This window comes from Heptranchias perlo, chromosome 21 (assembly GCF_035084215.1).
Source record: "Heptranchias perlo isolate sHepPer1 chromosome 21, sHepPer1.hap1, whole genome shotgun sequence".
In the NCBI taxonomy this organism is placed as follows: Eukaryota; Metazoa; Chordata; class Chondrichthyes; order Hexanchiformes; family Hexanchidae; genus Heptranchias; species Heptranchias perlo.
The window spans coordinates 15,174,232-15,286,156 of record NC_090345.1 but is presented as its reverse complement, the minus strand read 5'-3'; the positions used below and the strand labels follow the sequence as shown (position 1 = coordinate 15,286,156).

The 111,925-nt window shown below is 40.8% G+C and overlaps 1 protein-coding gene across 6 annotated transcripts; it reads right to left on the bottom strand.

Annotated features, from left to right (window-relative positions):
• Positions 1-39,965: 39,965 nt before the first annotated feature.
• Positions 39,966-110,669, bottom strand: fam204a (family with sequence similarity 204 member A). 6 transcript variants are annotated; one of them, XM_068002135.1, is made up of 9 exons: positions 110,543-110,649; positions 90,531-90,590; positions 89,482-89,608; positions 86,161-86,251; positions 85,237-85,339; positions 83,883-83,985; positions 72,843-72,932; positions 46,826-46,932; positions 39,966-41,054 (listed from the first exon to the last, which is right to left on the bottom strand). In XM_068002135.1, exons 2-9 carry the CDS (start codon positions 90,560-90,562, stop codon positions 41,003-41,005), a joined length of 705 nt encoding a protein of 234 aa, XP_067858236.1. In that variant the 5' UTR covers positions 90,563-90,590; positions 110,543-110,649; the 3' UTR covers positions 39,966-41,002. The 6 variants fall into 6 exon arrangements, with proteins under 6 accessions (XP_067858236.1, XP_067858237.1, XP_067858232.1 ...); XM_068002136.1 differs by having other exon boundaries at positions 85,237-85,324; XM_068002131.1 differs by lacking the exons at positions 39,966-41,054; positions 46,826-46,932 and adding an exon at positions 49,526-50,021 and having other exon boundaries at positions 83,883-83,982; positions 110,543-110,669.
• Positions 110,670-111,925: the final 1,256 nt, after the last annotated feature.

Here is a 111,925-nt window from a genome sequence, read left to right as displayed (position 1 = left end):
TGTTTTTTTGAGAGGTTTTAAACAAAGGTTTTGCCATTCTGCTTACTTTACATTTATGCACAGTGCTTATCAAGCTACTTTTGCTGAATTAGGTTTCTGCGTGGAATCACAGACTGTAATGTAAACTTACCAGATACCTGGGAACAATGAGTCAATGTTTTGCCTTCCTGAATAATCTGTTCCTTTGACTAAATTAGACATTTTTCAATAGCATGTCTTTTTTCTTTTTGAGTTTTGTACTTAAAGTCACTGCAGGTTGTACTTTTCTGACAATCGTACGCAGTTCAATGAAGCTCAGACACTTTTTGCATATACCCTTACTTTGGGCATTTGTAGCAATCTAGCTATTTACTGGAAAGCATTCTATACGTGGGAAGATTTTTGCCAGGAATAAAAAGCACAGCTTGAGATAATCATGGATGCTAATGTTGCCTCTTTCTGGACTCCATTTTTTTGACATTACAGCTAGTAACATATATCACATTTGTTTGTATCATTAGCATATATTATAATATATAAAGGAGCTCAATGGAATGGCTATATTTGAATCTTGGCAACTGGCTTCTGATTGGATGTCTTGCTGCCAGTGGTAATTTAGTACTTTAATTTACAGAAATTGCGGATGTTCTGCTCAAGTGGTAACTATATAACCTGTCACTGCCACAATCATTTCTAAACAGCTTTGGTGTTTGCAACTTGGATTATCAACTTCTAGAGTCTCTTTGTGCCTGGCAGTCTGAACATTGCCTTCCGTATTCTATTCACTAACTACAAATAAACTCTCCCACACATTCTCGCATACACAACGTTAGTGGCCTTAGTCCTGTCAAATTTATCAAGCATTTTCATTGTAATTTTTGGTTGCTAACAACAGTTTTAAAGTTCAGAAAGCTACCTTGCAGCAACCCAGCGCTAACTAGCGCTTGAGGGAGTCGATATCAATAATCTTTCACAGTGTATTGGTGTTGAATGATTTACACTATTGTACTGAACATTTATCCCATGCTGGTAATTATGGACCTGTGATTACTAGTTTTTGCCTTACCTGCTACTTCAACATATACTAATTAACATTCTTTAATGTTTCAGTGTATCTATGTACCTACATTATTTTAGTTGTCAGTTATTTCAGGATATAAGTCATATGTAAGTTCCAATGTGTGAATGTTTTGTAGTCATTTGGCAGAATCTGCCAAATATTAATCTATTCTCATACATTACAAGGTTTAGTAAGAAATGTTGCATTACACACCTGCAAGTGCCTTTGACACACTTTGAAAATGTTTTCCTCCTCCTCTCCGGTCACAGGATTCAGCCTATGTATTGTCTGATGAGCCTAGCGCTTAATAATTTGCCTGATGGTTTCTTTAATCTTGCTGTTTCTTGCTCCTTGAGAATGGGAAGACTGACCTCTTGTGAAAATGATGAAGACCAAAATCTCAACCTACATATGCGTTCCACAATTTTCATTGCAATAACGCATCCCTGCAGGGACATTTTGTCTTGTCTTGTAATTATTTTCCATTTCCAGTTTATTCTTGGTAAAATAGATGATTGCTGTTCATGGCTGGAGCCACATCAAAAACATGACAAGTGCCTGTTCAAATTTATTTTATCCCTGGTGGTCTCTGGAAGTAATTTTTAAACACTAATCTAGGTAGGGTGGAAGAAGGTTTCAATTACTGCCAGCCTAGGAAATATGTACCAATTTCCCTTATGATCTAATGGGGGAGTGATGTGCCAATTTTTCCTGGCAATGTTGATAAGCTCATTGTTCCAAAGAACATGTAAGTATGTCATTTCCTTGATGGCATTGTGTGTCCTATGTCTGATCTCTGTGAGTTTGCTATGTTTCCTAGTGATATATGGTAGATTTTCCGATCCCATGATCCCAGTCCTAATGCAGTACGAGTGCAGTGAGCAATACATCGAGTTACATCAAAACTACAGCACAGAAACAGGCAATTCAGCCCAACTGACCTATGCCGGCGTTTATGCTCCACACGAGCCTCCTCCCTCCCTACTTCATCTAATCCTTTCAAGATACCCTTCTATTCCTTTCTCCCTCATGTGCTTATCTAGTTTCCCCTTAAATGCATCTATGTTATTTGCCTCAACTACTCCTTATGGTAGCGCATTCCACATTCTTACCATTCTTTGGGTAAAGAAATTTCTCCTGAATTCCCTGTTGGATTTATTAGTGACTGTTTTATATTTATGACCTCTAGTTTTGGACTCCTGCATAAGTGGAAACATTTTCTCTACGTCTGCCCTATCAAACCCTATCATTATCTCTATCAGGTCACCCCTCAACCTTCTCTTTTCTAGAGAAAAGATACCCTGCCTGTTTAGCCTTTCCTGATAAGGATATCCTCTCTGTTCTAGTATCATCTTTGTGATTCCTTTTTACACCCTCTCCAATGCCTCTATATCCTTTCTAAAATATGAAGACCAGAACTGCACAATATCCCAAGTGTGGTCTAACCAAGATTCTATGCAAGTTTAACATAGCTTCTTTGCTTTTCAATTCTATTCCTCTAGAAATGAACCCTACTGCTTGATTTGCCTTTTTTTTATGGCCTTACTAACGTGCATTGCTACTTTTAGTGATTTGTGTATCTGTACCCCTAGCTCCCTTTCCACCTCTATCCCATTTAGACTCTTATTATCCAAGCAGTAAGTGGCCTCATTATTCTTCCTACCAAAATGCACCACCTCACACTTTTCTATATTGAAATTCATTTGCCAATTACATGCCCAAGTTTATTAATGCCCTCTCGCCCTCATTGGTTTGCACACAACCTTCTGAGGTCAGCCTAATTAAATATTCATAGCGAGATCCCAGCCTTGATTGGGGCTGGCACTGGGAATGGTTAATTCATGATGAGATATCCTGCGTGGCAGTAGTTCGTAAAGGGCTGCTGCTGTTATTTAAAGGGAATGTGATTTTCTGCTGGGCAGCCACAAAATCCATTACAGAAATTCATGGTATTTCATTCAGTAGCACAGAGGCAAAGTTGAGGAGGCCTGCTCCATTCTTGGTTGCAGCACTGGAGGTACTGCTAGTGCAAGTCCAAGAAGGGAAGGCCATCCTAGTTGGGGCAGATAGCCACATGCAGGTGTCTGAACAGATCTATGCAATATCCAATGCCCATATGAACTGAGTTGAGATTATAAAAAATAGTTTCACAGCCTCAGGAAAATTACAAAGGTAAGACTACCCAGTATTTGCCTAGACAAGGTAAATGGGCAAAGTATACATGCCACAAACAGTTTCCTCTCAACCTGTTACAACTTGACTGAGGTTACATACAAAACACCCAAACAATCTTACAGCTCTTTCACAGATTCACATGCTGCAAGGAAAACTTTGCAAATCGATTTAGACTATCTCAGTATCACTTCCAGTAACCTGGAGTTCACAAAACTGGTAGAAATTGCTGAATATATTCCCAAAGACAATAGGTAAAAGATGTTATTTCGAGGTTTGCGATGAGCTAAATAGTTGCCTAAACTTGGAGCTCATTAATGTCAGAGATATCAGTGTTGGGAAATGGAAAATGTGCCTATTTGGGATAGTGCCTATTGGGCTAGTGTCAATGTCAAGCATTCTTAGGTCAGATATGGTACAAGTTACAGTGTTTTTACGCTGTAAGTATTGCATCAGTGTGAAGCAGTTTCAGACTGTAAATCCAGTGTCAAGGCTCGAACTGACTCTGAAAGGAAGCTAAGTGAGGCCAGCTCCAACAGGAGGATGCCTTGTTGCAGCGTCAAGTTGATCCTTGACTGCAGATTCAAGTTACATTCATGCCACAACAGCAGCGTCAGCACGAATCTAAACTCCTTTGCTCCAATGCTACAGTTATAGTATAAATGCACCCTTAAATACAAGGCTCTCTGCATTACCCTGACAATGCACTTTAAACCTAACCTCAGAAGAATAACCCTATGCTGTAGTGTGACACCTTCATTTCCTAAACTGGCCATCCTTGTGATTGTTTCTAATCAAAACCACTAATTGAGATCAAATTATGGTTCGTGCTGCTCAGTAGGCAGTCTTGTGAACAACACTGTTCTGTGAACAGTTTTGCACACCAGGAATTTGAAACCTTTAACTTTTAACATCTAACGGCTAACTTTCCAAATTTGCACTCCCAACCTGCCCCACCAGAAACTCATTTTGAAAATGCAAGTAAGCCCCAGCCATAATATTCCAATCATTTAAATGAATAGTTGCAAACTTGTGTGTGCTCCCCTGAGTTTCCAAAATGTGCTCCCGGTGGATGAGGCTTCTTGCCAGGAGCACAAAATGGGAAAATTATCCCTTTTCATTAAGCAAAAAAGGGACACTCATTCTATCGGGAGGGACTGGATTCAAGCCCAGGTACCGGAAATGGAAGCACTCTACTCAAAGTCAAAAATCTCTGATAATGCTATTTAAAATGTATCAATCTTCTTTAATAGCATCGGCCTTTAATTAAAGATGCATTCTTGTATATTTTTCTTTTCTGTGTCTGTTTAAAATCTACATGAATCAACCCTTGAAGAACCAGGAAAATACGGTACCTTGTCTAACAATCTGCCTTAGAAAAACGATATCCCTACTGATTCACACACTTTCTAAAATTGCCTTTGCTTTATGCATAACGCAAACTACTGTGCTGTCCATCACTTATTGGTCTTAAGAAGGAAAAAACATAAATTTTTGTTTATTCTTTAATCATTTCTCACTATGAGAATTTGGAAGCTGGGCTTTATAAATAGAGGCATAGAGTACAAAAGCAAGGAAGATATGTTGAATCTTTATAAGACACTGGTTCGGCCACAACTGGAGTATTGTGTCCAATTCTGGGCAACGCACTTTAGGAAGGATGTCAAAGCCTTAGAGAGGTTCCAGGGATGAGGGACTCCAGCAACATGGGTAGACTGGAGAGCTAGGATTAGAATCATAGAATTATAGAAAGGTTACAGCATGGAAGGAGGCCATTCGGCCCATCGAGTCTGTGCCAGCTCTATGCAAGAGCAATCCAGCTAGTTCCACTCCGCCACCCTATCCAGTAGCCCTACAATTTTTTTCCTTTCAAGTATTTATCCAGTTCCCTTTTGAAAGCCATGATTGAATCTGCCTCAACCACACCCTCTAGCAGTGTATTCCAGATCATAACCACATGCTGTGTAAAAAGTTTTTCCTCATGTCACCTTTGGTTCTTTTGCCAATCACCTTAAATCTATGTTCTCTGGTTCTTGACCCTTCCACCAATGGGAACAGTTTCTCTCTATCTACTCTGTTTAGACCCTTCATGATTTTAAATACCTCTATCAAATCTCCTCTCAACCTTCTCTGTTCCAAGGAGATCAACCCCAGCTTCTCCAGTCTATCCAAATAACTAAAGTCCCTCATCCCTGGAATCATTCTAGTAAATCTCTTCTGCACCCTTTCTAAGGCCTTCACATCCTTCCTAAAGTGCAGTGCCCAGAACTGGACACAATACTCCAGTTGTGGCCGAACCATTGTTTTATAAATACGACTTCCTTGCTTTTGTACTCTATGCCTCTATTTATAAAGCCCAGGATCCTGTATGCTTTTTTAACCGCTTTCTCAACCTGCCCTGCCACCTTCAATGATTTGTGTACATATACCCCCAGGTCTTTGTTCCTGTATCCCTGTTAGAATTGTACCCTTTAGTTTATATTGCCTCTCCTCATTCTTCCTACTGAAATGTATCACCTCGCATTTTTCTGCATTAAATTTCATCTGCCACGCCTCTGCCCATGCCACCAGCCTGTCTATATCCTCTTGAAGTCTATCACTATCCTCCTCACTGTTCACTACACTTCAAAGCTTTGTGTCATCAGCAAATTTGAAAATTGTGCCTTGTACACCCAAGTCGAAGTCATTAATATATATCAAGAAAAGCAGTGGTCCTAGTAATAACCCCTGGGGAACACAAATGTACACCTCCCTCCAGTCCGAAAAACAACCGTTCATCATTACTCTCTGTTTCATGTTACCTAGCCAATTCTGTATCCATGCTGTTACTGCCCCTTTTATTCCATGGGCTTCAATCTTGACGACAAGCCTATTATGCAGCACTTTATCAAATGCTTTTTGAATGTCCATATACACCACATCAACCGCATTGCCCTCATCTACCCTCTCTGTTATCTCATCAAAAAACTATCAAGTTGGTTAAACACAATTTGCCTTCAACAAACCTGTGCTGGCTTTCCCTAATCAGTCCACACTTGTCCAAGTGACTGCAAATTCTGTCCCGGATTATCGTTTCTAAAAGTTTCCACACCACCAAGGTGCTGGGTTTATCCTTACACCCTTTTTTTGAACAAGGGTGTAACATTTGAAATTCTCCAGTCCTCTGGCTTCACCCCCGTATCTAAGGATGTTTGGAAGATTTGGCCAGTACCTCCGCAATTTCTACCCTTACTTCCCTCAGCAACCTAGTGTCTTATCTACTTTAAGGACAGCTAGCCTTTCTAGAACCTCCTCTTTTCAATTTTTAGCCCGCCAAGTATCTCATTTACATCTTCCTTTACTGAGACTCTGGCAGCGTCTTCTTCCTTGGTAGAGACAGATGCAAAGTACTCGTTTAGTACCTCGGCCATGCCCTCTGCCTGCATGAGTGGATCTCCTTTTTGGTCCCTAATCAGCCCCACCCCTCCTCTTACTACCCGTTTACTGTTTACATGCCTATAGAAGACTTTTGGATTCTTTTTTATGTTGGCCGCCAGTCTATTCTCATACTCTCTCTATGCCCCTCTTATTTCCTTTTTCACTTCCCCTCTAAACTTTCTATATTCAGCATGGTTCTCACTTGTGTTATCAACCTGACATCTGTCACACGCCCCTTTTCTCTGCTTCATCTTACTCTCTATCTCTTCTGTCATCCACGGAGCTCTGGCTTTAGTTGCCCTACTTTTCTCCCTCGTGGGAATGTACCTAAACTGTACCCAAACTATCTCCTCCTTAAAGGCCACCCATTGTTCTATTACAGTTTTGCCTGCCAACCTTTGATTCCAATTTACCTGGGCCAGATCTGTTTTCATCCCACTGAAATTGGCCCTCCTCTAATTGACTATTTTTACTTTAGAATGGTCCTTGTCCTTTTCCATAGCTATTCTAAACCTTATGATACTATGATCGCTGATCCCTAAATCTTCCCCCACTGACACTTGTTCCACTTGACCCGCCTCATTCCCCAGAACCAGAGGGACTCCAGTTACATGGATAGACTGGAGAAGCTGGGGTTGTTCTCCTTAGAGCAGAGAAGATTAAGAGAAGATTAAGAGAAGATTAAGAGAAGATGTAATAGAAGTGTTCAAAATCAAGAAGGGTTTAGATAAAGTAAATAAAGAGAAACTGTTCCCATTGGCAGAAGAGTTGAGAACCAGAGGACACAGATTTAAGGTGATTGGGAAAAGAACCAAAGGCGACATGAGGATATACTTTTTTATGCAGCGAGTAATAATGGTCTGGAATACGTTGCCTGAAATGGTGGTGGAAGCAGATTCAATTGTGGCTTTCAAAAAGTAGTTGGATAAATACATGAAGAGAAAAAATTTGCAGGGCTACGGGGAAATAGCAGGGGAATGGGTCTAACTGGATTGCTCTTACAAAGAGTCGGCACAGGCTCAATGGGCCGAATGGCCTCCTTCTGTGTTGTAACAATTCTTTGATTCTATGCTTACAATCACTGTGAGTCTGACTGTTGCCCACTTAACCTATAGTTTTAGCTAATAATGTGTCTGTTCATAGATAGTGCTGACAGAAAACCTGTGAGATATACTGCATGTGATATTGCATATTCTAATAATTCTAACTGACCAAGTGAATTTGTACATAAAAGGAGAATTCACAAGCAGAAGAATTGTGAAACACTTGATTATTAATGTTCTGTGCAGAATTTTTAAGATTGATAAAAGCTGTTGGAGGGAAGGAGAGTGTTAGGCTGATCATTGGGTACATCAAGAATGCAGCATGAATATAAATCAGGTTATCCATTCCTGGTCATTAGCCTGACCGACATGTATTGCATCAACTCTTCAGATCAGAAGATTGACCAACAGTAGTTGGGTTGAACAGGATCATCAGAGGAAGTCAGCTGCAGAGGCTTTTTGAAAATCCACATTGTTTCCTCCTCCAAGGGCTGTTCGCGATCATGGGATCACATTCTGCTGGAACCTGTGGTAATTCTGCTCCATAGTCCCCGACATAAAATGTGCTTGAACTATTGTGAATTTTTTCAACTTTTATCCCTAACCCCACCCCTCCCCATTGTTGACAGGTCCTCCATCCAGCACCTGGCCACTGACAGACAAAACGTATCAAAGATCTGGCTGGCTGATTTGAGTGACTGACGTCTCTGTGAAATAAACTAGTGACTATCGATCTGGACACAAGTGCACAATTTAATACATTGGGGCAGAAATCGCTCCCGAAATAACGGTGAGCTCAACAGCGCTTACGTTGTTAGTGGCAAAATGGAGGAGTAAGTTCCAGCGTTTGCACACCTGCAGTGAAACACGGAAATCCGAAACTTGCTCCCACACATTTGCTGGCGATATGGCAGCTTCGAATTAAAGGGACATCGCACAGAGAAATCATTGAAAAAGTGCAAATTTTATCTGCCCAGCTGGAAAGTAACTAATTACACCACCAGACAGGTATGCTTAAAAATACAAGTCTAAACTAAATTTTAACAGCAAAGTAAATCTTAATGACTGCCAAACAATTAAAAACTTACTTTTAAAAATGTCAAGTCTCATTACTCCTTATTTTAATAGTTTGTCATTAAAATTTTTTTTTTTTTAAATTAAGAAATTAAAACTTTTTTTTAACTTTTTCCCTCTGTCTCTTTTATTTAATTCAATTATTTCTTACCTTCTCTTTTTTTCGCTGTCTATAACTGTTTTTACATTGATTTAAAATGTACCTTTCACTTCCTGGTTTAACGCTCCAAGCCTGCAGGGACAGTGAACGCAGCTGTCAAAAAATGCTGCGATCTAATTGGTCAAGGGAAGAGATCAATCCTCTCGCTTCTCCTAGGCTCCCTACGTCTGAACTGATGCTGGGCTCTTCTTCGCTTCCTATTAGAGGAAGTGGCCGATGAAAAGACCACGGTAAGTTAGTGGGTTAGTATAAATCTATGGAGCGGCAAGCAGTATTGGTTCGCTGCTCTTAAAGTTTTCTACCCCAATACTTCCTTATTTAGTTGTGATTTTATTTCATTCTCATGTACATATGTTGTATAAATACTTTTCATGAGAAAAAAATACTTTGAATAGTCAGATAAGTTCTTTTTAAAAATGGAAAAATCTGGTGTAGGCTGTGGCCTACCGTAGATTTTTTTATGCTCTACTTATGTTGATGCCTATGGGTGTGCTACAAATTGTAATAACTTTGAAGAACAATAATTAAAGGTTTTGCTTTAGCCTGTTTGAACCGGTTCTTTGATATGCCCTAAAACATGAATATAAATTGATTGACACTTCTGTATAGTAACAAGTTAGAAAATGCAGAATGTGCAACTTTGCAGAACAGTTTAAACAGAGGTGAAAGTATATTGTTGATTAGCCCAATCTTCAAAACGGAGACATCTGGAGACCTGATTTTGAATGCACCTGAGGGAAAGCAGTTTGAGAGTTCATGCTATTACTGGTCACAATTCATATATGTTTTTGAGGTTTTAGTAAAAATAATTTTCATCAATTTATGGCACAAAAATGACAGTGCACCGATAGCTTGTATCCTTAGCATCCTGGATCTGTGCTTGTGCATACTGGGGAAGCCTTTAAGTTGCTTCTGTGGTTGGAGATTAAGTTACACATAGGGGACAGTGTTGGGTGGGAAAGAAGATTTGCCACTTCTGTGAATTTACAGACTATCTCATGTAGAAATGCTAAGCAAGTACTGGGTACTAATTTCAGAAAGGTTGATTCAAACTATTAATCAACAGTTCAGAAAACATTGAAATAACTACTAAGTCTACACAGTGTACAGACATTTATAATTAATTCTTAATAAGCAAAAGACATAGATGCAGCTGAATGTTTTTGCATTGAAATATAAAGCTAATCAAGCACTTTGCTTAATTGCTGCTCATTGTTCCTTTTGCTGTAATACAGTATATGAAAAGGTATAATACTATTTTGCAATATACAGCCACTAATAAATGTGCTGTATCTAGTTGAGCATGATATCCTTTATAGGATTGCTTCAACCCTCTGGCAATAGTTGCTTCAGCACGCAAAGGTTATAATACTTTGTGAGAGGTAATTAGTTTAATGACATGACATTTAACACTCTATTTCAACCTTTTTGGGGTATTGTCTTTTGTTACAAATGTCACTCCATTTAAAGTAATAATAATAACAAAAAGATTGCTATGCAAAACATTAGCTGACATTCTAATGGAAATATGCTTGTTTACATTTATGACTATTGAGTAATAGATAAAATATAATAAAATCATTACAGAAGTTCAAAGGGGAACCACGTTGATTTGATATAATGAAAGAAAAAAGTAGCCCTCGATTTATGTAGGCTGCTATCTTTTGTCCTAATGTTTCCAAGTGTTTCACATGGGGAATTATTTTTGGAGTGCAATGATTATTGTTATGTAGACAATGGAGGCAGCCATTCTGCACTAGCAGCGTTCCACAGACAGCAATGAGATGAATGACTAGTTAATCTGTTTTTTGACGGTATTGGTTGAGAGGAATGTTGTCCAGGGAAGCAGAAGAATCCTTGCACTTCTTCGAGCTATATAAAAAGTCTGGGAAAAATGGACTTTAAAACAGGCTAAGAAAAATGGATGGATGTTATTGTTTGCTATTTATATTCACTTTGAATATAAGAAATAATTAAGAAAGGTTTACTATCAAAGCTCTGTAACTATTATTCTCTGTAAATGATCTTTTCTGCACACCATGAGATGGTTCTCCCATGAGAAGTAACTTGGGTCAACACATACAAAGCTGAATTAGCTACTATATGAACCCTACTGGAGTTAGGTGTGACATCCATTTCTGACAAGGACCCCAGGTAACCCAGGATTACGAATTGTAGTGGAATGGAATCTACCTTATGGCATTAGTACAGGCAGCATATTTTTAACCTCCTGTTACAAACAGCATATATCTTATCATCTCAGGAAGTTTGACCCTTCAGCTTCACAAATTCAAGCTAGATTATCTGCTTCAAGCCAAATGGAACTGCCTTTCTATCTTCTTGAGGAGATACACAACTGATTAGGAATAATAACTTTCTCTAACAGCAGCAACAGATCTCACTTAGTTATTTTTTAACCTATTGAAAATGAATACAATGAAAAATTGAGGGCATATCCTTTGGATTGATGGAATATTGAGCTCTATTGACCTCAGATCCAGATCTTAAACTATATTTAGCTTTGTATTTTCTGGGGGTGTAAAAAGATATCTCTGTAGTAGTCCTCACTCTATAGAAAATCAAAGCCCCAACTCCATGAAGGGGCTCATTTACCTGATTGTGTCATGTTTCTACTGAGGGAAGCCAACTGAGAAGGCAGAACAGGAAAGGTGCTCCTCACTCAATGGCACTCTTAAATAGGCAACTGAGGCATGTGAGAGGGTAACTCAAAGTGATTCATCCCATCTCTCTGCTGAAAAGCACATAGCCTTCATTTCCCATCTTAACATAGCATGGCTGAGATAGTAAGCAACCTACATATATGACACTGTGCTCAGGACTGAGTAATTTATGTGCTACACTATCTCATTTGCTAACCATGAGCCCTGTCATGACAGAATGAAAGAACATGACATAGGAACATTAGAAACAGGAGTAGGCCATTCAGTCCCTCGGCTCTGCTCCACCATTCAATTAGACCATGGCTGATCTTCACCTCAACTCCATATTCCTGCCTTTGCTCCATATCCTTTGATACACTTTCTCCACATCTTGATTGGCTTCCATTTAACATTTTGTCAGACGTGGAGAACTCAATACTACAGAAAGCCTAGAGGAGTTTAAAAAGTGCAGGGGTGAAATTAAAAAGGAAATTAGAAAAGTAAAGAGAGGGCATGAAAAAATATTGGCAAGTAAAATCAAGGAAAACCTAAAGATGTTTTATAAATACATTAAGAGCAAAAGGATAACTACAGAAAGAGTAGGGCCTATTAGAAACCAAAAAGGTAACCCGTGTGTGGAGGTGGAAGATGTGGGTATGGTTCTTAATGAATACTTTGTGTCTGTCTTCACGAAAGAGAGGGACGATGCAGACATTGTAGTTAAGAAGGAGGAATGTGAAATATTGGATGGGATAAACTTAGTGAGAGAGGAAGTATTAAGGGGATTAGCATCTTTGAAAGTAGATAAATCACAAGGGCCAGATGAAATGTATCCCAGGCTGTTAAAAGAAGCAAGGGAGGAAATAGCAGAGGCTCTGACCATCATTTTCCAATCCTCACTGGATACAGGCATAGTGCCGGAGGATTGAAGGACTGCTAACATTGTACCATTGTTTAAAATGGGAGTGAGGGATAGACCGAGTAATTACAGGCCAATCAGTCTAACCTCAGTGGTGGGCAAATTATTGGAATCAATTCTGAGAGACAGGATAAACCATCACTTAGAAAGGCACGGATTAATCAAGGATAGTCAGCATGGATTTGTTAAGGGAAGGTTGTGTCTGACTAACTTGATTGACTTTTTTGAGGAGGTAACAAGGAGGGTCGATGAGGGTAGTGCATTTGATGTACTCTACATGGATTTTAGCAAGGCTTTTGACAAGGTCACACATGGCAGACTGGTCAAAAAAGTACAAGCCCATGGGATCCAAGGGAGAGTGGCAAGTTGGATCCAAAATTGGCTTAGTGGCAGGAAGCAAAGGGTAATAATGTTTTTGTGACTGGAATGCTGTTTTCAGTGGGGTTCCGCAGGGCTCAGTACTGGTTCCTTGCTTTTTGTGATATATATTAATGATTTGGATTAAATGTAGGGGGTATAATTAAGAAGTTTGCAGATGGTACAAAAATTGGCCATGTGGTTGATAGTGAGGAGGAAAGCTGTAGACTGCAGGAAGATATCAATGGACTGGTCAGTTGGGCAGAAAAGTGGCAAATGGAATTCAATCCAGAGAAGTGTGAGGTAATGCATTTGGGGAGGGCAAACAAGGCAAGGGAATATACAATAAATGGGAGGATACTGAAAGGTGTAGAGGAAGTGAGGGACCTTGGAGTGCATGTCCACAGATCCCTGAAGGTAGCAGGACAGGTAGATAAGGTGGTTAAGAAGGCTTATGGAATACTTTCCTTTATTAGCCGAGACATAGAATATAAGAGCAGGGAGGTTATGCTGGAACTGTATAAAACACTGGTTAGGCCACAGCTTGAGTACTGTGTACAGTTTTGGTCACCACATTACAGGAAGAATGTAATTGCACTAGAGAGGGTACAGAGGAGATTTACGAGGATGTTGCCAGGACTGGAGAATTTTAGCTGTGAGGAAAGATTGGATAGGCTGGGGTTGTTTTCTTTGGAACAGAGGAGGCTGAGGGGTGATTTAATTGAGGTGTAGAAATTATGAGGGGCCTAGATAGAGTAGATAGGAAGGACCTATTTCCCTTAGCAGAGAGGTCAATAACCAGGGGGCATAGATTTAAAGTGATTGGTAGAAGGATTAGACGGGAGCTGAGGAAAAATGTTTTCACCCAAGGGGGTGGTAGGAGTCTAGAACTCACTGCCTGAAAGGGTGGTAGAGGCAGAAACCCTTATCACATTTAAAAAGTACCTGGATGTGCACCTGAAGTGTCGTGACCTACAAGGCTATGGACCAAGTGCTGGAAAGTGGGATTAGGCTGGGTGGCTCATTTTCAGCCTGTGCGGACACGATGGGCCGAATTACCTCCTTCTGTGCCGTACATTTTCTATGATTCTATGATTCTTTCTATGATTTTTTTTCTTATTGAAGAATTTACCAAAAGGAAAAATGAACTGTTGATGCAAAGAAAGAATCTGCATGATATAGATACTTTAATGCCTTCAAGAGGTTCCACAGAGCTGCACAAACAATGAATTACTTCTGAAATGTAGTCATTGTTATTATGCCAAAGTCCCACAAACAACAAATGAGATGCATGACCAGTTAATCTGTGTTTGAGGGAATCAGTTGCGGAAGGAATGCTGACCAAGGCTTCGCAAGAGTTCCCTGGTCTTCTGCGTATAGTGCCATGGGATCTATTATGTGCGCCTGAACATGGCCTTGGTTTATCACCTCATCTGAAAGACAGCACCTCCGAAAATGCAGCACTCCCTCAGTACTGCACTGAAGTGTCAGCCTAGATGATGTGCTCAGGTCTGAGAGTGGGGCTTGAACCCATTCAGAAATAAGCTGATAAAATACAACAATAACAATGCCTATCATAGAGGGATATGAAAGGACCAGATTATTCAAGCTTAAATGATTACAAATTTATATTTGCTTATATGCTTAATGACGTCACAAAACAAGACAGAGCAGCAAGAATACGTTAAAGATAACTATTTCGTTTTTTGATTAAGTGTGCTGGTGGTTAGTGTTAAGTTAGTGTAAGTATTTAGTTTGTTGGTTAAGTGTTGCTGACCAGTGTAAGTGGCTGCAGGGGAGTGGTTTAAACTAGGAACCTATAACTTGCTAATACTTATTAAATTAATAACTTAAACTAGATAAATTAATTAGTTTAAAAAAATTAAAGTAAACCGAGTGAAGTAATTACATAAAAACTTTAATTAAGCAAATAAATAAAACAAGGTTAGATAGGGATGGCAGTGCAGGTGGTGTGCCGTAACTGCAGCATGCGGGAGTTTGTGGAGAGCAGCGTGATCCCAGGTAACCACATTTGCAGTGAGCGTCTGCAACTCGAGGAACTTCGGCTCAGAGTTGTTGAGCTGGAGTCCGAGGTGCAGACATTGTGATGCATCAGGGAGGGGGAGAGTTATCTGGACACTTTGATCCAGGAGGCAGTCACACCCCTTAGGTTTCGATTTAGTTAGCGGTCAGGGACAGGAGGATGTGACTGCGAGTCAGGCAGGTAAGGGGACCCAAGGTGCAGTGGTGGAGGAGCCTCAACTTTTGCCCTTGTCCAACAGGTACGAGGTATCTGCTACATGTGCAGATGAGAATAAATACTGCAGGAAGGATGGGCAAATTGACCGTGGCACCATGGTACAGGAGGCCATTGTGTACAGGAGGCCATTCAAGTGAGGGGAGCGAAAAGGAATGTGGCAATGTTTGGGGATAGTACTCTGCAGCTGTGACCAGGAGTCCCGAAGGCTATGTTGCTTGCTAGGTGCCAGGGTTAAGAACATCTCCTCGTGGCTAGAGAAAAACTTGAAGCAGGAGGGGGAGGATCCAGTTGTTGTGGTCCACGTAGGAACCAACGACATAGGTAGAACTAGGAAATAGGTTCTGCTGAGGGAGTTTGAGGAGCTCGGATCCAAATTAAAAAGCAGAACCTCAAAAGGTAATAATCCTGGATTACTGCCTGAGCCATGTGCAAATTGGCAAAGCGACAAACAGATTAGATAAATGTGTGGCTGAAAGAGTGGTGTGGGAAGCAAGGGTTTCAATTCATGGGGCATTGGCACCAGTACTGGGGAAAGAGGGAGCTGTTCTGGTGGGGCGGGCTCCACTTAAACTGGGCTGGGACTAGTGTAATAATTAGGATGGTAGGTAGGGCTTTAAACTAATAAGAGAGGGGAGGGTTCAAGTAAGGGTAAATTTATAAGTCTAAAGAGAAAGGTCAAGGCTGTAGAGCAGAGTAGTGATTTGGGTAAAAACAAGCAGAGTGTGTCAGGAAGGGACAGAGTTTAACAAAGGTAATAGGGCATTAGTGACTAAGGTCACATCAGGGAAAAACAGTAAAAAGTTAAAATTAAAGGCGTTATATCTGAATGCACGAAGCATTCGTAACAAGATAGATGAACTAATGGCACAAAGAGAGATAAATGCGTTTGATCTAATAGCCATTCTGAAACGTGATTGTAGGGTGACCAAGATTGGAAACTAAATATTCCAGGGTATTTGACTTTTAGAAAAGATAGGCAAAATGGAAAAGGGGAGGGGGTAGCCATTACAATAAAGGATGAGATAAAGACAGTAGTGAGAACGGATCTTAGCTCAGAAAATCAGGAAGTAGAATCAGTCTGGGAGGAGCTAAGAAATAAGAAGGGGCAGAGGACATTGGTGGGAGTAGTTATAGGCCTCCTAACAGTAGTTATAGTGTTGGACAGAGTTTAAATCAGCAAATTAGAGAAGCATGTAACAAGGGTACTGCAATAAGCGTGGGGGACTTTAATCTTCATATAGACCGGGCAAACCAAATTGGTTAAAGTAATTTGGAGGACAAGTTCATGAAATGCATTTGAGACGGTTTCCTAGAATAATATTTTGAGGAACCAACTAGGGAATAGGCTATTTTAGATTTAGTATTGTGTAATGAAATAGGAATAATTAGTAATCTTATAGTTAAGGATCCTTTGGAGGAGAGTGATCATAATATGATAGAATTTCATATAGGGCTTGAGAGTGATGTAGTTAAGTCCGAAACTTGGGTCTTAAAATTAAACAAAGCCAATAACATAGGTATGAGGGGTGAGTTGGCTACAGTAAATTGGGAAATTAGATTAAAAGATATGACAGAAGATAAGCGATGGTGAACATTCAAATAAATAATTCATAATTCTCAATGAATATACATTCCCTTGAGGAATAAAAACTCCACGGGAAAAGTAATCCAACCATGGCTAACTAGAGAAGTTAAGGATAGTATTAGATTAAAAGAAGAGGCTTACAATGTTGCCAAAAAGAGTAGTAAGCCTGAGGATTGGGAGGTTTTAGAAATCAGCAAAGCATGACCAAGAAATTGATAGACGGAGAAAATTGAATATGAGAGTAAACTAGCAAGAAATATGAAAACAGATTGTAAGAGCTTCTATAAGTATGTAAAAAGGAAGAGATTAGCGAAAGTAAACGTGGGTTCCTTAAAGGCAGAGACAGGAGAAATTATAATGGGGAATAAGGAAATGGCAGAGACGTTAAACAAATACTTTGGGCTCGATTTTCCGATGTCCCAGCGGGTGCGTTCGTGGCGGAGGGGCTCCGAAAATTGGGGATTCCCGGGGCGGGTGCGGAGCCCGGCTCCAACCTGCCCACTTCTGGGTTCCCCAGTGATGCGCTTAGATGCGCGCGCAGCCCCTGCATGCGGGACTCCCGCCGGCTTTATCCCACTTAAATCAATTAATTGGATACTTCAGGTCATTAGGAGACCTGATTTGTAGGATATTTTAGGAAGGGTGGGATTTTCATCTAAACTGAGAGTGTTTCCCGTACTGGGGGAAACACTCCCAGTTGAAATGGACGTGTTGCAACCACCATCCTGTGGCAGCTGCGAAGGTCCATTTGACAGGTGGGGGGGGGGAGACCCTCACTCATTGCAGGAGGCCACTCTGTCAATTTGGACAAAGTTTGGCCTCCACCACCCTCCTCCTAACAATAAAATTCACCAACTTGCAACCTCAACCCCGGTGTCCAGACACATGTACCTACCTTGAGGACCCCCTCAAATGTACATCTTCCGGATGGGGGCCGCCATAGCTGCAGTCATGACCTCCTCGGAGGCCGAACAGCATCACCAGCATCACCAGCCTCACCGTCTACCTCTGACACGTGGAGCTCCACAACACAGTGCTGTGACACATCCACCTGCACAGCAGGAGGGAGGGCAACCGCAGGAAGAGATGCATCGCAGAGGGCACTACCCTCGCCACAGGGTCCACAGACCGAGGCTCAGCTTCCTGGACCTCTCTGAGCAGCAGTGCACACGGAGGCTCAGAGTCACTCGACATGTAGTCGTGGACATCTGCAGCCTCCTTCATGCCGAGCTGCTCCCGGCTGGCCCGAGCACTATCTTCTTACCTGTCGCTGTCAAAGTCACCACTGCCCTCAACAACTTTTCCATCGCATCCTTTCAGGGTGCCACCGGGGACATCGCCAGCATCTCTCAGTTGTCTGCACAAAAGAGCCCTGGAAATACACCTACACCCACTCTGCAGTGACACAATGGGTGGCATCAGTTGTGGGTCTTCATGGTGATCCTCAGGAAAGGGCATTATTGCACAAACCAGACAAGATTTGCAAAAGACGTGGCAGTAGTGGTGATAACAATTTTTTATGATTTTTGGCAAAACAAACAAAAGTAAATCAAAAACATGACATTTTGTCTTACACCCTTGTGCATCCCCTTTGTGCTCACAAAACCTTCGCTTTATGTTTACGGGAACCCCTACGTGGTGCTACCCCTGTGTCTTCAGCAGAGGTAGTGGCAGGTTGCTCTTGTCCATGCCCTGACCGATGAGATGCTTTGCGCAGACGCCCTCTGGGTTTCGGTGCCCGTGAGGGCCCTTCCAAAGACTGCTCCGCCTGCACATGTGCTGGGGCAGACTCGGCCACCTGGAGAGGAGGCAGCATTGCGGGTACTGGTTGAGAGGGGGGCAACGGGTGAGACGTGGGAGCGCTTTGAGTGGCGTCCCCACTTCCATGTCCCCTTCCACCATCATCCCTCTCCTGGCCCAGGCCCACATCACTCCTTCCACCCTGCTGGACGACAGTTTGGAGGACTTGTGTGAAGCCTTGGAAGGCCAGTTGTAAGGTATCTGTCAGTCTGTTTAAGGCGGCAGAATGTTGCTCACCCTGAATCCGAACAACCGTTGTCAGGGCCTGAATGGACTCATTGTTGAGCCGTGCTTGAAGCTCGATGGAGGCTAGCCTTTCCTCCATTGAAGACATTCCCGCATCTACCCCTGACACTATCTCAGAGATGCCTTCACGTCCCTGTGACAGTATTCCACTCATGCAGGAGTTGGACTCCTCCATCCTCTGCGTGATTGTGGAGAGTGCGCGTGGCAACTGTCCCAGTACCTCGGCAATGTGCTGCTGTCCCTCGATGACTCTCCTTTTCATGGCTGGCCCCCAGGGTTCAGCATCTGGGGCCAGCTGAGCAGAGCCTGGAGAAGAGTGCTCCCACCGACGCGGACTCTCCGTGGCTGCCCCTGTCACCAGGGTCTGCTCGTGCTCACCTGTGCGTGGTGACTCACCATGTGCAAGCCCAACTAAGTGAGGACGGGGACCCACCAAGGTGTACGTATCTGCGCTGGTGGATGGCTGGCTCAGATGTGACAATGGCCCCTCAGAGACCGGCAGGTCCTCTAAAGAATCGCCCTCCATGGTCACGTGCTCGCAGATGGCCCTGCAAGAGAACAGAAAGCTATATTAAGCATGTGGACAGAGGTGCTGCAGATGCCAAGTGATGCTAAGATCATTCACTATCATGAGTGCTGAGTGTTAGATTTTTGTGCACTCCCAGTCTCAGCGTCCGCAACGGACAGGCACTCCAGTGTCCGGCTTATTTCGAGTGCCTGCTGCTCCACATCTGTTAAGACCGTCTGGTTTGGCGGGCCCCCTCCGGTCCTTGGCCTCTCCCGGGCATTCTGGCATCTCTTCTCCTATCAAGGCAAAACACAGAGGCGTGATTGAGTGATGGTTGCATGGTGACCCGCTGCATGCATTGGTGTGGGTGGGGGAGAGCGTGAGTGAGATGCATGGGAGGGTGCGTGTGGGACATAGCCATGAGATTGGGTTGCGTGGTAGTGTTCGAATGGGACCTGGGGCGGTGAGTAAGTGCAGGCAAATAGAGGACGATGGTTGAGTGGATGTGAGGAGTGACACAAAAGCGCAGTGCAGAAGGAGTTGTGTGGTGGTGGAGGTGATGTGGAAGACAGAGTGTGGGAGAATGCGTAAGTATACTCACTTTGGCTGATCTGGTTATGTCATTAAATCTCTTCCTGCACTGGACCCAGGTTCTGCACACGTTGCCGCTGCTGCTGACCTCCTCGGCCACCTCCAGCCAGGCCTTCTTGATGGTGGAGGGTGGACACCTCCTCCCATCCGATGGAAAAAAAATTTCCCTCCTCCTCCTCACCCCATCGAGCAGCACTTGGAGTGAGGAGTCAGAGAACCTTGGAGCAGCCTTGCCTCTGGCCTGCTCCATGATCCAAAATTGGTTCTTTGCTGCAGGAGGAGCATTGGAGGACTGCCCCTTTAAATAGGGCTCCTCCTGCTGACAGCTTGTGATGCGGGTGCGCGGTGCGCAGTGCGCCCGCTGCGCAGGTCTGGAATGGGAAACCCGGAAACCATGGCAAGTGCCTTCAATTAGGCTGCGAACGCGTGCGGAGCACCCCGAATTCACTGGGCGCGTTACCCACGCGCCCAGTCGACCCCCCGCTGCCAACCCTCCTCCCTCCTAATATCGGGCCCTTTGTATCTGTCTTCACAGTAGAAGACACAAAAAAAATACCAGCAGTAGTGGGGAACCAAGGGTCTAATGAGAATGAGGAACTTAAAGTAATTAAGATTAGTAAAGAAAAAGTACCAGAGAAATTAATGGGACTAAAAGCCAACAAATCCCTCGGACCTGATGGGCTACATCCTAGGGTTTTAAAAGAGGTGGCTGCAGAGATAGTGGATGCATTGGTTTTGATCTTCCAGAATTCCCTAGATTCTAGAATGGTCCCCATGGATTGGAAGGTAGCAAATGTAACCCCACTATTCAAGAAAGGAGGGAGAGAGAAAACGGAACTATAGGCCAGTTAGCCTGACATCAGGAGGGAAAATGCTAGAATCTATTATTAAGGATGTTGTAACAGGGCACTTAGAAAATCATAATATGATTAGGCAGAGACAACATGGTTTTACGAAAGAGAAATTGTGTTTGACAAATCTATTAAGAGTTTTTTTGAGGATGTAACTAGCAGGGTAGATAAGGGGGAACCAGTGGATGTAGTATATTTGGATTTTCAAAAGGCATTTGATAAGGTGCCACACAAGAGGTAGTTACACATGATTAGGGCTCCTAGGATTGGTTAACGGGCAGAAAACAGAGAGTAGGAATAAACGGGTCATTTTCAGGTTGGCAGCTTGTAACTAGTAGAATGCCGCAAGGATCAGTGCTTGGGCCTCAGCTGTTTACAATACAAATCAATGACTTAAATGAGGGGACCAAGTATAATGTATCCAAGTTTGCTGATGATACAAAGCTAGGTGGGAAAGTAAGCTGTGAGGAGGGCACAAAGAGTCTGCAAACGGATATAGGCAGCTTAAGTAAGTGGGCGAGAAGGTGGTAGATGGAGTAGAATGTGGGGAAATGTTAAATTAACCACTTTGGCAGGAAGAATAGAAAAGCAGAATATTTTTTAAAAGGTGAGAGACTAAGAAATGTTGGTATTCAGAGGGATTTGGGTGTCCTTGTACACGAATCACGGAAAGTTAACATGCAGGTACAGCAAGCAATTTGGAAGGCAAATGGTATGTTAGACTTTATTGCAAGGGGGTTGATGTATAAGAGTAAGGAGGTCTTGCTGCAATTACATAGAGCTCTGGTGAGACCACATCTGGAGTACTGTGAACAGTTTTGGTCTCTTTACCTAAGGAAGGATATACTTGCCTTAGAGGGGGTGCAATGAAGGTTCACTAGATTGATTCCTGGGATGACAGTGTTGTCCTATGAGGAGAGATTGAATAGAATGGGCCTATACTGTCTGGAGTTTAGAAGAATGAGAGGTGATCTCATTGAAACGTATAAAATTCTTAGAGGGCTTGACAGATGATGAGAGGCTGTTTCCCCTGGCTGGAGAGTCTAGAACTGGGGTCATAGTCTCAAGATAAGAGGTCAGCCATTTAGGACCGAGATGACAAAAAAAAATTCACTCAGAGAGTTGTGAATCTTTGGAATTCTTTACCCCAGAGGGCTGTGGATGCTTAGTCGTTGAGTATATTCAAGATTGAGATCAATAGATTTTTGGACACTAAGGGAATCAAGGGATATGGGGATTGGGTGGGAAAGTGGAGTTGAGGTAGAAAATCAACCATGGTCATATTGAATGGTGGAGCAGGCTTGAGGGGCCGTATGGCCTACTCATGCTCCTATTAAAAAAGAAATATTGTTTGCAATCCAGAGAAATGCAAAACGTTGTGTAGCAATTTCAAAAATGTTGCTCAAATTAAAATTCTCCATAAATAAAAAAAATGGAAATTGATGGAGTGCATTGTCCAATCCCACTAAAATACATAACAATCTAAAAGGAAGTGTCTTTTTTCATTGTTTTTTGGCACTTCCTCCAATACCTCATATTCTAATTAAATACTTACACTGTTTTTAAAACACTGCTAACAAATAATGATGCCAAGAATCCAATGGCATATAGCTCGATATGCATTGCCAAAAGATTAGACTGCTTTTAATATCAAATATTTACTCATTGCTCACACTGCTCCTATTAATCTCCTCTAGAGTCAAAAATTTGCTTAAAAAGGAACAAAAATATTAATTAAACGAAGACATTAATTAAACTAAAAGGCATAATCATCCCAGCACAGAAATACTTGAATAAAGTTAAACTTGTAGAAATAAATAAGAAGCTCAGAAATAACGACTAATTTCATTTTTCTTCATTTAAAACATTTTTGTTGAAATGTTAAGAACTAATATTAGTTCACCACTGTAAGAATACAATAACATCAGTCATATGATATGGCACTTCAACCACACGCAGACCTCACCATACACATCACATGCATGACATGATTACATATGTATTATCTGTTTGCGACCACTCATTGTTTAAATTTGTTATCACTCTGGAAACTGTAGGACTAGTTGTGGGGCGGCCCCTCACCAGCAACGCATGCGGCCCACGGAATCAGGTCACCGATTCCGCAGGAGCAAAGGTTTTGAAGATTTGGAGGCAGCACTTTGTGTGTGCACTGGCCTCATTACACACTACAAATAATGCAAATGAATGTAAATTGTCATCACTCTGGATTCATTGTGCAGCTTTGCAGTGTAGCTGTTGATTCACTGGGCAAACTTGACCCTCTCCCTCAGTCCACAGAATTTGGCATCATTCACGATTAGCTCAATTCTGCCTTCCTTGCTGAACACTGGTTCTATTTGGAGGATTTCCCTTTATCCCTACTCATTTGTAACAATCCCAAATACACTCAATCAATCAATTATCTGGGGTTTGCTTCATAATCAATTAATGCAGATCAAAAATTCTATAGATTAATACAATCTCGTTCATATAACAAAGCATGGTTCATTTAAAAAAAGACCTTAGAATCTGCAGTGCACTTCATAGGTGTGTGCAGCTGGATAACATTTCATAAATGGTAATGTGTTGGCACAAGTGTAATTCGGTATAATTTTAAGCGAGACTTCATGCCACAAGAAATTATATAGGCTAATGAATAGGGACCATAGCTCAGTGATCTTTGCTGCTAGAACAAGTCCTGATGGGTTTTTGTGTAGAAAACTCTGTTGAGACTATGATGTTCTCCACTGCCATTGATAGTAAACTCTATGTTTGTAACCCTTCCCTCTTAATAGCCAGCTGGCAAAGGAAAGATATCACATCTGGTTGTTGATTTGGAACTTCTCCCAGCATGTCTCCAGATTGAGCCAAACGCCAATTTCCAGATTTTTCTATGGAACCACTCCCATTCATGCCCATGACCTACATCACTGGAGTGGTTACTTGGTGCAAGGACAGACCAGAAATGGTGGAAATCAGTGATGAGATTTACATCTATCACAAAGTAAGAGATTGTTAGTTATTATAGCCAATATACCCCTCCTTCAAGCGGCTCACCACCACCTTCTCAACGGCAATTAGGGATGGGCAATAAATGGGCAATAAATGCTGGCCTTGCCAGTGATGACTACATCCCATGAATGAATAAAAAAAACCATGGAGGAATGTTTGCACAAAATACTTCTCTTTATGGTTTTAATACCTGTGCGTTTTTCCCCATCTGTCCAAACATGTTACATAATAATTATTCTAGTTTTAATTGGTAAGGGAAATTTCCACCATTTCAAGTCTGTCCTTGCACCAAGTAACCACTCCAGTGATGTAGGTCATGGGCATGAATGGGAGTGGTTCCATAGAAAAATCTGGAAATTGGCATTTGGATCAATCTGGAGACATGCTGGGGAAAATTCCAAATCAACAACCAGATATGAATCTCATCACAGAATCTTATGTTAAGATGACGCCACTTGTTAATTACAATGGAAGTTGGAACCGCAAAAGGATGATCATACAGAAATCGGAAATGAAATTTACAAAATTCTTTTGCCTGAAAATTCTTAAAAGCACAGGATTCCCCCTGATTTTCCTAGTTTAAACCTTATTATATTCATGTGTGAAATCTGCCCTTCATTTGAAGAACAGTGATTTCTAAACCTTAACTGTGAGCAGCTCATCTTTTATTTGGAATGTGATGCAGCGAATTGCTTCTATAATGATTAAATGTGACATTTCAGACCAATTTAGGAGACATCTAGTGCAGAGAATGCTCTTTTTAAAAAATTCATTCATGGGATGTGGGCGTCGCTGGCAAGGCCAGCATTTATTGCCCATCCCTAATTGCCCATGAGAAGGTGGTGGTGAGCCACCTTCTTGAACCGCTGCAGTCTGTGTGGTGAAGGTTCTCCCACAGTGCTGTTAGGTAGGGAGTTCCAGGATTTTGACCCAGCGATGATGAACGGGGATATATTTCCAAGTCGGGATAGTGTGCGACTTGGAGGGGAACGTGCAGGTGGTATTGTTCCCATGTGCCTGCTGCCCTTGTTCTTCTAGGTGGTAGAGGTCGTGGGTTTGGGAGGTGCAGTCGAAGAAGCCTTGGCGAGTTGCTGCAGTGCATCCTGTAGATGGTACGCACTGCAGCCAAGGTATGCCGGTGGCGAAGGGAGTGAATGTTTAGGGTGGTGCTTCGAGCTTTTTACCATTTAGAAAGTACTCTGATCTATCCTTTTTAGGTCCATAGTGGATGACCTCATACTTGCCCATGTTGAAATCCATTTGCCACAGTTTTGCCCATTCACTTAATCTATTAATATCTCTCTAATTTTATGCTTCCATCTACACTGCTTACAAAACTGTTTATCTTGTCATCGGTAAACCTGGATATGTGGCTCTCTAGCCTGTCATCTAAGTCGTTAACAAAAACAGTGGATAGTTAAGGTCTCAACACAGATCCCTCTGGGACACCACTAGTCACATCCTGCCAATTTGAGTAACTGCCCATTATCCCTACTCTCTGTCTCCTGCCACTCAGCCAATTTCCTAAACAGGTCAATAATTTGTCCCTTTCCTTTTTTGTCGGCCATGGCTATTCGCGACATTTTTGACATGAGCTTCAACTTTAGCTAACAGTCAGTTATGAGGGACTTTATCGAATGCCTTCTGGAAGTCCATATAAATGTCCATAGACATTCCCCTACCACTACTTTAGTCACCTCTTCAAAAAAATTCAATTAGGTTCATCAGGCATGACCTACCCTTTACAAATCCAGGCTGGCTCTCTCTGATTAGCTGAAAATTTTCAAGGTGTTCAGTCACTCTATCCTTAATTATAGACTCTAGTAATTTCCCAACAACAGGTGGTAGGTTAACTGGTCTATAATTCCATGGTTTCCTTCTCTCACCTTTTAAAGAGCGCAGTGACATGTGCAATTTTCCAATCTAAAGGAATGGTTCCTGAATCAAGAGAACTTTGGAAGATTATAGTTGTTAGGGCATCTGCAATGTTCTCACCTACTTCCTTTAAAACCCTGGGATGGAAACCATCTGGTCCTGGGGATTTGTCACTCTTTAGTGCCATTATTTTCTTCATTACTGTTAATTTGCTTACGTTAATTATGGTGAGTCCCCGTTCCTGATTCACAGTTAGTTTCGTTGGGGTGTCCAGCATGCTATCCTCTTCCTCTACTGTAAATACTGATGCAAAGTAATTATTTAACATGTCCACCATTTCCTTATTTTCATTCACAATATCACCAGTATCGGTTTTTAAGGGGCCCACGTTGCTCTTGAGCACCCTCTTTTTATTAATATAATTGTAATTTTTTTTGTGTTGATTTTGATATCCCTTGCAAGTTTGTAGCTCTTACTATCTGTTTTGTCACCATTTGCTATTCTTTGTATCTCTCCAAGTCACCAGGATCTGTGCTAATTTTTGCCTTTTTGTATGCTTTTTCTTTTTGTTTTATGTTATCCCTTACCTTTTTTGTCGCCCATGGCTATTCGCTACATTTTTGACATGAGCTCGTCTGCCTATCCCAATCTATGTGAAAGTTAAAATCCCCTATTAAAATTACTCTGCCTTTGCTATATGCTTGTCTAATCTCTGCATTTATACAATCTGCCACTTCACAGCTGCTACCAGGGGGCCCATACACAACTCCCACTACAGTCTTAAATCCTTTTCCATTTCTTAATTCTCTACTGTCTGCTTACCTCTCGTATCATTGAAATTATTTCATCCATTAACACTAAGGCTACTCCTCCCCCTATCAGTTTCCCTATCCTTCCTGTAAATCTTATAACCTGGTATATTCAGTTCCCAGTCCTGACCATCTTGCAGCCATGTCTCAGTAATGGCTACCATGTCATACCCTTTAAGTTGAATTTGTGATTGTTTGTTCCTCATACTCTGTGCGTTTGTATAAAGAATACTTATTTGGGCCACAGGCCCTAACTTGTCCTTCTGATGTAATGTTGTTTTTCTCACCCATTTCTTATTTCTCTCTCCTGATTTAATTACTTTACATCTTTTAGTTTTCCCTTTACCTGTAGCGCCTAAAGCATAATTTCTGACTATTATTCTACTCTCTTCCTTTTTGTTTGTTTTAGAATTATTATTTATACTAACTTTTCCACCTGAGCCCTTCCCCCCATTTACTAGTTGAAAGTCCTTGTGAACGCCCTATTTATCCTTTCCACTAGGACCCTGGTCCCAGCCTGGTTCAGGTGGAGCCCGTTCCAACGGTACAGTTCCTTCCTGTCCTAGTACTGGTGCCAGTGTCCCATGAAATGGAACCCCTCTTTCCCACACCACTCCTTCAAACACGTGTTCACCTCCCTAATCGTCTTATCCCTACACCAATTTGTACATGGCTCGGGTAATAATCCAGAGATTATAACCCTTGAGGTCCTGTTTTTTAATTTAACTCCTAGCTCCTGATACTCTTTGAACAGGACCTCTTGCCTACTCTTTCCTATGTCGTTGATCCCAACATGGACCACAACGACTGGATCCTCCCCCTCCCTCTCCAATATCCTTTCAAGCCAGTTCAAGATGTCCCTCACCCTGGCACCAGGTAGGCAACATACTATGTGGGACTCTCGATCCTGCTTACAAAGGATGCTATCTGTCCCTCTAATTATTGAATCCCCGACAATTACCACATCACACTTCTCCTCCTCCTCCTCCCCCCTTTGGACAGCCTCCTGCTCCAGGTTGCCGTGGTCAGCATTCTGGCTGTCCTTCCAACAGTCTTTATCCTTATCCTCACAGGTAGCAAGTGGGGAAACAATTGATGTCCAAGAAAATGCTTCTTTTAACTTAACATTTCTATTAAGAAAAATGTGTGTTAATAAGTTTCAGTTTGTTTTGGTATGATTTAATTTTAGATAGAGCAAATTTAAAGTCTGTTAGTTATGATTTGATAAGGCTATGGTAATGTGGCACAATACTCGTTTCACATTTAGGTAACAGTACACCTGTCATCAGAATGCTGACGCACATTGGCGAAAATCCTGTGTTATGACTGGTTGATGATTACACATGGTCAAAACACTAACCCTGGTAGACGTAACTTCTGTCATTTGCAATATGCCAGCAATTTATTGTTACATGTGGGCACACCCCAATCAATGCACAACAGAGATTGCACTGTATGTTACAGGAATGACTAATGGTGTATTATTACAACTAAAGTGCAAGATTGAGGATGTTATTGCAAAAAAAGCAACAAGGAAAAATATTTTAGCAATGCTTCTGAATTTGTGATCATCATTTATTTCTGCAAGCTCCTTTTTCAGTTACTGAATATTAATGATGGCATTTGTCAGCCAGAACAGTAATTTTCTCAGTTGATAGCTAGTTCTAATTTTGTGGTATTGTAGCTGCAGGCCATACCAGCAAGTACATTTACATCAATGATTTCACTAATATTCAACACCGTTTGGAAAAACAACGATGCAATGTCTGGTCAACTAACTTGCTAATGCCCTAACAGGCAGTAGGTAATCTGACAGAATTTACAAACACAATCAACAAATTGTACAGTGCTGTGTCTGGAGACCTCCTACCCTAATTCCCGGATTGGGGTGTACCCACATGTAACAATAAATTGTTGGCATATTGTGTTGAGCTCAAAACAGAACGGCAACCACTGAAAGGAGGGAGAGGAATAAATAAGTTGGAGTAAAGAAAGTATAGCAAAAATATAGAAATATTAACCACTGAAGCGCCAATGAGTTATAAATTATAACCAAAAAGCTTCGCGGACAATAATTTTCAAGCTATATAAAGTAGAATCCCCATGTGGAGAGAACTGCATAAGAAAGCATATAAACACGTGCATTATCTAATGTCCTTGAACATGTAAAAATGATTTAATACACACATGAGATTATAATCAGGCCATGCCTGGACTACACATTGTAAATTTGGCATTTCTGATTAAACAGGTGAAAACAAAGAAATTGGAGGCAATCCAGGAAAGGGCGGTCACAATAACGGTGAAATCAAATCCCTCGATAGCGTTAGCAAAGCATAGCCTGCACAGTCTGACAACAAGGCATGAAGGTCTGTGCAAATTTTTTTTTAAGGAAATAGTAAATCTTGACCATAGGCTACACCACTTATTAGTGAAATGAACAAACCATGGTTATAATCGGAGGAAATCTAGGAAATGGAAAACCCCTTTAGCAACTACTTAAAGGCTCAAAAGCGGCTTAATTCCACGGTGTCTGAGACCATTTCAAACATGCTGATTCGTTATTAACCCATTCCCTTACTAATGAAAATAAACCCATTAAAGTGAACATAATTTTGGTGAAAGTGAAGGTTTGATGCATGATTTTCTCATTAACTGTTCTGCACTTGCTTGCCTCTTTGGGTGTCCTGTCCAGTGGGCTACACAATATTAATGCACAATGGTTGCATGAACATCAGAAATTATTAGAGATAATATAGATTTATCAGTTTTGTATTGCAAATTTATATATTTTAATTAATATCATTTGAATCATGCATAGCATGTTGGTTTACAGTGTGGTAGGACATTCACAGTGAGTGCCAAAGCTGACTTGGGCTGTCAGGGAGAGGCAAGATAGTTCTACAGAGGTAGAGCAATCAACCCAAGTCCTTCCAGCACAACTCCCATGTGTCAGCATAGAGTAACACAATCAGAGGCCTAAAAACAGGCCTTTTGCTCACTCTCGAGGCAAAGGTTTATAGTTTATCGTGAGGGAAGAAATTAAAGGGGCAAAACATAACTTCAAAAATTGGCCATTAAAAATATGGTATTATGCATTACACAGAACTTTGATATGTGATGAAATGCAGGCATTTGTTGCAGATTGTGTTTCTACAGTGTCTACTTTCTACAGTGTTTTGCTACTTGTGTGAAGCTATAATGTAAGGATTTTCAGTTGGTAGAGCAATTTACATTTGTACTTGTCTCAACAATACCAAATCAAAATGGCAAAGCATATGAAAACCAAACATTTGAATGATGTGGACAGGAATATTACTTCCTTTGTTGTGTTGGCTTGATTGATGAGTCTTAAGTATTTATTTTGTGGCAGCATCTGGTTAACCTATTCTTCTATAGGTTGAACCCAGTCAAATCTCTACTAAGCTACTGTCAACTCAGCTCACAATTCTACCTTCCTCTTTCAATATTCTTTGTAAGAAATCTTTTGGGAAACATTCAAATGATCATAGGCTCCTTTACTGCCACTGTCAGTGACATGCCACTGCTGCAAAATCCTTTCACACACCTGTCTCAGATATCTGCTGATCTATGATTTTAACCCTTTGATTACAGAGTTTCCCTGCTATGTGACAAACAGCAGCTTCCAATTTCTAATAATCTAGATATTTCAAACATACTATATAGACTTTCCCTTATATCTTCCTGTGTTTTCAATGACAATATATTTATATACTTGCTTCAATCTGTTTATACTTGTTCCAATCTGTTATGGTTGCAATACAAAATAAACGGAATTATTTAATAACATTGGCTTAAGAGATTCAGTACTCCTACTGCTAAACAATCCAATATTTGCCTTGTTGAAAGTTATAGATCACTGTCTCTGAATTCTAACCAGAGAGTAACATTGGTTATGCTTAGAACATGAAATGACTCCATAATTTAAGATTAGCCACACCAAACATATTCCCTAGTATCTTGTGAGCTGCAATTGCACTGCCAACACTATGCCAACTTGGAAATTTATTTTCAATGTGCTCGGTTCTGAAAATGTAGTCTAGCGCCGTGAAACACCTGCATAACATATCGTAGAATCATGCAGCACAGTAGGCCATTCAGCCCCACAGAAAGCTGTAATACACAATTAATTGCTCATTTGTCATAGTAGCACAGGAATGTTACTAAATATTTTTTAGAATTGTTACCTGAACATTGATTGTCAGCATCTTTGGTCAGATCTGTGCGGTAAATTATTCATATAAGAAAAATGTTTTGTAAGTCAAATGCTTTCAATTTTAAGCAGCTTCTTATTCGGGTGTTGGCCATTAACAAACTGAATTTAAAGAAAAAGAAAACAATGTTTTGCTGGTTTTCCAACTCTAATAATGTGTACAGATCTGATACAGAAACAAAGAAATGTTTGATACCTGACAAACAGCACAGGCTGCACCAATGCAGTTCTTACCATCTGTGCAATTCAGAACTGGGCCATCAGCCTCTCCACAAAAGCTTATAATCCGTTCATTAAACGGTATTTTCAGAGTGATTTATAAAAATACATATCTTAGCAAAAGGCGTCTAAATATAATTGTATTCATTCCTTCTTCTACAGATGAAAATGGATACATTTATGGACTAAGTAGACTAGGGCACAGTACTGATCTTGTGTCAAATTCTTCTGTTTTGTACCTTCCTATTGCTAATCAAGTGTCACATTTCACTTCAAAATACTTAGCACTCACACATAATTTGTCGTATGATGAAAGCATGCAGAATTACATTGCCATGGAAACTGAATTCAAAACATTCATATACATCTCACTGCAAATGTTTCACCTAATTTCTTTATACTTTTCTTAGATTATGAAGACGTCCATACAACTAACATAGAATCGTAGGCACGCAGTGACAAAATGGAACACGTTGCCACAGTTATAAGGGGAAAGGGCACCAATAATAGGGCTCAAGTAAAGAAATTATAAGAGAATTATGGCCTAGAAATCACACTCTGTGATACCTACTATGTTATTATTGCACAAATGCTCTGTGTATTTGGATCAAATTCTTCTATTTGCTATTCCATTACGAAGTGACTAGGAACTCTGGTTGATTTCCCCTCCTTAGCCTAGGGATGCTAAGACTAATTGCCATGCTCTGCTGCCATCTCTGCCCATATGGCTCAGCTACACAACTGAGGGACACTTACTTTATATTTTTTTATTGTCAAGGGCGTGTGAGACTAGGTCTACTGAACAGAAGCATTGCACACTGGCACAATTAAAGTAATTGCCAATATAGTGTCTATTTTGATTAACCCACATTATAAATACAACCCAGCAAAAAATTATTTAAGTACATTATATTATGTAATTGCAACTGCTATTTACCTAATAACCTGCTCACTTTTCTCAAAATATTACAGTGAAAGTAATTTTAAGCATAAGGCTGCACAAACAATATATTAAAACTCATTAACTATTTCTAAAAGGTGATTCTGTCACCAGAACCCCTCTATTACTAGTATAAAAGATTCCCATGTTATTTTTCTACCATATTATCCTCAGTTGTTCTTGGTTAAAAATATGCCTGTGTTAGTCTTAGATCTCCACCCCCACATCAGTGCTGTTGAGTGTTTGTCTGTGTACCAGGGTTTCAATTGTACTGGTGAATCTCCTGTGGCATTACTCACAGAAAATTAGGCCAAAGTAAATTTCCCTCAAAGTTCATTAATGATGTTGTAGGTATAGGTATGGGGATCTGCTGCTTCTGAAGCTTAAGAAACTCCATCCAGTGACAGAAGTGCGTAGCTGCATGCATGACTGTGTGACAAGTAGCTTTGTAGTGGGAAAATCCAATCGAGATGCCTGGAGTCATGGCAGAATGGTGATGCCTTAATAAGGAGTGCACGACATACAAAGCAAATTTAATACATTATAGATGAGCTTGATTATAAATAGACTCGTCATCTTTAAAAAATCTGTTTCTTGTGAGAATCACTGTGTGCACTTCAGAAAAGAAGGTAAATTAAATCATCTTCAAAAGTGCAAGTGAGGTAATCAGAAAGGCATCCACCAGAAGTACTTCTGTCTGTAAGACCATGCATCTTCAAGCATACACTTTAGTAGTAGCAGAGCCAGATCAGGCACAATGGGCTGAATGCAAACTTCTATTGTTCTATAGTTATTTGCACTAAAGACATCTTAGCACAAGGTCCAATGAAGAAATCATTAAGGTCACTTCTTGGTGACTAATGGAATGGAAGGAAACCCTTCCTGTATTGCTGGAATGAACTCTTCATCATGGTTAACAATAAAATTGCTTTCCTATGAATAAAGTGTTGACTCTTAAAGGAAATATCACCAAAATGTCAACCTTGAATTGATATTCCAGTCCTGTTGATTTAATAATAAAGCCCCATTTGTATCAGGTTGGCTCAGTTGGTAAGACTCTCAAGTGCCACTGCAGGACTTGAGCACCCAATACAGGTGATCACTGCAGTGCAGTACTGAGTGAGTGCTGCGTTGTCAGAGGTCCTGTTCTTTTGGATGAGATTTTAAATGGTCGATTCAGGTGGTTGTTAAAGATCCCATGGCACTATTTGAAGTAATCTAGGGAGTTCGTTATGTGACCAAGAGAAATGCAGTAATTCAGGAAAGTAGCCTAAAGTCTATGGTGATGATAGGCTCAGAATGAAAGACATATCAGTTTAGTACATCTACAATGAGGTTAGCTCCTCAACCTTTAGTTTGGAAATTACTTTCAAACTGTACTTTGCTAGTGTTTCTTCTATTGTTAAATCAACATACATTGTAGGTGGCTGAACTAGCTGAAAAAAATTCATTTGATTGGTTGTAATATCAACAAATAGTCCTAAAATTGATTAACAGAAAGCTTGAATTGTCATTTGGCTAAATAAACTGATTGTCATGTTTTATTATTTCATGTATTTCTGCTCCTGCTCTTAGAATGTAGCTGAGAGACAGAACCAGAACATACAATAAGGTGAGCTTGTCATCGCTGGTCACCATCCTGTCCAAGCAGGGGGGATTGTTTGAAGAAAATGTCAGAAAGATCCCTAAGAATGGAGACACATCATCGCCAGAAATGAGATTCTCTGCACTTTTAACAACCTCAATTGAATTGTTAATCATTTCTTCAGGTCCTGAAGGAAATACAAATATAGTGACCTTTTTTTTCATTTAGCACAGTTAAATGTTTTATGCTAGAAGTGTTTTAACGGTTTATCCCATATGTTAATTACTAACAAAATTACTTTTCCTGCAGACTTTTATAAAATTGCAGTGTGACTGGATGACTAATGTATTACATGCAGTACTTATTATAAAGTGTTTGAACCTAGGATTGTAATTATTAAACAATAAAAAAAATCCTAATTCATTATGTTTAGAAGTGAGACATGTCATCACTGACAAGGTTAAAAATATTCCCACCGTAAGAAACCATTCTCACAGGTTATATAGAAGAAAATGCAAAGAGTGATTTGCAATTTACAAATTGGTTAATTTCTTTGGCTTTTGAGCTCTCTGCTTGGGCAAGAGAACCAGCACTATACTGATAACCATAGGTGTGGAGCCTGATAGGGTGAGGAGTTATGCAGCTGAAATCTTCTGTGGCAATACAAGCATGTCCTGATGGTTCAACCTGGTGCACATTAGGTAAACATTAAAAAAAAATCCTCACTTTAGAAGTGTCAATAAGAAAACAGACATTGTCTAACAGATTTCATACCTGGTTCGGAAGGGCCTTTAAGATTCCATTTGAAATCATTGTATGAACATGTCTGTTTTTTCCAGAATTGTATATCAGATTTATTGCAGTTTCCACTTGTGAACATAAATTACTGCCTATTTTCTATTGCAATTCAGCAAGCTGTCAGCACTGTAAAAGAAATACAGTGTTGTGCTGAGAAACCAGAAATGGCCCGAGGTGTATATAATATGTAATTCTACCATGTAATTCACCACAGACTATATTCTAAACTGCAGTTGTCAAAACTGTTGTGTAACATCCTAATATTAAATTCGTTAGCAAGTTGCCTTACCCTGGAGTACTTGAAGCAGTAAATCAGTGGAGCAACCTTTGCTCTAAAGTTCATCAATCAACACACATGACATTCAAGATAATGTCACTAGCATCTCATCTAGTCAAGGAACTGTGCAATTTTACCAGTAATACCAATACTTTAATTTTTCTACACACTTCAGTGTGAATCACACATTCAAAAAATTAACATGCATATTACCAACTAGAACATGTGTTCTATATAAAAAGCAGTCAAAGTTCTCTTTAAATGAAATGTGTAGTATTTAAGCTGCAATTTTCACACAGTTAAAGGGACAATGATTTTGATTTTTATTGTCTGTCATGGGGTCTGTACCACTGAACCTTTAAAGTTATCTTTTATGTGGCTTGAAAATCTCATATAAAACCATTTTTTTGAGAATTCTTTCAAGAACGTAATTTAAAAGGTAAAACAACTTAATCAACTAGAGCAAAAGCAAATTACTGCGGATGCTGGAAATCTGAAACAAAAACAGAAAATGCTGGTAAAGCTCAGCAAGTGAGGCAGCATCAGTGGAGAAAGAAACAGAGTTAACGGGCTCGAATTTAGCAGGCCTGCGGGTTCCCAGCGGGTGGTCCTTCGGGAGCGTCGAAAACGCGGACGGCGAAATTAGTGGGTTGCCCACGCGATCGTAGCAGGCAACACCCTAATAGGAATCAATTACCTGCTCCTCCGGGGTCCACGGCGCTGGCCTGCGCATCGGTCGGGCTGCGCATGCGCAGTACGATCTGTCAGCTGGAGGCTCTCTAGTTAAAGGGGCAGTCCTCCACTGACAGATGCTGCAACCAATGGGACAAATTGCAGCATGGAGCAGCCCAGGGGGAAGGCTGCTCCCAGTTTAATGATGCCTCACCCCAGGTATCATCAGATGGGGTGAGGAGGAGGGGGAGGACAGAGATCTAGCGGCCTGCCTCTGCCACCAAGAAGGCCTGGCTCGAGGTGGCAGAGGGGGTCACCTGCGCCACCAACATATGGCCCACCTGCATACAGTGCAGGAGGCGCTGCAATGACCGCAGTAGGTCCGCCACAGTGAGAACACGAAGTCTTTCCCCTACACTCCGTCTGCCACAACACTGCCCCCACCCCACATCTCCTTCGGCACCGCCAACACTATTCTGTCACATCACCCTTCATACCCACTCACACCCCATCCTCATCTTACCTCCACCTACTCACCTCGCCAGTACTCATCCTGCCACTAACACGCAACCCAATCCTCATACAATCTCATGGCTCCATCCCATACTCACCCTCTCGTGCATCTCCCTCACGGCCAGCCTCACTCAACCTGCCACCACCTGTGCTGCAGCCACAGGGCATGCATCACATATGTGCAGTAGGCAGCGTAAGGCAAACGTCTCGTCAGCATGAAGGGGGTGCACAAGGGTGTCTGAGGGTTTGTCATGGGTGTTACCCATATTGAATTTCAGAGCAACAAACAGCACACATTATATTGACACCACCACTGCCATGTCTCCGCGAATCCTGTCCGTTGTGTCCAATAATGCCCGCTCCTGGGTATCACTATGAGGACCCACCACTGATGCCACCCATCGTGTTACTGCAGAGTAGGTGCAGGTGCATTTGCAGGGCTCGTCCGCGCAGACGACTGAGAGACATCGGCGGTGTAGCCGGCTGCACCCTGGAAGGATGCGGAGGAGAAGGTGTGGAGGGCAGTGGTGACTTTGCCAGCGACAGGTAAGCAGTTGGTGCTGGGGCCAGCCAGGAGCAGCTCGGCATGAAAGAGGCTGCAGATCTCCACGACTACATGTCGAGCGAATCTGCGCCTCCCTGTGCACTGCTGCTCGGAGAGGTCCGGGGAGCTGCGCCTCGGTCTGTGGACCCTGTGGCGAGGGTAGTGCCCTCTGCGACGCGTCTCTCTCTGCGGTAGCCCTCCCTCCTGCTGTGCAGGTGGGCGTGCAACACCGTGTTGGGGGGATCCACGTCTCTGCGGCGGACGGCGTGGACTGCGAGGCTGCTGGTGCTGGTCATGCTCTTCGTCCTCCGAGGGTGTCCACACACCACCCAACTGGCAGGTGTTGGTCTGAGGGGTTGTGCAGGGTAGGTGTGTGGTTCCTCGGACTGGGGCTGCGGTCTAGTGTCGGTCTGTCCTCTGGCTTGGCGGGGGGTGGTGGAGGGCAGGGGTTGCCCTATGTGACGCGGTGGCCTCCTGCGTGGGTGAGGGCTCTCCCCCTTGGAGCGCACCTTGGCACCTGCCACAGGCTGCTGGCTGCAACACGCCTGGTTGGATGGAGACTGTTACCCCCAGTGTGGGAAACTCACTGCCTTGAACCGAAAATCCCACACTTCCTCTTTTGACAGCTGCTTCAGCTCATTAACTGACCACAACGAGCAAGGTAAGTACACTCAAGTGGAACCCCGCTGGCTTTAATTGCCTGCGGGATTCCCACCAGCGGGGCTTGCGTGCGCAGCCCCGCACGTCAGCGCGGTACCCGGAAGTGGCCGGGATTTCGTCGCGATCCGGTCACGTGACCGGAGATCGGGATTTTCGGGGCCCCCCCCCGCTGGAAACCCGCAGGTAACCCGACCCTAAAATCGAGCCCAACGTTTCAGGTCGAAGACCTTTCATCAGAACTGGAAAAAGTTAAAGAGTTAACAGTTTTTAAGCAAGTACAGAGCCTGGGAAAGAGGGTGGGGGTTGGGGGGGGGGGGGTGTGGAGGAAAGAACAAAAGGGAAGGTCTGTGATAGGGTAGAGGGCACGAGTGATTAAAAGACAAAAGGGATGATGGTGCAAGGCACGGAGGGTGGTAATGGGACAAGTTAAGAAACAAAAATTTGGTCTAGAGGAGCTGTAAATGGCAACAGCAGAACCATAATCAGCAGCTGCAGTCCAACAACAACAAAAAATGGGAGTAGTGGCTATGATCTGGTTATTGAAATCTGGTTGTTGAGTCTCGAAGGTTGTAAAGTGCCTAAGCAAAAGATGAGGTGCTGTTCCTTGAGCATCCATTGAGCTTCATTGGAGCAGAGTAAGAGGCCGAGGACAGAGAGGTCAAAGTGGGAGTGGGGGATCACTCTGACCTCTCCGCTCCCTCCCTTTCCCTGGCTCTGTACTTGCTTAAAAACTTTAATTCTTTAACATCTTCCAGCTCTGACAAAAGGTCTTCGACCTGAAACGTTAACTCTGTTTCTTTCTCCACAGATGCTGCCTCATATGCATTAACCAACTAGAGACTTATTTTGCACTTTATCTCTGTTTATTTTGAGAGTTCAGACAGTCATAGTAGTTCAGGACAATTAGGTTCTGAGCACATAAATATTAGCCTGGCGTCTTTAACAGGTGAAGTCTACTTTGGCCTTGACTCTGATAATTATGAAGGTGCATTGCAACAGTTTATTCACTAACTTCTTTACTATTTATATGATCATTAACAAAGGAAACAGCAACAGAATTCCAAAGAACCACTGTGGTTTTACATGGTTGTCCCTAGGATAGAACACACTGCCTGTAGAAGACAGGAGTGACAAGACTTCCTAACATTAAGATTATCAGCTCATTTGTTATCTGAAAAAAATGGTATGAGTAATCCTTTCAAGCAGATCCCTTCGGCAAAGAGCAATAATCGAAAACTTTTTCATCCCATTTTCTCCCATTCTAAACTGCCCTGCAGGTGGCTCACAAGCATCATCCTCCAGGAGGCCACAGACCACATTCACGGCTGCCACCGATGCTATTTGTTAACCAACAAAAAAAGGCTGCATCATCTAGAAAATGCCTGACAACTGCAATTCTTCCCTCTCCCAGATGGAATATTTCACTTCATCATGCACAGCATCTGACAGCCTGGTCAAGAAATGAGAACAATTCTCTCCTTCCCTCCACTCCCAATGGGTTGGTAAACATCCAAATTTAAAATTGAGAATCAAGAGCACTGATTATGGAAATTTCACAAACTTTAGCAATTAAAAAAAAATACTAGTGTTAACTGACTAGATTGGCATTCATTGTGATCACAGGTCATTAAAGGTGTTATCTTAGCAGATAAGATGATTGAAAAATTAGAGATAGTAACAATGGCAGGGCATTAAGGCACACTTGGCAATGGCGTACTATATCACCATTCCTTTAACCCGCATAAGCTAGTATATCGGTTTGGGGTATAATTCATATTTCAATGTGTACCCAGTATAGTCTTAAGTGGTAACCAGAACATTCTATACTTCTCTAAGCTGAGTTGCAGTCCTGCACCATATCATATCACCACTTCGAGCCAGAAAAGGATGTTCGCGGGAGTGAGGATGTGTTGCACCAGGCAGACAAACTCAACGAGTCTGGGGAGATAGCGCCTCTGCTGTTTCACATAGCCTGTGTGGGACTGGAGACTAAGAGTTCCTAAAATGAAATTAAATTATATTTTCAGAGGAAGTCTATGTGTGGTAGGTTGAACGTAGAGGTATGAAAGGGCTCTTAGTTGTGCATTGCAGCTTTTTTAATAAAAAAAAGTGGGACTAACATTAGTTCAACAAAAACATTCAATGCAAATATTTTGCATCTGGTCATCAGGGCCCCAGCGTCTTTTAATTCACCACATCCAGACCTTCCCACCGTAACAATCTTACAGTGCACAGAATGTGCTCAAGAGAGGGTGAGAACATCACAGGGGTACGGTCAACTCTTAGCAGCTTTTAGAAACAGGCAGAGTAACTGGTTGGCTCTGCTGAGTAGCACATTCTTCTTTCACCTCCAAAAGCTGGATTCAAACCCAGCTTTTGACTGATAGAGAGGAAAGACTTCCATCTAAAAGGAATCCTAAGTGAAAAGAATTTGGGGGAAATCCTAACTCTCTTGCTGCTGTTTAAAGTTTACAGCACCAAACTACCCACAAATTGGCATTAAATTAGCAATGTCAATTAGAAAGATTATAAAGAAAAGAAATTGTATTTATATAGCACCTTTCACATCCCCAGGATGTCCCAAAGCACTTAACAGCCAAGAATTATTTTGCAGTGTATGAAAATGTGGCAGCCAATTTGCACACAAGGTCCCATAAACAGCAATGAGATAAATGACTAGTTAGTCTGTTTTTGTGCTGTTAGCTGAGGAATAAATGTTGGCCAGAACCCTGGGAGGACTTCCTGTTCTTCTTAAATAGTACCATGGTATCTTTTATTTCCACCTGAACACCTTGACCTTGGTTGAATGTCTCATCTGACAGACGGCACCTCTGACAATGCAGCCCTCCCTCATTACGTGCTCAAGTCCTGGAGTGGGGCTACAAGGATAGCTGTTGTGGGAAATGAGAAAATCCACAGTGTGGATATGCTTGCTGTGCTCTTCTAAGGTTGGGTCTAGGGTAAGGTTATGACATGGTAGAAGGAACTTTATTTGTGGTCAACAATGAACATCAAAAATAGGAAAATATTCCTTTTCATCTTACATCGACATCCCTCACCTTAATAAATAAACATTTCTAAAAACAATTCTTCTCACAAATGCAATTGTGACAGAAAACATCTGTATGTTGGGCAATTAATAAACTTATATGATTGGAAATCAATTTTATTTCATCAGATATTAAACCCTTAACTGCTGCAGCATTAACAAATGTTATAAGACATGTAAGATTATCCTTAATATTAATAGTTTTTACCAATTATATTTGCATAGTGACATTATACACATCCTCTTTCATTTATTATATTGTTGGCAGTTTGGTAAAGTACTTACATGATATAGTACCACATACACAAACTATTGCTTCCAATTTACAAGCAGAAAGGTAGTAGATTACCAAAAATGATACTGGACTAACAAAATATGTTAGTTACAAAAGACTATGAGTTTTGATCAATCTTTATCCTGCTGAAATAGTGTACACAATCTACACAAACATATCATGACCAGCAGTCGAGCAGTTAATTAATAAGTAAAACGTTCTCCGTTCTTTGTCCTTCAGTCAGTTGGCAGAACATTCTACTCCACAGCCTCTGCGCGGCTTGAATCCTAGTGACTGGTGGCTACAGATGAGACTCAAGGGGGACAAAGTTAGATGAGAGTGGTTTCCCCTTTCTTCTTTGAGTTAGAATGTCCATGACATGGCAGTGCAGGTTCCAGATGGGAGCAGATAAAACTCACCTCACATAGGCAAGATATTTTGACTGACAGGAAGTCTCAGGACTTGAATTTACAGCCTTCCAGTTGTAAGTAGAGTGCCCACAGCATTTGAGTTTGTGGGATGACAGAAGAAATTATTACTTTGTCGTCCATATTACTAAATTGCTCCACCAGTAGGTACGACAGTGCTCGTTAAAAGTTATTTATTGAATGGCAAAATCTTCTTTCAATTTCCTTGATTGTGTTCAAATTTTAGACACTGAAGGCTAAATCATTCACAACCAGTTAATGTGCAGTTATGAAAGCAGCAGGGCACAGCCATTGTTACGTTCTTGTAAAGTGCTTCCAGATGACTCCCTTGAGATTGGATTGAGAGTGCAAGTACAGGTCAAGTGTTTCAGCAGAGAATCCTACTTCAATACATCTAAATGCCCTCTTCACTTTCATACCGTATCATGACATCACATATAGCCCATGTTGCTTTTTGTCTCCCATCTTCTCTTAGCTTCAAATCTGGATTGTATAAAAAAATGGTAAAGTGTTAATTTTTATTTCAATTGTGTCTATATGCATTAGAGTGGTTTGCTGATTCTGGTTCATAATGGTCTATTTGACAGAAGTATTTTTTTTAAATAAGGTCTTTCCAAACTTCACACCGTCCACAACTGAAGAAACAGCCAACCTGCCCCAGGACTCTGCCAACATCACTCTGAAACCAGCAGACAAAAAAGTGCGTAAGAATAGCCTAGGAACTCTTCCATTCCCTCCTTCTCGCCTTGTACAAGTTTCTGATCTCTGCTCACCAAAGCAATGCCAGCTGAGATTTGGAAGGCAATAGATGGGAATCACGGGTGGAAAACATCATCTCCCACCCATGATAGCATGTGTTGGGTACTCCAATGTGCTGCACCAGCACACCACCTATGAGTGACGTTTTTGTACAATTGAAAAATTATGAGCAGGACAAACATTTTATCAAGTTGTGGCATTCTATGATTTTTGAACACGATTTTCTGAAAAAGGTCTGTAGTCTGTGAAAATTATGGTTTCTGCTTGCTGTTCCCACCGAGACTGGTCCAGTCATCGATCTCTGTGCACTGTTCCCATTGAATCCGCACCCATGATGTGCACACCTGGCCAATGAACTGTTAGCATGCCAAATTTCAATGTTCCTGCCTAGCACTGAAGCACTATCATTTCTGGCTTGGCATGTGCATCATGGGAAAAACTTAAGTGGGAACAGAATGCTTCCATCATGAATCATGGGCCAGGTGGTGTGCAGAGGTCGATGACAGGAATGGCTTCAGCAGGAACAGGAACCAGAAAGTGAATGATATACAGAGTTGGCACTGAATCAACGTGGGTATTTTCCAGAACACTCATTCCCATAGATGAGGAATTTACACCATTTCTCAATTTCCCTTTGCAACTGCCTCATGATTCTCAGCATTTTTTGAAGTGACAAATCATTTCTCCTAGTTATGAGCGCACCTTCAATGGTGTTAATATGGTGGGATGGCGCTTTATTGTTGTAAACATGCCATATTGATTTTCACATGGTGATATGTTTTCATTTTTGTTTCAAGTTCACATGCAGTAAGTAGCTCATCAAGTTATGAAATTAACCACTTTTTTCAGCTGTCTACTTCACTTTGAAGCGTGAAGAATAATGACACCTCCCAGTGTTTCTCACCCCGAAGCTGCTCCATGATGGAGCTGCCACTACATATTAACTGCAGAGATGAGGTATAAGCACCGGGGCCATCTTCAACAGACAACTTGGTCTGTGCACACATTAAGTCTCGATTTAAGTTTGGCCAGGAACTCCACCATCCCCTCATCTTTCTGCTGCCTACAGGATGTGCAGGCAATATTTCCACATGTTGGGTTGCTCTGGCTAACCGCCTGGCTGACAACTAACAAAGCTCATAACATGCTATTAAGCAAATGCTTACACCAACCTCCACTGTGATTTGAACCTGTGACAAGAGAGATGTGAAGCAAACACCAAACGAACTATAAATCTTAACACTTTCTAACATAACATGGAAAATCTGAAATAACTTTTATTCATCTAGTTCTGAAACAAGTCGTAACATATTCTGCACATTATCAGATTTATGATAATATCTTCTTCTTGGGTAATGCCCTACACATTTTTTCCATACTACAGTAGCACTGTTTGAATCGAGTATAAACTTAAATATCCCTAGGCTACAAGGCTGCACATGCTGATATCTTTCTAAATGTGGTAGGAAGGAGAACAAAAGTTGCAGCATACTGCAGATGTAATTTGGTCAAAAACATGCTCCTGCATAGTGTATATTATGGGAAAAAGAGAAAAACAAAAGATAGAAGAACAACTGGCATTTATATAGCGTCTATAAAGTAGGAAAACATCCCAAGGCGCTTCACAGAGCATAATCAGACAAAAATTGTCACCAAGCCAAAGAAAGAGATATTAGGAGGGGTGACTAAATGGTTGGTCAAAGAGGTAGGTTTTAAGGATCGACTTAAAGGAGGTGGAGAGGTTTAGGGAAGGAGTTCTAGAGCTTAGGGCCTAGATGGCTGAAGGCACAGTTGCCAAAGGTGGGGCGAAGAAAGTGGGGGGAGTGTAAGAGGCTAGAGTTGGAGGAATACAGAGTTCTCGGAGGGTTGTAGGGCTGGAAGATGTTACAGAGATAGGGAGGGGCACGGCTACGTTGGGATAGAAACACAAAGATGAGAATTTTAAATTTGAGGCAATGGTGGATCGGGAGTCAATTTAGCTCAGTGAAGGTAGGAGTGATGGGTGAGTGGGGTAGGATACGGGCAGCAGAGTTTTGGGTGAGCTTAAATTTATGGAGGGTGGAAGATGGGAGGCCAGGCAGGAGAACATTGGAATAGTCAAGCCTGGAGGTGACAAAAAGCACGGATAAGGATTTTAGCAGCAGATGGGCTGAGGCATGGGTGGAGACGGGTGTTACAGAGGTGGAAGTAGGCAGTCTTTGCGATGGAGAGGACGTGGGTTCGGAAGCTCTGCTCAAGGTCATACAGGACGCTGAGATCGTGAACAATCTGGTTCAGCCTGAGACAGTGGCCGGGGAGGGGGATGGAATTGGTGGTGTGGGAACGGAGTTTGTGGAAGTGGGGGGGGGGATGCAGGGCAATGGCTTCGGTCTTCCCAACATTTAATTGGAGGATATTGCGACTCATCAGACAAGTAGCCTGACCACACAGAGGCAGTGGAGGAGTTGAGAGAAGTGGCAGTGAGGTGGAGCTGGGTGTCTTCAATGTCATGTCTCTGGATGATGTCGCTAAGGGCCAACATGTAAATGATAGATGCTTGGGGAGTCTAGAGGTGTGGGGGCAGGAAGAGAAGCCACTGCAGGAGATCCTCTGGTTATGACTCGATAGGTAAGAGTGAAACCAGGCGAGAGCAGTCCCAATCAGCTAGACAATGGAGGAGAGGTGTTGGAGGAGGATAGCGAGGTCGACCTTGTCAAAAGCTACAGAGAGGTCGAGAAGGACAAGGAGGGAAAGTCAAAGAGGATGTCATTTGTGACTTTGATTAGGGCCATTTCAGTGCTGTGTCAGGGGCAAAAATCTGATTGGGGAGGTTCAAACGTGTTGCTGTGGGAATGATGGGCACAGATGGGCAAGAAAACATGTTCAAGGAGAAGAAAGAGAGGTTGGAGATGGGAGAGCAGTTTACAAGGAAAGAGGGGTCATGGGTGATTTGTTTTAAAAAGAAGGGGGTGATTTCGGTAGTTTGGAAAGAGAGGGGGATAGTACTTGCGGAGAGGGAACTGTTTACAATATCAGCTAGCATGGTGGCCAGGACAGGAAGTTGGGTGATCAACAGTTTAGTGGGAAAAGGGTTGAGAGAGCAGGAGTTGGGTCTCATGGACAAGATGAACTCATGAGAGCAAATAGGAGAGAAACTAGAGAAAGATGTGGGTTCAAGGCTAGGGAAGGGGTGAACCTTGGCTTGATGGGCAAGTGGAAGGGGAGATGTGGCAGAGACAGCTGAATGGATGGTCTCAATTTTGGTGACAAAGAAGTTCATGTGCCCCTCGCACTTGTCATTGGAGGGGAGAGTGGAGGGGGGCAGGGGAGAGGGGTTTAAGGAGATGGCTTGTATTGGAGAAAAAAAGCTGGATGTGATGGCAAGATCAAGCGGGTGGCCATGAATATAGGTAGGAGAGTTTATATGGAGTATAGCACTGTATACAGATGGAATGATGTGATCCTAAATCATTTGTGGTACATCACTGCAATGTGAGTCATGTGATACAACTACATTCAAAGTGTTAGTCACATGGTACATCTCTGTGGAATCGTTCATAAGGTACAATCCCAGTATCAGTCACATTGTACAACAGCACCAGTGTCAGTCACATCATATATCACCACAATGTTAGACATGTGGTTATAACATCACTGCAGTGTTAATCCCTGTATGCTCATAAGTACATTTCATCCATCGATTTTTCTCACATTCAAGAATTTATCATTCAACTTCATTAGGTCTCATTTTATTTTTTTTAAACAGTAAACATTTATATTGATATTCTTCAAGGTCTTGTACTTGAGGTTTATGTCATCATGTGTATCTGTTACAGCCTGTAACACATACCTAACTTTCTATTACCGAACATATCTGTGGCAATAGTAACTGTTAGACATTAACCCTTACAGCACTCGAGCAGCCGGATTAACATTTCGCTTCACACACCATCAAGCCCAAGCATTATCTAACATTAGAAAATATGTTTAGAGAAGCTTTCTTTCAATTTTTTCTCACTCATTGTCTCAGTTATTTCGACCTCCTGAGCACTGACATGCTGTTGAGGTACAGTTCAACGGCACTATCTCATCCAAGTGCCCATTATTCATACATAAGCCTGGGCAGCAAGTGCCCAGTAGGCTATTGGATTGCAGGGTGAATCACAGCCAAGCTTGACCATGAGCTCACCCAATGTCCACACACGTGCACTTCCAGCAGGTGTCTTTGAACAGTGATCCAGATCAGGAACCATGGTCAATCTACCCCCTCCCTAAGCCAGGAATGTTGAGGCTAACAGTAGTGCCCATATATTTGGCTCAGCTAAGATCAGCTAACTCAGCTGAGACCAGGATTGAACCTAGGACTATCTTTGTCTCTATGGCTCAGATTCTCACTGGCTAAATGTACGCAGCAGTCATCGTACATATCAGATCATTACTTCTAATTTTTCCTCCTCCTTTCCAGTTCTATCTTCCTTTCCTATTATCTATGTTACCTTGTATTACATCTTCCCTACAAACTTATTTTATAGTATTCTATTTTTACTAAATTTACCCAGTTTCCTGAATAGCCACAATCCCTGTTCAAAGCCGGGAACATTTCACCTGTTTCAAAGTCCGATTTTTCAGCCAGTCAGGAAAGAGACTATTAGAGTTTTATCTCATTGCCTCATCAGATTGACAGGTCAAACTACTGACATAATCTTTGGCCGACAACAACTTTAACAAACGGAAAGTGCACAGACAGACAATACAATCAGTGATCCAGATAGAAGGTATGTCAAAATCAGTTACAGATTTTATAAGTGCTGCTCCAAACTTTAACTGTGCTTAAAACTGTTAATTGTACAGGGCACTTCATGGCTGAAAATCACTCAAAATAAGTTTGTATTCCTGTATCTTGTATTTAAATGGAGATTGAAAATGTCAACTAAAATAGTCATCTTATTACATAACCAGTCCTGTGAAAAATTATATTTCAGCGAATTCTACAAATCTAATTGATCCTCACAAAAACATCAGGTAGATTTCCATTGAGAGACAGAAAAAAATGAATTATTTCATTCTCAGTTCTCATTAACTGTCCGAAGACAGTACTTGCAGAAGTGTGGCAAATACTGTCCACATCTGCAGTCTCCTGCTCTCCCCTATATCCTAAGATGTGTCACTCAATTTGTCTACCTCGAAAGGATGAAAGTCTACATGAACCTTGCTGGGATTTGAACCCAGGTCCTTCTTGCCTCCAGTCTGGTGTCCATTCAAAAAAGTGCATCCTTTTGTATACAATGAAAGTAGTGTATTTGATCTTGCGAAAGGATTATTGACTGATGCAGCTCCCATTTTTTTTTTAAAGGTGTGCTGTGGCCCATTAATCCACACCTTGTCAGCTGAACCCAAATGCCATCTGAAAATCATACTTAAGAACAATGAACGACACAAGAAACATTCCTGTTGTGTTGATTATTATTCAAATTCAACAGGAAGTGTTTGAAGTTAATTGGTAAAGAATGACTCACCCCCAAGCAAGTTGCTTCTTCTTTCGGGCCTGCTGAGAAGCTTCAGCCTCTCGTTTGGCTTTTGCAAAATCACGGCAATCGACAGCTTTGGCAATTTTCACACCCAGCTATTGAAAGAGCAAAGAGCACGAGGAAAGTTAAACACAAAAAAAGGATGCAAAAATAAAACTAATTCCAATATCTCACATCTGCTTTCTCTTTTCCTATCATAAAAGACAAAAGGCTCCTCTGATGCTAAAACAATTCTAACAAACATTTATCCTCCTTGTTCATATCTATTCATAGTAAATCTTAAACTCATTCATGGAGTTTTCTCATGTAAACTTTCTTTAAAGACTAAAACAACAGAATATGCTTAATCGAAAAGTAAAATAAATTTATGCCAAAGTGCAAATTGTACACAAAGGTTCAACAGAATTACATTGCAGCCAATGGCACAGTACACCAAACCAACTGACTGAAGATTCTGCAATCCTCCTTTCCAACAAATATTTTGCTTTTGTGGTTGGGGGGGGGGGGGTGGGGGGGGAAGAAAACCCCAACAACTTGAAAGCTATGAATGCAATTGTGAAACAATTTTTTTAAAACCACAATGCAGAACGAGATCGGTCACAGGCTGTTCATATGAATGGATTCAATGAATCATTTCAGCGGATTATGTACCAGCCCTTGCTGATGCTGTTCTACCCCATAAATATTTCAAACTGTTCACTCTTCCTGACCACAGTGCAGTAATTTCCATATTTTTATGTTGATATTAATCAATTTAGCTTTCATTTTGTTTTCTTCCTTCTGATTTGCCACAAGTTGTATTTCTGTTTTTTAAAATTTGCTCTTGGAACGTGAGCGTTCTGGCACGGTCGCATTTATTATCCCTAGTTGTCCTCAAAAAATGATCGTGAGCCTTCTCCTTGAACTGCTGCAGTCCTTGTGGTGATGGTGCTCCCACGATGATGTCAGATAGGGAGTTTAAAATACAGCGGTATCATGAAGTCAATGTTCCCTGCTTTTGATGTACTCAATAAACCACCAGGAGTAAACTCAGTATTTTTCTTCTCCCCCCCCTCCCAAAGGCTCTGACTCATACTACAATATGATTACATGGGCACCGGGTACCTTACAGTAGCACATCTAAAGGGCCATTCTTTATGTGAGTTTGGGCAATATCAACTGGCTACTTGAACACAGGGGACATCACAGCAGAGAAACTGTTCACAACCTACATGTGCACACCTGCACTCTTCTGGGAGGAGTCACTCAGGAGCAAGAACCCTTGCTGAGCTTTCCCTTCCTCGTGCCAGTGGGATTGAAGCCAATTGCAGTGCCCCACATACTGCTCACCTAAGTCAGCACAAATCAGGGTTTTAACCTGGGTGGTTTAACAACTGAGCCTTCGGGGAGTTACCATCTTGGCTTTTAGCAAATAGTTAAGTTCCAGCTCCTCAGATTGTGTGCAGACTTTATCAACAAGTAACTTTTATATTTTCATCCTTTTCCTCTCTTCTAGGTCTTCCCAGGTCATGCATCATACTCTGAAGAGAGTAGGCATGTGACATGATCCTTGGTTTCTATCAATAACACTCTTCAGCTGGCTGCTAGGTGCGTGAGATTAGCCTCGGGTAACTCTCTATATAATTTATCCTCTGTAGGGGAGCATCTGGCATCTTTGCTTGGCATCTGATTCTGAAAACTTAGTCAGAACTAATTGCAGGCACAAACCTGTTTACACAACCTACAGTAATAATGACTCAGTCATGGAATTGCCTCTCCCTATCTCTGTAACCTCCTCCAGCCTTATAACCCCTCCAGAATTCTCCATTCCTCTGACTATGGCCTCTTGTGCAACCACCCTCCCTTCTCCTCTCCATTGGTCGCTGTGTCTTCAGCTGTCTAGGCTCTGGAATTCCCTCCCTCAACCTCTCTACCTCCTTCTCTTCTTAAGGCCCTCCTTAAAACACACCTCTTTGACCAAGCTTTTGGTTACTCCTTTCTTTTGCTCGGCATCCATTTTTGGCTCATTAGGCCTCTGTGAAGTGTCTTGGGATGTTTCTCTTTGTTAAAGGTGTTATATAGGTGCAAACTGTTAATAATTTCCACATAATTGCATGCTTGTGACTGCAACATGTGGTCACATTTTTACACTCTCACCAATAGGAATTGATCTCAAAGTCACCAGTTATAATTTATGAATGACAGCATGCAGGTACACGAATGGGTAGCATCAGCATGTTATTAACTGAAATAAATGCTGGATTTCAATTTCAGGCCCTTGCCTCTGGAATTCCCTCCCTAAACCTCTCCGCCTCTCTACTTCTCTCTCCTCCTTTAAGACGCTCCTTAAAACTACCTCTTTGATCAAGCTTTTGGTCACCTGTCCTAATATCTCCTTATGTGGCTTGGTGTCAAATTTTGTTGGAAAATCACTTCTGTGGAGCGGATGGGGGCGTTTCACTACATTAAAGGCGCTATATAAATGCAAGCAGTTGTTGTTGTTGTTGAATAATTTTTGAAGATGAAGATACTTTCTATAGAAAAGACTGCACAATGGTGCAATAATTTGATACTCCACTGCAAATCTGTGATTTCCCCTGGATAATTTTCTCTTTTTCTTTCCTTTCTCTCCCTGGTGTGGAGATGCCGGTGATGGACTGGGGTTGACAATTGTAAACAATTTTACAACACCAAGTTATAGTCCAGCAATTTTATTTTAAATTCACAAGCTTTCGGAGATTTTCTCCTTCCTCAGGCAAATGTTTCAAGAGCTCCTTGAAGCCTACGCATTTATACATATAGAACAATACATGGTGTTTACAGACTGCCCCTGCAACTGCCCGTTGCCAAGGCAATCACCGTGTTCAGACAGAGAGGTGTCACCTGCAGAACCCCCGAATACACATTCAACAAAAAAACAAACAGGGAAAAAAAAGAGAAAAAAAACACAGAGAGAGGCAGAAACATCCGGAAGGCAGAGAGAGCCAGCAAATGACCTATTATATTAAAAACAGATAACATTTGTTCGCTGGTGGGGTAACGTGTAGCGTGACATGAACCCAAGATCCCGGTTGAGGCCGTCCTCATGGGTGCGGAACTTGGCTATCAATTTCTGCTCGACGATTTTGCGTTCTCCCTGGGGAAGTATTTTGCCTCCTCCTTCCCAATGGCACAGGTCAGAATGAGAACTCACCAAAATGGGAAGCTGCAGGGATATTCAAACGTCAATCGTGATTATAAAAATGATCATCTAGGCTCATTCATGAACAGCGGTCATATAGACAAGGTGTTGGAGGGCGACTGCCATACCATAACCCAGAAAAGATTGGACACATTCAGGAAAGGGGATAGGAGAAAACTGGTAATGGGGGGGGGGGGGGGGGCGGGGGGAAGAAGGGGAACCATTTCACATCTTTAGGGCATGAAGGTATATTTTCCAAAATTGAAAAACACAATAAATTAAGTGCCCTGAATGCTTATGTCATTTCCATATAAAATATAATTTGTTTAATCAGCTATAAAAAGCAGTTACAATACATCTAACATTAATTAAGTTGAAGAAGTAAACTACCAGAATTTGCTTCTAATTAGGCAATCAGCAATTCAGTACTTTTTTCCCTATTGACTCTTAATTCTGATACTGTGGAATTTTCAAGATATATACAATTGTTCATGACAAAATAAACTGAATTAGTTAGTAACTGTAATTAAAGTCTATAAATTGAGAATAATGCTCTGAATCAAGACTTAACATGACTCACTTCCTTAAGCTATCCCACTAACAATTTGTGATTAGCGAGGAAAATATAGCATAAAGTGAGTCTAACTCTGCTAACCAAGGATCCTCTGCCTACACATGTTGAGCTGGATAACTGAAACAATTGCACATGATATAGGAGGGTTTGCCAGGAACGATTAGATAATATGCAAAGTTTCACTATGCTTATAACAATGTTAGCTCATCACCTGACACCAATTCAGGATGAGGGACTTCAGTTATGTGGAGAGACTGGAGAAGTTGAATATTTCACATCGGTATTTACGGTTGAGAAAGGCATGGATGTTAGGGAACTTGGGGAAATAAATAGTGATGTCTTGAGGAGTGTACATATTACAGAGAGGGAGGTGCTGGAAGTCTTAACGCGCATCAAGGTAGATAAATCTCCGGGACCTGATGAAATGTATCCCAGGACGTTATGGGAGGTTAGGGAGGAAATTGCGGGTCCCCTAGCAGAGATATTTGAATCATCGACAGCTACAGGTGAGGTGCCTGAAGATTAGAGGGTAGCAAATGTTGTGCCTTTGTTTAAGAAGGGCGGCAGGGAAAAGCCTGGGAACTACAGACCGGTGAGCCTGACATCTGTAGTGGGTAAGTTGTTGGAGGGTATTCTGAGGGACAGGATCTACAGGCATTTGGAGAGGCAGGGACTGATTAGGAACAGTCAGCATGGTTTTGTGAGAGGAAAATCATGTCTCACGAATTTGACTGAATTTTTTGAAGGGGTAACCAAGAAGATAGATGAGGGCTGTGCAGTAGACGTGGCCTACATGGACTTTAACAAAGCCTTTGACAAGGTACCGCATGGTAGGTTGTTACATAAAGGTTAAATCTCACGGTATCCAAGGTGAGGTAGCCAATTGGATACAAAATTGGATTGACGACAGAAGACAGAGGGTGGTTGTAGAGGGTTGTTTTTCAAACTGGAGGCCTGTGACCAGCGGTGTGCCTCAGGGATCGGTGCTGGGTCCGCTGTTATTTGTTATTTATATTAATGATTTGGATGAGAATTTAGGAGGCATGGTTAGTAAGTTTGCAGATGACACCAATATTGGTGGCATTGTGGACAGTGAAGAAGGTTATCTAGGATTGCAACGGGATCTTGATAAATTGGGCCAGTGGGCCGATGAATGGCAGATGGAGTTTAATTTAGATAAATGTGAGGTGATGCATTTTGGTAGATCGAATCGGGCCAGGACCTACTCCGTTAATGGTAGGGCGTTGGGGAGAGTTATAGAACAAAGAAATCTAGGAGTACAGGTTCATAGCTCCTTGAAAGTGGAGTCACAGGTGGATAGGGTGGTGAAGAAGGCATTCAGCATGCTTGGTTTCATTGGTCAGAACAATGAATACAGGAGTTGGGGTGTCTTGTTGAAGTTGTACAAGACATTAGTAAGGCCACACTTGGAATACTGTGTACAGTTCTGGTCACCCTATTATAGAAAGGATATTATTAAACTAGAAAGAATGCAGAAAAGATTTACTAGGATGCTACCGGGACTTGATGGTTTGACTTACAGGGAGAGGTTGGATAGACTGAGACTTTTTTCCCTGGAGAGTAGGAGGTTAAGGGGTGATCTTATAGAAGTCTATAAAATAATGAGGGGCATAGATAAGGTAGATAGTCAAAATCTTTTCCCAAAGGTAGGGGAGTCTATAACGAGGGGGCATAGATTTAAGGTGAGAGGGGAGAGATACAAAAGGGTCCAGAGGGGCAATTTTTTCACTCAAAGGTTGGTGAGTGTCTGGAACGAGCTGCCAGAGGCAGTAGTAGAGGCGGGTACAATTTTGTCTTTTAAAAAGCATTTGGACAGTTACATGGGTAAGATGGGTATAGAGGGATATGGACCAAGTGCAGGCAATTGGGACTAGCTTAGTGGTATAAACTGGGCGACATGGACATGTGGGGCCGAAGGGCCTGTTTCCATGTTGTAAACTTCTATGATTCTATGATTCTAAGTTGGGATTGTTCTCCTTAGAGCAGAGAAGGCTAAGGGGAGATTTAATAGAGGTGTTCAAAATTATGAGGGATATTGATAGCGTCAAGAGAGAGAAACTGTTTCCACTGGCAAGGGTCGGTAACCGGAGGACACAGATTTAAGAGCCAGAGGTGAGATGAGGAGAAATTTTTTTTACGCAGCAAGTTGTTATGATCTGCAATGCACTACCTGAAAGGGTGGTGGAGGCAGATTTAATAGTAATTTTCAAAAAGGAATTAGATAAATACTTGAAGGGGAACAAAATTGAAGTGCTATGGGACTAATTGGATAGCCCTTTCAAAGAGCCGGCACAGGCAGAATGGGACGAATGGCTCCTTCCATGCTATATCATTCTATGAATTCCACTTTCAAACCAAATTCATCAAGGGGATACCATCATTTTTAGAAATACAGAAGTGAGTGCACACCATACTCACCCATTACTTACCATGTATATATGGCAACATTATCAGACCCCTTGTAATTTCAAACAGTTACATATTTACTCATTGTAATCAAAAGTGGGTTGAAATCATGCTGCCCAATAATAGTAACAAGTGCATTAAGTTCTCTGGTCCATTGTTTTTAACAGAGGCATTAACTGATCTTTGCACTAAATCCCCTGTAAAACAGGCTAAGAAGTGCTTGCTACAAATATCACATAGCATGATTTCAATCCACTAAATATTTATCTACTTGAAGATAATTAAATGATATCCATGTAAGGTCACATTGTCGGCTTGGGCTTTTAAGCCATTTGTAGATTTGCATGGATAATGATAAATCAACAAACATTTTAAAGAACAGAAAAATAAGTATATTTTATATACAATTCTTGCATCTGCACTCATTTCTTGTCAACATCTTTCCTTATAAATTTCATTGTCCACGTTGATAATGGAAAGAGTGAGGAGGACACTGGATATAGTGGCCAGAAAATTCCTCAGATCTGCTACTGCTTTGCCAGTGTTACTTAGCCGGAAGTGCAGTGGAAACCCCGTTTACGCATGTAAAAGAGGATTCCACCGCACTTCCGGCAAAGCAACAGCAGATCTGAGGAATTTCCCAGCCACTGAGCTCTATTGATATCCTTGCATTTCATGTTGAAACTCAAAAGTGTAACAGCGCAGAATTAAAATAGCTGAAGTGACGAATGTGATGAAGCTGCTGAAGTATTCTGGGTTACCAGGTTTATCTATATTAACATGCAAAAATATTGTTTCTTAGAAATAGGGGGCACACATGGATGTGAATCTCCGAAGTGGGGCACGGCAAAAAAATTATGGGAACTTCTGGTTTAAAATGTTATCTGAAGCTTTCAACCACTAACTCATTCCTAGGTGTCCACTACTTTTCATGTGATTAGTGGAAATTTACATGGACAAAAAAACTGGTTAGGGGATGAAGTACAAACATTTGTAGGACTTAAGTATTTTTTTTATGTGAGCAAATGCACATCAACACCAAGGGCAAAAAAAACACAGCACAGCAATTTCAAAGAAAGCATAGAAGTTACAACAATCTATTTTCTAAAAATTGGTGTTCTTTAAATTCTGTACATGAATTTAGGGAATGTCAGCGAGGGTAATTTTCTGAATCACACCTGAGAACAATAAGAATTCAAAAAGAATGCCCAGGGATAAGAACAACATGTCTCCCCTCAAAATCCTAATATCACCGCAATTCAGAACCACATGTCTGCAATTCTCCACTGACTGTCATTCAATAGGTTTAACATTTTTGTTAAAATTAAGTCTATTTTTGTAGTTGCCTCGTATAATGCGTTGCAATCTTTCTGTGCACTTTATAACATTTCTCAAATCAGATATATAATCAAAGAATATCATTCAAGTGCTCAAGTACTGTACCGAGGAACTGAGGATAAGTTGGCTGTTTGAAGGAAGAAGACATATGGTGGCTCCTTCGGGTCGACTAAGCTAGCCAATTTCCCGGACTGGTATGTGTCTTAAGTATTACTGTGCCTTGAATATACCGTTAGAGAATTATCCCTTTGAAACTGGACAGTTTTGTGTATAAAGACAGCAGTGGCTTCACCTCATGCTGCTAACAGTGCAGTAATAAGAAGCACCATCTGATCTGCGAGGATATCCTTAATTGTACTGAAGTAGTTTCATTCAGTCATTCAGAACACAAGGCTGTGCAGATATAATCAAACTAATAATTAAACAAAATTACTGTTCTGTTGTCCACTGAGATTTTTAAAAGATCATAAAATACTCAGCTGTTTAATTCTCCTTCCGATTTTAACACAAAACTAAAATATTAGAACTCTTCAATTCCTGTTTTCTTTGAAATATTCAGCATGCATTAGGATTTTAATACCTTATGATGCAACTTAAGCTACATTCATTTATCAGCACTCATTATAACATGCAATTTTATTTCATAACCTATTACATTTGCTATATAAACATTGTAGAGATTTTGTTAAACAGTAAATGTTGCTATGCAGCCTGAGTGAAACTGATGGTCAAGGTAATATTGTGTCACATCATTGTGCAGATCTAAAAGCTGGCATAGCATAGATGGGAACGGAGGGAGGGGAGGACAGAGTCTGAGCATGCAGTAAAAGAACTGAACTCCAAAGGCTTTTTATCACTGTATTTCAGGAACCAAGGGTGTAAAATGTTCTAATTTGGGTTATATTAAAAGCCATAAAAGGTCTTTCAAAAAGATTAATGGTACTTTCTTGGATTGAAGATAAGGGTTTTAGCTGGCTGGAAATACATGGCTTCTGCTGGGCCCTTGAGGCATTCATCTATACAGCCACTTGGAAGATTTGTAAAAGCGTCTGCATAACCTGCAGCTAATGAACAGTAAAGATTTTTTCCAACATTGCTCACAATTTAATATGCACAAACATAAAATTTACTATTAAATCCATCAGGGGGAAAAATAATACAAAAAATGCTATTAATAACTCTGGTCGGACCGGTGGCTGTTTTAAAACAAACATTTTTGAAGTAGAAACTCTATTGTGATTTGTGCGTTAAATTATGTTATCAGTTCAGTCTGCGGTTTCCTTGATTGTCTTTACTGGAGCTCTGCATTAATGTCTATGCAAGTTACCTAGGAGACCAAACAGATCAAAGAGACAAAACTCCAATGTCTGATTAATCAGCCTACAAACGGCTTATTTTTTTTTGCCTTCATGCAAGTATGAAAATTAGATTCTGGGAACCGTACATTGTGCAGATTTGTTCATTCTTATCAGAACAAAGCATGCAGCAGCTTATTTCATGGATCACTGGCACAGTCGTCAATGCAACACTGAGCAGGTGACAGCTCTTCATTTCGTAGGTTGAACAAAATTAGTGAAATTCAGTGTAAATTAGCCTTTCATCTTGCAGGTAATATGGCAGTTTTTCAATTTCCAGTGCCTACATGGTAAAAAGTCTAAAATATTCTTTTTTCCTCCTCCCGCCAACAAACACATAGCTAGTCCCCATGTTTTCACATGTTCTTTATCTCAGCTCTTCCAAGTGAGAAAAAGCTTATTAGGTCGCTTTGAACTTCAATCGCATTTACAACAACAGTTTTATAAGCTAATTAGAAAAGCAGATTAATTAATGACTAACTAGTAATAAAATGGCAATCAGGAAGAAAGAAACAGAGGATGCTAAGCTTCAACTACCACCAATTAATACCTAATTACAAACAAATTATATATGTATTTTGCTGTGGGCTTCAATTTACTGAAAAAAATGGCTGCAATTAAAAAGAGAAAACATGTTGCTTAATTAAACTGCAAAAAAATCAATAGTACAAAAAAAGGCTTTGCTTACCTCGGCAATTAGAAGAATACAATAAAACTAATTCTGTTGCTTGACTTTCTTAGCCCATTAATTGAAGCTCAATAACTTGCTCCAGTAATTTAAGACCAAAAACACAAGTGGTACTGTTTCTCATGCTCAAAATGTGTTCCAAAAAAAATTATCCATTACACTTTTTTGTCTGATAAACCGAGAGCTCATTAAGTTGAAATAACCGTTCAGTGTTAAAACTCAGCACTATGTGATAAATCCATTACCTAGTGGTCACCTTCATGAACTTGACTGAACTGATCGAGTATAATGCACAGCTGCTTAATCCAGGTACCAAGCACAAAATTTCCATGTCCTAAATCGAACCTTAATGGCATGTTTAAAGTGGCACTGCAATGTGGTAAATGCAGGGAGTACATGACACATTGCATCATCGGTTGTGTAAAAGTTTGAGTCAGTAAACGACTATTATAGCGAATCTTTTCACTGCATCATATAATAATCACACCGAGAGCATATACTCATAGTATGCAATACATTAGTGCAGCATTAGTTACTTGCCTGTGTGCAAAAGCAACAAAAAAAGTGACTATTAACCATCATATTGTTCAAAACTCGTAAGCTGATCTCTCCAAGTCAAAGCTCTTGCTTGATCAGAAAAAAAAAACGAATTAATCATTTGATTGTTGAACTTAGCTAACAGGAGTACAAATATCATTACAATTCTGTAAAAGCAAAAATGATCGATTGCCCTATATTATACTTGAAGACAATGGATATTTTGCATTAATTTTCAATAGTAAATTGAGACTACCTTTGTACTGTGCCTTTAAAACAGAATTCAGATTGTCATGTTCCAAATATCTGAAATGGTGTATTTACACTACAAGCAATAGCTTCCAATTGATCCGTGTAGACTGTGAAACGCAGAGTGCAGAGTGGAGCCAGCCCTAACTCACACCTCCATTCCACACTTTTCCCAGCAACAACAGAGCTCTATGCATGCATACAAACACAGTGCCAGCTAGTTACATTTTCAATGTTATGAGAATTATGAGATCGCCCTTAACATTTCAAAAGATTCAACGTTTGAGATTAAAAGCTTCCCAGGTGAAGCCCTTAGAAATACATTAAATTTGGCTTCAAATTTAAGGAGTCATACAACATTAGGTTATAGTCCAACAGCTTTATTTGAAATCACAAGCTTTCGGAGCTTTGCTCCTTCGTCAGGTGAGTCACCTGGCTTCAAATTTGGCTGGAGTCACACTAAACTCAGTGCAAAGCGCAACGAGCACAAGACTACTAGAGGCTGCCTTATAGTTTGCTCAGGAATCACATTGGAAACTTGTCTCCTCAGTTACATAATTTCATTTGCACACATTCAAAACTGGTTGCAGGCAACACCTCGATTTTAAAATGTTCATCGTTTTCAAATCCCTCCATGGCCTCACCCGTCCCTATCTCTGTAACCTCCTCCAGCCCCACAACCCTCCAAGATCTCTGCGCTTCTCCAATTCTGGACTCTTGCGCATCCCTGATTTTCAGCGCTCCACCATTGGTGGCCGTGCCTTCAGCTGCCTAGGCCCTAAGCTCTGGAATTCCCTCCCTAAACCACTCCGCCTCTCTCTCCTCCTCAAAACCTACCTCTTTGACCAAGCTTTTGGTCACCTGCACTAATATCTCCTTATGTGGCTCAGTGTCATATTTTATATGATAATGCTCCTGTGAAGCGCCTTGTGACATTTTATTACGTTAATAGTGCTATATAAGTGCAAGTTGTTGTTTGTAACAGTGCAAAAGAAGTAGTTTAGCAATACAGTAACATAACTGCTGAATCTCAGACAAGTACAAGGAATAACCATTCAAAAAATAATTACATTTGGATATTTCCTATTGAATTTTTCTTTCCATTCTCTGCTTACAAAATCTTTGTCTCTATCACCATGAACGCACAGTGCAACACATGAATAGGACTTAATGCTAAAGGGATCAAGGGATATGGAGAAAAAGCAGGAACAGGGTACTGAGTTAGACGATCAGCCATGATCATTTTGAATGGCGGAGCAGGCCCGAAGGGCCGAATGGCCTACTCTTGCTCCTATTTTCTATGATTCTATGAACTGTGGACTCCAAAACAGTTCTGAAGAACATGTCGTTGTAGGGCAGGAATGTCCATAATTTTCTCCTCACAAGTCATATAAGTGTGTACTACTGAGTTTTGAGGCCCACATATATAAAGTTTAAATTCATATTTACATGCATCATAACTTGATGAAACTACCAGATTTTGATGTTCTGATTTAGGTTTTACACACCGTTAACAGACCTTTCCAAACCTCTGGACCTACAATATTCGAATAGGGCGGGCCAGCTAATAAGTGCAATTAGGTCTGTGTTGCTTGGGCTTTGCAGGCCAGATTGCCAGAGTCCCACGGGCTGTACTTTGGACATGGTAGTACGATAAAAGCATATCTTCCCAAAGATGGGTAGAGTTAACCAGACAGGTATTGATTTTTTTTTGTTAGGCAGGGACATCAACATTAATAGTAACTATACATTTAACATATATATTTTGATCAGTTTGTGCTGTCCAATGAGATTGAACACCAAAAGCTAGAAATGACTACAGCCCGTGGGCCATGTATGTCCCCTGAGTCATGGCAATCTGACCCATGCAGCCCAAGCAACGCAGACCTAACTGCACTTTTTAGTTGGCCTGTCCTATAATACCGTAGATATTTGCAAACACATAATTCATTTGTATGCATTTCCTTTGTCAGATATCTTAGTGGAGATGTTAACCCATTTAAAATAAATGGGATAAAGCATCCATTCAAATAGCGGGCAGAGCAATATTGATCGAACATGTCAAATACTTCTCCTCTAATATTGACAACGGTATCATCCAAGCTCAACCATAGAAGTTAGCAAGTTCTCACCTTGCCATTCTGTAAAGTGTCAGCCTGTCATTGCTGTTGATTTTTTTAAATTGGAGATAGTAATGAGAGATTTGGTTATTTTATGGCTTTTGTCACTAGCACAAAGGAAAATATTTTTGTGAAGGAAACAGAAAATACAGTCACTTTTTCTACAATGACTGTCTTTGGGCCAGAGGACATCAAGCGGTCTTCATAGATATACATCAGTGCTAGTATAGTAGATAAAAGCAGTTGCACTACTATATACTAATGCCGATTATCTATGTGCGCGAAGACGTGGTAACTTTGCTTCCTGGTTTGTGCACAACTATGCTGTGTAATAATAAATAGAGAACATAATTATAGCCCCATCAGCCATAGAAATGCTTCATTTTCCGAGAGGGGTATTATTAGACAATAATCTGGGACATCTGTGTTCTCAGCAACCATCAAAGTCAATTTTATGAGACATCCTCATTACAGTTTTTCCAGCTGCACCATGTCACCATACCATCTCGGTTAAAAAACAACAAAACTAACAACATTCAAAAGATTCTTCTAACGAATGTGCATAATGGTGGTTTGAGAAATCATTTGAGGAAATGCTTAAAAAAGTGAGGAGAACAAACCAAATGAAGAACACAGAATGTTCAAAGAACACAGGAAATGTTGTGGAGTATATAATACTTTCAGGATCAAATACTAAAACTTGTAAAAATAGAAATTCAAATATAACAAAGATATGTTTTAGTTTCAAGTAAAACATTTACCATATATGCAGAAATATTATCACAATAAAACAGTGCATAATGATGAACTACCCACCCCCCAGCAAATTTTCTTACATAATTTTCTAAAGGTGCTGGCCCACAATGGTTCCACAGGCAGCCCTCTGATAATTCATCCAAGTGACCATTCTTTATGTGACCCTCTTGACAGCATGCATCAGCAAGTGTTGATTGTGGGACTTCACAGCATGATCCTCTCCTAACCCAATGAATACTCGCACATACTTTTCAGCATGGATCAAAAGAAAAAACCTGCAGATCTGTCATAGAACCATAGCAGGTTACAGCAGAGGAAGCGGCCTATTGGCGCATTGTGGTTGTACAGGCTTTTTGCTACAGATTCATCCCACCGCCCTTCTCTCTCCCTATAGCCCTGCATCTTCATTTACTTTAAATATTTATTGAGCTAGGCTGACACTACAGTGCAGTACTGAGTTAGTGCTGACGGAGGAGCCGTCTTTCGGATGAAACGTTAAACCGAATCCCGTCTGCCCTCTCAGGTACACCTAAAGCATCCAATGCACTATTTGAAGAACAGGGGAGTTCTCTTGGTGTCCTGGCCAATATTTATCCCTCAACCAACACCTAAAAACAAATTATGTGGTCATTATACTTTGCTATTTTTGGCATCTTGCTGTGCGCAAATTGGCTGCTGCATTTCCTATGTTACAACAGTGACTACACGTCAGAAGTACTTCATTGGCTGTAAAATGCTTTGGGATATCCTGAGGTCGTGAAAGGCGCTATATAAATGCAAGTCTTTCTATTCTTTAAAGGTATCTTTACTTCTTCAACAGGTTCCCACTGTTTAAAATCCTTGGATTGGGTGGAGCAGTAAATTTTGGGGGCAAAACATCTTCTGTGAACTGATTCAGCAGGACATTAATTCCTCTACATCCATATTGAGCTTAGACCTTCGAAAATGACCATCAGTGGCAAATATAACTGGCCTTCAATCACACCTAGGACTTAAACCTCATTGTGGGAAGCATCACAATATATAGAGGAACTGGGGAGTGGGAGGAAGAAATCAATCTCAAGGTATGCTATAAAAAAGCAAACTTTGCACAGAGAAAACAACCAAATATTTGAATTGATTTGAATAACTGCCAGTTTTAAAACTTCCATCAAGTAAATCCCCATCATTTGACATTAAATGTTCTCTTCAGATTTTTATTACACCATGTAAGAGTTTTCAAGCTGGGAGTCTGAAAAGATGACAAGGACTTCTCAAAGTGACGCTGTATTGGGGCTAACCTTGTAAAGGTCTAAGCTGGCAGAGAGGTGAATGTTCCTTTTAATTTAAAACATTGAATAATTTCTTGGTGCTATTTAACTGCTTATGCAAATCTAAACTACTCACTAGTTTTCGCAAAACTACTGGCAAAACTAATGTCAGTATGGAATATATGAATTTAAGAATGGATTAAGTATGAGGATCATTAAATCAGTTTTTACTTTTAATTTTTAAAAAAATTAAAATTGACAGTAAAATTAAAGAATCTATGTTTATTGTGGCTCCAGCGACTAACCTGTCATTATAATGGCAAGATAATAAAAATTGTTGGATATTATGCACAAGGGAACAGTTGTAACCTTGCTTTTAGTAAACGATGTCTTGGTGTGTGATTTGATTGATGACATTGGCGGTCAGGGACTATCAGTATAGTAACCATGTTAGTGCACTCACTGCTGTCATTGCTCCATGGCTAACTAGAAACGAAAGGCCAACGTTTGCCGCAGTGTGAGGAATACTGTCCTGCACATCAGCATCTAAACATGAGCCAGGACCCTTAAAAATAATCCAAATCGCACAGCCTTTGTTCTTTTGCTGCTGAAACTCCACTCCAGAGATGCGCACGCATCACATCTGTGACATCAGAATGGCACACACAGCACACAACGTGCATGCTGATGTTACCGATGTGATGTGCGCAGACCTGATTTTTGTTAAGAAAATAATGGGAATTTTTTCCCCTCAAGTTCAGGAATTTATTGGCAGAAATCAGTGAAAACTGATGAAGTACACTCCTGTTGTATGTTTATATCCTAAAGGGGTCTAAAGATGAAATAAAGGTTAATTTAGGATAAATGACCTGTACGGGAATTCAAAACTAGTTAATCAGAAGATTTCTATTCAATTTCAAACTGCTACTTTCTTAAAGAATGAATTATCAGTGGGTCAATAATAGGCATGTCTATAGTGCTGAGTTGGTTTGCCCACAAGCATTGGAGCTACAACTGCACAAATCTGAAATCAATGAATATGTTTAAAATGATCAAGGTACATCTCTCCCTCTTTCTCCTACTTACATGCAATAAGCCCTGTCAAGTTAACTGTTTTAAGAGCAAGTAACATTAAACATGCCACGTGCCAATACAGAACAAACATATGGCATCAAGGTCCAACATCTCAATGCTTGCCTGATATATATGAGGTAGAGTAATTAAAAGGAAAATATGCATGTTCTGATGGAAGAATGTGCAGTATACAACAATGATAAATTTCAGAAAATACAAGTGAATTAAATCAATTTCATAATAGGATCATACTTGTGGATGAGTTTTGAAATCAGGTATCATAACCGCCAGCATATCTTCCGAGGCATTGCTCACAATGGATAATCTATAATGTAACAGCTAGAATGCAACAGTACATGTGACACTTACAGGAAGTGCATGCTATTTGGAAAAAAATTAATATATAATTTACATCTATTCATTATGAATGGGCAAAAAAATCTAGCCCATAATACATACATCTCTGATCTTAATGAATGATGAAATTTATTTTTATAATGATAAGCAACTTAAAAGAAACCCAGTATTTTAGTCTTGGCTCTAATTGTGCAATGGTTGGCATAGAATAAAAGAAACTTACAGTAAACAGCCATTTTGCCAAGACCCTTTTTTTTGTTACTGGAATTTGTATCTTTCTCCAAGTATTTACGGTAAGTTTTCCTACCACTGTGGGGGCCACTGTGCTTGAATATGTTCAACTAACATGTAAAAATGTTCCTCTATTTGCCAACATGCCCCTTGATTATCCACAGCTTTTGATCCTCTATGTAGCTTGACGCTAAAAGTTTCTAACAGCTTGTAAAAGTTCTTTAGTGAAAATATCAACTCTACAGGTTATAAACACAATGCTAAGGATGAACTTTCACTTGCAAGATCCAGTTCTATTCCGCCTCTTTCGAAAGAGTTAAATTTCACACAACTAATTTATTCTTGGCTATAGGAAGGAGAGATGCAGTTTGTATCCAAAGATAGCATTATTATTTTATATGAAAAAAGTTCACCATTAACTAATAATTTAATACCTCCAAATTACACAAAATCTGTAAATTTACTTTGATGGGTTCTTAAATAAGGTCAATATGTTTTACTGTAATCAAATTGTTGCCGTGGGCTAAAGCACTCACAGACAGTATGGCACCTTTGCAGAAACAGGAGTTATCTCAAACTACAAATCAAATGTGAAGTTTGAGTTTTAGCCAAACAAGAAATTTCAGATGAAGAGATTGCTTCAGGCCAATAGCAAACACTTTCTGGTCTTAAAACATAGTCATGCAGGTAAGCTGCAGATTTCTCCTACAGCTTAGCAAAAGCCAATCACTTCCCAGCAGCAACCTTAGAATAACATGGTATAGTTATTTATCTTTTCTATCAGATATGAACTTTATTACTGTTCAATTAAAACAATCATATTAACAATCGCTTACCAACATTGTTTACACTGTGCAGTACCATATTCAATTTACTTGCTATTAATCAATGCATGTTCCCCACTCAACCATTTAATAACACTTGTGGACAAAGCATCAGGCATTGGTAGGAAAATGTTCAGTTAGGTGAATAGGGCAAGTATAATGGCTGCTACACCCTAACTTCAACATGATGAATGTTCTCTGAATTACGTGAAGCAGAGGGACTCTTCAATGACCATTTCTCGTTGTAGGAAACACTCTGATCAGTAAGAAATCTATACTTAATTACTGTTAATGGCAGCCTCTTTAGCCACTTGGCTGCTTGACTTATTCAAATGCTACATTTGTAATCTAAAGCTTTAGTTAATTGCCAAGCCATCTTGAACCATGAGATCTCTACCTTAAATAGCACTAAGCACAACGGTACCATAAACAGCATACTGAAAACATACTTTTTTTTTAGTTCCAATTGTTCCTGGGTTACATCACATTAATATAGGTTACATTCAAAGCATAGTGTATAAAATATAGCATATTGCGCACTGCATAGTGATAGTAAAACAAGTTTTAGATGACTTACGTTGTAAACAACACTGGAAACTCATTCCAGGAGCAGTAGCGGTGTTAGTGTGCAACACTGTGTTTGGCTTTTGTGTCAGTACCTCGTGGGTTTTGGTTGCGTTAGAGATTTGACAGTTACCGTTTGGTTGGGGTTCAGCATGTTGTAAATGCTGCTGCACAACCTACATGGCAGTGTTCTTTCTGAATGTGCTGGCTAGCCACTGGCAGTAGGCCAGATTTCAAAGAATTTTGTCTAGTTCAGGCTCAGCTAAACATGGTTTTCTCAGAATAGACTATCTTTCAAAGTTTGGGAGGCTAATGGTTTATAAAAAGGCCTATACATTTGTCATCCTGGTGTGAGCCTCTAATACTTAACTGAAGTGCTTTTTTTGCTTACTCTGGTGTTTCTACGAAGTGCTCCGGCAGTGGCTGGGACCAGGTAGACTGCTGTGGCTCATTCAAGGGCTCATGGGATGATTTTGATTGGCAACTTCTAGATGCTCAGGCCCGAGGGAACCCAGCTGCAGACTGCAAAAATTCAGCATCTTCCGGGAAAGTCTGGCCAGGCTTGCTTTCTGGTACAGGCTAGGCATGATTTGTGGGTTGTATGGGTACAGTAGTGTCGTATTTGTAAGAAATGGCATCATTTTCCATTTCCACTGTATGAATAACCATGCTGCTAGACTGCAGCTTAGATTCCTACTGATCTGTAGGAGAGCAGACTGTAGGAGATCTCTGATCTGTGTGAAGACTTTATCCATTTGACTCCTCCAGCTTGTCCAAGATGGAGGGGATGGTTGAGCCCAGTGCCTGCACGGCTCTAGTATGAGCATCCCTGAGAGATGCTATTTCTGGTGTCACAGACTGCTATAATACAGGCATGAGAAATCAGCTGCAACAGCCATCGAGGTGACCAAATCCTCCATGCTTGACGCCATACATGAGAACTGCACACAAGTGGGTAGGGGATTCGACCATACTATCTGAAATGTTTTGGAAGCTCCCTGGTAGCAAGTCCAGTGCCTTCAGCAATTGCAGGTGCACAGACAGCCTCCATGTTTATTTTAAATGCTGAGCCACTAAAGTCTACATCTCTTTTAGAGCCAGGATGTGAGTTGGCCGTCCTTGTCATCTCCACCTGTGTTTGCTCACTGGTGCTTGGTGAATCTCCCAGTTTCCTCAAGCTCACTAGCTGTTGCTTGGCATGGGGAGAGTGAATGATGGTGCATCATCATCAAGGCCTTCATTGGCAGTCTGTCTGGCACTGGCGTCTTCATCTTCTGATGGACCTAGAAAGAGTGGAGAGGGTTAAGGGTTAGGATGTAGTTTCAATGGCAAGCAATTGCTAGATCATTGGCAGCACTATATCAAAGCAGGTGTTTTGTTCATTAAGTTAGTGATTGCGTGACTGAAAGAGTTATCCAGAAAGAGAAGACGTGGGGAAGATTCCACAAACCTTTTTGTGACAGACCTCTAACTTTGCCATCTCTGATGCTGACTGCTGTGTGTCTTTCTATTATGTCAATGGCGGCCCCTTCCATTCGGGTGAATGTTTGTAGCATGCTGGTTGTTTCCCTCCTGTTGTGTGCAAATTTATCCTGCAAGAAAAGTGGAAGCAGGAAAATATGTGCCTTTGGCTTTCAAATCTCAGCATGTATGAGCCAACTTAATCAGAGTGTGCATGATGACAGCAAGGCTGGCCAATAGGGAGGAGTAGTTGTGGACACAGTAGCAGTCTATGAGGGCGTTGAGTGAAAGCAGAAAGCAGGTACAGTAAGTCTTCCCTGCTGATTCATGGATAATCATGAGAAGCAGGGAAGGAAAGGATTGATTATGCAGCAGCAAAGATGGTGTCCTGCTGGGCTGTGCAAAAAGAATGAGAGATGTGAAAGGGAGTCTTACCTTGACACTGCTGGCGAGATCATTACATTTCTTTCTACACAGTAGCCAGGTCCTGGAGAAAATCCTCCTTGCATTCACAGGTTGTGCACCTCTTGCTATGCCCATTCATCAACTTGCCTCTGCACTTTCCAACCATCTAAAGGGAAGAAGACTTCTCTCCTCTCACGAAAGAGGGATCTCCTTCAGCAGCATTTCCATGGCTGTATCTGAAAACCTTGGGCAACTACTGGAACTCTGCTTCCTGCAGCTCCACAGAGTTGCTTCCCTGCTTTGGCCACAACAAAAAAAATCTCCCCTTTAAACTGCTTCAGGCCCTTAATGACCGGCAGCAGTACCTAATTTCCTGCCTCCTAATCAGCAAGATGTCTATGGGGGGCGTGGGGTGGTGCATTTCACACTGACAGCTTGCCTACTGTGTGATAAAGTGCTGCATAATAGGCTTGTCATCAAGATTGAAGCCCATGGAATAAAGGGGGCAGTAGCAGCATGGGTACAAAATTGGCTAAGTAACAGGAAGCAGAGAGTAGAAGTGAACGGTTGTTTATCGGACTGGAGGGAGGTGTACAGTGGTGTTCCCCAGGGGTTGGTACTAGGACCACTGCTTTTCTTGATATATATTAATGACTTGGACTTGGGTGTACAGGGCAAAGTTTCCAAATTTGCAGATGACACAAAACTTGGAAGTGTAGTGAACAGTGAGGAGGATAGTGATAGACTTCAAGAGGATACAGACAGGCTGATGAAATGGGCGGACACGAAGCAGATAAAATTTAATGCAGAAAAATACGAAGTGATACATTTCGGTATGAAAAACGAGGAGAGGCAATATAAACTAGAGGGCAGAATTCTAAAAGGAGTACAGGAACAGAGAGATCTGGGGGCATATGTACACAAATTGTAGAATGTGGCAGGGCAGGTTAAGAAAGAGGTTAAAAAAGCATATGGGATTCTGGGATTTAGAAATAGAGGTATAGAGTACAAAAGCAAGGAAGTCATGATGAACCTTTATAAAACACTGGTTCGGCCACAACTGGAGTATTGTGTCCAGTTCTGGGCACCGCACATTAGGAACGATGTGAAGGCCTTAGAGAGGGTGCAGAAGAGATTTACCAGAATGATTCCAGGGATGAGGGACTTTAGTTACGTGGATAGACTGGAGAAGCTGGGGTTGTTCTCCTTGGAACAGAGAAGGTTGAGAGAATATTTGATAGAGGTATTTAAAATCATGAAAGGTCTAGACAGAGTAGATAGAGAGCAACTGTTCCCATTGGCGGAAGGGTCAAGAACCAGAGGACATAGATTTAAGGTGATTGGCAAAAGAACCAAAGTTGACATGAGGAAAAACATTTTTACACAGCGAGTGATTAGGATCTGGAATGCACTGCCGGAGGGGGTGGTGGAGGCAGATTCAATCGTGGCTTTCAAAAGGGAACCGGATAAGTACTTGAAAGAAAAAAAATTGCAGGGCTACAGGGTTAGGGCGGGGGAGTGGGACTAGCTGGATTGCATAGAGCCAGCATGGACTCGATGGGCCGAATGGCCTCCTTCCGCGCTATAACCTTTCCATGATTCTTCTATGAAGTCAGGGGCAACCCAGAAACTGAGCAAGAGCACTGCCAACTCCTGAGCGGCTGTTACGCTCGCCCTCTCACATCCCATTAATTTCACACCCAGAGACCAAAATTGACCTCATGATGTGGGCTTTTACCTGCTCCTGGCTAAAGGAAGCTGTTCTGTGACAAGTAAATCCTAAAAGATCTTGGTATATTAAAAATACAGAATAAGGCGTTGTCGCTGTACTGAGGAGTTTTTTTTAAGGCGTGAATAGCTTTCTCTGGATCTCTGCCTTGTTGGTGCCAGAATTGAGTTCTAGCTATAGCAGGAAATTCTGCTTTACATATTTTTCTTTCTAGGTCAACATTTGAAAAACGTGTTAATGCACGTGCAATCCATGTTATAAGGCCATCACATTAATTGACTGTGTAACTGTTCACACTACTCTGTTTACAATCCTGGGCATAAGGAACACCCCCTCATCTGCTGAATCCAACAATTTATTTCCCAGCTCTCCAATTGCAGAAAATTTTGGAAGGTTCTGAGAGCCTATCCTTGCTAAAATGGAAAGGGAATATTAGGAATAGAAAAATGTAACAGTTAATAAATAATAGGAAAAAGTCTTGGCAGGAATTACACAATCCAGCAGTCAGATATAGTGGGCAATAGTAGAAAAAGTGGCAACCATTTTAGGGACAAACCTTCAGGGAACAGAGAGTGCTTCAATGTCATGCTAGGCAAGGAATGCATACAAAATAAACTGGCAGGGAAGAGTTACACGGTACTTTTACGTTGACATTTGATCTGGATCTGGGTCTCAGGAGAGCAACCTACGTGGGCCACTCTTTTCTGTTTATGCAGTAAAGTGGAATCAGCCCACATGGAGACCAGCTCCTGAAATGGAAACCTACTGATTTGCTCACATGCAGGTACTCTCAGCAGCCACTGTGAGCCTCTGAGTACAGAAAGTGGACAAATGTTGCAAACTCAACTGATTGAAAGAAACTGATTGAACCTGTTCCCCAGGGGTCAGTATTAGGACCACTGTTCTTTTTGTTATATATTAATGACCTGGACTTGGGTATCGAGGGTATAATTTCAAAGTGTGCAGATGACACTAAACTCGGAAATATAGTAAACAATGTGGAAGATGGTAACAGACTTCAGGAGGACATAGGCAGACTGGTGAAATGGGCAGACACATGGCAGATGAAATTTAATGCAGAGAAGTGTGAAGTGTTGCATTTTGGTAGGAAGAATGAGGAGAGGTAATATAAACTAAATGGTACAATTTTAAAGCAGGTGCAGGAACAGAGAGACCTGGAGATGGACATACACAAATCTTTGAAGGTTGCAGGACAAGTTGACAAGGCTGCTAAAAAAGCATATGGGATCCTGGGCTTTATTAATAGAAGCATAGAGTACAAAGGCAAGGATGTTATGCTCAACCTTTATAAAACACTGGTTAGGCCTCAGCTAGAGTATTGTGTTCAATTCTGGGCACCACCCTTTAGGAAGGATGTCAAGGCCTTAGAACGGTGCCAGGGATGAGGGACTGCAGTTTTGTGGAGAGACTGGAGAAGCTGGGGTTGTTCTCCTTAAGGGGAGAAGGTTAAGGGGAGATTTGATAGAGGTGTACAAAATCATGAACAGTTTTGACAGAGTAAATAAGGAGAAACTGTTTCCAGTAGTAACCAGAGGACACAGATTTAAGGTGATCGGCAAAAGAGCCAGAGGCGACATGAGGAAACATTTTTTTACGCAGCGAGTTGTAATGATCTGGAATGCACTGCCTGAAAGGGTGGTGGAAGCAGATTCAATAGTAATTTTCAAAAGGGAATTGGATAAATACTTGAAGGGAAAAAATCTACAGGGTTATGGGGAAAGAGCAGGGGAATGGGACTAATTGGATAGCTCTGTCAAAGAACTGATGGGCTGAATGGCCTCCTGCTGTGCTGTACCTACAATGATACCATGATACCATGATAATATATAGGTAGGCTTGAGGCCACTGCAAAGTCTTCCTTAGCCCCAAAACCTATTGGACTAGAAATGACAGTTGACGATATTCCTCTGCCCACTGGTTTTAGTGCAGGCATTAACCAGTTTATTTTAAATGGGTTAATGCCTCTGCTAAAATAATATCGTACAGATGCATCAAGTGCTCGTCTGCTAATATCAGCAATAGTAATTTCCAGGCTATTAGCTAATAATTAGTAAATTTGGCATATTGCACCAATTATAATGTATTATAATTGGTGTAATATTTCACAAGTGTTCACAAGGGAAAGAAGTGCCGCCAACTTTTAAAAATGCTTTTCTATTTTCATTAAGAACTCAAATCTTATATTTATGAAACTTGGGGAGTAGAACCACTGCTATTAGGGTTAATAATTACAACTTGTCTGTGTAAACAACTTAGATTATTTCTAAACTTGATTGCAGAATATAAATTGTTACCATCAGGGATAAAATTGCCATATATTATGCTAATTAGACCCAATCTACATATGAACTCACAAAATAAACTTTTCTATACAACTCAAACCTCAACTCCTATCTACATTAACACGAGTGGTGCACCAGAGAAGAGGTTAGAACAAAAAAATTACCTCATTCCCTCCATTATTCCCAGTTAGACTAAAATTTAAATTCTGGTGAGCAGCCAGCAGAAGGCCAATGGAGAATGACATTTTGATTGACAGCATGTACTCCTGCTGACATACTGCAAGCAAAGCATGTCCACGTTAGCATTCAAAATAAGCAGAACTGAATTTCTCCAGCATGATTGAAGTAATTTATTTCCCCTTTAAAGCACGGATGGTAAATTTTTGTCAGTGTTCCAGGAAAAACCTAATGTCCACACTTTGTAAAGAAAGCAAAAACGGCTCAATTGTGCTGGAACAATTCAAGACTGCTTATTGCAAATACTGCCAAAAGAATGTACACCACCTGCAATATATGTCATCAGAGCACATTCCATTCATCAAAATATCACTCTTGGCTGTCCTTTGATTCAGGAGAATGTGCTATGAAATAGTTCTTTTGGGCACTTTGAAAATAACAACACGAGTAAAGCTTATCATGTGATGCAACCTGCAACTTTGAGCACTGTGGTGCAAACACTTGCTTTAATCAGCCAAAGTAATTATGAAGTTACACTTGCGAATATCAGTATCACTTTGCATGTGACATTTTACAGTGAGAATGGCAGCATAGTGCCACAGCTACATCACTTCCAAGGTGCCATTTTTGGCAGCACAGGGCCGAGGGTGATATGCCTCTGTAAAAGCAATGCATTAACAGGTGGCTGCTCCTCCAGCATTTCATCAATACCACCATCCACTCCTATACAATGTATCACAAAAATCCTGTATTGGAGCTGGGGAAGGAAAATCCAGTCAATGGCTGAAAAAGTCATTTGTGTTGTGAACCATGATGCTGCTGCAACATGAAGTTTAATCTTACATCTGTGTAGCAGTCCATTAAATATACCTGAAACTAACACAATACTAATTTTTTAATATAGTTACACAGCAGCTACAATTTGGTACTTTAATAAGAGTTTGTCAATACCCACAACATAGAAGCACAGAAGGAGGTCATCCTGAGCAATTCAAAACAAATACCACTGCTGTAATCTCTCTGCATAGCCCTTTATATTCCACTGCTTCATATGCCACTAAGAAGTTAAAATTTCCCTCAACTCTTGGATTACTGAAAATATTTTTCAGCTTTCAAAATAGCACCCATGTTCAGCATTTCCAATACACATTGCTATAAAATTTAAAGAGACTTTGCAAAGCCAAAGGAATTCTTCAAATACACAAAAAAGTTACCATTTTATTTAATATTTCAATTGGAGCCAAACTATTATTACAGTCCTTCGTGCAATCTCACCTACTAAAAGGATGAGTACACTCCACATGTAAAATGCCCTCCACATTCATAATGAGAGAAAATTCCATTCACCACCCAAGGCGACAATGTTAGTATGATTTAACTTCTTCTAAACAAAAAACTGCAGAATCATAAAAATAATAACAGACATTTTTATGTGGATATACTTGCAACAAAAATATTTTCATCTTTTGTGCTTCCACTATATAATCAATGTGAGATGAAATCTTCCTTGCCAGGACCACGATGTGAGGACCTGAAATTGTAAGTCAGGTGGAGGCTCTCACGTGCTTAGCTGACGCAGAGGGGCAGATTTGGACTTTTGGGCAGTCGACCAGCACAACATTCCAGCAGAACTATCTGGCGGCGAAGACACCACCACAGTTTTGAAGCTCGAGCCTCATTTGAACCGACTGCAAGCAGCGGATGCCAAATGTGCGTCCCGCCAGTTTTGGGCCACAGGAATGTCGGCCGGCTGGGACTCTGGTGGCAGCTGCAGGTAAGTCCTGGGGCAGGTGGGTTTCCATGAGGATTTTCTTTAGGTATTTTATATCATTTATGCATAAAAGTACTTTGCATTTATAGTACCTCAATAAGGTACTATAAATGCCCAAGGGCGTAGCAAATTTATGCAGTGATTAGCTGAGCCACACAAGCCAGGGAGATCTCCAGTCTGTGTTGAATTTGCTGATCTCAAGCCAGAGCAGCAGTAGGAGAGCTGCAATTGACATTATTATCCGTAAATCAGAGAGGGAAATACTGTCCAGTGATTCCTTCTGGAAATGCATGTGTGTGGGTGTCAGGTGAGGACAGGATCAGGATGCATCTCCCTATGTTCAAGTGGTCTACCAAGACTCACTGTCTGGGTCACGTGAAGAATGGGTACTTGGGCAAAATACCAGAAGGGCATCTAGCACCTGTGGCACCAAAGCTCAGCAAGGATTCAATGCCTCTAGAAGGGGAAAATTGATGAGAAAAAAAGTATAAAAAAAAGGAAAATTCACCCGCAAGGAGATGTAAAAGAAACAGACTCTTAGTCTCCAAAAATAACCTAAACAATTCCAATATTTGTTTCTTTTGTAGAAAGGTTAAATAAATATTAATGTAATTTATCAAGATAAAATCTCCCAGCTTGTTGTTTAGCAGCTTACCTCACGAATAGCTAGGCTGTCACTCATCTGCTCTGCTTCATCTATAGCCCCTGTGGCAATGGCCTTGTCAAGGTTTTTTTCTAGATTTGTCTGAAAGAACAGTTTAATAAGTGAATTGCAAATAACAGCATGTAAAACTTCAGTCACCTGGGGCTACACTTGATAATGGAAAAAAAATTTCATATGCACAAGAAAAAATTCAGAACAATCAGTGACTAGTAAATAAACCAGTATCAGTTACTGTCAACTGGTCTTGCACCTGTAGCTAAATATTTATGATTTGTTTGGTACTGAAGTCCGAAGAAATTCCTTACAATATTGTTGCACACTTTGCGACTTCTACAGTGACTTCTTCAGCCCTGAATTTCCATTTTCAAGTGCAAGGTCCCCCACTCCATCTCGCAATAGAATGCGTTTCAATAAATATAACAGCAAAAATAAGTTGAAAAGTTCATTTTTGCAAATAAAATATATTGGACGAATATAAGAATAAATCTGCAATGTTCTCACGGCGTTCTCATGTCTGGTTATTTCTTACCAATCAAACAACAATAGACCTGTATTACTGTGTAACATCTACAAAGATGTAACAAGCAATGTTTAACTGTACCAAGTCAAGTCGTTATTAATGTTCCCGTACTTCAGTTTCAAGAGTATTAAACTGGATTGAACTACAGTTTATCATTTAGTATCCAGCATCTGAACACTAAGAGCTGGTAATTTGATGTACAGTGTTCAAGCAATCTTATGATTTAGTCATTCTGCTACTGGCATAATTTTTCTTCACGGACAAAATTCTTACCTCAAGACATTAAAAAGAGATTTAAATCATCGCATGATAGCTGACATGAAATAAAGTTTAAATGATAGTGTGATGGATGACTACTGAACTAGTTTTAACCTGTTATGCATCAATTATATCTTTAGCGCTAGTCTATCAATTCAGTCCCTGCAGCAGATCTAGCTTTTTTCCTCTTTTTTTTTAACAATGCCATTAAGGTGACATGAAGCACACTGATTAACACTGTCAATCTGCATTCAGGTCTTAAAGTGTCTAAATATTTAACTTTGGTATGCAGCTGTGTGCTGTTAAACTATTCTGCACAGAAAAGACTGCAAGTGGCTACAAGACAAAGCCGAGCGACTGTAAAAAGAGAATGAGCAGAAATGTGCTAACGTGAAGAGAAAACTCATTACTCCCTTTAGCCAGGGTTTTCCTAGCCCACATTAGAGGAGCCTGTTAAGCTTTCTCTCTCTCTCTCTCTCTCTCTCTCTCTCTCTCTCTTATATATATATATATGTGCTTGTAAGTGTGCAGGCCCCAGCATATGAATGGCCTGAAATACAGGGCTTAAGACAAATGATTTTTCATAAATCTTACTGTAACATATGATGTACTGTGCAACAATCTTTATGGTGGCAGTACTGCAAAAAAATGAATCTGTCCCCTCCCCCCAATTCATTACACACAAATATTTGGAAAATAATAGCCTGCAAATCAGATTATGTTTACTAGCCCTTCAACTCATCCTGTACTGTACAACTGAACAGTGATTTTTATTTTACTATTGAGGTTCAGATTAAAATCGTGTGGACAATATTTAAAAAGGTACAAATCGTGTCTTTAGGTGAAAAGTGGCAGTCACGCAGCTGGATTCTAAAAATAAAGCCGAGAAAATTTGTCAAACAATCAATGAGATTTAAAGTTGCAACAGTCCATAAAAGTCAAATTTAAATGGTTACTCTGCAGAAATCTGTTGCAATTACAGGTAATTTACCTGCCGGGAAATGCAACACATTTAACATTCACTAGTCTGCTAAATAATCTGGAACTTCACTAGCACAAAGATCTGTGTTTTAAAGTCTAAGGAATAAACAGTTATACATTATCAATCATTAATACTGAAACTGAAATTTATTGGTCTTTTTCAAATGGTTTCCTCTCTTGCTCACTTCCACCCTCATCTCATCCCAACCTCCATCCTCATCTCATCCCAATCAACACTGAAGCTCTCATCCACACCTTGGTTACCCCAATGCTGAATTTCACCTATGCTCTCTTCACTGGTCTCCTAGGCTCCAACCTACACAAACTCACAAACTCCAATTTATTTAGAAATCTGCCACTTGCATCCTATCCTGTACTAAAGGCCCACTTACCTATCATTCCTGTCTTCATCAGCCCCCATGGGCTTGCCATCCCCCATACACTGATTTCAAAATCCTTGTCATCCACAGATACCTTTATGGTCTCGCACCACACTACCTCTACAACCTCCACCACCCCTACGTGCCAGTTTGCACCCTCTGCTCTTCTAAGTTTGGATTACGATGAGTCCCTACCTCTTGCTGCTCTACCAATGGCAGAGCCGTTACCTATCATATATACCTACTCCATATATTGCTTTGTCTCTTGCCACTCTCAAAAGCCTGCTCAAAATTCACCTATCGAACCTTGCCTTCGATCACCTCTCATAGCTCTTCACCCAGGTTTTGTTTGCTGTTTGAAATGTTATATCCCTTTTGCTAATTAGAGGCACTAGACAAGTGTAACCTATTATTGCTACTGTTTTTATATAGAATACTTCAAATAAATTCTCTTATATAGACAATCATGCTAATGGAAAAACAGTTTAACATTTAAAGCACAAGATAGGCTCAAGGCAAGTGAAGACTTAAAGTTTAGTTCAAATAGCACACATTTATTTCATCTACTGCTGGATTTCCTCCCTTTTAATTGTTTATCAATATATTTCCCTGGGCCACTGTCAGAATTTTGATATCTAGCGAGGAGAAAAGTATTTAAGTAATGAGTTACCTCAAAGACCTACAGCAGTTAAAAGACTGATCATATTACGTTGTTATGGCTCTTGATGCTAGAGAGGCTATTGCTGAGCTGAGATTGCCCACTACAAGCTGTCTGACTATAGTCTGGGACAGTGAGGTAGTGAAAAAGGACAAATCAAAATCATTCTTGGGGGGGGGGGGGGGGGGGGTGCAGAAATAGCTGCAAGACACAATATGCATCATCCTGTTCTGCAACACCAGCAATTAGCCGCTCCCACATTGTGGAGCTTTTCACAGAGTTTTAAAGTGAGTTGATTTATACCAGATTTATTTCACATTAGGTCTGAGAAAACAGTCTGAATGAGTGTTGCATTCCAACCTGCCAACTGGTGTATGATAAGTTCTCTCCCCAAGGAAAAACTGACACAGTATTATTACTGGGTACACATCTTCTCAGCAATCCATAAACCTGCACTGGCATCAGAAGACCTGGGGCTAGTTGCTTTTTTAAGAGACAGATGACATGGAAGTGAAGGGCTATAAAATGGGGAGGAGAGGTAAAACAAAAAGAAACAGATTGATTGGAACACATCTGCTCCCAATGTGTTCCTCTAGTGATTAAATTAACATCGCGAACAAAGTGGATGGTGAACTGAGTAGGAACTTGAGAAATTGGTGAGAGTGGGAATTAGGTGTAGAGGGGGAAGGAGATGATTATTTATAGATTTTTTAAAAATTAACATAGACTAAGATATGGCAGAGCAGGTTGTTTGTCTGGACCACTGTATGTGGGAGATCGTAGACAGCAAGACTGTCCCGAGCGAACGCATCTGCAGTAGATGTCTCTGTCTCGAATCTCTCCAGCTCAGAGTCATTGAGCTGAGTGCGAGTTGGAGACACTCTGACACATAAGGAGCGGGAGGAGAATCTGAACAGTTTGCTCCAGACCTCGGTCACACCTCGTAGAGGGGTATAGGATCAGAATGGGGTTGGTGTGACCGATAATGTACAGAGTATGTGGCATCCAGGTGAGATAGAGACCGAGGATCCGCTGAAACTGATCCTATCTAACAGGTACAATGTACTTGCTACCTGTGAGGATAAGTATAAAGACTGTTGGAAGGACAGTCAGAATGCTGACCATGGCATCTTAGAGCAGGAGGCTATCCAAAGGGAGGAGGAGGAGGAGAAGCGTGATGTGGTAATTGTCCGGGATTCAATAATTAGGGGGGCAGATAGCATCCTTTGTGAGCAGGATCAAGAGTCCCATATGGTAAGTTGCCTACTTGGTGCCAGGGTGAGGGACATCGCTTTGGATATTGTTGGGGGAGATGGCTCATCAGGGGAATGCAACAAGAGCCAAGACCGTGGCACCATGAGTGACTCAGCTGCACAGGAGGGGAGGAAAAAGAATGAGAGAGCAATAGTGATAAGGGATTCCATCGTAAGGGGAACAGATAGGCGTTTCTGCGGCTGCGGACGTGACTCCAGGACGGTATGTTGCCTCCCTGGTGCTAGGGTCAAGGATGTTACGGACATTCTGCAGGACATTCTGAAGGTGGGGGGGGCTGAACAGCCAGAAGTCGTAATAATCTCAGGAATACTCCCAGTCCCACGTGCTAGCGAGAGCAGAAATAGGAGAATAGACCAGATGAATGTGTGGATTGAGAGATGGTGTAGGAGGGAGGGGTTTAAATTCCTGAGGCATTGGGACCGATTCTGGGAAAGGCGGGACCTGTACAAGCTGGACGGGTTGCACCCAAGCAGAACCGGGACCAATATCCTCGCGGGGGCATTTGCTAGTTCTGTTGGGGAGGGTTTAAACTAGTATGACAGGGGGATGGGAACCAAAGGGCAGGTACAGACCAGCAAACAGGAAGTAGAAAAGCAGTTAGTGACGTAGTTAGCGACTCAGAAAGACAAAAGATGCAAAGGTTAAATAGTGTTCAGCACAGGAATTTGATGGGGTTAAAGGGTATATACTCCAATGCAAGGAGTATTACAAACAAAGCAGATGAGCTAAGGGCACAGATAGACACATGGCAGCATGATATCCTTGCTATAACAGAAACCTGGCTTAAAGAGGGGGATAACTGACAGCTCAATATCCCTGGATATAGAGTTTTCATGCAGGATAGAGTGGGTGATAAAAAAGGAGGGGGGGGGGTAGCATTATTGGTTAAAGAATCAATTACAGTTGTGAGAAGGGATGATATGCGAAATGGATCATCAATTGAGGCCATATGGGTTGAGCTAAGAAATAAAAAAGGGACAGTCACATTACTAGGAGTGTACTATAGACCCCCGAATAGCGAAAGGGAGATAGAAGAACAAATATGTAGGCAAATTTCTGAGTGCAAAAATAAGGACATCAACTACCCTAACATCAACTGGGATTCAAACAGTGTGAGGGGCACAGAGGGCGCAAAATTCTTGATCGGTGTCCAGGAGAACTTTTTTAGCCAGTACATGACAAGCCCAACAAGAGGGGATGCAAGTCTAGATTTTGTCCTGGGAAATGAAGATGGACAAGTGGGTGAAGTGACAGTGGGTGACCATATTGGCGATAGTGACCACAATTCAGTTAGTCTTAGCATTATTATGGAAAAGGACAGAGTTAAATCTGGAGTAATCATTCTAAATTGGGGGAAGGCAAATTTTACAGAACTAAGAGGTGATTGGCAGAAGTGGACTGGACACAACTACTTGAGGAGAAATCAGTGGCAAGCCAGTGGGAGGCACTAAAAAGTGAAATTCTACAGGTGCAATGCAGACACGTCCCCTCAAAGAAAAAGGGTGGCACTGCCAAATTTAGAGCCCCCTGGTTGTCTAGAAGTATGCGGGGCAAGATAAAGCAGAAAAAGAAAGTTTATGGCTGTCACAGAAAACTAAATACGGCAGAAAGCCAAGAGGAGTATAGAAAGTACAGGGATGACGTAAAAAAGGAAATCAGGAAAGCAAAGAGAGGGCATGAAAAAATATTAGCTAGTAAGATTAAAGAAAACCCAAAGATGTTTTATCAGTACATTAAGAACAAAAGGATAGCTAAGGAAAAGTTGGGACCTATCAGGGATGATAAGGGTAACTTGTGTGTAGAAGCAGAGGATGTGGGTAGGGTTTTAAATGAATATTTTGTCTCCGTATTCACAAAGGAAAGGGATGATCTGGACATAGTAGTTAAAGAGGAGAGGTATGAAATATTGGATAAGGTAAACATAACGAGAGAGGAAGTACCAGAGGGACTGGAATCCTTGAAAGTTGATAAGTCACCAGGGCTGATGGATTGTTTCCTAGGCTATTGAAGGGAGCCAGGGAGGAAGTAGCAGATGCTCTGATTTTCCAATCTTCACTAGATACAGGGGAGGTACCAGGGGACTGGAAGACTGCAAACGTAGTACCATTGTTTAAAAAGGGTACGAGGGAAAGGCCGAACAATTATAGGCCGGTCAGTCTTACCTCGTGGTGGGCAAACTATTAGAATCAATACTGAGAGATAGGATAAACTGTCACTTGGAAAGGCATGGTTTAATCAGGGATAGTCAGCATGGATTTGTTCAGGGAAGGTCATGCCTTACAAATCTGATTGAATTCTTTGAGGCAGTGACAAGGAGGATTGATGAGGGTAGTGCAGTGGATGTTGTCTACATGGATTTTAGTAAGGCATTTGACATGGTCCCACATGGCAGACTGGTCAGAAAGATAAAAGCCCATGGAATACAGGGAAATGTGGCGAATTGGATCCAAAATTGGCTCAGTAACAGGAAACAAAGGGTAAAAGTCGATGGATGCCTTTGCAAATGGAAATCTGTTTCCAGTGGTGTGCCACAGGGCTCAGTGTTGGGTCCCTTGCTGTTTGTGGTATATATTAATGATTTGGGCTTGAATGTAGGGAGCATGATTGGCAAATTTGCAGATGACACAAAAATTGGCTGAGTAGTTAATAGTGAAGAGGATAGCTGTAGACTCCAAGAAGCTATCAATGGGTTGGTGGAGTGGGCGGAAAAGTGGCAAATGGAGTTCAACCTGGAGAAGTGTGAGGTAATGCACTTAGGGAGGGCAAACAGTAAAAGGAAATACGCAGTAAACGGGAATATATTGAGAGGGGTAGAGGAAGTGAGTGACCTTGGAGTGCATGTGCACAGGTCCCTGAAAGTGGCAGTACAGGTAGATAAAGTTGTGAAGAAGGCATACGGAATACTCTCCGTTATTAGCCAAGGTATAGAATAAAAAAGCAGGGATGTAATGATGGAACTGTATAAAACGCTGGTAAGGCCACAGCTGGAGTATTGTGCGCAGTTCTGGTCACTATATTACAGGAAGGACGTAATTGCTCTGGAGAGAGTGCAGAGAAGATTTACAAGAATGTTGCCAGGGCTTGAAAATTGCACTACGAGGATAGATTGGATAGGCTGGGTTTGTTTTCCTTGGAGCAGAGGAGGCTGAGGGGAGACTTGATTGAGGTGTACAAAATTATGAGGGGCCTAGATAGAGTAGACAGGAAGCACCTGTTTCCCCTAGCGGAGAGTTCAAGAACTAGAGGACATAGATTTAAGCTGATTGGCGGAACGATTAGAGGGGACATAAGGAAAAACTTTTTTACCCAGAGGGTGGTGGGTGTATGGAATTCGCTGCCCAAATTGGTGGTAGAGGCAAGGACCTTCAACTCTTTTAAAAAGTACCTGGACCCGCACCTAAAGTGCTGTAAGCTGCAGGGCTACGGACCGGGTGCTGGAAGGTGGGATTAGAATGGGCACCTGGTTGCTCTTCGAGACGGCGCGGACACGTTGGCCAAATCGTCCCCTCTGTGCTGTATCTTTTCTATGGTTCTACGGTTCTATCGCGAACCGGCTTGAAAGGATATTGGAGAGGGAGGGGGAGGATCCGGTCGCAGTGGTCCATGTTGGAACCAACAACATAGGAAAGAGTAGGCAAGAGGTCCTGTTCAGAGAGTACCAGGAGCTAGGAATTAAATGAAAAAACAGGACCTCAAGGGTTATAATCTCTGATTTAGTACCCGAGCCATGTACAAATTGGTGTAGGGATAAGATTAGGGAGGTGAACATGTGTTTGAAGGAGTGGTGTCGGAAAGAGGGGTTCCATTTCATAGGACACTGGCACCAGTACTGGGACAGGAAGGAACTGTACCGTTAGAATGGGCTCCATCTGAACTGGGTTGGGACCAGGGTCCTAGTGGAAAGGATAAATAGGGCGTTCGCAAGGACTTTAAACTAATAAATGAGGGGGACAGCTCAGATGGAAAAGTTAGTATAAATAATAATTCTAAAACAAACAAAAAGGAAGAGAGTAGAATAATAGTCAGAAATTATGCTTTAGGCGCTACAGGTAAAGGGAAAACTAAAACATGTAAAGTAATTAAATCAGGAGAGAGAAATAAGAAATGTGTGAGAAAAACAACATTAGACCAAAAGGGCAGGTTAGGATATGTGGCTCAAATAAACATTCTTTATACAAACGCATGGAATATAAGGAACAAATTAAATGAAATGCAGGCGCAAATTCAAGTTAGAGGGTACAACATGGTAGCCATTACTGAGACATGGCTGCAAAATGTCAGGACCAGGAACTGAATATAAGGTCTACAGGAAGGATAGGGAAATTGGTAGAGGAGTAGCCTTAGTGATCAAGGATGAAATTACTTCAATGATAAGAGAGGATATAACGAGAAGTAAGCAGGCAGTGTAGACTTTATGGGTAGAATTAAGAAATAGAAAAGGAATTAAGACTGTATTGGGAGTTGTGTATAGGCCCACTGTTAGCAGCTGTGAAGTGGTAGAATGTATAAATGCAGAGATTAGACATGCATGTAGCAAAGGCACAGTGGTTTTAATGGGGGATTTTAACTTTCATATAGACTGGGATAGGCAGACGTGCTCATTTCAGAAAGGTAACGAATTTCTTGAGTGTGTTCAGGACAGCTTTCTGCAACAATATGTCCTAGAACCAACAAGGCAGCAGGCCATATTAGATTTAATAATTAGTAATGAGCCAGATTTAATTAACAGCCTAACGGTGCGTGTACGTTTATTTAATAGTGATCATAATATGATCGAGTTCAATGTAACAGCTACTAAGATTCTAAATTTAGGTAAGGCCAACTTCAACGGGATGAGACAGAGACTGTCCACAGTAAACTGAACAAATCCGTTAATGGGTAAAGCGACAGAAGATCAGGGGGAGGTGTTGAAAAAAGAATTCAACGTGATACAGAACCAGTTTATACACCTAAGGGGCAAGTGCTCTACAAAAAAAACAGCCATGGATGACAAAAGAGGTAAGGGACAACATAAAACTAAAAATGCAAAAATACAAAAAATAGCATAGATCCTGGCGACTTGGAGAGATACAAAGAATAGCAAAGGGTGACAAAACAGAAAGTAACAGCTATAAAAAGGGAATATGAAAAGAAACTTGCAAAGGATATCAAAATCAACACAAAAATTTTTTACAATTATATTAGGAAAAGGAGGGTGGTCAAGAGCAATGTGGGCCCCTGATAATGGTGATATTGTAAATGAAAATAAGGAAATGGTGGACATGTTAAATAATTATTTTGTGTCAGTATTCGCGTAGAAGAAGAGGATAGCATGCCGGACACCCCAAGGAAACTAATTTTGAATAGGGACGGGGACTCACCATAATTAATATAAGCAAATTAATAGTAATGAAGAAAATAATGGCACTAAAGAGTGACAAATCCCCAGGACCAGATGGTTTCCATCCCAGGGTTTTAAAGGAAGTAGGTGAGAACATTGCAGATGCCCTAACTATAATCTTCCAAAGTTCTCTTGATTCAGGAACCGTTCCTTTAGATTGGAAAATTGCACATGTCACTCTGCTATTTAAGAAAGGTGAGAGAGGGAAACCAGGGAATTATAGACCAGTTAACCTAGTATTTGTTGTCGGAAAATTCTGGGTACCGCACCTTAGGAACGATATATTGGTCTTGGAGGGAGCGCTGCATAGATTTTCTAGAATGATACTTGGATTCCAAGGGTTAAATTATGAGGCGAGATTACACAAACTAGGGTTGTATTCCCTGGAATTTCAAAGATTTTGGGGTGATTTGATTGAAGTTTTCAAGATATTAAGGGGAACCGATAGGGTAGATAAAGAGAAACTATTTCCGCTGGTTGGGGAGTCTAGGACGTAGCCTAAAAATTAGAGCCAGGGCTTTCAGGAGTGAAGTTAGGAAACACTTCTACACGCAAAGGGTGGTAAAAGTTTGGAATTCTCTTCCGCAAACGGCGGTTGATGCTAGCTCAATTGTTAATTTTAAATCTAAGATTGATAGATTTTTGTAATAATTTTTATTATTAAGGGATATGGGCTAAGGCGGCTATATGGAGTTAGGTCGCTGATCAGCCATGAATGGCAGAACAGGCTCCAGGGGCTAAATGACCTACTCCTGTTACTATGTTCCTACATATAATGATGAAATGTTTTGCACACATGAAACTGACAACTGAGGAAACAGTCACTTTCTCAGGCTGAACAAGACTTTGTAATCTTGGTGTTCTGTTCAACACTTTAAGAGGATATATACAGGCTGGGCTTTAATTAAGACACCCTATTCCTCATCAAGACAGCTTACTTCCACTTCTGCAACATTGCTTGCCTCTACCCTTCACCTCACCAGTTGCTGAAACCCTTATACATGCCTTTTCCACCTCCATACTCAACTACTCTAATGCTCCCCTTGCTGGCTTCCATCCTCCACCTTCCATAAATTCCATCTTGCCCAACACTCTGCTGTGCATATTATGTCCTGCACTAAACCTTACTTGCCCATCACCCTTGTCCTGGCTCCCCATCCTTCAATGCATTAATTTCAAAAACCTCGTCTTTGTCCATAAATATCGTCAAGACCTTGCTTCACCCCATCTCTGCAATCTCCTCCAGCCCCATATCGTCTCCTAAGTGCTCTGCTCCTCTGACTCCAGCCTTCTGCACATCCCCCCTTCCTTTGCCTCATCATTGGGCCATTCAGTTCTACTTATTGGTACTTCCTTCCTAAACCTTTACACCTCCAAAAACCTCAAGACCCATCTCTTTGCCCAAGCATTCAGTCGCCCCTCCTAATTCTCCCTATTGGTGCAGCATCCATATTCCTTATGCCTATTTCTGAAGCATTTTGGATTTTTTTTTCATATAAGGCATTATATAAATATAATCTGTTTTTGACCCAAGCTCAAGTTAATTTATGCAGAGTAAAATTAGAAAAGTAAACATTACCTTTGAAGGAGGTATGTTGCAAGCAGGAAACTCAAATCTATCATTTGCTCCAAAGTATTGCTTTAATTCACTCCAGTGGGCCTCCCGCATAGTCAGCTCACTGCTAGAAGCAAACACAACCTCCACATTAATCAGGGTAATACTTATTACAATTTAAGGAATGGGTTACTTATTTTCCACTCAAGTTTAACTTTCAACTCAAAGAAAACCGAATCTCAAAATTATTTGTATAAACTAACTAAAAACAATCTTCACAACTGAACTGAAGGTTTCATACACCAGAATCACAGAAAGGTTAAAGCATGGAAAGAGGCCATTTGGCCATTGAGTCCATGCAAGAGCAATCCAGCTAGTTCCACCCCCCACCCTATCCCCATAGTCCTGCAAATTTTTTCCTTTCAAGTATTTATCCAGTTCCCTTTTGAAGGCCATGATTGAATCTGCCTCAACCACAGTGCATTCCAGATCCTAACTACTTGCTGTGTAAAAAAAGTTTTTCCTTACGCCACCTTTGGTTCTTTTGCCAATCACCTTAAATCTATGTCCTCTGGTTCTTGACCCTTCCGCCAATGGGAACAGTTTCTCTCTATCTACTCTGTCTAGACACTTCATGATTTTGAATACCTCTATCAAATCTCCTCTCAATCTTCTCTGCTCCAAGGAGAACAACCCAGCTTCTCCAGTCTATCCACGTAACTAAAGTCCCTCATCCCTGGAATCATTCTAGTAAATCTCTTCTGCACCCTTTCTAAGGCCTTCACATCCTTCTTAAACTGCGGTGCCCAGAACTGGACACAATACTCCAGTTGCGGTCAAACCAGTGCTTTATAAAGGTTCATCATGACTTCCTTGCTTTTGTACTCTATACCTCTATTTATAAAGTCCAGGATCCCGTATGCTTTCTTAACCGCTCTCTCAACATGCCCTGCCATCTTCAATGATTTGTGTACATATACCTCCAGGTATCTCTGTTCATGTACTCCTTTTAGAATTGTGCCATTTAGTTTATATTGCCTCTCCTCATTCTTCCTACTGAAATGTATCACCTCACATTTTTCTGCTTTAAATTTCATCTGCCACGTGTCCGCCCATGCCCAGCCTGTATATATCCTCTTGAAGTCTATCACTATCCTCCTCACTGTTCACTACACTTCTAAGTTTTGTGTCATCTGCAAATTTGGAAGTGTGGATTGTCTAAATTGTCTTCAGGAAAAATAAATCGCCCAAGTTATATTTTTTGAATAGGATCTTTTGATTTATTCCGTTAAAATTGAATTTGCAAGTTGACAAAATTAAAAATGTAACACTATGTTAGATTATCACACAACTGCCTACATTAATTCCACTTAAGTACCTTTTATTCTCAGTTTTCTGTTCTTGTTCAGATTTCTGTATTTTGATGGAAGATTCCTCGCCATTCGTTCCTACATTTGTAGAGCCTTCTGTATAAGAATAATCTAAATTATACACAAATCCATGACTACTGTGATCCAAAAAAGTTTTGTAATACTGACATTAAAGTTCGCATTAGGCTACATAAAATCTTTGAGTAAACTTGCAAATGATGCCTAGATAGATTGAAAGGGACTACTGTCTATTTTGAAATGTTCCCTTGGGCAATCCCATACTTATTACCATCTTCATAGAATACAAGGTGTACTAAGGTAAAGGAAAGAGAGGCTTATTGTTCCACGTAACCTTAATTTACATATCTATTTTTAATTATTTTAATTTATTAAAGCATGTTCACCATCTGAAGAACCTTCTGTAATTGTGGACACATATGTGTTTAAAACTACTGTAATACATTAATGTGTGATTGGGAGCTAATATTATCAATATACCACTAATGAGTTGTCAATGAAAAATGCATAATTAAAAATGAATCATTTCTTTGATTAGCGGTGCTGTTTCCCTGCCGCAGCACCACTGTGGATGGGCTATGCAGACTAAAGTTCTGCAGTCTCACCCAAATGCACCATGGCCCTATTTCCCAAGCAGTCTAAAGGACAGTGACAATGCATACACTTACTCCAACTGATCTAGAGAAAGATGTGGGACTGGTCAGATTAGAGATGTACAATAGCTACTTCACCCAAGAATGTTACTTAAATTTTTTTTAGATACATTACAATCTCATTTTTAAAAAAAATCAATAGCATCTCAGTCCAAATGAACTTTTTCAGAAAGTGTAGGTCAAATTATATACAATAATACACAATCTGCTGGCAGTTGTCTTCACTGAAGTAAAGTGAATAATTTCCCTAACATACCGTACCTGCATCAACAGCTTTTCGTTTTTGTCTAACCCTCTTTTTAAATGAGGTTTTAGTTATGGAATTCCTTCTCTCTTTCAATTCCTGAAATTTCTAAGAAAAGAAGATTAACATCGGGGTCAAAACAAATAGCAATAACTTGTTCACTATATTGTTATTAGGATAACTCAGTGTAAGTTGGAAGTTGGAGTTCATTTCACAAATGTGAATGAGTGGCAGATATTACACAAGTTTTAAAAAAAATGACTCATTCATACTTGTAGTAGATGGACAATACATGCAAGTAATTCTGATGTCAATAAGATGAAATAAACAGATCTCTAACGTTTAGACAGAGAAGTGTGGTTAAGGTCGTGTGTAACTGAACCATACAGACCAGAAAGGTCCCAGGTTTGATCTCTACCTTTTGTTGGAGTAGCTCATCTCTGACAGGGTGCTACTGGGTTAGGAGGAGAAAACTCTAATCCCTTTCCTGTGCCCCTTGCTGGAAACTACAGGTGTGGGACTCCGGATGAGGACAGGATCAAGCTTGGCTGCTATGCCACTATTCTCTCCCTCCCCAGTTGAATAGTATACCAACACTCACTGTCTAGACTCACACATGAAGAATGTCCATTTGAGCAAGCTTTTGTATACCCTGTGCAACCATGCCCCAGCAAAAAGAGCCTTTGGGACAGCAAGAGAAGAAGGGAGAACATTTTATTTAAAAAAACATATTAAAAAATTGCATAGGTAAAGCTGTAGCTCAGCAGTCCAGACACAAAGCAGTGTGCTATGTAATGGTAGGACATATATTCATGCGTTTAATTAAATCAAGTGTAAGTATGAGGCTGTTGTGCTGAAGCGGTATAGCACTTTTCTCAGACTGCACCTTGAATACTACATTCAGTTCTAGTCTGAGGCACAGGGAGCCATCTAAGCATTGGAAACACTACGGAAAACAGCCATGAGGCTGATAACCTAGGGCTCGATTTTCAAATCGAAGTCTGGGTGCGTTGGGGGTGGGGGGGCAGTGAAAATCAGGAAAATGCCAAGCGGTTAAGGAACCCGGCTCCAACCCGCCGACTTCCACGTCTCACACAGACACATCTGTATGCGCACGGGGTTCTGGAATCCGGATGTCCCGCCGGCAATTAAAGCTGGCAGGATGATATTTAAAGAAGCAAATGTACCTCATTGAGGTACGTAAGATACTTTATTTGTTATATAGTAGGTAGTTACAACGATTTTCAACTTACCTGGGCAGCTTTCCCATGGCTTCCGATTCACGCCTGGTGAAATCAGGCGTGATGGGCCAGATCAGGCAAAAATAAACTAATTAAATAAAATAACATTTCACAGTTAAAAAAATAAATAAACCTACCTTTCAAATTATCTCAACTGCACTCCCCTGCTCTGATGTCTCTTCTCCGATGTCTCACCCCGCCCCGACGACGTCCGATGTCTCCGCGCCCCCCACCCCCATCTTTCTTCCCCCCCCCCCCCATGATCTCTGTTCCAGTGACGGATGACGTCTCTCTCTCTACCTGCTTCTCTCCCCCCCCCCCCCCCACCCCTGACCGTTGCAGCTCCAGTCGGCAGCCAGCCTGTCAATTAGGCGCGAAACCCAGAAACAAGATTAATGAGCATCAATTACCTCGCAATCGCATAGGGAACAGTAAAATTTTATTATCCAGGTTTGCCGCCCCCCCACTGCCGTCCCGCCGCCACTTGAAAATCGAGCCCCTAGTGTCAGAGGATTGAGCTATGCGGAAAGGTTAGAAAACTCAGACTCTTCATCCCCGAAAGGAAGCAGCTTAGAAGTTATCTTTTATTATAAATTGGATAGTCAGGTGGTGAAGGATAGAATACTAGAGCCTAGTCTTCAGTTGCTTCCAAGCCTTTATTCATAGAGCTCTATATTACACTCACACCACACCCTAGATTAGCTCTCTTATAAATGGTTACGAGAGTTCTAAGTTGATACGCACCACCTGAATACAATTAACACTAATTGATATAAATCACATGGATACACTTAACATCTTTTAGAGACATGCAAGATACTATGTGGAATAGAAAAGGTGAGAGTAGCTGCCCTTGACATCAAGGCAGCATTCGACCAAGGAGCCAAACTGAGGTCAATGGGGGGGGTGAGAGGTCAATGGGGGGGTGGGGGGTCAAAGGGAACATTATCCAGTGGTTGGAATCATATCTGACACAAAGGAAGATGGCCGTGGCTATCAAAAGGCCAATTATCGCAATCCCTGGACATTGCTGCATGAGTTCCTCAGGAAAGTATCCTTGGCCCAACCATCTTCAATTGCTTCATCAATGACTTTTCCTCTATCATAAGGTCAAACGCGGTGCTGTTCACTGATCATTTCACAGTGTTCTGAGGCAGTTACAACTCCTCCAATAATGCAGAAACTTATGCCAGCCCACAGTTGGACTTCGATAACATCTAGGTTTGGGTTCATGAGCAGCAGGTAACATATGCGCCATGTATTCTGGGCAGTAACCATCTCAAAGAAGAAAGTCTACCCCTCCTCCTGATCTTCAATGGTACTGCCATAGTCGAGTCAACCACCTCCTGCATCCTGGGGATCACCATGGACCAGATGCTTAACTGGACCAGTCATATCAAAACTATGGCTACAAGAGCCAGGCAGAAGCTGGGTATTCTGTGACGAGTGGGTCGGTTTCAGACTCCTCAAGGTCTCTCCACCATCTACAAGGCTAAAGTCAGGAGTGTAATGGAAAATTCATTACACTCTTTAGACCACTTCCTTAGATGGGCGCAGCCGCAACAACACTCAAGAAGCTCATCATCCAGGTCAGAGCAGTTCCCTTAATCAGCACCCCAGTCAATTCACTCGATATCCACTCCTTCCATCACTGGCACACTGTGGCTGCAGTATGTACTATCTGTCTACAGGATGCACTACAGCAACTCACCAAGCTTTCTTCAATAGAACCTCCCTCCCCCATGACGTCTACCACCCAGATGGACAAGAACAGCAACGCTGTGGGGGCACCATCACCGCTAAGTCACATTATCCTGGCATAGAAATATGTTGCTGTTCCTTCATCATTGCTGGCGATATTCTGGAACTCCCTATCAGTCATTTGCAGTATTTCCTATGCAATCAACAGTCATTTAGTGCTTTCATATGCCCCAATCATGTTTTTAGACATGTAAAATGGCACTATGGATGCAAAGGAAAATAAGTGTACTGGTATGTTTACTGCTTTGAGTAGTATATAATGTGAAGCTTATATCAACAGGTAAAAGGCAATATAACTTTACAGCTATTATTTAAACCATATAATAAAAAACATACTTTCCACAGTTGTAGAGAAACTCCAGCTGGGCACTCTTCAGTTACATCTTTTGAATCTTCTCCAGCTTTCTTCTCTTTCCAGCCAGTATCAGATTTATTTTCATTGCTACTCTGTCCTGGTGACATACTGAAATAAATGACATAAAAAGAGAGGGGCAATGGGAAGCATTGAAAGGAAATGAAGCACAGCAGTTCCCAGCAAAACCCTGCAAGGAAGAGGAGTAAAATTCCTAGGAAAGAGAGAACTTTACAAATTTTATTTTTGGAAGTTGACATCCATGCTTCATAAACATCCTTATCAATCATCTCCACAGTACACCAATCAATGCTATAGATGATAAGCTCCTGGTGTTGTATCAGGTAGCCCTTCCAGTAACCACAGGTTATCACATTTAACAGATCCCAGGGCAAATTTCATGATATGAAAGTCTTGGGTTAGTGCCATGAAAGTCTTATGCAATTTTGTATTTTTGTAAATTCAAGGTCAACTTTACGACAACATGCAAACTAAAGGTTAACTCCCAGTATAAAACATAGAAAAGATACCAGATTTGAATTAAAATGTAAATAGGGTATAATTATTACTAAAATATTAATAATTGTGTGAAAAACAGCATAATTTATATAATTGAGACTATTTTTAATAGCATGACATACATGCACTACAAAGGACCTTTTTATTTTACAGTATGGAGAACAACAGATGTTTGGGATGTATTACAAGAGCATAAGATAATCAACAGTGCTTTAAAGATTGAATAGCTTACGTTGTCATCAAAATCTTGAGATTGTGTCTTACCCTTAAACATATTCACAATCCTTTTGATTTATTTCATCCCCATTTTGTAAGTTTTCCTTGTTATTCTCCCCTTGGGACAAACCAGACTAGGTCTGGAACTCGCTGCATGGAGGATATTGATGCAAACTCGAATTTCTTCTCTTGGTGATATCTTCTCATTGTTACACCAACATGTGCCATTGAGCCATATACTCACAGACATCTGTAATCTAATATGTACAATTACAACATGTAGCTGAAGTGCTCTTACCGGTTAGGTTTTTGGTCTGTGGAATCCGCCATTACTGAGCAGTTTGCTGGGACAAATTGCCTTGAAAAAAGAAGAGAATTTATAGCTTGCATATTCTCACTGAATCATACCTTTGGTATGGAATAAATGGTATATTCAACAGATCAACACTTTTAAAGGAGAATGTTTAGTTGGATGTGATGTGGCATGGAGCTTCCCTTGAAGCAACAGTTTATGTCCCTGACAGGAGAGAGTGAGAAACAAAACATGTTATGAACATTTTTTGAAAGAGAAAAATTATCTATATGATAGAAAGAACTTGCATTGATATAGCAGCTTTAACATCCTCAGCTTGACGTCAAGGAATAATTTTTGAAGCATTTTGTGGACAAGGCCCCATAAGTAGAAAGTGAGATAACTGACCAATTAATCTGATTTTGATGGTGTTGGTTGAGGGATAAATGTTGGCCAGTGTACTTGGAGATCCTCCAGCTCTTCTAAGAATAGTGTCATGGGATCTTTTACCTCCATCTGAATAGGTGGATAGGGCTTTGGTTTAACATTTCATCTGAAAGTCAGTACTTCCGACTACCCTTGGTACTGCATGAACTGTCAGGCTAGATCATGTGCTCAAGTCTTGCCCTGGGGCTTGAATTCACAAGCTTCTGACTCAGAGGTGAAACAGTACTACCACTGGGCCAAGCTGACATTCTGTATAGACATTAAAATAACTTTTTAAAAACTCTGTTAAGTGCACTTTCTGTAATTTTCTTCTTTGTGATGATTATGTGTCTGCAGTGTGCAGCTTTCTGATTGGTTATTTTTTGTTTTGTAATTGTTTATCTTACCAATCGCATTGTATAAAGAAAGGCCAAAACATTGAGGATTTGGTAGTCTAGCAGTTATACTTTTGAAACAGCAACCCAGAGATTGAAAGTTCAAATCTTGCCACGACAAATTGTGAAATTGAATTCAGTAAGTCTGGTAATTTGTGGGCTCGCACCAGAAAAAGCGACCACGAAAGCTGCTGGATTGCTGTTAAAACCCAACTGAACTCTCAATCTCTGTGCTGCTAGTCCAGTACCATAACCACTAAACTACCGTACCCAAAGAAATCAATAAAATTGATCAAGCAGAATCTTCCCTTTCTGAATCAACGCTGAGTGCTGTTTACTAGGGTATCGTTATACAGATAATCCTCAAATGTACTCCTGATGATCAATTGCATTATTTTACGCAGAACTGAAGTTAGGACTAATGGGCCTCTAGTTGCTTGCGTCTGTCTTGTCACACTTTTGGAATGCGAACACCAGTTAGCCTATTTCCAATATACTGCTACCTCCCCAGCGTCCAGTGAGTCCCTCGTAATGATTGTTAATGCCTCAAAAATCTCTTCCTTAGTCTCTCTTAGCACACTAGGATAAATGCCATTTATCCGTGGGGATTTATTTGTTTTGTGCTTTTTAGCTTGTCTAGAACGTCCATCTCATTTATAACAAAGTCATATATTTTGCATGGGTATCTCTATTTTGGGAGGTCAGGCTGCTCATCTTTTGTCTTGTGAATACTTGGCAGGAAAAAATCATTCAGAATTTTTACTATCTTGTGCTCATCCTCTGTTTCAAGTCCATTTGTATCTTTTCATGGTTCTCACCTCTTCTCTCACTGCCCTCTTACTGTTGCAGGACTGAAAGAATCTCTTACAGTCATGTTTTACCTCTACACCTATGATTTGTTTGTGCCCTTCTGATCGGCTTTCACTGTAACTACAAAAATAAACGGCGTTATTAAATTTAGATTGGTTGCTGGGGTGTCATCATGTAAGAATTTGTGGAGAACAATATAAATGAGGTATCCCTCACGCTGCGTATAGGCAAATGTAAGGAATCTTACAACACCAGGTTATAGTCCAACAGTTTTATTTGAAAACTGTTGGATTATAACCTGGTGTTGTAAGATTCCTTACATTTGTCCACCCCAGTCCATCACCGGCATCTCCACATCATGCGTATAGGCAGGCATTCATGTTTAGGTCACAGGGAGCAAATAACACAATCGTGTAGTTCTTGTATCCTGTTTTACCAACCACGAATAGAAACTGTATTTACTGCTGTACATTTTATCTGAAAAACCCACATTAAACACAAACGTTCATTTAGTAGAAATAATACACATGCATAGACTCCCTCCATAGTTCGGTTTATAAATTCACTGTCCAGTGTGGAATAGAGCCATACAGACCAGGCACTTCCCAGTTTTGATCCCTGGTCTGTACTGAGTTTTCTGCTCTCAGTTAGAGTGGCAGTACATGCTCTATAACTGACTTCAATGCCACTGAGATTGGGGGGAGGAGGAACAATCAACCTGGGGTTGCTCTCCTGATTGCCTATTGTGATTCTTACTGGTTAAGTCTGCACGTGTCACTGTTGAGAACAGGATTAGACACAACTGTAATGCTCCTACAGTGTCAACTGAGTCAGAAGGTCGTGGGTTCAAGTCCCACTCCAGCGACTTGAGCACAAAATCTAGGCTGACATTCCAGTGCAGTACTGAGGAAGTGCTGCACTGTTGGAGGTGCTGTCTTTTGGATGAGACGTTAAACTGAAGCCGTCTGCCCTCTCAGGGGGACGTAAAAGATCCCATGGCACTATTCGAAGAAAAGCAGGGGATTTTTCCCCGGTGTCCTGGCCACTATTTATCCCTCAACCAACATCACTAAAACAAATTATCTGGTCATTATCACATTGCTATTTGTGAGAGTTTGTGTGCGCTAGTTGACTGCCGCGTTTCCTACATTACAACAGTGACTACATTTCAAAAGTATTTCATTGGCTGTTAAGCGCATTGGTACATCATGAAAGGCATTATATAAATGCAAGTCTTTCTTTTACAGTTCAACAGCCTTCCATCACTCACTATCCAGGCTCACACATGCAGGATAGCCACTTTGGTAAGGTTACTGATGAAGGGTACACACTGAAATATCAAAACTCTGTTTTGCTTCAGAAACATAGGAACAGGAGTAGGCCCCTCGAGCCTGTTCCGCTTTTCAATGAGATCATGGCTGATCTGTTTTCTGATTCCATCCAGCCACCAGATGTTGACTGTGAAACCATACCCCAGCATGAATCAGAAGTTTCAGGAAAAATAGACTGAGAAAAGGCAGTCTAGCTATACCAAGCCGAACGTGCTTCTGGTTCACCCACAAAACCAAATATCATAACAAATGTGCCACCTCATTATATATACAGATAGCTTCCCTTGCAGTGTAATAATCTTAAACCATCTTTGACTGCTCCCACATCCACTGTTGATGGGATATTTGCATAATTGCTTGAATTTTCACAGAAACTGAAATTTGAATTTAAGAATGCATTTATATTCACTGTAATAAGCTAATTGTAGGAACAATTGCTGTTTGATTTAGAGTTTCATTGTTAACCCTTTTGTCAACAAAATTTTGATTTGAATGAACTGCTCTCTGGGCATTTTTCACCTACATTGCTAAGCTATTAATAATTTAAACAGAAACACTTCACAATTGTGCAGCAGTTATGAATCAGACGAATGCAGTTCATTAAGAATTTTCAAGAAAAAATAAAACTCTGTCAGAACTTAATAAACTAAAGCAAATTTCAAAAAGAACTTCAAAACCAGCAGAGCTCCGAGAACATCAACATGGCCAGAACATACTGGAAATATGCAGATAGTTAATCAGCATCTGCAAAGAAAAAAGACAGACCCTGGCATTTTGGGTGTCTACTGACAAAGGGGATAAACCCAAAACATCAATCTGTCGGTTCACTTTACAGATGTTGACTGACCGCCAGTATATTTCATCATTTTTTCTTTTATTTCAGAAGTCCAGCACTTAAGAGTTTTCCTTATTTTAGTCTACGTATTCAAACCTGGACGCTGCAAATATTAACACATCTGCAAAGTAGTAAGATTTGTTTTTGTTCAACATTAACTTGCTACTGTTAGCATTAGCTGATTTCAGATTTCCCAAGGAGTATACTGGGGACAGCACCCCTAAAAGTTTTGTTTTTACCTTTTGAGGGGAAACAGGCAATAATGAGTGTTAACTTTGTACTCTGGGGTTATTTCATAAAAATATTAAAGACAACAAATATGAATTGGATGTATAATAATTGTGCGGCACATGTTCTTTTATATTTTACACTGAGGTAAACAACGATATTTATGCAGTATAAATATATAGCCTGCAAGTTTATATCTATCTATACAATGACATTTTTGTGTCTGTAATTTTCTTCTTTATGATTGATTGAGTGTATGTAGTCTTTGCGTTTTCATACTTTGCTATTTTCTATTTGTTCATTTTGCCAATCATGAAGTGCAGTGTATGCAAGTGTGGGAGCCATTTTGAACCAGCAATATCCTACTGTAGAGATGAATGACCATTCAATCTTCTTATCTCTGGCCCCTTTAAGCAATGCAGCCAACCCCACCCAGAGGTCACAGGGTGGTTGTTGTCAGAAATTGAAAAATGTCACACAAGTGTCGTTGGATTGTTTTTCTGAGGTTGGGTTTAAGACACGCCATTTTTGAGAGAGAGAGCTTTGCTCTGAATCTAACTGCGCTTTACTTGACCTGGGATTGCTTGATCCTGATAACAGTGCTTGAAATGCAAAGTGTTCCATTCCCTAGCGTTAACATCTTTCAACTTGACGAGCACAAAATTCAGAAAAAAGTTAATAGCTCTCTAGTGCAGTGACAAACTACATAAAATATCTTGCTACAACATGCCCATCATTACTGTACAATATTGTTCTTTATGACTTACAGAAGCAACATTCTGGAGTGGGGCTATCCATTAGAAAAAAATATTTTAAAAAGTGATTTTTTAAAAACATCTGATATTTGTGTATCTCATTAAATTAGGCACAGTTCCACCATAGCACAAGACAGCTTTCTTCAAGGCAATCACTTTACACCTATTGGGGAAGGCATTTTCCCGATTTTCATCACTCCATCATTGGCGGCCGTGCCTTCAGCTGCCTAGGCCCCAAGCTCTGGAATTCCTTGCCTAAACCTCTCCAGCCTTTCTACCTCTCTCTCCTTCTTTAAGATGCTTCTTAAAACCTACCTCTTTGACCAAGCTTTTGGTCACCTGTTCTATCTCCTTATATGGCTCGGTGTCAAATTTTCTTCGATAACGCCTCTGAAGCGACTTGGGATATTTTACTATGTTAAAGATGTTATATAAATGCAAGTTGTTGTTGTTAAATATCTGCGATCTCAATACCACAGTAACATTTTACACAATTACAAAATCTTCCTTTATATATTCTCTTTTTTATACAAATCTCCCAATGCAGTAAGTCAGAGATACACTGTTTTATAACAGGAGCGTTTTATCTCAATTGCTTTTCCCAATAGATATAAAGGGACTGCCTTGAGAAAAATTGTCTTGTGCTGAGGTGGAGCTGTGCCTAATGTGCCCCTTTATGGCCAGTTTTATCAAACAGAACAGAAATTTGATTTTCTATCTGTTCCAACTACTCCCTGTGGGAAAATGCTATAAATAGGCTCATTCTAGGGCCATTCTGTTGCTTTGGGAAATTCTTCTGTCCAAAAACACCTGAACTTTGTAAGTGGTTTTCAGTAAGGCAGCCTCACATGTTCATGCTGTAAACTACTCCTACTCACTGTATAAACAGAATCCTACACATTATACAAGATATCCCTTTGAGAGATACATAATTCATTTGTAACTGTTGCAGTACCAAAATCCACATTCACTTCGTAAAAGTTACTCTTTTTAGAACTAAATGTTTCTCTAACATTTTGTGTGATCTCACGATTAAGGTTCAATGTATTCTGATCACATTGCTTTGTGCAATATTATTCATTGCAAACACGTCAGTGACGTAACAGCTCTACATTCTGGGCAAAAAAATGTTAAGCATGGGGAGCAACAGTCACTAAAAATATAATGAATGTGAAGTGAAACATAACATGCAGAGCAAAGTTACTTCCCAATAATCCATTCTGGTAGTAATCTGACGTATTTAATCTTCTAGTGAAGATATCGTCACCATTCTGCAAATGGCGATAATTGTGACACTTATCACCAGAAAAAAAAGTCTTAATTTTTACCATTATAAATAAAACTGGATCTCTCATGTCGTAGACACAATTACTGAACAGCCCAATTCAGCAATAGTATGTCTTGGAATATAACCGTACTGCAGAACCTTGGCTGGGTATGAAACCTCCCAATCTAATCTCCTGTTTAATCTGTCCTTTATACATCTTCACAAGAGATTAGACGGGTAAAGAAGCACGCTATAGTTATATTAACACTACTGATCTGGAAGAAGGCGTGTACAAGACTGATGATTCCACTGGGTATGTTACCCTTCTCCCCAATCTGGCAAAAGAACTCATAGTATACTAGTCACAAGCAAATGGATTCAGAGCCTGGCATGAGAAGGACATCACGAGGTTTGGCCAGCTTCTTCACAAGGGTCCTTTCAGCAATTAATGCCAAATGTCATCTCATTCCGCAGGATGTCCTCAGGTACCTCCATGGACCAGTGATACTCTGCAAACTTCAACAAGAGCCAACCTCTCTAGAGCTACTCATTGATTCCTCAAGATATCTGTAAACATTTGCATTGTACACTGCATTCACCCCCACATCGACAAAACCCACAGAAAGTCTAAAAGAAATGACAGTGAGATCTAGTTTTTCAAATGACCAAAAAAGAATGGAAGGAAATTTTGGGAAAAGCCCTCATAATCAACCCTTGCAGTAAAATACATGAGGGTCAACTCAAACTTGAATACCAAATATATCACAACTCACAAGTTTCATAGTTTCAGCCCCTCCCTATTGGATGAATGCTGGAACCAGACTGACACACTTATACAGACCATCCCCCAAATCCAACTATTTTTTGAGCAGAGACGCATGGTACTATAAAGACCATTGCATTGGTGTTCTTATAGATCCATTGCCCTGACTGCTGGACTTATCTCCACCACTGCAAGATCTACCTGAGATACATAGATTAGCACAATTCTCACTGCTACACATCTCCACCACAGTGAAACCTTACTTCTCCCACCACAAACATGTACAATTCCCTCCCTAAACTGCTTCTCCTTTAAGATGCTCCATAAAACCTACCTCTCTGATCAAGCTTATGGTCACCTGTCTTAATATCTCCTTATGTGGCTCGGTGTCAAATTTTGTTCGATAACGCTCCTGTGAAGCACTTTGGGATGTTTTACTATGTTAAAGGCGATATATAAATGCAAGTTGTTGTTGTAAGCATTTGTGAGATAAGTACCTGTCAGCAGTATGTGATGTACGGACTCCAGTTAGAACTGAGAAAGCATCAAGAAGTCTGGACTCCATTTCTGGAGCATTATACAAAAGGTGTCCTTCACAAATCCAACAGCACATCCCTACATAGCACTTTACAGCATAGAAGTAGGACTTCAATTATCCCATTATAGACTGGGATAGTAACAGTGTAAAGGGGGCAAAGAGGGGGACAATTTCCTGAAATGTATACAAGAGAACTTTCTTGATCAGAGTGTTTCCAGCCCAATGAGGAAGGAAGCAGTGCTGGATCTAGTTCTGGGGAATGAAGTAGGGCAAGTGGAGTATGTTTCAGTGCATTTGGGGAACAGTGATCATAATATCATTAGGTTTAGAATAGTTATGGAAAAGGACAAGGAACAATCAAGCATAAAAATACTAAACTGGAGGAGAGCTAATTTCAGTAAGTCAAAAAGGGATCTTGCCCTGGTGGATTGGAATCAAAAATTGGCACACAAAACAGTAATTGAGTAATGGGAGACCTTCAAGGAGGAGATGGTTCGCATACAGAGTAGACGCATTCCCACAAGGGGGAAAGGAAGGAAAGCTAGAGCTCCCTGGATGACTAAAGATATAGAAATTAAAATGAAACAGAAAAAGGAGGTTTATGACAATTGTAAGATTCATAATACAGTAGAGAACCAAGCTAAATACAGAAAGTACAGAAGAGATCTAAAAAAGGGAATAAAAGGGGCAAAGAGAGGGTACGGGAATTGATGAACGGCTAACATAAAAGGGAACCCAAAATACTTTTCTAAACATATAAATAGTAAAACGGCAGTCAAAGGAAGGGTGGAGCCAATTAGGGACAAAAAGCGAGATCTTCTTGTGGAGGTAGAGGGTATGGCTGAGGTGCTAAATGAATACATTGCATCTGTCTTCACGAGAGAAGAGGATGCTGCCAATGTAGCAGTAAAGAAGGAGGTAGTAGCAATATTGGATAGGATAAAAATAGATAAAGAGGACGTACTTAAAAGGTTGGCAGTACTCAAAGTAGAAAAGTCACCCGGTCCAGATGGGATGCATCCTAGGTTACTGAGGGCAGTAAGGGTGGAAATTGCGGAGGCTCAGGCCACAATCTTCCAAACCTTCTTAGGTATGAGATGACTGGAGGTTTGCAAATGTTACACCCTTGTTCAAAAAAGGGCAATTACAGGCCAGTCAGACTAACGTTGGTGGTAGGGAAACTTTTAGAGACAATAATCCAGGACAAAATTAATTGTCACTTGGAAAAGTATGGGCTAATAAATGAAAGTCAGCATGATTTGTTAAAGGAAAATCGTGTTTGACTAACTTGACTGAGTTCTTTGATGAAGTAATGGAGAGGGTTGATGAGGGTAGTGCGGTTGATGTGTACATGGACTTTCAAAAGGCATTTGACAAAGTACCACCTAATAGACTTGTTAGCAAAATTAAAGTCCATGGGATTAAAGGGGCAGTGACAGCGTGGACACAAAATTGGCTAAGGGACAGAAAGCAGAAAGTAGTGGTGAATGGTTGTTTTTCAGACTGGAGGGAAGTATACAATGGTATTTCCCAGGGATCATATTAGGCCCACTGCTCTGTTTCATATATATTAATGACCTGGACTTGGGTATACAGGGCATAATTTAGAAGCTCGCAGGTGACATGAAACTCGGAAATGTAGTAAACAATGTGGAGGATAGTAACAGACTTCAGGAGGACATAGACAGACTGGTGAAATGGGCAGACACATGGCAGATTAAATTTAATGCAGAGAAGTGTGAAGTGATGCATTTTGGTAAGAAGAATGAAGAGAAGCAATGTAAACTATATGGTACAATTTTGAAGGGGGTACAGGAACAGAGACACCTGGGGGACATAAGTAACATAAGTGCAAAATGACTGTTAAAAGCAAAGGGAGGGAACAATTATTAAAAACAAATTAAATTGCCTGTACAGCAATGTGCACAACATCCAAAACAAAACGGAGAAACTGGAAGCAATAATTCATAGCGTGAAGCCAGATGTAATAGAGATAACTGAAACATGGCTACATAAAGAATAGGACTGGCAGTTAAATATTGCAGGATATGATGTATTTAGAAAGGATGGGGAAGGAAGAAGGGGGTGGGTAGCTGTACTAATTAGAGACAAAATAATGGCAATAGGAAAAGAGGACATAAGTAACATTAAGATAGAAACAGAATCCATATATGATTGAGATGAAGGATAAGAAGGGATCAATTACATTAATAGGTATATTCTACAGACCACTTAATAGTGGAAGGGAAGTGGAGGATGAAATATCTGGACAAATCTATGAAATGAGTAAAAAACATCTAATAATAATTATGGGAGATTTCAACTACCCCCAAATAAACTGGCAAAAAGAGATAAGGAAAGGAGAAAAGGGAATGGAGTTTTCACAATGTGTACATGACTCCTTTCTTACCCAGTATGTGAGAAGCCCAATAAGAGAGGTATCACTGCTGGATCTAATAATGGGAATTGAACCAGGACAGATAAGAGAAGTAGGGGTAGGGGAACAACTATGCAATACCGATCATAACATAATAAGGTTTAAAATAATGATTGAGAAAGACATAAGACAAAGACTGAAGTAATAGATTGGAAAAAAGCTAATTTCGAGGGGAAGAGAATGGAATTAAGGCAGGTAAACTGGAAAAAAAAATTGATAAAGAAACAGAACAGCAGTGGGTCATATTTAAAATGACAACCAATTGCGTTCAGAAGAAATATATTCCTCTAAAAAGCAAGAACAAACTAGCCAATAATTAAACACCATGGATGAATAAAGAAAAAAGGGTAAAATTGAAACTAAGGAAAAACGCATGTTCTAAGAACACAGACAATAAAGGAGATGATGACAAAAGGAAATACGAAGAGGTTAGGAAAGAAGTCAAAAAAAACAATTAGGAAAGCAAAGAGGAACTACAACATTAAATTATCAAGGAATATAAAAAGAAGCAGTAAAGTATTCTACAGACAAATAAATTACAAAGGAAAAATCAGATAAGGGAAAGGGCCACTAAGGGATGCACAAGATAAACTCAGAGGTAACGTCAGCGAAATGGCAGAAATATTGAATAGTTACTTTACCTCCGTATTTACCAGGGAGACTAACAAGGTGGGCAGGACATTAGGCAGGCTCACCTGGCAGGGCATGGGTATTTGGAATGTACAAAATGCAGTCTCCAATGCTCTCATCTACTTTAAGTGCAGCCAGTCAATAAGTCACCTGGTCCAGATGGGATGCATCCTAGATTGCTGAGGGAAGTATGGGTGGAAATTGTAGAGGTGCTGGCAATAATCTTCCAATCCTTCTTAGATATGGACTGGAGAATTGCAAATATTACACCCTTGTTCAAAAAAAGGGTGTAAGGATAAACCTGGCAACTACAGGCCAGTCAGTTTAACCTCAGTGGTGGGGAAGCTTTTAGAAACGATAATCCAGAACAAAATTAATAATCACTTGGCCAAGTGTGGATTAATAAAGGAAAGCCAGCACAGATTTGTTAAAGGCAAATCCTGTTTAACTAAATTGATTGAGTTTTTTTGATGAGGTAACAGAGAGGATTGATGAAGGCAGTGCGATTGTTGTTGTGTATATGGACTTTCAAAAGGCATTTGATAAAGTGCTACATAATAGGCTTGTCAGCAGAATTGAAGCCCATTGAATAAAAGGGGAAGTGGCAGCATGGATACGAAATTGGCTAAATGACAGGAAACAGAGAGTAGTGGTGAACGGTTGCTTTTCAGACTGGAGGAAGGTATACAGTCGTGTTCCCCAGGAGTCGGTACCAGGACCACTGCTTTTTTTGATATATACCAATGACTTGGACTTGGATGTACAGGGCACAATTTCAAAATTTGCAGATGACGCAAAACTTGGAAGTGTAGTAAACAGTGAGGAGGACAGTACTAGACTTCAAGAGAACACACAGGCTGGTGGAATGGGCGGACACATGGCAGATGAAATTCAACACAGAGCAGTACGAATTGATACATTTTGGCAGGAAGAATGAGGAGAAGCAATATAAACTAAATGGTACAATTCCAAAGGGGGTTCAGGAACAGAGAGACCTGGGGTATATGTGCACAAATCTTCGAAGGTGGCAGGACAGGTTGAGAAAGCGGTTAAAAAGCATAAGGGATCCTGGGCTTTATAAATAGAGGCATAGAGTACAAAAGCAAGGAAGTTATGTTGAACTGTTGTAAAACATTGGTTCGGCCACAGCTGGAATACTGTGTCCAATTCTGAGCACCGCACTTTAAGAAGGATGTGAGGCCTTAAAGAGGGTGCAGAAAAGATTCACTAGAATGGTTGCAGGATGAGGGACTTCAGTTACATGGATAGACTGGAGAAGCTGGAGTTGTTCTCCTTAGAGCAGAGAAGGTTGAGAGGAGATTTGATAGAAATGTTCAAAATCATGAAGGGTTTAGATAAAGTAAATAAAGAGAAACTGTTCCCATTGGCGGAAGGGTCGAGAACCAGAGGACACAGATTTAAGGTGATTGGCAAAAGAACCAAAGGCGACATGAGGAAAAACTTTTTTTACGCAGCGAGTGGTTATGATCTGGAATGCGCTACCTGAAAGGTTGATGGCAGCAGATTTGATCGTGGCTTTTGAAAAGAAATTGAATAAACACTTGAAGGGAAAAAATTTGCAGGCCTACGGGGAAAGAGCGAAGGAATGGGACTAACTGGATTGCTCTTACAAAGAGCCAGCACGGGCTCGATGAGCTGAATGGCCTCGATGAGCTGAATGGCCTTCATCTGTGCTGTAACCATTCTATGATTCTATCATCTTATTGAATGGCGGAGCAGGTTCGAGGGGCCGTATGGGACTGTTATGTTCTTCTTATGAGATCAAAAAAGATATTAAAGCATTTAAGATAGAAAGGGGGGAGATAATTGATAAACTGATCAAACTTAGGGAGGATAAGACCCCTGGCCCAGATGGATTGCATCCACGAATATGAAAAAAAGTTAGGGAGGAGATAGCAGAGGCACTATTACATATATATAAAAATTCACTAGAAAAGGGAATAGTGCCAGAGGACTGCTGGTCAGCTAATGTTATTCCTAGATTTAAAAATGGAGATAGATAGAACAAGTCCAGGGAACTATAGTTAGCTTAATGTCAGTGGTAAGTAAGATAATGGAATCTACACTCAAAGATGTAATAGAAAGACATTTAGAGAATGAAAATATAATAAAGAATAGTCAGCACAGATTTCAGAAGGGAAAGTCATGCTTGACCAACCTTATTGAATTCTTTGAAGAAGTAATAGAAAGAGTAGTCGAGGGTAATGTAATAGATGTAGTATATTTGGATTTTCAAAAGGTCTTCGATAAGGTACCACACTGTAGACTCAAGAAAAGAATGTGGAGTCAGGTAGCAGAATGGATAGCAAGTTGGCTACAAAACTGAAAACAGAAAGTAGGGGTTAAGGGTAGCTACTCAGACTGGCAAAAGGTGGGAAGTGGTGTTCCACAGGGATTGGTGCTAGGACCACTGCTGTTCACCGTATACATTAATGATTTGGATTCAGAAATCAGAAGTACAATTTCAAAATCTGCAGATGACACCAAATTGGGGGATTTAGTTAATGCAAAGGATGAATGTGTCAAAATGCAAGAGGACATTAATAAACTTGCAGAATGGGCATGTAATTGGCAAATGAACTTCAATATAGATTAGTGTGAGGTGGTGCATTTTGGTAGGAAGAATAAGGAGACCACATACTGCTTGGGTAATAAGAGTCTAAACAGGATAGAAGAGCAAAGGGTTCTAGGGGTACAGATACTCAAATCACTAAAATAGCGATGCAAGTTGATAAAGGCATCAAAAAGGCAAATCAAGCACTAGGGTTCATTTCTAGAGGGATAGAATTGAAAAGCAAAGAAGTTATGTTAAACTTGTGTAGAACATTGGCTAGACCACACTTGGAGTACCGTGCACAGTTCTAGTCTCGATATTATAAAGATATAGAGGCATTAGAGGGGGTGCAAAAAAGATTCACAAGGATGATTCCAGAACTGAGAGAATATCCTTTTCAGGAATGGCTGGACAGGCTTGGGCTCTTTTCTCTAGAAAAGAGAAGGCTGAGGGATGACCTGATAGAGGTCTTTAAGATAATGATAGGGTTTGATGTAGAAACATTTTCTCTATGTCTAGCCCTTGTGGGGGGGGGGGGGGGGGGAGGGTGTCCAAAACTAGAGATCATAAATATAAAATATTCACTCATAAATCCAATAGTGAATTCAGGAGAAACTTCTTTATCCGAAGAGTGGTAAGAATGTGGAATGCGCTGCTAAAAGGAATTGTTGAGGCAAATAGAATAGATACATTTAAGGGGAAGCTAGATAAGCACATGATGGAGAAAGGAATAGAAGGGTATCTGTGAAAGGGTTAGATGAAGTTAGGGAGGGAGGAGGATCGTGTGGAGCATAATCGTCGGCATAGACCAGTTGGGCCGAATGGCCTGTTTCTGTGCTGTAGTTTCGATGTAACTCGATGTATGTGCACAAATCTTTGAAGGTAACAGGACAAGTTGAGGAGGCTGTTACAAAAGCATATGGGATCCTGGGCTTTAGTAATAGAGGCACAGAGTACAAAAGCAAGGAAGCTGTGCTAAACCTTTATAAAACAACTGGTTAGGCCTCAGCTGGAGTATTGTGTTCAATTCTGGTCTCCACGCTTTAGGAAGGATTTCAAGGCCTTGGAGCGGGTGCAGAAGAGATATACTAGAATGGTACCAGGTATGAGGGACTTCAGTTATGTAGAGAGACTGGAGATGCTGGGGTTGTTCTCCTTAGAGCAGAAAAGGTTAAGAGGAGATTTGATAGAGGTGTTCAAAGTCGTGAACGGTTTTGATAGAGTAAATAAGGAGAAATTGTTTCGAGTGGCAAAAGGGTCAGTAAGCAGAGGACATAGATTTAAGGTGATTGGCAAAAGAACCAGAGGCGACATGAGGAAACATTTTTTTAAGCACAGAGTTGTTATGATCTGGAATGCACTGCCTGAAAGGGTGGCGGGAGCAGATTCAATAATAACTTACAAAAGGGAATTGGATAAATACTTGAAGGGAAAAAAATTACAGGGCTATAGGGAAAGAGCAAGGGAGTGGGACTAATTGGATAGCTCTACCAAAAAGCCAGCACAGGCACAATGGGCTGAATGGCCTCCTTCTGTGCTATAACATACTATGATTACACTAAATTCCATTCCCCTCCACTTTCCTCATATTCTTTTTGCTTTTTGAATATTAAATTACCTCCCTTTTAAAAATTATTACAGATTCTGCTTCCACCACTGTTTCTAGTAAGGCATTCCATGTCCTAACAAGTCTCATTGTTAAAAAAAATCTCTTAAGCTTTCCTGTTATTCTTTTGGTAATGGTCTGAAATGTATGCCCTCGTTAACAACTCACTGAGCAATAGAAATAGCCCCAATTTCTCCAGTGGCTCCTCATAGCTAAAGCCTCTCATGCCTGAGATCATCTTAGTGAATCTTCCTGCACCCTCTCAATGGTGTTGATACCTTTCCTAAAACTGGATACAATATTCTAATTATTGCAACCTAACCAATGCTTAGTATAGTTCTAGCATTAATTCTATGCTTTTGTAATTTATGCCTCCATTTATAAAACCTAGGAACCAAGATTTTTTTAAAAATAGCTTTATCAACTTTTCTTTTAAAAATGTATGTATCTGAACCCCAACACACACTGTTCCTGTACTCCTTTTAAAGTTTTACCATTTGGTGTATATGTCCTCTCCTACTCATCCTCCCAAAATGTTTCATCTCACATTTCTCTGCATTAAATGTTATCTTGCATCTATCTGCCTAATCAAATGTCTATGTTTTCCTGAAGTTGCTAACAGTACTGTTCACAGATAGCAATCCATATTTTTGTGTCATCTACAAATTTTGATATTGTGCCCTCTACCTAATTAAAGGTCACTTTTATATATTAAGAACAATGGTTCTAACACTGACCTCTGGGGACACTACTATATACATCCTTGCAATGCAAAAAACATCCATTAAACGCTACTCTGTTTTCTATCCTTTAACCTATTTACTATCCATGTTGCCATACTCTCTTTATGTGTCTTTATTTTATAAGCATGCCTCCAATATAGCACTTTAATCAAATGCCTTTTGAAAATCCATATACACAACAACCATGGAATTTCCTTTATCAATAAATTCCGTAATTTCCTCAAAGAATTCGATTAAACTTGTCAGACACGACTTGCCTTTTACAAATCCATGCTGGCTGTTTTTAATTAACCTGCATCTTTCTAGGGGAGTATTGATATTATGCTACTAGTTTACCCACTACAGGTGTTGGGCATACTGATTTATAGTTACTTGGTTTATCCCTTTACCCCTTTTGAGCAGAGGTGTTACATTGGCAACCCTCCAGTGTTCTGGCACAACTTCCAGATCTAATGTTTGAAATATTGGTCATAGCCTCTATTTCTGATATGACTTCTTTCAGCATTCTTGGATTCATGCCGTCAGGGCCATAAGCCTTTTCCACTAAGTTACATCAATTTTTTCAGTACAACTTCCTTATTTATAGTTATTCTATCTAATTGCTTCACCTCCTCTTATACCCTTTCAATCGCACTACCATTCTGTGAAAACTGAGGCAAAGTAATCATTTAATAACTCTGCCAATCCTTCATCCACCACAAGCTGAGTTCCTTTTTCATCTCTATTTGACCTACTCTTTCTTTATTCTTTTACTTTTTGTCTGCTCATAAAATCCATCACTATTTTCCTTTGTGTTACCTGCCAGTCTTTTCATTTTTTTTTGTCTTTTTTTTCTATTTTGCTTGATTTTCTTCTGTTATTATCCCTAGACTTTTCGTGTGTATTCCCCCCCAGTCTGATTTTCAATATGATTTCTCAACTCATTCAAGCAATTCCAGCTTTTCCTACACCATCTTTACCTGTGCCAATTTGTGTAGTCTGTATGCTAATCATCTCCTGTTTGAACGTTTTCAACTGTTTGCACATTGTCTTATTGGCCAATTCTTCTTTCTAGTTTATCTGGGCTACTTCACTTTTTATATAATTTAAATTGGCTTTTTTTCCCAATCAAGTAGCTCTCTCTCGGATTGCTCCTTCTTTTTAATTTGTTTATCAAAACTAATTATGTTACGGTCGCTCTTTCCTAGATGTTGTCCTACCCTTACATTACCTAACTATTCCACTTCATTTCCTAGAACTTGATCCAGGATTGCCTCTTTCCTCGTTGAACTAAAAACATATTGATCTAGAAAGCAGATCTGAAAACATTGTAGTAACTCCTTTCTTTCTTTGACACTTTCATTACTCTTACCACAGTCTACCTTCAGATAATTGAAATCATCTATTATTATGGCCCTGTTGTATGGTTTAATGGTCTATAATATACTTCCAATAGAGTAACAGTTCCCTTCCTATTTGTTAACACTAACCAAGTAGATACACTCATTTGCACCATTTCCTATATCATCCCTATGTTCTAGTGCTGTAATGGAAAAAGTTGGATAGATCCTATGTCTCTGTTCAATCGTGCTGTCCCATTGCTGACTCAGACCTGTGTACAAATATGCACAACTATGCACAACAATGTAACCTACTAAAAATGCTGAGATAAGAATATACAACACCGTATCTCCTTTGTAAAACTATTTTTTAAAATGTTTATACCTTGACCATTAATTGTTTATTGACCGCCTGTTTTCCTGTTTCAACTTATAGTCTGTTTCCAATGTTTTGAAATTTACAGAAATTGTAAACGATATGCTAAAAAAAAGTGCTGCCAGTGTGAAGCTTTTAAATGTTAAGAAAAAACACAGCTCTATAAAAAATAATGGGGCAGAAATAGCTCACGAAATAACGGTGAGCTCAACAGTTCAGTGGCGAAATGGAGGAACAAGTTCCAGCATTTGCACAAGCGCAGTGAATCCGGAACTTGCTCCTTCGAATTAAAGGTATATCACATGCTGCAATCAGGAAAATAATTGAACCAGGGCCAATTTGATTATCCGTCCAGATGGAAAGTAACTAATTATGCCACAAAACAGGTACACTTAAAAATACCAGATCTAAACTAAGATTTAACAGCACGTAAGTCTTAATACTACCAAATAACTAAAAATTAACTTTTAAAAATGTGGAGTCTCATTACTCCTTATTTTAATTGTTTTCTTTAAAAATTAAAACTATTTTTTTACTTTTCCCTTCTGTCTCTTTTATTTAATTCAATTATTTCTTACCCTTTTTTTTTCGCTATCTATAACTGTTTTTACATTGGTTTTAATGTTGTACCATTCACTTCCTGGTTTAACAATTCAAGCCTGCAGAGACAGTGATCACAATGTGTCTAAAATGCTGCGATCTGATTGGTCGAGGGTACAGATACATCCTCTCCCTTCTCCCAGATTCATAGCTTCGCTTGAACTGATGCTGGGCTCTTCTTTGCTTCCTATTCAAGGAAGTGGCTGATGAAAAGATGTAAGTTAGTGGGTTAGTATGAATCTATGGAGCGGCAAGTACTTTAAAAAAATTTGTTCATGGGATGTGGGCGTCGCTGGCGAGGCCGGCATTTATTGCCCATCCCTAATTGCCCTTGAGAAGGTGGTGGTGAGCCGCCTTCTTGAACCGCTGCAGTCCGTGTGGTGAAGGTTCTCCCATTGTGCTGTTAGGGAGTTCCAGGATTTTGACCCAGCGACGATGAAGGAACGACGATATATTTCCAAGTCGGGATGGTGTGTGACTTGGAGGGGAACGTGCAGGTGGTGTTATTCCCATGTGCCTGCTGCCCTTGTCCTTCTAGGTGGTAGAGGTCGCGGATTTGGGAGGTGCTGTCGAAGAAGCCTTGGCTTGCCTGTTGGTTTGCCACTCAGAGCAATTTTTGCCCCAATCAATGGCTGGGAGGTATTATAATGAAAATGATCTTATCTTAGGATTCAGATGACGATGACTGCTTGAGCTTTGCTCTGAAGTCAAAGGCCAGCTGAAGCCCACAATGGAATCAGTTTCCTGTAATTACTCCCACCTAGTAAAACTCACTTGCTAACCTTAAGTATCAGTTAGAAAGGGGATACTATCAAACACCTCCAACAGTGAGCCAACTGCTGATATTTCTCTTCATATCTTCTGATCTACTGTATTACCCTAAGTCAGTTATTTTAATTTCTGATTTCCATTTGCAACCTGTTTGCTTATATATTAAACACATTTCATTTACATTGGCTTTGTGTACTATTGTTCATTTTATTTCTGTCCATTTACTATCTTGTTTGGACATTTGCACTACAAACATAAAAATCACTAGATTTACACAGGGTTAATACAGCTGGGGGTGAAAAATAAGCAAAGTGGGGTCATCAAATTCTTGCAGTGCCTGACGTGGAATAAAATGCTATGTACTGGGATACATAGGACTCAACATGAAACAGTGGTCAGTGGGAGAATGAAAAAATACAGGACGTGGCAGTGGTCAAGGGGAAAATGAAGGGTACGCCATGGGAGAGGGCACGAGACAGCAGACAATGAAGGGATAAAGGGACATTGCAGTCAATGGGGGAAATTAAGGGTTCGGCAAGAGGCAGCAGTCAATAGATGAATGAAGGGACGCAGAACAAGACAGCGGTCAATGGGAGAATGAAGGGCTGCAACAGTTAATAGAATGAAGAGTCAGCGGTGCGGTCAATGAGGGAATGAAGGGACAGAGCACAAGACAACTTTCCATGAGGAAATGAAGAGGCAGAGCATGAGACAATGATCAATGGGGAATAAAGGGACAGAGCATGAGAGCTTTCATAGGAAGAATGAAAGGTCAGAACACGAGGCAGCGTTCATTGGGAAAATGAAGAGACACAGCATGAGGCAGTGGTCAACGAAGGAATGAAGGGTAAAGCACGAGATAGAGGCCAAGGGAGGAATGAGGGGACAGAGCACCGGACATCATTCAATGGAGGAATGAAGGGACAAAATACACGACAGTAGCCAAGGGAGGACTAGACAGAGCAGGTGACAGCAACCAAGAGAGGAATGAGGGGGACAGAGCACAGGACATAGGTCAATGGAGGAATGAAGGGGCAGAGCACAGGACATAGGTCAATGGAGGAATGAAGGGGCAGAGCACAGGACATAGGTCAATGGAGGAATGAAGGGGCAGAGCACAGGACATAGGTCAATGGAGGAAGGAAGGGGCAGAGCACAGGACATAGGTCAATGGAGGAATGAAGGGGCAGAGCACAGGACATAGGTCAATGGAGGAAGGAAGGGGCAGAGCACAGGACATAGGTCAATGGAGGAATGAAGGGACAGAGCACAGGATAGTGGCTAATGGAGGATTAACACAGAAAGTGACCGCAATCTGGTGGTACTGTTCTAGATTCTGTTTGTTTTGCTTCTTTTCCTAATTTCCGTGTTGATTTCCAATGCCTGTACCTGATAGGTTACAACTCCATCACTGTACTGACCATACTTACTCTAAACAATTTAGACTCTTCCCCCCCCACCCCCATCTCATTCCCATTAAATTCGTAGGTGGAACCCTGACCTGGTCAGACGATGAGGAGAAACACACAATTAATTCAAATTACAGTTTCAAAACAATACGCCACCAGATCAAGCCTGAGTGGGAAGGGGAGTTTTGGTTTGTTTGATTTTACCTCGCCAGCCGAGAATACCACAGCGAAGGATCCCGGGAATTAAACTCCTCTAAGATGGCGGTGATAGCAACCGTTTAACAAGCACGGGAACTAACGAGCAGAGCGAGCGGTGCCGCCGGACAGATGCTAGAGTGGCACACGGTGCCGGAGGGTCACGTGGGTATCCTGCTCGGTGCGCGCGCATCACGGCCCTCCTCCGCCCTCTCAGCGCCATGTACATCGGGGATTTCGGTTTGGCTTTAAAATGGGAATAATTTTCATGCCTTATAAGTAATCACCGCACAATATGCTTACTATTTTGGTGTGATTAACCTCACAGTTTTTTATTGTATAAATCTCACTCCCAAATATTCCCTGAGAAGCAACTCCAGGTTAGAGGAGTCATGTTGGGTGGGATGGACACTGAGTGGGGAACTTCAGGGCTCGGTACTGCGACCGCTACTGTTTATAATTGACATAAATGACCTGGATTCAGAGGCTAGGCAAAGAGATTTGCAGACAATTCTGAACTAGTAGGGGCCGTGGAAACAGAAGAGGCAACTCTGAGGTTACAGAGTGAGTTAAGATAGACAAGAGTGCATGTACACAAATCTTTGAAGGTGACAGGGCAAGTGGAGAAGGCTGTTAAAAAAGCATAAGGGATCGTTGGCATTATCAATAGAATCATAAGAGTACAAAAGCAAGGAAGTTATACTAAACCTTTATAAAACACTGGTTAGGCTTCAGCTGGAGTATTGTGTTCAATTCTGGGCACCACACTTTAGGAAGGATGTCAAGGCCTTAGAGAAGGTGCAGAAGAGATTTACTAGAATGGTACCAGGGATGAGGGGCTTCAGTTATGTGCAGAGACTGGAGAAGCTGGGGTTGTTCTCTTTAGAGCAGAGAAGGTTAAGAGGAGATTTGATGGAGGAGTTCAAAATCATGAAGGGTTTTGATAGAGTAAATAAGGAGAAACTGTTTCCAGTGGCAGGAAGGTCGGTAACCAGAGGACACAGATTTAAGGTGATCGGCAAAAGAACTAGAGATGACATGAGGCATCATTTCTTTATGCAGTGAGTTATGATTTGGAATGCACTACCTGAAAGAGTGGTGGAAACAGATTCAATAGTAACTTTCAAAAGGGAATTGGATAAATATTTGAAGGGAAAAATTTACAGGGCTATGGGGAAAGAGCAGTGGAATGGGACTAATTGGGATAGCTCTACCAAAGAGCCGGCACAGGCACAATGGGCCGAATTTGGAGTACTATGAACTGTTCTGTCTTCATATTATAAAAAGGATATAGAGGCATTGGTGAAGGTGCAAAAAAGATTCACATGGATGATACCGGAACTGAGAGGATATACTTATCAGGAAAGGCTGAACAGGCTGGGGCTCTTTTCT

Excerpts from the sequence above, each read along its gene's own strand:
- fam204a (XM_068002130.1), bottom strand. The coding sequence starts at position 90,562 with ATGGCGGATTCCACAGACCAAAAACCTAACCG. Across the intron at positions 83,986-85,236 it reads CAGAAAACTGAGAATAAAAG|CAGTGAGCTGACTATGCGGG; the intron begins GTACTTAAGTGG and ends GTTTGCTTCTAG. Across the intron at positions 50,022-72,842 it reads ACAGCCTAGCTATTCGTGAG|CTTCCCATTTTGGTGAGTTC; the intron begins GTAAGCTGCTAA and ends ATATCCCTGCAG.